The sequence below is a fragment of the Pongo abelii genome, chromosome 12 (assembly GCF_028885655.2).
Source record: "Pongo abelii isolate AG06213 chromosome 12, NHGRI_mPonAbe1-v2.0_pri, whole genome shotgun sequence".
NCBI classification, from domain to species: domain Eukaryota; kingdom Metazoa; phylum Chordata; class Mammalia; order Primates; family Hominidae; genus Pongo; species Pongo abelii.
Genome location: NC_071997.2, coordinates 22,793,537 through 22,933,355, shown reverse-complemented (window position 1 = coordinate 22,933,355; position 139,819 = coordinate 22,793,537). Strand labels below are relative to the sequence as shown.

The 139,819-nt window shown below is 53.6% G+C and overlaps 3 protein-coding genes and 1 long non-coding RNA gene across 7 annotated transcripts in view; 1 reads left to right on the top strand and 3 right to left on the bottom strand.

Annotated features, from left to right (window-relative positions):
* The window catches only part of LOC129047444 (fumarylacetoacetate hydrolase domain-containing protein 2A), a 10,893-nt gene extending 3,672 nt beyond the window's left edge, over positions 1 to 7,221 (bottom strand). Inside the window, exons 1-3 of one of the 2 annotated variants that reach the window (XM_054547808.2) lie at positions 6,617 to 7,221; positions 3,700 to 3,950; positions 2,356 to 2,572 (exon numbers count right to left, since the gene is read on the bottom strand). In XM_054547808.2, coding sequence (XP_054403783.1) covers positions 2,356 to 2,572; positions 3,700 to 3,944 — 462 coding nt within the window. In that variant the 5' untranslated portion in view covers positions 3,945 to 3,950; positions 6,617 to 7,221. Of the gene's footprint in view, positions 1 to 2,355; positions 2,573 to 3,699; positions 3,951 to 4,100; positions 4,564 to 6,616 lie in introns of those variants that run through there. The other variant, XM_054547809.2, reaches the window with a different exon arrangement.
* A 16,186-nt stretch (positions 7,222 to 23,407) lies between these two features.
* On the bottom strand, positions 23,408 to 112,872 carry KCNIP3 (potassium voltage-gated channel interacting protein 3). Of its 2 annotated transcripts, XM_054547807.2 has the most exons (9): positions 112,702 to 112,872; positions 99,522 to 99,687; positions 34,963 to 35,087; positions 34,466 to 34,535; positions 34,175 to 34,245; positions 27,873 to 27,980; positions 27,097 to 27,201; positions 26,300 to 26,362; positions 23,414 to 25,590 (listed from the first exon to the last, which is right to left on the bottom strand). In XM_054547807.2, the coding sequence occupies exons 1-9, from the start codon at positions 112,714 to 112,716 to the stop codon at positions 25,543 to 25,545; spliced, it is 771 nt and encodes a 256-aa protein (XP_054403782.1). In that variant the 5' UTR covers positions 112,717 to 112,872; the 3' UTR covers positions 23,414 to 25,542. The 2 variants fall into 2 exon arrangements, with proteins under 2 accessions (XP_024098463.2, XP_054403782.1); XM_024242695.3 differs by lacking the exons at positions 99,522 to 99,687; positions 112,702 to 112,872 and adding an exon at positions 63,475 to 63,975 and having other exon boundaries at positions 23,408 to 25,590.
* On the top strand, positions 82,128 to 90,540 carry LOC129057627 (uncharacterized). Of its 2 annotated transcripts, XR_008522253.1 has the most exons (4): positions 82,395 to 83,644; positions 85,201 to 85,290; positions 87,813 to 87,928; positions 90,248 to 90,540. It is a non-coding gene; the product is annotated as an uncharacterized LOC129057627 (long non-coding RNA). The 2 variants fall into 2 exon arrangements; XR_008522254.1 differs by lacking the exons at positions 87,813 to 87,928; positions 90,248 to 90,540 and adding an exon at positions 85,668 to 86,009 and having other exon boundaries at positions 82,128 to 83,644.
* Positions 112,873 to 118,721: 5,849 nt separating the features above from the next.
* On the bottom strand, positions 118,722 to 136,332 carry PROM2 (prominin 2). Its single transcript, XM_024242693.3, has 24 exons — positions 135,132 to 136,332; positions 134,453 to 134,502; positions 133,831 to 134,033; positions 133,616 to 133,736; positions 133,306 to 133,369; positions 132,906 to 132,995; positions 132,400 to 132,602; positions 131,962 to 132,036; positions 131,182 to 131,245; positions 130,822 to 130,981; positions 129,976 to 130,128; positions 128,613 to 128,736; positions 127,961 to 128,052; positions 127,750 to 127,834; positions 124,847 to 124,993; positions 124,251 to 124,322; positions 123,392 to 123,484; positions 123,144 to 123,197; positions 122,789 to 122,869; positions 122,538 to 122,606; positions 121,707 to 121,796; positions 121,418 to 121,524; positions 121,002 to 121,075; positions 118,722 to 120,784 (listed from the first exon to the last, which is right to left on the bottom strand). The coding sequence occupies exons 1-23, from the start codon at positions 135,373 to 135,375 to the stop codon at positions 121,012 to 121,014; spliced, it is 2,505 nt and encodes an 834-aa protein (XP_024098461.2). The 5' UTR covers positions 135,376 to 136,332; the 3' UTR covers positions 118,722 to 120,784; positions 121,002 to 121,011.
* Between the last annotated feature and the right edge of the window lie 3,487 nt (positions 136,333 to 139,819).

Below are 139,819 nucleotides of genomic sequence, written 5' to 3'. Positions count from 1 at the left end.
AACATACAAAAATTAGCCAGGTGTGGTGGTACACGCCTATAATCCCAGCTACTCGGGAGGCTGAGGCAGGAGAATCACTTGAACCCAGGAGGCAGAGGTTGCAGTGTGCTGAAATTATGCCAGTGCACTCCAATCTGCACAACAGAGTGAGACTCTGTCTCAAAAAAAAAAAAAAGGTCATTGTTCTCTAACCCCCAATGCAATAATAGATTCAGTCAGGATGACCACAGGATCCCTGGAGATGCTATGGGGCAATAAGATAGTTATGTGATCTCAAACTACCACCCATAGATTGCTTATTAATTACAAAAATGGAAATGCATCTTCACAATGGAGAGACCTAGTTAACGTCAGCTAAACCAAGTGGTCAAATTTTGGGACCACTGACATGAGCCTCCCAGTGGGATGCGATGGGAAATGTATAATATCTGCTTTGTAGATCTCTTGATAAAAATGCTTACCCTGACACTAATCATGAAGAAACAACCAGACAAACCCAGGATGTGAAACATGCTATGAGACAACTGGATTCTTCAAGGAAAGGGCAGGGGGGATTGTTTGAGAGCAGGAGTTGGCAAACTATGGCCAGCTCACCGTCTGCTATAATTAACTTTGATTGGAAACCCATCATTCATTTCTATATCGTGGTTTTCACACTATAACAGCAGAGTTGAATTGTTGCAAAAGAGACCATATGACACTCAAAGCCTAATATTTACTAATTGGCCCTTGATATGGTTTAGCTCTGTGTCCCCACCCAAATCTCAACTTGTAGCTCCCATAATTCTAACGTGCTATGGGAGGGACCCGGTGGGAGATGACTGAATCATGGGGGGCAGGTCTTTCCCGTGCTGTTCTCATGATAGTGAATGGGTCGCAGGAGAACTGATGGTTTTAAAAACGGGAGTTTCTCCGCACAAGCTCTTTTCTGCCTGCTGCTATCCACGTAAGATGTGACTTGCTCCTCCTTGCCTTCTGCCATGATTGTGAGGCTTCCCTAGCCACGTGGAACTGTAAGTCCAATTAAACCTCTTTTTTTTTTGTAAATTGCCCAGTCTCGGATATGTCTTCATCAGCAGCATGAAAACAGACTAATACAGCCCTTTAAGAAAAAGTCTATGGAACCCTGTCCTAGATTGAAACCACTAAAGAGATATAACTGAATACAGTGTGTGGCCTTGGTTGATCATGGAGCAACAAACGAAGTAACCAAATTAGAAGTCATCTTTGGGGAAGTCAGCAGTACTTCTGATTGGGAATTGGGGCAGTTGGATTTCATATTAAATATTATTCAAGTTAATTTTCTTGGTTGTGATAATAGTGGGATGGTCATGCAAACCATTGTCCTTATTCTTAGAAGATGCCTATTTAAGTTTTTATGACTAAATTGTCTTAATATTTCCAATGTGTTTTAAAAGGTCCCTTCCACCCCATACCCTGCAAAAAAAAAAAAAAAAAAAAAAAAAGTGTATGTTTGCCATGTGGAGGTAGGGCAGGGAGAAGACAAGGGAGAAAGGATATATGGCCAAATGTTTACAATGAAACCAGGTGGAAAAGTTATCTGAGCGCTCGCTGTATTATTTCAGCTTTTCTATAATTTCCAAGACATTTCTCAAATAAAAATCTGAGAGGAAAAGTAACCAGTGTTAGTAAGGGTATATACACTATTGGCGGATGTGTAAGTTGCCTTTACAATTTTTTAAAAGGCCAATTGGCAGAATTTTTCAAAAGTTTTGAAATACTGCCTATACTCTGACATATTTAAATTCCAAAGAGTTTATTCAAAGGAAATAATAATGTATTAATGGACATGCAAAGCCTTTTCTACATAAGGATGTTTATTGCAACATTTATTTATAGAAGCCAAAAACTAGAAACAGTATCCAGCAGTAAGGTACTCAGGAATAAACTAATCTACATAACAAACTCCGTGGTAACCTAAAATATGTCAGGGAGAATACTTAATGGCATGAAAAAATGCTCCTGATGGAGTCTTTAGTAAAAGGTAAGTATATGTACAGTATAAACATATACAGGAGTGGAGAAACACTGGGAAGGTAGACAGAAAAACATTAATATTCCCAGCCATGGGCAGTGGGATTATGGGTGACGTAATCTTTAAATGTTTATCTCTATTTTATTATCTACAGTGAAGGTGTATTGCTTTTGTAATCAGGAAAACATGTACATTAACTTTTTTTTCCAAGGCCAGTGTTATTACTGTCTGTATAGTCCCGTAGAGTTTCTGTTGGATGCACTATTGAGCAAGAGGTGGCTCCAGTAGGCTCAATACTGAGCTCAGAACGCCCTTGTGATGGGCCCAGTGACTAGGGAGGGCAGTGGGGAGACACTGACCTGGCTCTGTGGTGGGAGGACCACCTCATCATAGGGCCCCACGATGGAGCTGGCAAACTTGCTGAAGATGATGGGCTCCTTGGGCACGGGCACGTTCTGTTCTTTGCAGTGGTCCACATAATTCATGCCCACACACACCACCTTATCTGGCCGTGTGACTGGAGCCAGGAAGGTTACCTCCGACCGTGGTAGGACTGGCAACTGGGCAGCCAAGGCTCTGTAGAGACCAGAGCAGGTCAGAGCAGGTCTGGCTGGGAACAGGTGGGCAATCCCGGGCAGGCTGGGCAGATCCTGCAGCAGCTACAGGTTTTGCTTTTTGAAATCTATTTTCTAGCTCTATCAACCATCACAGTCAGTGTGAAAATCACTGACTACTGTCCTTTGCTATCAGAGCAGGGCTTTTATTTATCCAGTGTTGATTTCCTCTCCCCCTTAGGTAACTCATGTCCATGTAAAAGATACAAACTGGAATACATGGAAAGGTCTCCCTTTCCCCTTCTGGTTACCCCGTTCCCCTGGCTCTTCGCAGCTACTCTGTGGATATTCTTCTCCCACCCTTTTGTATGCAAATGCTAGCACACTATTTACATCTTTTAAAAAAACAACTGATTTTGGAGATCTCTCCTTAACAATATGTAACAATACATAGAGAGTGTCCTCTTTATTTCTTGTGGCTGCATATTACTGCTCTATAGAGATATACCCAAGTCCCTAATGAGGGACATGGAGGTTTCCAATCTTTGCAGAATATGGCAATATGGGAACATACTGTTAATACTGTGGGCTGTGAAACACTTGTATTTTTTTTCCATTTTAATAGATGAAAATGACATCTTAAAGTATTTTTAATTTATTGTTCATCAGCCCTTAGACCAGATTCTATAGGGGTCCAGGCTTCAGGGCACTCTCACGTAATCTAGTCCAAACCCAGGAACCAACTGTCTTATAGAAAACCTCCTTGCAGTCCTCTCTCCTTGTAGGAGCTGGGAGTCTATATCACTCCCCCAGCTGCATAAGATGCCTTTTAGGACCCCTGGGCCCAGACCCATCAGTCAGTCCAGGATTTCATTCCCAGAGGAGGCAGTGTGATGACATATAGAGTCCTGGTTCCAGCACCAAATGTATGGACTTGAAATTGTTAATCACCTCCCCTAGGTCTCAGTTTTCTCCTCTGAAAACTGAAGATGTTATTATATAAGATTTCTAAGGATCTTTTAAGAGAATGGGAGAAAAGGAAAGGTGGGGTTACTCTGCTCCCTTGCAAAAGAGCTAAACAGCAATGCAGCGGGAGGGTGCGGGGGGACCAGGGCAGCTGCATCAGGGTGATGCTGCCCACTTACTTACCTTCTTGCCACTGAGAGGGTGGCCTCTCCCTGCTCTAGGAACTGCGTCATTGTCTTCGGGAGTGTGGGGTCAAAGGCACTGAGGTTGATAACCCCTCCACCATTCCCTGTCTCCAGGCCCAAGTGAGGCCCCACCAGGTGGGGTGCCTGGAACTGCACTAGTCTCATGTCTCTGGAGGGTTGAAAGGGCCACTTCTGAGCCTGCAGCAGAGCTGTGAGTAACCTTCTTCTACCAGACACCAGCATCAGAGCCTGCAGAGAAAAACGCAGGATCCAGGAGATGGAGGATCCCAGAGCCATCATCAGGATCCCTGAAAGTCCTAGGGCTATAGCCCAAGGCTCTTTGCCCCATCAACCGTTCCCTGCATACCACATGGGAAGTGGTCCAGGCTTGTATTTTACCTGCTATACTTCATAAGGTGAAACTTTTCTAGAGGAGCAACTACTAGATGCTACGCAGTAAGTCCCAGGGATTCCAGGGTTCCTTCAACCAGTGCTTTCTGAAAGTTCCCACTGTGCTTGGATCTACTGTAGGTATTGGGGAAACAATGTAGGTGAAACTCAGCCCTGCCATTCTCCCTGCACAGGCCACAGATGTTAACAAGTGATGTAAGATTCAGCTATTAGGACTAGTGCTGTGAAGATGGTCAGGGGACCTACCCTTGTCTAGTTTCTTGAGGAAGTGATATGAGCTGAGCTGGGCTAAATGAGCAGGACCAGGAATTAGCTGGGTGGCAGCCCAGCATGGGCACGTGATGCTGGTGAAACTGGCTTCATAGCGGCCATAAGCAATTTTTTAAATGCTATTTTGGTCCTGTTAACCTCCTACTTAAAATGGTTTCCACTGCTCACATGATCAAGCTAGAACCTCTGCCAGGCTGTCCCAGTCTTCTAGGAGCAGCGCCCCCACCTGCCTCTCCAGATAATAATTATTTTGTTTCTCCTGATAGAGAACAAGTTGCCTGAGGGAAGAGGCTGCAGACAAACAGCAGAATCTGGGCCTGACAGCCATCACTTGTCATCTCCCTGGGTCCAGGGCACATGTCTGTCTCTTTCACTGCCCAGCACTGTGCCTGGTGCACAGAAGGCTCTCAGTGACTTTCTGCTGAATGAACAAATAAATGACAGAGCAGGGGCTTGACATTTCACTACTTGGGAAAGCTTAGTGCTTGTTAACTTCAGGAGACATGGCTGTGCCTTTCCACAAGGGCCAGTTGTAGTGGCTCACGCATGATATCCCTAACAATTTGGGAGGTCGAGGTGGGTGGATCACTTGAGGTCAGGAGTTCAAGACCAGCCTGGCCAACGTGGTGAAACCCCATCTCCACTAAAAATACAAAAAATTCACCGAGTGTGGTGGCAGGCACCTGTAATCCCAGCTACTAGGGAGGCTGAGACACGAGAATCACTTGAACCCAGGGGATGGAGGTTGCAGTGAGCTGAGATCGCTCCAGTGCACTCCAACCTGGGTGACAGACCAAGAATCCATCTCAATTAAAAAAAAAAAAAAAAAAAATCCTCAGGGCTCAGATCCTGTTTTGAGTCCAAGGCTCCACTTAAAGACAAACACTATTCTCTTGTTTTGTTCTTAATCCATGTCTGGCCTCTATTCCTTATGACATGGTGCCTTCCCTGAATGGTTCCTTGCTCTTACAACAAAGGCTGTTTGTATTGTACAGCCTTCTATGCCCAAAAATGTGGAGGCAGCTGAGCCCCAGACTCTTGATCCTCACCTGGATGATTCAACCTGCCTTGTTCAGTTAAAGACTCATTACACTTAGGTCACCACTGTTGTGGCCCGCCAGTTTGACTAGAAAACCGAGGGCTTTGACTTCCCTGCCCTGCTGTCTTACACAAGCACCAACTGTGCCACTGTCAAAAGGCTGTTCGAGCCAAAGTGCACACACTCAGACACTCCACACGCTAACATAACAGTAACTGCTGCCACTGAATGCCAACTATTAAGTGCTCTACCTACAATGTCTGATTTAATTCTTGACAATTGTGGAAGGTAGGTACTGTTAGTCCCATTTTACAGATGAAACAGTTAAGGCTTAAAGCGGTTAAGGGATTTGCCCAAGGTTACACAGTCCTAAAGCTAGGAGGGGAAGGAGCTGGGATGTGAATCCAAGTCCAAGTGACATTGAAGTCCTTGGTTCAGAAGCTTGTAATGCAAGCAAGAAAATCTAGCTTCAGCCCCCATTTTCCTACCAAGGACATTTTAACAGAATGTTGTGGTGAGAAGTGGGGACCTTCCATAGGAAATCCTCCAAAGGCCCTAAAGATTGTAGTGAGAAGTAGGGACCTCCCACAGGAGATCTTCCGGAGGCCGTAACTGCTAACAGCCATGCGTGGGGAAACTACAGGCGCCCTCTGGCTGTTGCCTCAGGGACGAGGCTGGTTACCAGCTCTCCAAGAGAACCCCAGGCCCCACTGACTGTTCCCTTCCCACCTGACACACACATGCAGGTTCATTCCAACCTTACAGCAATCCCCTCAGGTAGAGCGCCCTCCCTTTACAGAAGAGGACACTGAGACTCAAAGGGATGACGTCAGGTGCCCAAGGTACTAGTCAGAAAGTGGCCCTGGGGCTTCTGCAACTACCACTATGTCACACAGCCCGAGCTCAATCCAACTCTGCAAGAGTCCATAAGCAAAGGGGCGGCGACGTGAGGTGGAAACAGTAGCCTGAAACGTGGGTGTGCACGTCGGATCCCATCCCACCGTCCACTCGCCTGGAACCCGTGCCGGTCCCCCAGTTTCCCCATATGCCCAGCTCCGGCCCCGACAGTGTTCACACAGGTCCGCCCCGTCTGTGTGGTCAGAAGCGGCTGGGGATCCGGTACTAGTTCTGCGCTCCGCGAGAGACCCGCGCCACGGACACCCTTCTGGCCTAGACCCAGGCAGCCTCGTCCTACCTGGCGCGGCGGCCGATCTTCCTGCGCTGTAGGGTTAGGGCTCGCGGGGCCGAAGGTCAAGGGCGGCGGGCGCTTGAGCACTGACACCAGTGACCGCAGCCAGCCGGGGAAAATGCAGCAGCGGCGAACCCAGGGCCACTCGGCCTGATCACCCGAGCGAGAAGCGGGCGCGTCCGGTGACGTCACAGGCAACCGCCCCTAGCAGGGCGCCAATCCCGAAGGGGCGGGCCCAGTGCGGGGCGGGCGGCTCCGGGGGGGTCTTCAGGCTCCGGGCACAGCCAGGCGCCGGCCGCGTTCTCTGGAGACGCTCGCTCTCGGAGGGACCCTGCAATTGCCCGAGCCCGAGAGTGGGCGCTGCCCGAAGGTTTGTCCCTGGGCGCTTCGCTGGCCTCATCCGGTCTCGGCCCTGTTCTGGGCCTGGCGCCGTTCCCTTTGTTGGGGAAAGTGGTCTAGGAGACCAAGGCAGCGTGCTGGGTGGCAGAGAATGATTTGTGGCTTCTGATTCTGACGTATGTCGTTGAGGAGGGGAGGGATGACTGCCCCTGTTTTACTTATGGAGAACCTGGGGCCAGAGCTGTTTTCCCAGGATGACACAGGCGGTGAGTAGTGGAGCTGGCATTCCTGACCCCAAAGCTCAGCGTTTCCCAGCCACTCCCAGCAGCCAGGCCTTCACCTGCACTGCTGGGCGCAGGTGGGGAAGTGGGGAAACGGGGCTCCATCCCCTGCAGAGGGCAGGCGTGCAGGGAGCGGTGGCTGAACTCCACAGACAGCTACTGTTCAGCTCTTCAGCTGCCGGCTTTGAAGAGTGTGAGGGGCTCTGGGCAAGAGGCCCCCACATTACTCAAGGACCAGATCATCAAGAGCTTTACTTGTCCCACGAAGGAGTCTGGACCTTGTTCACGAAGGAGTCTGGACCTTGTTTACGTGCACAGGAGACCGCTGGAAGGTCCTCAGTGGCGTGCTATGGCCCGACTTCTATTTGAGAAGTTTTTCTCTGGCCACCCGTCTAAGGAAAGGTGTCTGGGTGGGTGGTGCTGGGTGGGTGGTGCGGGTGAGAACAATGGTGGTGTGGTGCTTGGCGGAGGTGAGTGTCCAGAGATGTTCAGGAGGAAGAACTGACAGCTCTGAATGACAGGAGGTGGAAGTGAGAAGGAAGGAGGTACAAGGCCGACTCCTGGGTCTCTAGCCCGGTAGGTGCAGGGCCGTTGATGGAGACAGGGCTTCTGGAGGAGCAGCGGGTCTGGGGAGAGGATGGTGAGCTCCGATTTGCATGGGACATCCAAAGGGCATTGAACGGTGGGCAGTTGGAGACATGGGTCTGGAGCTTGGGATTTCAGCCTAGCTTGCAGAAGGTCACCACAGATATGGAAATGGAACCTATGGGGGTGGCTGTGATCAGGGGGAAGCGCTGAGGAGAACCTGGCACAAGCGTTTCACTAAGCCATAGCTCCCAAAGACTTTCTGAAAAGCCAAGTTACAGCCTGGAAGAAAATATCTGCAAAGGCTATATTTGATAAAAAGACTTGTATCCAGAATATAGAAAGAATGCTTAAAAGTCAGTAGATAAAATCAAACAATTCAATTTTTTAAATGGACAAAATATTTGAACAGACACTTCACCAAATAAGATATACAGACAGAAAATTGGGACATGAAGGCCGGGTGCGGTGGCTCACGCCTGCAATCCCAGCACTTTGGGAGGCCGAGGCAGGCAGATCACAAGGTCAGGAGATCAAGACCATCCTGGCTAACACGGTGAAACCCCATCTCTACTAAAAATACAAAAAATTAGCCGAGCGTAGTGGTGGGCGCCTGTAGTCCTAGCTACTCGGGAGGCTGAGGCAGAAGAGTGGCGGGAACCCGGGAGGTGGAGCTTGCAGTAAGCCGAGATTGTGCCACTGCACTCCAGCCTGGGCGACAGAGCAAGACTCTGTCTCAAAAAAAAAAAAAAAGAAAAAAGTAGGACATGAAAAGATGCTCAACATCATTAATCGTTAAGGATGTGCAAATTGCAAGCACAATGTGACACCATCTCACACCTACTAGAATGGACAAAGAAGACTGATTATACCAAGTATTGCCAAGAATGTGGAGGACCTGGGATTCTTGTACACTGCTGATGGGATTATAAAATAGTATCACTACAATTGAAAATCATTTGGCAGTGTATGAAGAGAGTTAAACATGAGCCTACCATATGACCTAGCCATTTCAATCCTGACTATTGACAGTATTGAATTTTACCTTAGCCCTTTGCTCCTAGAAATAGTGAAGGTTAAGGAATCCTTCCACTCTTTTGTTCCAGAAAACACCCTACTGGGAAGAACCAGTGACTTTCTATATAACCTGGATAAGACTCCCAGATGCTCCCTTGTTTATCTGTGACCAGGCCAGACACAGACCCTCTAAATTCCCATTCTTGGCCTCATAAATGATTAGCTGGACTGCTTGTCCCCACGGATCAATAAGAACAAAAGCCTGTAACCAGACCTTGGTTCAGATTCTCTCCTTTTCCAAGCCCTTGAGCTTTGGCCCACCCACAGCTTGTGCCAACCCACAGCCCTCCTGAGGGTCCCTCCTGAGAACAGTCTGTCTGCAGGGTAAGACCTGCTCGATCGTGACACTCTTGCTCAGTCCACTTTCCCATAACAGTTCTTTCTAGCCAAGTTTACGCCTCCCTATACAAGGTCAGCCCTTTGCCTAACCTCTGAGACACTTGCAGATCATATGGGAAGCCTGCGAGTGGCCGCACTGCAACGTTTCCCTATTGCAATGGTCACCCCCACACCCCCACAACAATCCTTTAGAATAAATTCTCTCCTTATATAATCCAGATTTGTTTTTTTGTTTTATAGTAATTACCTGAGAAATTAAAAAAAATGCTTATGCAATGGCTTATACAGAAATGTTCGCAGCAGCCTTTTTACAAAATCCCCAAACTGGAAACAACTCAATTTTTCATTAACAGGTGAATGTGTAAACACTCTGTGTATAGCCACACTAGGGAATACTACCCAGCAATGAAAAGGGACAAATTGTTGATGCAACATGGATATATATCAAGATAATTATTCAGAGTGAAAAAGAGATTAAAAATGAGTACATACGGAATTATTTCATTTGTATAGAGTATCCTTGGGGGGTACTTTCCAAGACCCCTAGAGGATGCCTGAAACTGTAGATAGTACCAAACCCTACCTCTGCCACGTCTTTTCCTATATATACATGCCAGTGATCAAATTTAATCCAGATGAGGTTAATCTGGTGCTACACGGTTGCTGTCAATCAGAATATGTTTCTCTTCACATCTTCCACCCACAAATCTAATGCCTTTTCCATCCTAACTAAGCGCGTCTCACACACTGTAGCCATAACTTTTGCAGTTTGAGGTGCGACAGCAAAACTGGCACAAATTTCTTTTTCCTTCTTCACAATTTCATGGATAGAAGATTCGTTATTTCTGTAGCTCTTAGCAACCTCATTATGTGATTTTTGTTTTATTTCCTTAAGTCAGGAGTGTTCCCATAAAGGAAGGCTTCTCTTTGGCATATCGGAAATGCCGGCACCACTCCCCTTTTGCTCTGGGGCCATTATTAAGTCAGATGATGGTGCCTTGCACAGAAGCACTGCGGTACCATGACAGTGGATCTAATCACGGAGCCAGCTCATTGGTGACTAAGGGGCAAGGAGGGCAGATGTCATGGAAAAGTTGAACAGAGGAATGATTCCTGTCCCAGGTAGGATGGAGCAGGACAGTGCAGGATTTCATCACACTACACAGAGCAGCACATAATTTAAAACTTATGAATTGCTTATTGCTGCAATTTTCCAGTTAATATTTTTGGGCCATGGATGACCTTGAGTAACTGAAATTTCAGAAAGCAAAACCATGGATAAGAAGGGACTACAGGCTGGGCACGGTGGCTCACGCCTGTAATCCCAGCACTTTGGGAGGCCAAGGCAGGCGGATCACGAGGTCAAGAGATCGAGACCATCCTGGCTAACACGGTGAAACCCCGTCTCTACTAAATATACAAAAAGTTAGCCAAGCGTGGTGGCGGGCACCTGTGGTCCCAGCTACTTGGGAGGCTGAGGCAGGAGAATGGCGTGAACCCAGGAGGTGGAGCTTGCAGTGAGCCGAGATTGCGCCACTGCACTCCAGCCTGGGCGACAGAGCGAGACTCCATCTCAAAAAAAAAAAAAAAGAGAAGGGACTACAGTACACTAGAAATGAAAATGAATGTGTAGTGACAGGAAACAGGCCAGTGGTTGTTTGGGTGTAGACACCTCCTTGGAGAAACTGCTTGTACCTAGGACAAGAGATGGTGGAGAGCTGGACAAATCCAGGGTGGCAAAACAGATCATAAGACTGATGGCATGGAGTCTTTGTGGCTTATAAATTATTAAATTATAAATAAGACTAAGGCCATGCCAGGCAAAAGTCACATACCCCTACACTAAAATAATAAAGATTCTAACTCACCAACTGCCAGATGCTAATTGATGCCCCCAGACTCCAGACTCCATTCCACAAAGCATAACTACAGGTTTGATTGAACAAGTGACTGACTTCAGTGATTTTCTCCTGATAAGACACCACTGACCATGGGCTGGTTCTGGCCAGTTTATAGAGGCTGTGCACTGAGTACCTTTGTGTTCTTTTTTTTTAAGGCAGGTCTGGCTCTGTTGCCCAGGCTGGAGTGCAGTGGCATGATGCTGGCTCACTGCAACCTCTGCCTCCTGGGCTCAAGCCATCCTCCCACCTCGGCCTCCCGAGTAGCTGGGACCACAGGCACACAACACTGCACCTGGCTAATGTTCTTTTACCTTTTGACCTATAGAGCCTAATTTTAGGCATTTAATGTTATGTTTCCACCCCAAAGTGAACATGGGTTGTATGCAACACACAGGATTATTCAGTTGCATGTGTTAGGATCCCCTCATAAGTATTCATAAGGGTCTCATATAACTTACCGAATAGGTATGTATAGTTCCTGTCTTTGGGCATACACCTCAGCCTCTCCGCTTTTTCCTCTGAAGTGTCTGCTTTTGGTTTCTGCTAAAGGCCACGTTTCCCTGCCTGTGGGATGTCCATCCTGCAGGTGGCAACACTTTCTAAGAGATAAAGCTCTCCTGGCTAAATTTCTACATTTTGTGACTTTTTCCATTGACAATGTGGCTGAATAATCAGAGGGGAAATAAAAGCTTTTGACCCCTGCTTTCTCCGTGGCCACCCTTATGATGTGGGTTGGTTTTGCCATGAATTCTTTGTCACTGCCTCAATGCACGCCCAGCCCTACAGGCGGCTTGCTCCTCTCTCTGCCTCTCCCTCGCTCTGGTTGGTAACTCGCATGTTTAACAGAGAAAACAGAAGCCGTCACTTGGGGGGAATGCCCTCCATTTCCTACTCCCATGCCCTCAGACCCTCCACACCTGCACCTGCCATGTGCTAGCCCCACTGATGAGGAGCGTCCCCCTTTCCAGGCCTCAAGTTCTGTGCAGGAGCCCCTGCACCTTGGTTGCCTTACACTGAGAATTACCCCGTATTCCTCTTGAGCAGGGCTCTGCCTCTTCAGCACGTCCTTCCCCCATGCTCACATCTCTCTATCTTAAACAAAACCAAGCAAAACTCTTCTTTGGCCCCACTTCCCTCCAGCTGCCCCTCCCACATTGCTCACCAACCTTCCTTGGAAAGTCTCCCACAGGAGCTTAATTCCCATATGAATCTTCGCTTTGATTTCCTTGTCTCCCATTCATTCCTCATTCATCCTGATCTGACCTTTGGCCCCATCCTTCCACTGAAACAAGTCTTACTTAAGTCCCCAGTGATTTCCATGGTACTAAGACCAAAAGACACTTTTTGTTGTTGTTGTTGTTGAGATGGAGTCTCTCTCTGTCACCCAGGCTGGAGTGCAGTGGCGCGATTTCAGCTCACTGCAACCTCCGCCTCCGGGTTCAAGCGATTCTCCTGCCTCAGCCTCCTAAGTAGCTGGGACTACAGGGGCACCCGCCACCATGCCTGGCTCAAAAGACACTTTTTATCATTACCTCTAAGCACTCTTGGCCTCTCTGGGCCATTTCCCTATGCTTTAAATACTGCCTTCCCGTGGCTTCCCAGCAGAGGTGACTGGTTGCCCTCCAGTATTCTTTCTTTCCCTCTTCCTCAGCAGTAAAACCCCATTTGTTTGCTAAATACATGGCTGCCTAGAATAGAGAGATTCATTTCTCAGTCATGCTTTGAGGCTACGTGAGACCATGAGAGTTAGTCTGGTTAGCAAGATCTAAATAGAAAAGTTAGAGAGTTAAAGGAATTATTTAAAAAGAATCAGGAGGTCCTTACTCTTCACCCTTCTTTCTTTCTGCTGGCTGAAATGTGAATATGATGGCTGGAGCACGAAGGGCCATCTCTGGCCTTGAGGTGACAGGTTACCGGAGCTAGGAGGTGGATCCCTGAGGATTGTTGAGCTGCCAAACCAATGCCAAACAGTGCTCTGTTGGCCTTTTATGCAAGAGAGAAAAAACAAATCTATGGTTTTAAAAGCTACCATTATTCTGGATCCCTGTTACTCGCAGCCAAACATAGTCTCCATTGAAGGTCTTCCGTCATATCACATTGTCTTGAATGTTCCTCCTCTATCTCAGTCATTTTTCAGACTCACTCTCCTCCACCCAACCTATAAATGTTGCTGCCTCTCAAAGCACGGTACTTATGTCTCTTCTCACTCAGTAGGATCCCTCAGGCCACATTTTCACATCAACCACAGGCTTGATGGTTTAGTTGCCACCTATAGAAAGAAGACTCATATGTGTCCATCTCCATAAACTCAACTGTTTATTGGACACTTTCATTTTGATGTCTCAAAGGCACCACAAGCTCAACATGAACTCATGATTTTTCCACATCAAATGTGGTCCTCTTCTGTATCTCAGAGGATGTCATGGCATCCTCTGACCGTCCACCTGGGCAGCCCCCAAGTCAGAATTCAGTCTTTGCCCTTTCCCCACGTCATTCCCATTTGCATCTTCACATCCTGGCAAATTTACCTCCCCATATCATCTGAACCAATAGACTTCCCACCATCCAGGCCAAGATGCTATTTGACTCTGCTGGCTGCACTCCCACTATGGCCTCTGTGATGATTTAAAAACATGTCCTCAAATTATTTGACATGTCTTCCATGTCCATTGCCTTTATTGTGGGCGGAACCTAGCAATTCACTTCTGACAAGTAGAGTATGGGGGAAGGACCCTGCATTCCTTCCACAGCTAGCCTGTCAGCCTGCTTGGCTGCTGCAAAAAGTACCATAGCCTGGGGGGCTTAAACAGCAGCAATTTTTCACCTCAGTTCTGGAGGCCAGGAGTCTGAGATCATAGTGTCGGTGGGCTGGGTTCTTCTGAGGACTCTCTCCTTGGCTTGCAGGTGGCTGTCTCCTGGCTGCCTCTGCACATGGTTGTCCCTCTGTGCACACATGGCACTTGTGTCTCTTTATGTGTCCTAATTTCCTCTCCTTATAAGGATGCCAATCAGGTTGGATTAGTGCCCACCCTAGAGCCCTCATTTTAATTGCATTACCTCTTTAAAGGCCCTATCACCAAATCCAGTCACATTCTGATGTACTGGGGTTAGGACTTCAACATGTGGATGAGGAGGGGGCACAATGCAGTCCATCACAACTAGGTTCTAATCAGTGACCCAGCTGCCTCCCGGCTCTCAGGACAGTGCATCAGTCTAGGTCTGATCAGGAGAGAGAAATCACACAGGGATTGGAACAGACTGAGTTTAATACAAGGAAGTAGCAACTATGACAGGGGATTGGAGCCATGAGGGATAGGCTGGTAAGAAGTAAAGAGAACTCTAAGGACTAAGGAAGGACTAGATATAAGGAGCAGCCAAGTTGGGCGTGGTGTTTTATGTCTGTAATGCCAGCCCTTTGCAGGCCAAGGCAGGAGGATCTCGTGGGCCCAGGAGTTTGAGACCAGCCTGGGTGACATAGTGAGACCCTGTCTGTACAATAAAAAATAAAAAAATTAGCCAGCCATGGTGGTGTGCATCTGTGGTCCCAGCACAGATGCACACTGAGCTGGGAGGATTACTTGAGGCAGGGAGGTTGAGGCTGCAGTGAGCCATGATCACGCCACTGCACTCCAGCCTGGGGGACAGAGGGAGACCCTGTCTCAAAAAAAAAAAAAAAAAAAGCAGCCAAACTCCTAAGATACAAGGAAGCACCCAAGGAAGAAGCTCCCATCCCACAGACCATGAGAGCCAGATCTTGCTGGAGACAGCAGAGAGGATGCTGTAGTTTTATACTGGTGAAACTCGCTGGAATCTTGTGTCTATTGTAGCAACCATATTCCCCTTGGAACCAAATTTTCCCCTGGTCATCAGGACCCATCGCTGCAGCCACTGGATCAACCCTCTTGTTTTGCCTGTTGATTGAGTGGCATAAGGAATCCAATGTGACCAGGAAGCAGTCTTCTCGTCTCCTGGGAGAGGCACTCTCCCTTTGAGTACTAATATCTCCAAGCCAGCAGAGCTCAAAGTGGCCAGGACAAGAAACAAAACTGCTGTGAGTTATTAGATGTACTTGTGAGAGAAGCACTCCCGCTTCTTATAGTCCATAGACGATGCTGGGCAGGGAAGTTGAAACCCTCTAGAATATGTGTCCTGTCAGGGAAAACCTCTGCCTCTTCCACGATGGAGGAGGTCCAGTGTAATCAACCTGACACCAGGTGGCTGGCCAGTTTCCATGGGGAATGGTGCCATAGCAGGGACTTGACATTGGTCTCTGTTGTTGGCTGACTGAGTCTGAGCAGTGGCGTCAGCCAGGTCCACCTTGAGAAGGGGAAATCCACGTAGTTGAGACCATGCATAGACCCCATTCCTGCCACCATACTTTCCGCCATCTCTTACTCCAGACAGCCAAATATACTGCTCAAAGTTCTATCTACTGGGAGGATTTCCTTCACCACTGCCCTTCAGAGTCATCCCTGAGTGGGGCTGCCATGTGCAGCTTGTCACTTTTGAGTGGCATAAGCCGATTGTACAGATCCATTCATAAGTCTTGCTTGAGTTTCTTCTTCCTCAGTAAACTGATCCTAAACAACATGCAGGAAGCCATAGGCAGGGATGGAGGGAGAGGAAGCAATGCAACTGAACTTGCTGTCAAAAGAACCTGAGCCACCTGCTCCTGCAGCTTAGCTATCCCCTCCCTCCTGCCTGAGCTCCAGCTCTTATCTGCCACTACCACTTGATGGCACGTCCAGCTTATGACTAAGTGGGTCAGACAATACAGATTGTTTTAGGAAGCTCAGGCCATGTGGTCGCCTGACGGCCCATGGTTAAGTTTTCAGTCTTTACCAAAGCCCAACAGCAAAGCAAGAGGCTGTTTCTCAAAAGGAGAGTGATTGTCTCCAGGAGACGGTTTAGACTGGCTCCACAATCCTAGCAGTCCAGGTGTGATGGTTCTATTAGTGCCTTCCAGAGGCTCCACAGCTCATGCCTATTGGCCATGAACACTCCAACTATCAATTGACTTCTGCCTCAGCCTCTGTCTAATTGCAATCGGCATGAGAGACCATGCCAAGAATCACCTAGCGGGCCCAGTCAAGCCCTGGCCTTGTGACATATGATAAAGCTCAGTGGCTGTGTGGCAATAGCTAAACAGAATAGCCTCCTCTCTGGTTTCTCTGCATCCACTCGGGTCCTCTCCAATCTGGTGTCCATGTTTCAGTCAGAGTGGGGTTTTAAAACATCAATTTAATTTAATAGTCCTCAGTGGCTCCGTGCTGCCCTCGGGCTGAGGCCAACACCTTTGGGGTGGCTCTGCCCTGTGGGCCTCTCCCATTTCCCCAGCATTTGTGCCCGGGATCTGGCCACAGCCCCTGGCAGTGCTGTCTCCCTCCCACCCCTCACCCCTTTCCCCAGCCCCTTCCTCCTCATCCTGCAGGCTGGGCTCAAAGGCTGCTCCCTGGTGGAGCCCACAGGTCATGGCGCCTGGCCCAAAGCTCTCATCAAACCATGGGCCTCATCTTCCTGATCATGACATCGGGTGTAAATTTATACTTTTCATAGGATTTACTTTATTAACGTCTTGTCTCTGAAAAAGTATAGGCTCTACCAGGGAAGGCTTTGCAGGTATTCTGCTATTTTATCCCCACTCCCTGGCACAGTGCTGGCTGCACAACTTATTTTTTGTTGGTTTTTGTTTCAATGAATGAAGCAATGGGCAGACAGGGGATCGGGTGGGATAGATGGGATAGATGGTTGGCCCTGCCAACCAGTGTCTTGTCGCTTTTTCCACATCTGCAGGGGCAGCGGGAACGAGGCCCTGGAGTGGGCAGGGAACGGGGTGGGGGCATGGTGGGGGTGAAAGGGGGAGACCAGTGATTCCTCTCCTCTGGGGCCCATTTGCTCTGCCCAGAACACACTTCTACTTACTTGGGAAGTTTTCTGCTGGGAAAGTTTGTCAACAAAGCAAGAAACTTGCGGATTTCTAAATCCCGGTTGGCTGTCAGGAAATAACGGATGCCTGGCTCCTTGGGGCCTTATTTTTAGTTTCTGGATGTTTTACTGTATTTGGTAATTTTTCAAAACTGGGAAAAAGTGCCGCCTGGCTTCACGTGCTGTGTTCCTGGGTTGGGACACAGCCAGGAGAGCTCAGGGGAGGAAAGTAGATGGAGGAGGGGCTGGGCTGGGGTGGGTGCCCAGGCTGAGGCCCTCCAGTGCAGGCAGCCTGCCAGCAGAGATATCTCTAAGAGCCTTCGACCCTGGTGTAACCCCACAGCTGGCCTCACGACCCCAAAGGCTCAAGGCCCTGTGCCTGGCCCCTCCCGGGGAGCCCTGCCAGGGCCTCCCTCCCTGTGACCTTCACTTCAGCAGCACTGGCTGAGTCTTGCCTCCCCACTGGCTCACATAAGTGAATAGTCCAGCGATTGGAAGCAGGTGGCTTCAGGTGCAGTTGCAGGGCTGATGCCCTCCCAGGTTTTGCTTCCTCTCTGTCAGGACTTCCCCTGCTGGCTTCTTTCCATGGCTCCTCACAGTGACAAAATGGCAGCAACAGCTCCAGGACTCACACCTTTGCAGCTTCAGAGATGGGGGACGAGGGAGCATCTTTCCCAGCCTTCCCAGCAACGGTCTCCCTGGGCCCTAATGACGATAATCAGGTCATGTACCCGCCCCTCCACCAATCACTATGACCCGAGGGGGGCAATGCACCCAGTGGCTTAGGCCTGGCCTTGCTCTTTTCCCTCGGAGGTGAGGGCTGACTCCAAGGCTTCATGGATGGCGAGTGGAGGAGGGGTCCCCCAGTGAGACTGGGAGCTACTGGCAGTAGAAGAGGGAGGAGTCTGGGGAGGCAGAAGACTGGTGCTTGGTCAGGAGACCTTCCTCCTTGCCCTCATGGTACCCAAGGCCACAAGCAAGAGAGAAGTTCCTGGAGCCTTTTATCTCAGGCAGAGGGATGGGATAGACACAGACCCTTTATCCGCGGAGGGTTTGATTATGTTCAAAGCTGGTCAAGAGCTGAACAGAGGGAGCTCTGTGCACGGGTCAAAGAGCAGGAGCAAAGGCAGGTACGGCTGGGCCTGGTGAGCTCCAGAGAAGCCGGGTTTCCTGCTTGAGGAACAGAGAGAACAGAAAGGTGCACAGGGCTGGCAGGGAGCCCAGTGCTAAGACTGATGGCCCTCGGTGGCCGGGCAGCAGTTGGGGGGAGGCGGGCAGGGGAGGCAATGGTGGTCCACTGAGTGCTGCCACCACCACTTAAAGATGGCTGCACTCTGGCGCTGTGCAGGAGGAGCCTGACTCCCTTCCAGGGCCACACAGGGCCTTCCTGACAGGTCCCCGCCCAGTACACAGCCCCTTCGCCAGGACCTCTCAGCTCTGGCCAAAGGCGAACAAGACCCATATGTTCCCCTTCTAGATCCGTGAGATGTTTGAGTGGCGGGGGTGTGGGTGGGGCGGGGAGAGTTTCTTCCTGGTACCATCTTGACCTCACTCAGGCATGAGGTTACTCCTGGCCATGCTGGCTCTGTTACCGGCCCTCAGGTCCCCTTCCCTGTGAAGCAGGGCCCCACCTCTCCCCCACCCCCAACTCTCTTTCCCAATCTCTGACCCCTGTGAAGCTCACCTTGCAGGGAGCTGGACTCTGCACATTCTCTTGACAATCAGGCGGCTGGGACAAAGTCCAGGCCACCGCAGCTGGCCCACACATGACCAGTGATTTCCTCTCCAGGAATGCCCAGCCTTTGGTAGGCCCCTAACCCAAGGGGCTGGGGCCCAGGTGAAAGGACCAGAGGGCTTGGGGAGGGCCCAGTACCTGCTTTGGGGTGGCAGCAGTGCCTCCAGACTTGGGGGCTTGTCTGGGACACAGAAGGTTGATGAGGGCAATGAACAGATCAAAGAACCACCTTTGGAGGAGGGCAGAACTGGGTCAGAGAGGTCCTCCACAGCAGGTGTCCAAGCCTTACTCACTCTAGACAACTCCGCCTGGAATGTGTCCGCCAGGGAAGTCAGGGCAGGTGATGGGGATCAAAGGCTCCACGGTGATCTGAACACATGGCAGACATGTCCCACACCAAGGAAGGTTCTGCTCGCTCCTGTTCTATTCACAGTTCTAGGGGATGTATGAGCCCTCCATCGCATCCCCACAAGTGCAGTCTCCAGCCTGTGCCCCGAGGTCACTTCCTGCATCGCCCCATCACCATCAGGGCCTGTTCTCACTGCCTTCTGCTGTGCCCACAAGACTTGAATTTCCTGACAGCAGGAACTGCGGCCTCTTCCCTGTGGACTCAAGATGCAGCTGTGCCCGGTGTGTGGAAGGTGTTTAATAAATGGAGAATGGCACCTGCCTTGCCTAGACCTGGGAACACAGCGCTTGGAAGGCGTGGGGAGTGAAGGTCAAAGCCCCACCCAAAGCAGAGACGCAATGATTAGGGCTCAGGGAGGGCGAAGCACTCTGCAGCCTAGGGATCCTGGGAGGTGGCTGTGAACTTGAAGGACAGTGTTGGTGTTCCTGAGGGTTCGGGGCCACGGGGCACAGGTTAGAGACCGCAGAGCCCCCAGAGAGTGCAGAAACGTCTCTACCTCCCTGGGGCAGGCCGTGATCCTGTCAAAGTCCAGGTCTGTGGGCCTCAGTTATCTGCAAGGGTCTACTTCCGTGGGCTCCTGGAAGGCCGCTGTCTCCCGCCTTCCGGACCCGACAGGGGCCTGTGAAGGGTGTGAGTGTGGTTCGTAAGCTGTCTTCGGTCCGGTCCGGAAAGCCTAGCGGGTCACGTGCAGGCTTCTTAGGAGCGCCCCGGGGAATTAGGCCGGGGACACGCGTCGTGCCTGTCCCCAGCACCCAGCTTGGCGCACTCGGTGCGTTCGTTACTTGATACATTCAGTTTTGGGGGCAAACCACGTGGAGAGTGAGGCAGAAATAGGAACGTGTCTTTGGGGCTGTGAAGGAAATGACAAGCTCCTTCCAAGGAGCTTCCTCGGGCCGAAGGACTGAGGAGCTGGAGGCCGCGGTGGGGCCCCGTCGCCCCCTGGCGGTCAGTGGGGGACACAGCACTCGAACGCCTCACTTCTGTCTCCTGTGTAATCTCTCCCGCAGCCGAGAAGCCTGGGACCTTCTAAACACGAGCGGCCAATTCTCTGGAAAGCTGTGCTACAGGGCACAACGGGGAGGGTGTGGGCACGCTGGCCACCGTCTCTAGACCCGCCTTTCCCACCCTACGCTGTCGAGAGGGCCTTTGTTGGGGTGAATGAGACAGGCCAGGCCCACGGGTGCCAGCGCCGGCTCTGAGCCCTCTTCCCTCCCTATTTCCGCGCAGTGAGAGTGGCCTGCTGTGGCCCGATGGCCCGGACTACCACTCCTCAGCCTGCTGGTCCTCACACGGGCCTTGGGGTTACCAGGAAAACTGGGGACCAGCACGGATTTGTTTCCAAGACCTGGAAACTCCTGAAATGTCTGTCCGCTCTCTGATGGCTTATGGGTGTGAGTCACCATTTCGTAAAAAGGGACAGATGCAGGCACACGTCAGTGGCTAGGAAGGAGGGAAGCCCGTGTTTATTAAGAGACGAGTAGATGTGCATGCGGAATCATCACACCAGCCCTAGCAGAGGAGTTTTGTGTTGCCGTTGCTTATTTTACAGATAAGGGAAACCGAGGCTCAGCAAAGTAAACTGACATGCTCAAGACGACACAGAAAGTTCCAGAATGGAAGCATTGCCCTGCGCCCTAGATGCTACAAGGCTTTAGAGACATGGCATGTGTCAAGCAGTCACCTGGGATGTGGACTGGGGACACAGCTCTTCTCTGTCCTCAGGGCAGGGTGAGGGGAGCAAGAGGACTCCCCTGCCTTTGCCCCTTTCCCACTCAGACTTCTGCGTTGATGTCTGGGTGGGAGCCACACAGTGCTGGCTCCCAGAGCGAATTGGACCAGCCCCGACCCTGTCCCAGGGGAAGCCAATCCATGGGCCATTGAGAGGCTTGGCAGGGGAAAGCCATGCCCAGCAGAAAGGGCCATCTTCAGTCCAGTCAACTCCTCTGGGGGCGGTGGGAGTGTGCCCTAATGGAGAGAAGATGCTGCACATGACAGAGAATCGAGGCAGAGGGCAGCCGCGTTTTGCAGAAGCAGTTCTGGGGCAGGGAATGGTTCGCTCCCAAAAGCCAGGCCATGAGATGGTCCAACCCATTGCTGGAGCTGGATGTGGTAGCTGAACATCCTGTGCTCATCTAAGCCTGATTCTGTAATGCAGGCTCTCTCCTTGTGCTTGTTTTACAGATGAGAAAACCGAGGCACAGAGAGACTGTGTGACTTTCCCAAGGTCACACAGCTGGTGAATGGTGAACTGGGGTTTGTGTTGTGGCAGATGGGTGACTATGTCACAAGGGTGCGTGGGTAGCTTCTGTCTGTCCTGTGTGCTTGAGGCTGACGCAAGAAGCATGAAGGGCGTAGACAGCGGTAAATATTGAGGGAATCTAAAGCAATGCAATGTTACTTGCAAAAATAGTAAAAAAAAAAAAAAATCAGTATAATTTCCAAAAATAGCTAATGCAATATTTCTAGAGCCATTGCTCTCCCAGACTTTATCACTTCCTCATCAAGAGATGGAGACTAGTTCTCCTACGCTCAAAACTCAGTGGGACTTCATATGACTCTTGATGACTAGAACCTGGAAGAAGTGATACAGCTTGACTTCTGAGGCTAGGTCATCAAAGGCAATACGGCTGGTGCCTGGTTCTGTCTTAGGACACTTGCCCTTGGAAACCTAGCCGCCACATTGTAGGGAAGCCCAGGCCACATGGAGAGCCCCTATATGTTTCCTGCCAACAACCCCAACTGATGTTCCGGCTTACTGCCAACAGCACCAGCTATCACACATGTGAGTGAGTGAGCCTCACTTCTGCCATACTCTAGTCATCAAGAGAGTCACATGAAGTCCTACTGAGTTTTGAGGGCAGAAAAACTAGTCTCCATCTCTTGATGAGGAAGCGATAAGGTCTGGGAGAGCAGTGAGGCTAGAAATATTGCATTAGCTATTTTTGGAAATTATGCTTTTTTTTTTTTTTTTACTATTTTTGTAAGTAACATTGCATTTCTTTAGATTCCCTCAATATTTACTGCTCTCTACACCCTTCATGCTTCTTGCCTCTTGGAACTTTTAGCTGGGAGATCGCCTTGCTTCCACATGAAGTAAAGCCCTTTTCTCTATTATCTATTGGTGGCAGTCTCCTAAGTTATTTATTTATTTATTTTTTGAGACTATTTATTTTTTGAGTCTATTCCACCCCAGGCTGGAGTGCAGTGGCACCATCTTGGCTCACTGAAACCTCTGTCTCCCAGGCTCAAGCAATTCTCCTGCTTCAGCCTCCCTAGTAGCTGGGATTACAGGCACTCGCCACCATGCCCAGCTAATTTTTTGTATTTTTAGTAGAGATGGGGTTTCACCATGTTGGCCAGGCTGGTCTTGAACTCCCGTCCTCAGGTGATCCACCCACCTCGGCCTCCCGAAGTGCTGGGATTACAGGCGTTAGCCACCATGCCACAATGAAAATATTTTATTTGCCTGGTGTAAAATTCCAGGTTGGTAGTTACTTTTCTCTTGGCAAACTGGACATGCTATTCCCGTCTTTCCGCATCACTATCACTGAGGAGAGCTGGCAGGCAGTCTGTCTCTGGCTGTCTTTGCCATCTCTTTGTCTTTGGTGTTCTGCAATTCACCGTAACATGTTTAGGTGAGTTCCCTTTTATCTTGCTTGCTTAGGACGTGTTTGGATTTCTTCAATCTGAACTGGTGAATTGGGGAACCCTCCTCCTCCCTCCTCCCAGGCTTTCCTTCTTGTCCCTTCCCCGGCATTGTCCTCACAGGGCTTATACTTTTGAAAATAAACACCAGGAGATGTGTTCAGGCAAATATTGCTTTCTTCTGCCCCGTGACCCTCACTCTCCAGCCAAGGGGACACCCAGAATGACTTCCTGGAACTGGGAAAGAAAAATTATCTGGGGGTGAAATACACATGGTGCCTCAAGAAGAAGTCCTCCTGCCCTGTGGGGTCTGTGCAGAGGCTCCAGGACTGGCACTTCCCATGAAGGCCCCGAAGGCCCACTGCGTGCATCTCGGCCTCACTCGGCCTCAGTGAGGTCACACTGCAAGCCTGAGAATTTGAGCGGCATTCTCTGCCCCCAGAGCCAGCTGTCAAACATTTACCAGCACAGCACCGGGCAGGATCCACGGCTAATGGCAGCAGGGGTGGGAAAAGCTGAGCTGAAGTTCAGAGCTAGGATAAAGCCAACAGGAATCCCTCTCCTTTGTCAAGTTTATTTTATTAAAATATACAGGACTGAATATTAGTGGATGCTGAGAACAGGAACCACCCTCCCAGGCCGTGGCCAAGGGAGACGCTTCTGCCATGCAGACATGCGGCCGGTCTGTGTCCCAGCATGGGAGGCAGACCCCTCCTGGTTGGGCTGTGCAGCCAGTCTGGCCCCAAGGCCAAGGCCGGCAGGGGTATGGTGGTGATGCTCTCCTGAGGCCTTGGCCTTAGAGGCAGAGTGACACCAGCTGGGAGGGCTGGGCAGGGGGTGAGGGGAGGGAGGAGATCCCTGAGCCAGGGAAAGCTGATGCCCTCCTGGAGGCAGAGGCCCCCAGTCAGCCTGGAGCCTGGAGCCGGGTGTCCATGCAGCTCCGCGGGGGAGGCCAGGCTGTGTGTGAATGCCGAGGGGCCCCCACGGCCTCTGCCATACCGCCTTTCCTCTGAGGGCTCTGCTCACCCTGGGACTAGCCTCCTGGGGCACTCGGGGACTCCCCGGGCCAGCCCTGAGTGGAGCTGGGCTGGCTGTGATGGAATGTATTATGTGGGAATGTTCCTGGAGGGGCCATGCGGCCTGGGACCGGCTTCCTTCTGGGTGAGGCCCCAAGCAGTCGGGAGAAGCATCTCTCTCCTCCTGGGGGTTTCTGCTGACTACCCAGCCACAGCCCCCTCAGCCCTCACCACTGGCTCCAGCTTTGGGCTGGCATTCTCCATCCCCAGATGGAGGGGACAGTCAAGCAGAGTCCCCAGGATTTGTGCTTTTGAATGTTGGTCAGCCGGGCTGGGCTTTGGGGCCCCACTGATCTCAGGCACAGAGCAGACCCCCAAGGCCTCTTCCCCAGGGCCACCGTATTGGGGCTACTGGGCCCAAGCCTCAGCCAGCAGGAGGGCCTGGCCTCTGAGAAGCAGTGTGCTGGGCTCCCACCGGGGCTGCGCCTGAGCTGCTAAGGAATGCTTGTGCTTTTTGTGCAAGGCAGAGGGATGGCAACACTGCTTCAGGAGAAGGGGCTCAGCCAAGCTGCTGGGCCGTGGGAGGGGCACTGCAGGAAGAGGAGGGACACTCCCGTTCCCAGGCCCCTCTGAGCTCTGCCCCGGGCTCCCTGGCTGCCAGTCTCTGAACCACGTGCCTCCTCCTGGGACCTAAGAGGACCTTGGAGGGAACAGTCTGTGCTGGAGGGTGTGTACAGCCCCACCCACCGCATTCCCACTGAACCAGGACTGGGGCAAGGAGAGGCTCATCCCACCCTGTGGAGCTGGCAGAGTGCCCTCAGATTCTCCACCACGACCCAATCCCCAAGCTTGAAATCCCCCACCTTCCTGCCGCGGAGGGAGAATGGGGCCTAGCGGCCCCTCACCACCCAGGCTTGCCCCACAGTGGGTGGCCTGGTACCCAGCTCTTCCAGGTCAGTGGAGTGGCAGGGGGTCCTGGGACCCCCAGGGAACCATTTCCAGAAAGCTGCAGGCTTGGCCTCCATCACCCCCTCTCCCCCCTGGCCCCCAGCTGGTCCCTCTGGGCTCCTGAGGTGAGGGGCTTTCTAGAAGCATAGGTAGTGGGCAGAGAGTGGCTGTGGGGAGGAGACCAGGGGAGCCTGGAGCCGGCCCACTGTGTGGCAAGAAAGCAGAATGGAGAACGGGACGAGGTGGGCTCACACCGGAGATTGGACCCTCCCCTGCAGGGGCACTCGAGCCCCTTCTTGGTGACATCCAGCGGCTGGTGTCCTGCAGACCTGCTCTGTCAGCCACTCACCCAGAGGCAGCCTCTCCTCGCTGGCCTGGGAAGGGCTGGCTGGGGCTCCTGGACTCAGCTCCCAGCCAGACTCAGTCCCTCCCTGACCTCTGTCCCTTCTGCCAGTGCAGATGAATGGGTGTGTGTGTGTGTGTGTGTGTGTGTGTGTGTGTGTGTGTGTGTGTGTGTGTGTGTGTGTGTGTGTGTGTGTGTGTGTGTGTGTGTGTGTGTGTGTGTGTGTGTGTGTGTGTGTGTGTGTGTGTGTGTGTGTGTGTGTGTGTGTGTAGCAATCTGTTCACTTTTTGCAAATCTATTTTTAAAAGTTTCTTGGAGGCTGCTCCTGGCAGGATGGAGGTTTCTTGGGGGTGGAGGTGGCCGTGGCCATGCACTCCTTCGGACGTGTCCTAGATGACATTCTCAAACAGCTGCATGGAGCTCATGATGTTCTCGTCCTGCGTGGAGACAGGAAGGGAGGCCGCTCAGGTGCTGGGTGGGCTCCAAATCCTGCCCCCTTGAGCAGATTCCCGCCAGGGACTCGGAGCCTGTGGCGACTGCCTGTCTGTCTGTCTTATTGGGTGCAGGGGAGATGGGGGACAGTGAGGTGGAGTAGCTGGTCCGAGGTCCCTGGCTGGTGAGGCATAGCCTGTCTTCAACCCCACTCCTGACTGCAAGCCCATCTGGGATGAGCTGATGAAGGGGATCCCGGCTGGCCTCCAGCGGAGGTGGGCGCTAACCAGGACTGCTCTGGGAGTGGGGCAGTAGAGGCGCTGGAGGCCCAGCGTCCTGCCCCCCGAGGTGCTCTCTGGAAGGGCCAGCAGCAACACTGCGGAGGTTCTGGTGCCCCCCCACAGTGACCCTCTCCCTCTGGCTGACCCCATGTCTGCCCCTAACTTGAGGCTCTCCAGGGGCGGGGCTGAGGGAGGGTGTGGGGGTAGTAGGGGGATGCTGTGGGCTGCAGGGGTGGGTGAGGAGGAGGAGACTCAGACAAGAGGGCAAGTGGAGCTTGGGGTTGTCCAGGAGGTGGCGAAGGGTCAAGGACAGCTGCCACGTCCTGGGCTGGCAGGGGTGGGACTGGGGTGAGGGAAGGGGCGGACGCTGCCAACCACCCACCTCTGTGCAGAGCCTGCAGAGAACTGTGGCCCAGCCTCCCGTGCCACCTACCTTCTGACAGGTCTCCAGGAACTCTTCAATGGTCACCACCCCGTCCTGGTTCCGGTCCATTTTCTGCAACCCAAGCCATGCCCAAGGTGAGTCTGTGCCCCAGCAGAGACAGCCCTGCCCCTGGCCTGAGGACACAGAAGTCATGGGTGGATGGATGGGCGGGTGGGCTCCCTCCACTCTGACTTGTCCGCTGTGACTACTCTGGATCCAGGCCACATAATCCACCCTTAGTAGCCACCTCCCAACCAACTGCTGAGGCTCCAAGCATCTCCCCACTGCTCCCCTAGGCCAATTCCCTGAGCCCTCCTGGGCTTGGGTTTCCCAGAATTTGTCCCCATGCTCATCTGACTGCCTCACCTCCCTGAGAGGCAGCCAGGGCAGAGGGAGCAACTGAATCACAGGATGGCCCGTGTCTAGTGGCCCCAGCAAGTAGGAGGCAAAGCCTGCAGCCCCTGCAGCCCCCATGCATACAGGTGAAGGCCCCCAACCCGCTCCTCTCCCAGAGCGTCTTCCTGGAGGAGCCACACAGCTCTCAGGAGGCATGGAGCTCTGGCCCAGGGTCAGCTGTCTCAGGATCCCCAGCCCTGGCCCCCAGATGAGGTCCACAGGGCAGAGCAGTTGTGTAGTTCACTTCTCAGGGGTTCTAACAACCAGCCAGATTGGAGGGGCAAGTTTAACCTCCTCATGGGGAGTGGGGAGGCTCAGAGAGGCAAGCCACTTGCCCAGGGTGGCCCCAAAAGCGAGAGCCCCTTCCTCTGCCAGGCTCCCCTCCCTAGGCAAGGCTGGTGCTCGCTCACCTGGAAGAACCTCTCCACGTGCTCCGCCGGCGCGTCCTCCCGCAGGATGGGGTAGGTGTGACGGCCCATCATGTCATAGATGGACTTCATGATGGCCAGCATCTCCTGGAGGGGGAGGCTGGCATGAGCCTGCTGCAAGCCCGGGGTGGCTGGAAGGGCTCAAAGGGAGTGGGCGGCATCCAAGGGTGCAGGGCACCTCCAAGGCAGTGAGTGCAAGGGGCCAGACGAGCTGGAGAGAGAAGCCTGTCCGCTTCCAGGGCACCCAGAGTGAGCTTCTGACTCTAGGGGAAGCTCATCTTCCAGAGAAGTGAGAGGTGGATTGCTATGTGCTTATCTCCAAAATGTGACGCTGCAGCAGAAAAAGTGCTTGGACCAAACAAAACCTGCCTGTGGGCCCATGTGGGAGGGCTCCCCTCTCCACCCATGCCTTAAGGGACTGCACTGCCCCCTTCACTTGATGGGGGCCAAGGCCAGGACCTCTGGCTTCTCCACTTAAGTCTCCCCGAGGCCTTTTGTGTAAGACAGTATGACCGAGAACACTTGCTGAGGTGGACCGAGATGTGTGGTACAGGGTACCTGAGCCCACACTCCACACCGGGGTATCCAGGACCGAGCCCAGGAGAGGAGAGCCCACTGGCTGCTGTCCCCGGGGCCAGTCTCTGGATGGAGAGCGGGAGAAGACAGGTGGGCAGCAGGAGCAGGGAGAGGAAGAGCAGCGGGGGGTGGAGCAGCAGGAGGGGAGGAGGGGACAATCCCTGCCCCCAGCCCCCCACTACCTCTTTGGTGATGTAGCCATCCTTGTTAATGTCGTAGAGATTAAAGGCCCACTTGAGCTTCTCGTGGACTGTGCCCCGCAGCAGGATGGAGAGGCCAACCACAAAGTCCTATGGGGAAAAGAGAGTGCGGGGCGTGACATCCAATCAATGCCCAGGTTCTAGTTCCAGTTGCTGTGTGGCTTCCACTGAAATTCATGCCTCCAACAGGCACAGAGCCTCCCTAAGAGACTGACGGCATCCATTCAGGTCGGCACAGGGTGAGTGTGTGCCCGTGTGTGAGCGCATGCACGGGTGTGCAGCTGTGTGTCAACTTGTGTGAGGGTGTGCACCCGTGTGAGGGTGTGCATCTGTATGTGTGAACCTGTGAGGGTGTGCACCTGTGTGAGTGCACGAGCATGTGTCTGCATGTGTGGCATGGTAGCTGATACTGATGCCAGATAAAGATATTCAAATATATATGGTGTCCCAGACCCATTTAATGCAGTGCTACTGCTGGAGACGCCTGGGGGTGCTCTTTTAATAAAGGAGGTGCTCTATGTTTATTCTGCCAAGCATCTGCATGGCAAAGGTGCTTGAAAACTTCCAGATTAAATAGCTAGAGGAATGAAGCTCAGCTTTTTGTTTGTTGTTGTTTTTAGAGACAGAGTCTCAGACTGTCACCAGTCGCCATCATGGCTCACTGCAGTCCCAAATTCCCAGGCTCAAGCGATCCTCCACCTCAGCCTCCTGAGTAGCTGGGACCACTCGGAGTAATCCATGCCTGGCTAATTTATTTTATACTTATAGAGATGGGGTCTCGCTATGTTGTCCAGGCTGGTCTCCAACTCCCGGCCCCAGGTAATTCTCCTGCCTTGGCCTTCGAAAGTGCTGGGATTACAGGTGTAATCCCACGGCCACCTCGTCCAACCCTGCTGCTCAGCTCTTGAGTCACGACATGCTGTGTGTGGCCATCGCCTTTGGCATGGGACACTTTACTACCAATATGACAGAATATGGCTGTTTAAATGGTTTCCATGTGACAACTTCAACTGTTTTGTTACAGCAGTTGGTAGAAAGCAAGCTTTCCCCCTACCTCTTGGAAGGTTTAAAGGTGAAACCCTCCCTGCACCCTGGGATCCTCCCAGGCTACTCTGAAAGAAAGGGGTGAGAAAAGGGCTGTACCAGCCAAGTGGGACGGAGGACGGTCAGAGTGCAAGGGACAGGGCCATGCACCAAGGCCCCGAGGCCCCTCAAGTGTTAGATTTTCGGGATTGGAGAAAGTCTGTACCATGAGAGAGAGAGACAGAGACAGAGGAAAGCGATTTGGAAGAACAAAAATTATCCCAGGAGAAAAAAATTTGACAACAACTATTAGGTTCAGAGATTAGAAATCTTCCATCACTAAAATAAGAATAGGATGTCACAAAAAAGGGGTAACTGGAAAAAAGAAAGAGCTCTTGGAAATTAAAAATAAGAAAGCAAAATGACAGACTTCAAAAGAAAGGTTGGGAGAGCAAATGGAATCTTCCATGAAGTGGAATGAGAAGGCCAACAGCTGGAATATAGGGGAGAAAAGAGGATAATGAGAGGTGCACTCCAGAGGGGCCAATGCTGGGACACAGGCAGTTCGGGAAGAACGGGAGAAAATGGAGGAAAGTGGGTAGGAGCAATCAGGAAAGACGATTTCCCAGAATGGAAGCAGAGATTTCCAGTGTCCACCAAGGCTTGGCACAATGCATGAAAACAGCCTGCAGTTTAGCTGCAGGCATAGATCATGGTGAAATTTCAGCAAATTGGGTGCAAACAGAGGATCCTATAAACTTTCAGAGAGAAAAGCAAAGCCAAACAGAAAAAGCAAAATCGGGTCCCATTCACGGGTCAGTGTCAGCAGGGGCACCTGCTCTGCAGCAGCGCCTGAGGCAGGAGGCCCAGGGAACGATGCGACCCCCAACTTTGAAGGAGAACAGCTCCCTCTGGGGGTGCTGGTCCCTACAATGGATCAAGCAAGAGTAAGAACAGAATAAAGACATTCCCAGGTGCTCAAAGGCTCCAAAGTTACAGCTCACATCCTCTTTTATAGGAAGCAGCTGGGCGGTAAGCCCCTGAACACACAGAGAGTAAAGCAAGAGAAAGGAAGATCAGGGATCCCAGAACTAGAAGGCCCAGCCCAGCAGAGAGGGGAGGAAGCCCCAGAGAGCACCAGGCCCCAGCGAGGATAGAGTCGTGGGAGGCTGGTGGCGGGGGGCCTCCTCTGGCAGATGCCGGGCAGCAGGTTCAGATGACTGGAGAAGGGCCTGGGCTTGCATGAATAATGAGGTCACAGAACACCAGACAAACGAATCATCAGGACCAATGTTAACCGTAGGCAAAGGAAAGGAAAAGATCATTGCAATGGACAACAAGCCTCAGCGAGGGGTCCAGTTCACAAATCAGAGTAAACCAAGGCCTTATCCAACCTGAAGCCTAGAGTCTGTTGGAAAGCTGGGCTCACTGCAGTCCCAAACTCCTGGGCTCAATCGATCCTCCCACCTCAGCCTCCTGGGGGATGGGTGGGGGGCTGGGGGGATGGGAACATTGTGTGTCTGAGGGAGTCCCAAATTCTCACTAGTGGCAGGGGGTAGAAAAGTGGAAGCAAGCTGCTGGGGGACATGGAAACAAGCACAGGCGACTGGCTACAGCAGACAAGGTGGTGGTCACCTGCTGGTTTTCCAACGTGCACCCTGTGAATGTGTTGGACTCCAGTCGTGTGTGTGTAACTGAAGACAATGACTATATATATATATTTTTTTCTTTTTTTTGAGATTGAGTCCCACTCTGTCACCCAGGCTGGAGTACAGTGGTGCAATCTCTGCTCACTGCAACCTCTGACTTCTGGGTTCAAGCGATTCTCTTGCCTCAGCCTCCCAATCAGCTGGGATTACAGGCACCCGCCACCATGCCCAGCTAATTTTTTTTTTTGTATTTTTAGTAGAGACGGGGTTTCGCTATGTTGGCCAGGCTTGTCTCAAACTCCCGACCTCAGGTGATCTGCCCGCCTTGGCCTCTCAAGGTGCTGGGATTGCAGGCGTGAGCCACTGAGCCCGGCCAGTGAAAATATTTTAAAGAAGAAACACCCAGGTGTGGTGGCTAACACCTGCAATTCCAGCACTTTGGGAGGCTGAGACAGGAGAATTGCTTGAGGCCAGGATTTCAAGACTAGCCTGGGCAACATAGTGAGACCTTGCGTCTACAACAATTAAAATAAAAAAATTAGCTGGGCATGGTGGCATGCACCTGCAGTCCCAGCTACTCGGGAGGCTGGGGTGGGAGGATCACTTGAGGCCAGGAGGTCGAGGCTGCAATGAGCTATGGTGGTGCCACTGCACTCCAGCCTGTCTAAAAATAAAACAAAAAAATTAAAAATTAAAAAACAAGGAGAAACATTGTTATATTTCTACTATGCCCAAGTTTAGGGAATAATAATCACTGAAGCTTGGGCATGGTTTACACAGTAGTGAAGATTCTAAGTTATCCCTGAAGCCCTGGGTCAGACAGGCCTTCCTAGTGGGCAGCAAAGACGTGGAGCACACCGTTCTGGGGACCCTGGGCAGGCACCGCTGTCCTCTACCTTGTCTTCAGCTGACATGGGCCCCTCAGGTGGTCTGTCTGTCTGCTGCGGAGAAGCCCTCATGTTCAGCCACAGAGCCTGCTGCTAGCAGCTGAGGAATGTCCCTATGCAGTGTCCCTTAGCCTCTCTCTGTGTGTTGGCTACAGTAGTGACAGTACTAGGAGATGGTGGGAATGTCCCCTGTTAGGCCACTGGCTAGTCTCCATTCATAAAGGTAATACACAGATGACCCCAAGTCCTGCCAGCCCATGTCTGACCGCACGCTGCTTCTAAATTCCTTGCCCATACACACTGCGACCATGGCAAGTTTTAACTCCATGCTCTGAATGCCAAAGTGTAGGAACCCTGTCACATACACAGCCTCTGTTCTACGGCTGTCCCCATGGCAGGGGCTAGGCAGGGTGAGGGCTCTGGCGACACAGCACACTTCCAGGTGAAGGTGCACAAGAGTGCACAGGAGGGTGTCCCAGCAGAGCCCGGAGCAGGTGCTCAGCAAGGGGCTGGGAGTCACATGTGGTTGCTGGGCTTGCAGGCCTGCCGTCACACGGCCCTGGATGCCGCTTGGCCACTGGCACATGGAGCAGTTTACTGTCGGGGGTAACAGAGAAGCGGCCACACCTCCAGATGCCCACCTGGCTGCCACTTCCAAGCTGGGCCTGACTTGATCCTGGGCACCGAAGAGACCCCAACAGTCTACAGAATCGTTTTGGAAGCTTTGCATGTCTCTGGCAAGCCAGATGAGTTGCACGAGAAAGGCCCTGGTGACCAGAGCGTTCAGCAAATCTGTGTGTGGCGCTGCTCACCTGGGGCTCCCTGCTGCTGGCAAATCCCAGAAGGTCCGTGGGGATGGGAGCAGGAGCCACTCCGAGGTGGGGTGTGGGGATGGCATCGCCCACTCGGCTCTGCTGAGGTCTGTGTGTTTTCCGATTTGGTCTTTTTGGTTATGCTTTTTGGTGAGCGGAGGGAGGGTATTATCTATTACCATATCAGTAAACTCTAACTAATATGCATCTTGTCTCTAAGAATATACAGAAAGGGACAGGATCATTGCAGACAGTGTCACGCAGGCTTGCCTTGCATTACAGGCGCACGTAGGAGGCTCTGAGGCCTGGCAGTGAGGATGGCCGGTGTTCTCCAGACTAGATTTGGTGCCTCCGTCCCTGGCAGGATCCTTTGTTACCACTGGGATCCCAGCCTGTGGGGCTCCCAGGATGGGGCCATAGGGACTTGCGCCCTCCTCCTTCCCAGAGCAGAACACTTTGAAATCGAGAAGTTCCTCAAGGTAAATGTAACTGCGTGAAGCCAGAGGACTTCGTTTCACGTGCAGAGAAGCTGCAGAAGGCCCGGGAAGATGCCAGGGATGAGTGATCTTCTGAGAAGGTGCCCAGCAGAGGGGCCACAGTGGAGCCACTGACAGACCCAGCCCAGAGGGCTGCCACCTGCTTCCTTAAAGGGCCACAAGGCTGTCCCTCAGGACAGTGAGGGAGATGGCCACAGGAGGTGAGGGGCGACTGTGACCCTCCTGAGCACTGCCATGCGCAGGGGCTCTGCCGAGCCTCTCAGTCATCTCATTCCTGAACAAGAAAAACCACTCGCACCCCGCCTGCTCCCTTACACCGTTTCCTAAAGACACTTTACTGCCTGAAGTCTCAGGTGCCTCTTAAAGGGCACCCCAGGAGGGAGGGGCAGGGAAAGGACCTTGAGTCCTCCCTGAGGCTCCTCCGTGCTAACCGGGTGTTTTCTGTGTGCTGTGGGGTTGGTATTTCAAATCTGAAAACAAGATGTGAAAACACGGTCTGCGTCTATGTGCAGAGCCCTCACAGTGTGGCTCAGAGTGGAGGGGTCCTGTGGTCACAGGGCAGGTGGGGAGCATCAGTGTGCCTGGCGGGCTTGCGGCATAAAAATAACCCGCGCAGTTTATCGACAAGTTATTATTACCCCGTGTGGCCGGGGCCTTCTGGCCCCATGTGATTCTCTGTGCTTTCCTGTTAGCTGCCCTTAGCCTGGAAACCAAGCTGTCGGGGTATCGATCAAGCCGGCTCTCAGCAAGGTTTTCCTCCCCAAAGCGGTTTCAGCTTTTCGCCTGCAGCTATTTTTAGAGGCTTGGGCTCCGCAGATGGGGCCTCTCTCCAATGATCCTGTGTGGTGGGGCTGGGGAGGAGCCCAGGCCAGGCCCCCACAGGGAACTGTCTGGGTGGGGGACAGGCTTCTCCTTCCGCCAGTGGGTAACACCAGGCTTTGCTCTCAGTGCCCAGCTGGGATGAGCCCTGGAGGCTGCTCCAGCTGGGATGTTTTCTAGATATTTTTGGCCTATTTTCTGGGTAACAAGGAGTAAATTCTACAAATGGAGGTCTCACATCCCACCATCAGCAAACCAGGCCTCTGAGTTAAGCCCTGATCCCTTTGAAAATGCAAATTCCCGCTGGGTCACTACCACCTGTGTGTGCCTCGGGGGCTCCCTTGACCAGGCAGAGCTGGATGCAAACTGTCAAATGGAAGAAAAGGCTGAGAACGTGGTGCCGGCCCAGCAAAGTCAAACACTGCAGAGCTCACTGGCCCAGGGCCAGCCACATTCACTCGTTCCCAGGGTGACTCACAAGCTCCTTTCCACCCAGGACCATGGCTCTCTCGACAGCCCTGAGAGTGACGCCAGGGCAAGGATTCACCCCTGCAGCCACAGGGGCGGGACACGTGGGAGGAATCCGCGAGGACCTACCTCAAAGTGGATTGCCCCGTTCCCGTCGGCATCAAAGGCGTTGAAGAGGAAGTGTGCATAGGTGGTGGCATCTGGGGAGGGCAAGGAAGAGGCTGGGGTGTGTTGGGGCTGCCTGGCGGCTCATCTCCCACCCCAGGCAACCCCAACTGAGGGTGCTAACTGCGTCCTGGCTCAGAGTCCCTGTTTCCCACAGGACAGGGGCAGCACCAAGCCTCTAGGATGCAAGGGGCAACAGGAGGGTCCCCTCCCTCCACACTGGGACACAGCAGGGCTGCCCTGCCTCGGACTCACCTCCCTGAGGGAAGAACTGCGCGTAAATGAGTTTGAAGGTGTCTTCATCCACCAGGCCCGTGGGACACTCCTGCAGCAGGAAGGCACCCCCTCAGCCCTCGGCCACCCCCAGCTCCAAGCCCGACTCCGCATGGTGCCTGGCTGGCCTCTCTCCATCCCCTTGGGGGCTGCCTGCTGCCCGTGGCACTGCTGGGGCCCCCTGGCCTGGGTTGTGGAAAGCCTGGGCAGGGGTGGGGTGAGAGGGAGCAGGGATGAATAGGAAGGGGGTGACTGCTCCCCCATACCCTCCTCCTCTGTACCAGCAGCAAAGACATGGAGGGAGGAGTGTGGCGGCCTCAGCGATGCCCATTCCGAAGCCTGCCCCCGCCACACAGCTTTCCCACAACACATAAGCCCCTTAAAGGCCCCTGGGATATTTACTGTGGCATGGAGAAGTTTCCAGGTCTCCCTGGGCCAGGGTCTCCAAGGCCTCTCCCGGGGGAATGGGGAACACTCACATTCTTAAAGCCCCTGTAGAGAGACTGCAGCTCCTTCTTGGTGAACTTGGTCTGGGCCTGCAGCTGGTCCAGCCCCTCCGGCTGGTGGCGCACCGTGGACAGCTCCAGCTCACTGTCGCTGCTATCTGGAGGGGGACACAGACCAGACAGGGTAAGGCCTGTAGCCCTGCTCCTCCATCTTGCTCAGGTGTGGTCAGGGCATGGGCCAAAATAGCGGGTGGAGGAACTCTCCTTGCATGACTACCATGGACAGCCACACAGGCTGTGCACTGCACAGACGGGGTGTGACTGAGTGGCCCACGCAAGAGCTGTGCCTCTGCTTTCCTGCCCCCCACAGGGCGGGCCTCCCCATCGCAGCCCCTGCAGTGTGCCCCCCTGTCATCTGCACGGTGGGACAAGGTGGGAGCTGCTCTTGTCCTAAAGAGGCACTGAACAAGGGGATACAGGAGGGGGAAAGACAGCAAGACAGGCATGAGGGACCCTTGAACTTCAAGATCCAATTCCTAGACCACTTCCTCCATGTGGCCCTCCCTGACTTTCCCCAGGAATGGAGAGGGTGCCTCCCTTGGCCCTCAAGGCCTAAGGCGATGCTGTTCAGCTACAGTTGGCAGAGGGACGTTATTCACATCTGGTTAGGAGGCTAAACCTCCAGGGCTGTGGGGGCAGGGATCAGACCTGTCCTTTAAAAACAATACACAAACTTGGCTGGGCACGGTGGCTCACGCCTGTAATCCCAGCACTTTGGGAGGCTGAGGTGGGCGGATCACGAGGTCAGGAGATCGAGACCATCTTGGCTAACATGGTGAAACCCCATCTCTACTAAAAATACAAAAACTTAGCCAGGCATGGTGGCAGGCACCTGTATTCCCAGCTACTCGGGAGGCTGAGGCAGGAGAATGGCGTGAACCGGGGAGGCAGAGCTTGCAGTGAGCCGAGATCGCGCCACTGCACTCCAGCCTGGGTGACAGAGCAAGACTGCATCTCAAAAAAAAAAAAAACACCATAAACTTGTTAATTAACCATGGCTACATTTGGTGGGGGGAGGTGCGATTTCAGGTGATTTTTACTTTTTTATTTATGATTTTAAAAAACATTTTCCTAATTTCTTTTGGTGTGACATGCATCACTTTTACAATGCAAAATAAAGCTAGGGCTGAAACAGCACTGAGTGCCCACACCTTGCTGAGCAGCATCCTCGCGTAATTACAGAGCGCCACCTTCCCACAGACCCAGGACACACGGGCCCCGCTGCACCGCCGCCCTGTCTCCCCTGGGCCACACAGAATGGTGGTGATCCACAATCACCCACATGGCTGGTGCTGGCTGCTGCCTCTCCCACTGCACAGCGACCTCTTTAGGGGCAGCTGTCCTGCACAGCTCATCCTGTGCCCGTGGTGCCTGGCATGGTGCTGGGCACTGGTCCTGTGCTGAGCTTGCTCCATACCCAGGCCTCTCCTGAGAGCGTGGCGGGAAAGACAGCCTGCACTGCCCACTCTCACTAACCACAAGAGCACCCTGAAAGCTGCTCAGCAATCAGGCTGTTTCTTTGGTCCACACATGCTCCCAATCTCCAAGATAACTATTTCATACCATCCTTCCCCTTAAGTTTCCAGTATCTCCTCTCCCATCCTTACCCTCAGGTTGCTTCCCACTTCACTGAGAAGATACAAGCCATGGAGGAAAACTTCCCCAAGCCCTCACTCCACACCTACCCACCTGCCTGCACCTGGCCCAGACGTCTGCACCCCTGCCTGCTCCGAGGCTGAACTGTGCCTGCTGCCAGCGAAGACAAACCTGCCACTTGTGCAGGGGGTTCCGACCCCTCTCGCCTACTCAGGCAAGTGGTGCCAGCAAGTCTCCCACTCTTTCCTCATCACCTTTTCCTCTCTTCTGGATCATTCCCATCACCATATAGACATACTGTAGAATCTCGAATCCTTAGTCATATTAAGTATAGGTAAACCCTGTAAACCAGCATCCCACGCCAGGCAAGCATCCCACACAGACTCTTCCCTTGCCCAGGGGCCTGCACAAGGATGCTCACAGCAACAGCATTTTTGGCGGGAGAGTTGGAGGCAACTCAGGGGTTTATGGCAGGCAGGATGGGTAGGCGAAATATGGAGGCTGCACACTAGGTAGAACTGTGCCATGGAGCAGATGTACACACAGCAGCGTGGATGGATGGATGGATGGTAAGAATCCTTTGATTAAGAGGCAGACTTTTCGGACTGGAAAAGCAAGATCCAATTATATCCTGTTTACAAGAGGGATACTCCTAATACAAAGATAGATTAAGGCCGGGTGCTGTGGCTCACGCCTGTAAGCCCAACAATTTGGGAGGCTGAGGTGGGTGAATCACCTGAGATCAGGCGTTCAAGACCAGCCTGGCCAACATGGTGAAACCCCATCTCTACTAAAAATACAAAAATGAGCCGGGTGTGGTGGCGGGCACCTGTAATCCCAGCTACTTGGGAGGCTGAGGCAGGAGAATTGCTTCAACCCGGGAGGCGAAGGTTGCAGTGAGCCAAGATTGCGCCATTACACTCCAGCCGGGGTGACACAGTGAGACTCCATCTCAAAAAAAAAAAAAGATTTAAAATAAAAGAATGGAAAAACATTAAGAAAGCTGGATGTTTTATAATGACACAAGGATTAATTCATCAAGAAGGCAGAGTAAGCTAAAATAGACATCACCTAGTAACAGAGCTTTAAAATACCTAAAACAAAAAATTCAGAACTAAAGAGAGAAACAAATAAGTCACAATCATAATTGGAAGATTTTAGCATCCTTTTCCAGTAAATGGTATGACAAGTGATGATATAAAAGATTTGAAAAACACCATCAACCAATTTGACCTAATTAATATTTATAGAACACTGTATAATTGTAGATACACATTCTTTTCAAGAGCATATCCTGTGGTTACCAATATATATCAGATGCTGGAACACAGACTCTTACCACAATGGTATTAAGTTAAAATTCAGGACAAGATATTTAGAAAATCTCAAGTATGTGGAAATAAACAGTACGTTTCTAATTAGCTCATAGGTCACAGAATAAAACTGCAAGGCGATCGCATTTTGAGATATTTTGAATTGAATGATTAAAAAACAGAGCATATCAAAATTTGCTGGATGCAGGCAAAGCTGGGCTGACAGGGAAATTTATTGCTTTCAATTCCTTTATTAGAAAAGAAGATAGGTGTAAAAGCAATGACATAAGCTTCTAGATCTAAGAGTCAGAATCTAAAAAATGCAGAGCAAATTAAATTCAAAGTAAATAGAAGAAAGAACATAATAAAAACAAGAGTAGAAATCAATGACAGGCTGGGTGCAGTGGCTTATGCCTGTAATCCCAGCACTTTGGGAGGCTGAGGTAGGTGGATCACTTGAGGTCAGGAGTTCAAGACCAGCCTGGCCAACATGGCGAAACCCTGTCTCTACTAAAAATACCAAAAAAAAGTTAGCCGGGTGTGGTGGTGCACGCCTGTAATCCCAGCTACTCAGGAGGCTGGGGCATGAGAATCGCTTGAGCCCAGGAGGTTGGAGATTGCGGTGAGCTGAGATCACACCACTGCATTCCAGCCTGTTGACAGAGCAAAACTTTGTCTCAAAAAAAAAAAAGAGAAAAAAAATCAATGACAAATATAAGCATAGCTGCAAACCTTATAATAAAGTCATTAAGAAACTCAAGTCATAGACTGGAAAAACATATCTCCAGTATATGTATCTGACAAAGGACTCATTTCCAGAATACATAATAAACTTCTACAAATCCATATAAGACTAATAACTCGATTTTTTAAACAGGCAAAAGACAAGGACATGTCACAAAAAAGATGTACAACTGGCCAAATAAGCACAGGAAAAGGTATTTGAAAGGACATATGAGAATTCATGCAGTGATGGGAAAACTGGAGTACTGGCTCAGCCAGAGTGGAGATACCTCCCTAAGCATCTCAGGTGTTGGCTGAAACCCCAGAAAAGCTAGGCTTTAGGACTGTGAACCACATCCTTGAGTAAGCGCATGCTCTAGACCCAATGACAAAGTCAAAACAAAACTACTCTGACAAAGCCTAAAATAAAGTCTGTGAAGATCACGTGAGTTGGCCAATAATTTAACTACATCCCAAACGAAAATTTGTTAGCATTTATATTAAAACAATATAATCCATTGCCTACACTATCCCTTTCACAATGTCCAGCATACAATAAAAAATAAAAAGACATGAGAAGAAGCAAGAAAATGTGACCATAATAAAGAGATGAAGGATAAGCAGAATTATTAGACTTTTATTGTTAGAATTATTAGAAAATAACTTTAAAACAACTATTATCAATACTTTGAAAGAAATAAAGAAAAGAAAGCATAATAGATGAGAATCTTAGTAGAAAAATTAAAAACTATAATAAAAGAACAAAATGGAACTTCTAAGCTTGAACAAAACAATACCTAAAATTAAAAATTCACTGGATGGACTGAGTGCAGTGGTTCACGCCTGTAATCCCAGCACTTTCAGAGGCTGAGGCAGGTGGATTGATTGAGCCCAGGAGTTTGAGACCAGCCTGGGCAACATAGCAAGACCCTGTCTCTACAAAAAAATTACCCAGGCATGGTCGTGTGCGCCTGTAGTCCCAGCTGCTTGGGAGGCTAAGGTGGGAGGAGCACTTGAGCCTGGGAGACTGACGCTGCAGTGAGCCACGGTCATACCACTGCACTTCAGCCTGGGCAGCAGGGCAAGACCCCAGCTCAAAAAAAAAATTGAAAAAATTGAAAAAAAAAAGAAAGAAAAGACATAAACTACCAATATCAGGAAGGAAACAAGGGAAATAAGTACTAACTCTCCAGACATTAAAAGGATAAAAAGGAGATATTATGAACAAGTCTTCACACACAAATTCAACAACTTTTATAAAATGGACCAATTCCTGAAAAATTATAGACTACCCAAATTCATCCCAGGTGAAAAAGATAACCTGAATAGTCCCAACCAATATTCTTCATGAACACAGGTGTGAAATTTCTCAACAAAATATTAGCAAATTGAATCCTTTGATGAATAAAAAGAACAATACACCACACCAAGAGGGGTTTTCCAGGAACATGAGGCTGATTCAATATTTGAAAATAAATCAACATAATCCACCATATTAATAGTCTAAAAAAGAAAAAAGCACATAATCATATCAATTGATGCAGAAAAAGCATTTGACAAAATTCAACATCCATTCATTAAAAATAACTGGGAATGAAAGGGAACTTCCCCACATTATTAAAGAGCATCTACACAAAATCTATAGTCAACATCATTCTTAATGGTAAAAAACAGAATGTTTTCCCCACAAGAAAAAAGGTCAATATACAAAAATCAATCACATTTCTATAGATCAGTAATGAACAATTAGAAATCAAAATTTAGGCTAAGGTGTCTCCTGAATTTCCTGGCAGTAAGATCCAAGACCCTTGCTCCGGTCTCTTTGATCTGTTTTGGAGCTAAACAGGGAGAGGGAAGGACGGTGGGGGCTTTTTGTGCTACCTGGAAGCTGAGGGACAGTCAGAAGTCTGATGACTACATGAAGGGTCATCAAAGGTGTAGGCTTTGCCACTGGGCAGGAGGACATGTGACCAAACCAACAGTGATTATCAGTCAGGAAGGAGACAAAGTGGTGATCAGGACTCAAAGCATATTCAATCACACAGAGAAACTACTGCTGATGACAGACACTGTACACTGTTAGAGTACGTCTGTTGTTAGTCTGGATGGAGACAACCGTGTTCACATACAGAAATGGGATGGCAAAGACACAAATTTTGTAAGAGAAATTAAGGATGGCAAAATGGTCATGACTCCCACTTAATTTTTTTTTTTATTTCCATAGGTTATTGGGGAACAGGTGGTGTTTGGTTACATGAGTAAGTTCTTTAGTGGTGATCTGTGAGATTGTGGTGCACCCATCACCCTGGCAGTATATGCTGATCCCAATTTATAGTCTTTTATCCCTCACCCCCTCCCACCCTTTCTGCAGAGTCCCCAAAGTCCATTGTGTCATTCTTATGCCATTGGATCCTCACTTTTGGTGACATAGTTGCTGTTTGCTACTATGAGAAGGCATAGAAAACTACCTGGCTGGGAACTGGAGAAGATCTTCAGCTTTTCTGTTTACTCAAGTCTCAGCATTATTCTGCTATTACAGTACAGCTGATCACTAATTAGAAGGTTGTCCTTAGCATGGAGGTAGAAAATGGTGACTTAAAAACTTGTTACTCCAAGCAGCTAGCCTAGTTTGTCCTGCAACTTGATCATGTTTTATAATTTGTATTAAAATGTTAAGTCACAGGCCGGGCGCAGTGGCTCATGCCTGTAATCCCAGCACTTTGGGAGGCCAAGGCAGGCGGATCACCTGAGGTCAGGAGTTCGAGACCAGCCTGGCCAACATGGCAAAACCCTGTCTCTACTAAAAATACAAAAATCAGCCGGGCGTTGTGGCAGGTGCCTGTAATCCCAGCTACTTGGGAGGCTGAGACAGGAGAATCGCTTGAACCTGGGAGGCGGAGGTTGCAGTGAGCCGAGATCATGCCACTGCACTCCAGCCTGGGCAACAAGAGCGAGACTCCATCTCAAAAAAAAAAAAAAAAAAAAAAAAAAAAGTTAAGTCACTTTTTTATATAAAGAAGTGAATGGATTTTGTAATTTCCTTTGGAATGCAAATCAGAATAAAAATCTTACACACAAATTAAAAAAACAAAACTTAAAAAACAATACCATTTACAATTGCTCATCTCACAAATGAAATACTTAGGTATATATCTTGCAAAACATGTATATAATCCGTATGCCAAAAACTACAAAATGCTGATGAAAGAAATCACAGAGGATTCAAATGATGGAAGAAACATAACTATGTTCATGGATTGAAAGACTCAGTGCTATAAAGATGCCAGTTATCTCCAAAATGATCCACAGATTTCATACAATTCCTACCAAAATCCCAGCAAGAGTTTTTTTGTACATACAGACAACATACTCTAAAATTTATCTAGAAAGAGAGAGGAACTAGAATAGCTAAAATAATTTTGTGAAAGAAGAATAAAGATATTGGTTTTTTATTTTTATTTTATTTTATTATTTTTTTAAGACAGAGTTTGGCTCCGTCCCCCAGGCTGGAGTGCAGTGGTATGATCTCAGCTCACTGCAACCTCTGCCTCCCGAGTTCAAGTGATTCTCGTGCCTCAGTCTCCCTAGTAACTGGGACTACAGGCACGCACCACCACACCTGGCTAGTTTTTGTATTTTTAGTAGAGACAGGATTTCACTATGTTGGCCAGGGTGGTCTCGAACTCCTGACCTCAGGAGTTCCTGAGTGATCCGGCCACCTCAGCCTCCAAAAGTGCTGGGAATACAAAGATATTGTTAAATAAAAAAGTAAACACAGACTGGGAAAAAATATTATCTTTGCAAGCTGCATATCTGACAAAGAATATACAGAATATATAAAGAAGTCTCAAAACTCTGCAGTAAGAAATCAAAGAACTCAAATTAGTAAATGTCAAAAAACCTAATCAAACACTTCACTATGGAGGAGTCAAGGCTGGTAAATAAGCACAAGAAAGAGGATTAGCATCATTTTCCATTAAGGAAATACAAATTGAAACCTCAATGAAATACTGCTATATACCTATGAGAATTGCTTACATAACAAATATTGACAATGTCGGGCGCTTGCGGTGGGGGGATGCTGAGCGACGGGAACCACTATATGTTGCTGGCAGGAGAGAGAAGTGGTACTGCCACGCTGGAAATCATCTTGGCCCTTTCTTATAAAGAGGCTCTTCCCATAAGACCCAGCAATCCCATTTCTGGTTATTTACCCAAATGAAATGAAAGCTACTATATTCAACTTTAGGCAAATGTTTAGAGCAATTTTATTCAAAATTGCTCCAAACTGTATATAACCCAAATGCCCTCCAACCGGTGAGTGGATAAGCTGTGGTACATCACACAAGGAAAGACACTCAGCAACAATAGGGAACAAACTCCTGACACACGCAAAACATGAATGAATTGCACATGCAATGACGTGAAAGAGTCCAGACTCCAGAGGCAGATCATGTCTGACAACATTCATGGGACAGTCTGGAAAAGATAAAAGGACAGAAAATTACAGGGAAAGAGAACAGATCAGTGGCTGCCTGGGGGCTGACTACCAAAGAGGGAGCATAAGGCAATTTTTTGTGGTGACAACATTGTTCTATATCGCCAGGTGCCCGGTGTGGTGGTGCGTGCCTGTAGTCCTACCTCTCAGGAGGCTGAGGTGGGAGGACTGCTTAAGCCCTGGAGTTCAAGGCTGCCGTGAGCTAGGATCACACTACTGCACTCCAGCCTGGGCAACAGAGACCCCATCTCCAAAAAGTAAGTAAGGAAATAAAAATAAAAATTAAATTAAATTAAATTAAATTTTTCTACATCTTGATTGTGGTGATGGTTACATGACTATGCATGTATCGAGATTCATAGAACTAGACAGCCAAAAAGGTAAATTTTACATTAATTTAAATTAGAAAAAAAATGAGAATACTTAGCTATGGGGAGGAGGGAAATGGGGGAGTAAAAGAGGAAAAACAAATGAGAGGCTGTAAATGGGTCAAGGCTGATGATATCCCATGAACTACAGAGTAGGATGAACTTAATCCTTTCCCGAGGGCCAAGAAACAAAATAAGACAGAAACTCCAAACCTGCTGCTATTTCTTCCATTAAAAACAACAAAACTCCTTGACCATATTTTCCCCTAAGCCTTTTTCTCACCTCCTGTAACTCCCTGCCTTCACTTCCTCTCCTCCTGTTCTCCCTCGAACTTACTCCACTCCAAGAAAACTGCTCTTACAAGGATTGTGGATGATCTCCATGTGGTCAATATTGTAATTTTGATTGAAAAGTGGCATAAGGGGCCAGGTACGGTGGCTCATGCCTGTAATCCCAGCACTTTGGGAGGCCGATGCGGGTGGATGACCTGAGGCCAGGAGTTCAAGACCAGCCTGGCCAACATGACGAAACCCCGTCTCTACTAAAAATACAAAAATTATCTGGGCACGGTGGTGCACGCCTATAATCCCAGCTACTTGGGAAGCTGAGGCAGGAGAATTGCTTGAAACCTGGAGGCGGAGGTTGCAGTGAGCTGACATCGTGTCACCGTAATCCAGCCTGGGCAACAGAGAGAGACTCCATCTCAAAAAAAAAAAAAAAAAAAAGACATAAGGGCAAGGTGTTAATCCATTCTTGTATTGCTAGAAAGGAATACCTGAGACTAGGTAAATTTTTTTTTTTTTTTTGAGACAGGGTCTCACTCTGTTGTCCAGGCTGGAGTGCAGTGGTGCAATCAGCTCACTGCAGCCTTCCAGGCTCAGGTGATCCTCCCACCTCAGCCTCCCAAGTAGCTGAGACTACAGGCACACACCACTATAAGCAGCTAACTTTTTGTATTATAATATAGACGGGTTTTGTCATGTTGCCCAGGCTGGTCTCAAACTCCTGGGTTCAAGTGATCCTCGAGACTGCATTATTTATAAAGAAAAGAGGTTTATTTCACTTGTGGTTCTGCAGGATGTACACAAAGCACAGTGGTGGCATCTGCCTCTGGTGAGGGCCTCAGGAAGCTTCCAATCGTGGTGGAGGGCGAAGAGGAAGCAAACAGGTCACATGGCAAGAGTGGAAGCAAAAGACACAAGGGAGGAGGTGCCAGGCTCTTTAATGTATTATATAAATTGTATAAAAGTCAGATTTCACATGAACTCAGGGAGAGAACTCACTCATTACCATGAGCATGGTGCTAGGCCATTCAAGAGGGATCCGCGCCCGTGATCCAATACTTCCCACTAGTCCCCACCTCCAACATTGGGGATTCATTTCAACATGAGATGTAGGGGTGACAAACATCCAAACCATATCAGAAAATGCAAGCGTGAGAGTGAACAATGTATGCCTAATGCCACTTTTGAACACAGATGCAAAACCCTAAACCAAATGTTAGCTAAATGAAGCCAATGGCATTTTTTTAAGTACATCATGATCAAGAAGATTTTATCTGGAAGAACATAAAGAGGAAAAATCACATGAAAATCTTAAAATGCAGAAAGGACATTTGATAAGCTTTCATGTCTATTTATAATTAAAATAAACGACGACCAAAAAAACCTCTCAGCAAACCAGGAGTCAAAGGGAAGTTCTTTAACGTGATTTGCTTATATTTGCAAATCACATATTTACAAAAAAAATTACAGAAAATATTGGATTTAAGGGCAAAAGCTTAGACACATTCTCTTTAATATTTGGGACAAGTTTGGCCACAGTCCCCACTAATCAATGTCCTGCCAATGCTCTTAGGAAATTTAGAAAAGAAATAAATAGTGTATGAATTGGGAAGTAAAGGATAAAATTAACATTATTTAGATGATAGGGTCCCTAGAGGGACTAAAAGAATCAACAGACAGGAGAGTTCAGTAAGGTTGCCAGATACAAGATTAATCAATACAAAAATCAATAGCAGTTCTCTACACCAGTAATAACCATCTAGAAAATATAATTAAAAATACCAAGATAAACACTCACAATAGCAATAAAACTAAAGAGTATCTCTAGGTAGTAATAAAAACTCAAAGGACCTCTACATAGAAAGATATTCCGAATACATGAGGCATTCCATCTTATGGCCACATATTAATGTCATTTCTCCCCAGAGTAATCTGTAAGTAAATTCAATGCAATTCCAATAAAAAATCCAGTTGGATTTTTTTTTGGAAAGCTTGATAAACACGCTGAAATGTATATGGAGAAATAAACAATTAATATAAACCTGAAAAGAAAGAATAACAAGGGAGGAGTTTCTCTCAGACACTAGTACATGTTGTATAGTCATTGTAATAAAAATTGTATGGTTGGTACAAGAACAGACAAACGTACCAACAAACAGACCAGAGAGCTCAAAAAAGAAAGTGAGGTGTAGGAGGGATTTCATGAAAGCTATGGGAAAAAAGGTCAGAGTATTTAGTAGATGGTGTTAGGAAAACTGGATCACCATATAAAGAAAACAAATCTAGACTCCTTCCATATCCCACATGCAAATGTAGGTTCCAGGTGCATTAGAGACCCCAATGTGAACGGTAAATGATAGAGCTATAATAAAATGTAAAAGAGCCTCCTGTTAACCTAAGATTGTGGACAGATTTCTTAAAACTCCAAAAGCTCAAACCACAAGAAAAAAAGGATGAATCTGATTACATCAAAATTAAAGATTTCTGTTTAACAAAGGTCAGCGTGAGACACTCAACGGAATAGAAGAAGATAGCGTGCAGTGTTCACGAATGATGAAAGAGGAATTTCTAGAGCAGGTATCAGCAGAAAGGGAAACCAGAAAGATGAATACAAACCCAAAAGATGGCTCAATTTCAGTAATAAACAGGAGCATGTAAATTAGCATGAGAATGCAGTACCTCCTAGATTGCTAAGAAATAATAATAATGAAAAATAAGTTTTTTGGCAAATATGCAGATCAATGGTAATTCTGAAACATTCTAGCGCAGGGGTCCTCAACTCCCTGGGCCGAGGACCGGTACTAGTCAGTGGTCTGTTAGGAACTGGGCTGCACAGCGGGAGGTGGGCAGCAGGTGAGCAAATGAAGCTTCATCTGTATCTACCGCTGGTCCTCACTGCTCTCATTCCTGCCTGAGCTTCACCTCCTGTCAGATGAGCAGCGGCATTAAATTCTCATAGGTGCGCAAACCCTACTGTGAACTGTGCACGCGAGGGGTCTAGGTTGCACAGGCCCCTTATGAGAATTTAACTAATGCCTGATGCCCATTAACATCCCCTCCCCCAGCATCATGGTGGAAAAGCTGTCTTCCACAAAACCAGTCCCTGTTGCCAAAAAGGTTGGGGACCACGGCTCTAGTGAATGTGGGAACTGGTACAAACACTGTGGAAATCTATTTGCAATTTTCATAGTAGTTATGTATTACATAAATTGTATAAAATTAACACTTTGTATAAAATTAACACTAGGCCTAGGGCCCAGGAATCATCTCCTAGTACACATGCTAAATCCAAGTGCCCAGGAGACATGTACAAGAATAGCCATTGGCGCACTCTTTACAATAATGGCTTGAATCAACCAAACGTCCACTGACAACAGAACAGATAAATATACTGTGGTCTAGGCCGGGCTAGGTGGCTCACACCTGTAATATCAGCATTCTGGGAGGCCGAAGCAGGAGGATCGCTGGAGCCCAGGAGTTTGAGACCAGCCTGGGCAACATGGCGAAACCCCATCTCTACTAAAAATACAAAAATTAGCCGGGCGTGGTGGTGTGTGTCTGTGGTCCCAGCTACTCGGGTGGCTGAGGTGGGAGGATTGATTGCTTGAGCTGTGGAGGCAAAAGGCGGCAGTGAGCCAATGGTCACACCACTGCACTCCAGCCTGGGTGACACAGTGAGACCTTGTCTCAAAAAATAAATAAATAAAAATGAAAAAATAAAAAATATATATTACGGTGTATGCACCTGACGAACTATTACACAGCAGTGAAAAAATGAGTGAACTATATTAACACACAGCAAGTTATGTATTGCTGAATGAAAAACCAGTCTTAGGAAACCAGTATAAGTCCATTTTTCATAAAATTCAAAGCCAAGAACAACTGAATCCTATATATGTAGGGAACATAAGAGATAAAATCATAAGAACAAAAATCAAGGAATGACACACACAGATCTGGCTATGGGAACCTCCATGGGGCTGGGACAGGGGAGGGTGGGTTCCCTGGTGTTCAGTATGTTATTCTTTATAACTCACATATCAAATATACGTTTATTAGAGGTTAATTGAATTGGTTACAATTTCATTTTCCCAGAGCAAGAGAAAATGAGAGCGCGCGGGGTGAAGTGGAGGCGTGAACAGATACCTCTGGTCTGGATTAAACCCTGGATGCTTGGACCAAAAAAAAGCAGACAGCAATCCCAGGAGAAAGGGTCAGAGAATGTGAAAAGGCAACTGACAGAGGGGGAAGTTGGGAAGGCCAGCAGGCACACACAGAGGTATTCAAAATCATTAGTATGGAAAATGCACGAGAACAACGAGAAAAAAAATGTTACTCATTTAACTTTCCAAACCTGAAAGTTACTTGAAGTTTAGCCCTGGTCAAGGATGTGGACAGCTTCTCCCCTGAGTTCTGGGCTCACCTGCGTCCTTGCCATCTGCACTGGATGTCGGGGAGGTTTCTAAGGGGACATGTCCCAAGTGAGCTCTTGAGCTTCCCCCTAAACCTGCTCCACCCACAGCCTTCCCCCTCAGTTGATGCAACTCTATCCTGCCAGAGCTCCGCAGGGGCACACACACAACCCATGTGCAAATCCTGCCAGCTCTACTTTCAACATATGTTCTGCCTCTGACCCCTACTCTCACCTCCCCTCCCTCCACCCAGGCCCAAGGCTTCTACCCTGGACCCTGTTAGTCTATTCTTCAGATAGTGCCAGAAGAAGCGGTTGTAAACATATCTCATACGCCTCTGCTCAACAACCTCCCCCAAGCTCTCAGTATAAAATTCAAAGTCCTTAGATGGCTGATAAGTGTCCCCAGTCCCCCAGCTCTGACCTCATCTCCCATGTCTCTCTCTTCACTGCCTCCACCTTAGCCATGTGGGTGCCCCTCAAACCTACCAGGCACGCTGTCCCCATAGGGCCCCCCTATTGCTGGCCTCTGCTCAAATGTCACCTCCTCCTCAGAGGGACACTTCTATTTCTCTCTATCCCCATCTGTTTCTCTCTTCATTTGGCTATTGCTCCCTGGCATATGCAGATTTCTGTTTACTAGTGCTATGGATTGAACTGTGTCCCCTCAAATTCATCGTTGAAGTCTTAATCCCTACTGTGACTGTATTTGGAGATAGGGTCCTTGGGAGGTAACCAAGGCTACGTGGGGTCACAAGGTTGGGCCCTTATCCCATAAGATTGGTAGCCTTATACGAAGAGTAAGAGAGGCCGGGTGTGGTGGCTCAAGCCTGTAATCCCAGCACTTTGGGAGGCTGAGGTGGGCGGATCACCTGAGGTCGGGAGTTCGAGACTGGCCTGACCAACATGGAGAAACCCCATCTCTACTAAAAATACAAAATTAGCCGGGCATGGTGGTGCATGCCTGTAATCCAGCTACTCGAGAGGCTGAGGCAGGAGAGTCACTTGAACTCAGGAGGCGGAGCTTGCAGTGAGCTGAGATCACACCACTGCGCTCCAGCCTGGGCGACAGAGCAAGACTCCATCTCAAAAAAAAAAGGAAAAAAAAAGAGTAAGAGAGACAGCTATGTCTGCCTCCACGTGCATGCAGCAAAAGGCCACATGAAGACAGAGCAAGAAGGCAGCCGTCAGCACACCAGGAAGAGAGCCCTCACCAGAAACTGACCCTGCTGGCACCCTCTTCTCAGACTTTCTTTCCAGAGCTGGGAGAAAATACATTTCTGTTGTTTAAGTCCTTCAGTCTGTGTTATTTTGTTATGGCAGCTGGAGAAGACTAAGACACCTGGTATATTGTTGGTCTCTCCCTCTACAGGGTGACTGCAGCAGGGATTCGGGTCTCCTCGCTGCCGTACCCAGCCCTGGAACAGTGCCTGTGCATGGGAGCTGCTCTGGAACACACACTGGGTAGGATCCTCCCAGCTATGTTTCCTTGGGTGAATTTATGGAGTACTGGTGTGGGCTTTAATTTTAATGTCTCTACGCAGAGCCTGCCTCCTGCAGATTGTCCCAGGCCCCAGCATTCCCTGATGTTTACACCTGTTGGGCACAGAGTGAGCAGGAGAATCAGAGAAAAAGAGATAATATTCCAAGACTCAGGTCCAGTGACAGCAGGTGAACTGGGGTCAAGGGCACCCAGGCATGGAGTCTAAGGTGAGCCGAGGCACATGTGGGCACGAGAGCCATCAAAGGGCCCAAAGCAGAGAAAGGTTGTCTGATTTCCACTCCAGAATGGTCACTCTGGCCACAGGGTGTCACAGTGACATGAAGAGAATGGAGTGAAGGGAACTGGCAGGAGGTATCAGGAATGAAGAAGCCAGAGTTTCTAGCTGCTGACTTGACCAGGGTGGGGCAGGCAGAGTCCAGAATGACTCCACATTTCTGACCTGGGAAACAGGATGACTGCTGCTGTCATCCACCAAGACATGGAAGTTAAAATTACCCAGAAATGGAAGACAAGGCAAGAAGATGGCTGCACGGCTTTTCAACGTAACATTAGAGCACTGTCTATAGGAAACTTGGGCTTTTTACTATTGATCAGCGCTCCAGCTCTGTGTGTTTAGATGTTAACTTGTAGAAGACTGCTCAGGGCAAAATTATAATGCCAACGAACTCAGCCATTTCCCTTTCTACCTCTCCCCCAGTGTGACTCTCCTCCTCCTTCTCCAGGGGCTAGTCCTGGGCCACCTCCTCCCCATCAAAGTCTCCATTTGCTGTGGTTTGAATGTTTGTCCCCTCCAAAACTCATGTTGAAATTTAGTCACCACTGTGACAGTATTCAGAGGTGGAACCTGTAAGAAGTGTTCAGGCCATGAGGGCCCCACCCTCATGAATGGACTAACACCATTATCACAGTAGTGGCTTTGCCCCTCTTTCTCTTTCTCTCTCTCTCTGTTCTTCGCCATGGAATGATGATTCAGTAAGAAGGCCATCTCCAGATGCCAAGCCCTCAATCTTGGACTTCCCAGCCTCCAGAACTGTGAGCCAATACATATCTGTTCATTATAAATTACCCTGTTTGTGGTACTCTCCACAAAACAGCCTAAGACAGAAAACTGGTACTGAGAGTGGGTGTTGTTACAACAAACACTTAAAAACGTGAAAGTGGCTTTGGAACTGGGTAGTGAGTAGAGTCTGGAAGAGCAGACTAGAAAAAAGCCTGTCACCATGAACAGAACATTAAGGGCTCAGAAGATGAGTGTAGGAAAAGTCTGAAACTTCCTGGAGATTAAAGTGGCTGTCATCAGAATGTTGGCAGAAATATGGATGGTGATGAGGTCTCAGAGGGAATTGAGGAATAAGGTATTGGAAACTGGAGGAAAGCCCATCCTTATAGTGACAAGGAACTTGGCTGAATTGTATCCACACCCAGTGGCTTTATGTTTATGGAAGGCAGAATATTTTTTTTTTTTTTTTTTGAGACGGAGTCTCACACTGTCGCCTGGGCTGGAGTATGGAAGGCAGAATTTAAGAGTGATGAACCGGTATACCCAGCAGAAGAAATTTCTAAGCAAAATATTGAAGGTGCTGTGTGGTTTCTTTTAATATCATATAGTAAAATGAAAGAAGAAAGAAATGACTTAAAGACAGAACTTATCATGAAGGCATTTCAGGATATTTCAGGCTGGCCCTCTCATCACAGGCCCAGAGCTCTAGGAGGGGAGAATGGTTTTAGGGGATGGGCCAAGGGCCCCCTCCAAGGACCTGCTGCCCTGGACTGCCTTTGGGACTCTGCTCCTCACATTCCACCACAGTGCTCCTTGGCTGCCCCAGCCGTGGCTCAAGTGGGCCTGGGTGTGGCTCAGGCCACGGCTCCAGAGGGCAAGCAGTAAGCCTTGGCAGCATCCATGTGGTGCTAATTCTGCAGGCACACAGAATTCAAGAGCAGTGGAGGCATGGCTGCCTCTGCCTGGATTTCAAAGGCTGGATCAGACAGCCTGGGGGTCCAGGCAGAGACCTGCTGCAGAGGGAGAGCCACTCCAGAGAGTCCTTGCTAGGACAATGCCTTGTGGAGCCACAGGGGCTGGGCTGCCCTTGAGACGGCAGAGCTACCAGCCTGACCGGCTAGCAACATCAACCTGGGAGAGCTGCTGTGGCTGCCGAGCCCACCAAAGCCACGGAGGTGGGGCTGCCCAGGGCCCCAGTGTGTCCAGGAGGTGGGATGTGGAGTCAAGGAACATTATTCCCGAGTCTTAAGATTTAATGTTGCTCTTCATGGTTGGTTTTGGACGTACTTGGGACCAGTTACCCCCTTTTTCTTGCCGGTTTCTCCCTGAATGGAAATGTCTATCCCACAACTGTCTCACCATTGTATTCTAGAAGCCTGTAACTTGTTTAATTTCACAGGCTCACAGCTGGAGAGGAATTTGCCTCAGGATGAATCATGCCTTGAGTCTCACCCATATCTGATTTAGATGAGACTCTGGGCTTATGAGTTGCTGCTGGAATGAGCTGAGACTTTTGGGGGCTATCAGGATGGAATGAATATATTTTGTATGTGAGAAGGACATGAATTTTGCGGGGGTGGGTCGGGCAGAATGCTACGGTTTGAATGTTTGTCCCCTCCAAAACTCATGTTGAAATTTAGTTGCCACTGCAACAGTATTAAGAGATGGGACCTTTTTAAAAAAAAAAAAAAAAATTTGTTTGGTTTTTGAGAGGGGGGTCTGACTGTGTTGCCCAGGCAGGTCTCCAACTCCTGAGCTCAAGTGACCCTCCTACCTCAGCTTACACTTAGCTAGGACTACAGGTGCACACCATCATGCTTGCAAGAGGTAGGACCTTTAAGAAATGTTTAGTTTACGAGGGCTCTGCCCTCATGAATGAACTAATGCCCTTATTGCAGAAGTGGGTTTGTTACCATGAGAGTAGGTTTGCCCCTCTTACTCTCTCTTGCTCCCTGTGCCCTTCAGCCATGTGATGCTTTCCACCATGTTACAACACAGCAAGAAGGCCCTCGCCAGATGCCAGCCCCTCAATCTTATACTTCCTAGCTTCCAGAACTGTAAACCAATAAATTTCTGTACAATACAATTACCCACTCTGTGGTATTCTGTTATAGCAGCAGAAAACAGGCTAATACACCATTGATAGCCAGGGGGGCTGCAATCAAGTTTGAATTCCTCTATCCAACAAGCATTTTGCCAAAGGAGTAAAAGCATGAGGCCTTTTTGATGTTTAAAAGTTGTACAGCAGCCTGACAGACTACAAGTGGGGCTTTCTTCCCAGTGTGTAAAAGTCTCAGTCCAGGTCCTGTCCTATACCCCATGTAGTCATCTCTGTGCAAAAGTTCAGCAAAGTGGCTCCAAATCTTTAATTCACTAAGCTGAAATGCACCAGGTACTGGACAAGAGGAACTTTTTGGCCACCCCATGGGTGAAGCCTGTGAAACCTCTCTGAGCTGCACCAGTACCTCTGCAAAGCCTCTCATAGGCCTCCTGCAGCTTGCCACATAAGAGAGAAGCAGAAGCAATGGAAGATTCTCTAAAAACCTCTCGAGCCTATGTCCCCTGCCAGCTGTCACCCATCCTGTTCCCCTTTGTGGCAAAACTCCGAAGAGGTGCCATGCTCCCCGGCTCCCATCCCTCCTGAACACACTCCATTCAGATGCTCCCGCCACCAGTACTCTCCAAAGCTGCCGGTCAAGGTCCCCTTGGTGCACTGCAGCACATTCATGCCCCTGTGTGACACTGTGCCCAGCCTGTGCCTGACACACACAGAAGTCAGGGGTGGACACAGCTGGCTCAGACAACAGCCAGCCAGTTCCGGCTCCAGCCACAGCAAGGTGAGGCCAGCAAGGCAGGGCACCAGGCTGGGGTGTGACTGGATCTGGTATTTCCAAAAGTACACGTGTGGTCACCAAGGGGAGCACTCATGGCCTTCCTGACATAGATACTGCATTTCAATACTAATTTAATTTAATGATGGGAAGCCCCGGAATTCCTGCAGTCCTGGGTCCACTGAGAGCCTTGGTGTGGCCCTGCACTCATGACTTCACATCATACCCTCCTTAATGACTGTGCACTGGGCTGGAAGGCTGCCTAATCCCCATAACGCCTGTGGGGACCAGGGAAGAAAGCAGCCCTAACCACCGCCCCAGGGGTCCGGCCTCTAGACGACCGGAGCTCAGCTCCTCAGAGGTGCAGTTAGCCCTGGAATTGCCCACTGGTGCCTCTGGCTGACAGTCCATGAGGGCGTGGGGAAGAGGGAGGCAGGGCATCCCACACACCATGAAATGGGGCTCCCTACCCCTGTCCAGGGCCGGGTATCTCAGCCTTCACTTAGTCTCTGCTGCTCAGGTCACTCCTAAGCCATAGGGTCCCACAGAAGGTCCAGGAACTGCTGTGGAGTGAAGGGAGGCCTTTGGGGCAAGACTCCCTTTGAATCTGAGCTGAGCTGTCTCTTTTACCCATCAAGGGGCACTGGACTTGTAAGACTTATTGGAGAGTCTGTGGTGAGACTGCTGTGATGCTACCACCTGTGTCTAGGTATGTGACAGTAGAGCCACTGACCTGGGGAGGGAGGGGCCTTGCCCAAATTCCCAGCCTCTGGGCTCCCAGCCAGCAGCCTCTGGGCTCCTGACCCTACAGGGCATGGGATGAAGAAAGCCCAACACGACCAAGTGTGGGCCACGTGCATCTTCCCTTCCCACTAACTCCTAGGACACAGGTAGTGTTGTGTAGCTGTGGGGGAATGTTGCCTGGGTCATTTCGGGCAAGAAGTAAGGTGAATGTACACTCTGAAAGTGCCTCCTCCTAGGCGTCATGCTACCTGACTTCAAACTGTACTACAAGGCTACAGTAAACAAAACCGCATGGCACTGGTACCAAAACAGATATACAGACCAATGGAACAGAACACAGGCCTCAGAAATAACACCACACATCTACAACCATCTGATCTTTGACAAACCTGACAAAAACAAGAAATGGGGAAAGGATTCCCTATTTAATAAATGGTGCTGGGAAAACTGGCTAGCCATATGTAGAAAGCTGAAACTGGATCCCTTCCTTACACCTTATACAAAAATTAATTGAAGATGGATTAAAGACTTAGATGTTAGACCTAAAACCATAAAAACCCTAGAAGAAAATCTAAGCAATACCATTCAGGACATAGCCATGGGCGAGGACTTCATGACTAAAACACCAAAAGCAATAGCAGCAGAAGTCAAAATAGACAAATGGGATCTAAGTAAACTAAAGAGCTTCTGCACAACAAAATAAACTACCATCAGAGTGAACAGGCAACCTACAGAATGCAAGAAATTTTTTGCAATCTACCCATCTGACAAAGGGCTGATATCCAGAATCTACAAAGAACTGAAACAAATTTACAAGAAAAAAAACAAACAACCCCATCAAAAAGTGGGCAAAGGATATGAACAGACACTTCTCAAAAGAAGACATCTATGCAGCCAACAGACATATGAAAAAAAGCTCATAATCACTGGTCATTAGAGAAATGCAAATCAAATCCACAATGAGATACCATCTCATGCCAGTTAGAATGGCGATCACTAAAAAGTCAGGAAACAACAGATGCTGGAGAGGATGTGGAGAAATAGGAACGCCTTTACACTGTTGGTAGGAGTGTAAATTAGTTCAACCATTGTGGAAGACAGTGTGGCGATTCCTCAGGGATCTAGAACTAGAATTACCATTTGACCCAGCCATCCCATTACTGGGTATATACCCAAAGGATTATAAATCATGCTGCTATAAAGACACATGCACACGTATGTTTATTGCGGCACTATTCACAATAGCAAAGACTTGGAACCAACCCAAATGTCCATCAATGATAGACTGGATTAAGAAAATGTGGCACATGTACACCATGGAATACTATGCAGCCATAAAAAAGGATGAGTTCATGTCCTTTGCAGGGACATGGATGAAGCTGGAAACCAATGTTCTCAGCAAACTATCACAAGGACAGAAAACCAAACACCGCATGTTCTCCCACTCACAGGTGGGAATTGAACAATGAGACCACTTGGACACAGGGCAGGTAACTTTATACATCAGGGCCTGTTGGAGGCTGGGGGGCTGGGGGGCTGGGGGAGGGATAGCATTAGGCGAAATACCTAATGTAAATGATGAGTTGATGAGTGCAGCAAACCAACGTGACACATGTATACCTATGTATCAAACCTGCATGTTGTGCACATGTACCCTAGAGCTTAAAGTATAATAATAATAATAATTAAAAAAGAAAGAAAGCGTCTCCTCCGTGCCGGATGCTGCCTTACAAGCTGTATGCACACTCAGACATGCAGTCTCCACAACAGCTCAGGGCAGTGGGTCCTCTCACTGTGGACTTGAACCAGGGCAGCTGCCTCCACTTTGGGCTCCTGACACCTGTCCTGTAAGAGGCTGGGACACACACGACCATCTCCAGTGGTCCCCAAGGCCCTGCAGCTGTAGATGCATTCAGGGCAGGTGTGCCGGTGTTCAGAAAGGTCCTGGCTCTGCCACTCCCTGGCCCTCAGTTTCCTTGTTGATGAAATGAGCCTGCTGATGAGGACAAGATTGGGATATGCATAAAGTGCCCCCAAAGAGAGAGCATTCTCTAGAGGTTGGTTCCTATCACTGTCATCAGCATCCCAGATCTGGAAAGCCTGCTCAAGGAGCTGCACGAGACCTGAGGGACTGGCAGTTTACAAAGGGCAGCAGGCCCAGCCAGGGAACAGGGCACCCAGCACACCCACAGCATCACCATTGGCCCCAGCAAAGGTGGGAGAGGGTGATGGGGGGAAGGAGAGCAAGAGAATGAGCAGGAAGGATCACAATGGCCCCTTGGGCCTGCTCCAAGCCAAGAGGTAGCTGCAGACCCAACAGGCCCCAAGGTCACCTTTGTAAGATCAGGCCCCTGGTAGTCCCCTTGGCTCCGCAGTTAGAGACGCTTTCAGGGCAGGTGTGTAGAGGGCATGTGCAGAGTGTTTGGGGTCACCTCCCAGGAGGGAAGAGCAAGGGCAGTGGGCCAGACCCTGCACATCCTGGTTCTAGGCATTCTCCTCTTCCCCATCGCACCTCACACCTCTGCTGTCCCCAGGCCCACAACCCAGTCCCCCTGCCTCCACCCCAGCCAGAGGGACCCTCCCCGCAGAGGGCACCGTCCCAGAGCTACTGTAAAGGTAGGGCCAAGACTCCACGTTACCTGTGCTGCCTGGCATAAAATGCGTGTCCAATAAGTGCGTGCTATGGTGGCATATAACTTACATTTACTGAACACCCGCTGCTTGCCACGCAGTGTTGGGCATACTGTGAGGCCCTAAGTGTAGAGACACACGCCCCTGCTGCTCTGAGAGAGCCCACGGCAGGGCAGGACAGGAACACAGAAAATCTGAGGGCAGTGTTATCTAACACAACCTGAGGGGGCAGGGAGAAGGCAGGGTCCGGGAGAGTTCCCAGGGGAGACGGTACCTCTGCTCCCCACCCCTCACTTACAGGTGAGGAAACCACTCAGACAGAAGTGACTTGTCCACGTGAAGTGGCACTCCCAGCCCTCGACCAGCGCTCCTTCTAGAACAGCGTCCTCCACTTCCGTGCTACTGACATGGGGTCAGATACCTCTCTGTGCTGGGGCCGTCCTGTGCACTGCGGGATGGTGAGCAGACCCCTGGCCTGTAACCCCCAGATGCCAGTAGCACCTCCCCAGCTGTGACAACCAAAAATGTCTCTCGACGTTGCCAAACGTCCCTGCGGGGTAAAACTGCCCTTGGTTGAGAGCCGCGTGGAAATCTGAGCTGAGCTAAGAGAAGCAGCGGCCAAAGCCGAGCCTCATGCCACAGATGTGGTCATAAAGCTCTGGGTCGGGGCTGCATCAGCCTCGCAACAGCACCCAGGCTCACCCGCCTGCACCCACTTCTGCTTGCCCTCCCCTTCTGAATTTCTGAGATCCGAGTTCCTCTTTCAACTTTTCCAAAGTGTTTTTGGCTCAGCACCCCCTCTGGCTAAAGTGGATACTGGGAGGTATTATTATCCCCATTCTACAGATGAGGAAGGTGAAGCTCAAGGAAGTTAAACGTAGAGAAGTCACCTGGTAAGCAGGTGGCCAAACCGGGCTGGAACGGAGGGAAACCCAGTGTGCTAGACCAGGCAGGGCCTGCGGGTCGGGATGCCCGGCTCCAGCCCAATGCTGGCTGCCTCCCACTCTGGCATCTGAATGCGATCTGATCCCAGAAGGCCCTTCATGGGGGAGCTGAACTGGACCACACGGCCGCATCCAGTGAGGGGTCTGGTGTCAGCTGCTCTTCCTCTGGGATCAATTGTGTGTGGAGTGCTGGGGGAGGCCCCCACCCAGGTTCTCCGCATGGAAAGCATCTCTTTCTCTTCCCAGGGCCTTGCCTCCTGTACAATCTTGGCAACTTACTCACTTTGTGCATAGGGCTCAATCCTCCCACTAGGAGACACTCCTGCCCCAGCCAGAATCCAATCCTGTCCAGCTGGGAGGCCCTTACAGCCCCCATCCCAACACACACTCTCAGTGTTTGTTCACTAACCCATATGGCTAATGGTGGGACTATAGGCATTGGGACAGAGTGCCAGGTTTAGGGGGCAGAAGCCTGGGAACCCCCAAATCACTGAAGCAACAACCTGACAGGCTGCACACCCTCTTCAGCCATGGACCGGAGGCCTCCTGCAGGGCAACCAGGCTGTTATCAACTCCACACAGGAAAGCATCTGGCCTTCCTGCCTCCCTCCTGGACATGTCTGATCACCAGTTGTGATGACCAGGGGAGGTCTGGCATTGCCAGTGGGTCAGGGCCCTGGCTGGCCCCCTGACCGGCCCCTAACTGGCAACAGGATGTCCCTGAACCGGAAGGCAGGGGAGGGAGGGCTGGGGGGAAAGGCAGGGGAGGGAGGACTAGGAGAAGTTTACAGGCCACTGGCAAATGTGGGGACATGGCACTGTGAGACTCCTTCGACAGCCAGGGAGGGAGAGAGGGCTGGAGAGGGAGGGCTAGAGGGGAAGGGTAGTCGGGGAGCATGGAGATTCCAGGAGGGGCTGCTAAGTCCGGTGCTGGGTCTTGTCCTCAGGTGACCTGCAGCCTGGATATTCAGGTTCCACAACCAGCTCGTCAGCAGCCTCTGACCCCGGGGCCATTCCCTCCCTCCCCCGGCTAGCCCTCCTCCCTGGCCTCCAGGACACAGGTCTCCAGCGTTCCTGACCCGCTAACAAATGCTGCAGGGCCCCAGGGTTGGGCCCTTGAATCTGGTCCCCTTTCTGTCCTACCCACTTCTTGTTTGTTTTGAGAGTCTTGCTCTGTTGCCCAGGCTGGAGTGCAGTGGCGCGATCTTGGCAAACTGCAATCCGGGTTCAAGTGATTCTCTTGCCTCAGTCTCCCAAGTAGCTGAAATTACAGGCGCCCGCCACCATGCCCAGCTAATTTTTGTATTTTTAGTAGAGACGGGGTTTCACCATGTTGGCCAGGCTGGTCTGGAACTCCTGACCTCAAGTGATCTGCCCACCTCGGCCTCCCAAAGTGCTGGGATTATAGGCCTGATCCACCGCACCTGGCCTGTCCTACCCACTTCTCTGGCAACTCCCCCAGTCTCACAGTGCTATATCCCCACATTTGCCAGTGGCCTGTAAACTTCTTTCTTAGCCAGACTATTCCTGTAAATTCCTGACATGTACACCCCAGTACCTCCTTCATGACTCCACTTGGATCTTTTTTTTTTTTTGTAGAGACAGGGTCTTGCTATGTTGATGAGGTTGATCTGGAACTCTTGGCCTCCCGTGACCCTCCCACCTCAGCCTCTCAAAGTGCTGGGATTACAGGCATGAGCCAGGGAGGTCCCTGCAGACCTCTGAGCCACAGAGCTATACAACAGTCAATTTGTTTTGGTTTCACGCATGACATCTGTGGGAATCTGTCACAGCAGTGATAGAAAATTAATACATCCCAAACTTACCAGGTCCAAATGGACCCGCTGAGCTTCCCACAAAGTCACCCAGAGAAAGGGACTGATGGGGGACCCAGGACAGAGAGTCCCCCAAGAAACTCCTAAAAATCCCAGTGCCTGGGTTCCACCCAGAGATTTAGAGTTCAATGCCCCAGGGTGGGCACAGCGGGTATTTTTTAAAGTTCCCAGGTGATTATGATGATAATGTATGGCTCGGTGAAGAGCCCACTGGCCCCCCACCTCCACTGCCACCGCTCCTCACTCACTCGGCTCCACCCACTTACCCTGATGACACTGAGCACACCCCACCTCCAGCCTCTGTGCTCTCTGCGGCAGCCCCCACCCCTGCTGCTCCAGGCCCTCTGCTCGGTGCCCATCCAGGCAGTAGCTCTCACAGGACCTGGCCTGAGGCTCGCCAGCAGGGGCTGGAGCAGAGGGGACAGAAGGCTCCAGTTCTCCCTCTTGGTCAGCAGGTTCCCTCATGAATTTAACAAATCCTCCCCAAGCTGCTGCCTGGTGCCAGGCACTGTTCTAGGCACAGGGTGCTAACATGACCAGGACAAAGTCCCTGCCCTCAGCTGGGGTAGACAGACCACGAACTAATGATAAAGAAACTGAGATACCCAGTATCTTAAAGGGAGTGACAAGGCTGTGGAGAAAAATCAAGTGTGTAAGGGAGTCTCTGCTCCTACAAGGAATGTGCTAGGAGCCCAGGACCACAGAGGGACAAGGAGGACCTTTATGTCACCAGCACATCAGGAATGCTGCCTGCTGGGGCCCACCAACACCCTCCACCAGCAAGGCTCCATGGAGAGCCACAGGGACAAGCCTTCGAACACTTTGGGAACGCAGATCCCCTCGAGAACCGTATTTCAGCACTCCAGGAAGAAGCAGCAAACACACAATCTTGCCCATAATTCCAGGAGCTTTACGGACCTTCTGGGCTGGGACCCCACTGTGTTAAACATGGAGTGTCAGGCACCATAGCCCTTCAGATGCAGACCCCACCCCCAGCCCAGCCCCACGGGGTCCAGGTCCCAAAGCCAAGATGAGATCCCCTTGATGGCCCTCGGGGCCATCCCAGCATCTCCAAGCTCTCACACCCTTGCTGAGGCGAGGCTCGTGGATGACAGGCAGCTTCTTCATCTCTGATATCCCGTAGGTCACGACGAAAGGAGGAATCCTAATTAAGCAGACAGGATGAGGACTGCCTTTCTGCCACCCAGAGTCTGTCACGCTGAGGCTAGCCTGGCCTCTGGACAGGCCCATGCCCTGCTGCCCACTGATTTGCCCTAGTGGTCAGGACAGCCACGCCACCACCCCGGGCTCAGCCCCCTTGTCCATGGATCAAGGGGCAAGCTTCCTGCTCCATTACTGCTCAGGAAAAGTGACTGAGGTGACTCTTCCATGAAGTCATCCAGGGAAAGGGACTGATGGGGGACCCAGGGCAGAGAGGAAGGCTTTTTGACTGCTGCATGTATTTCTAGAAGGCTGCATCCCCAGAACCCAGATCCATTAGTTTCTAACAATCCCCAGGGCACCATAACTCTGGTCTATTACAGATGAGAACCACGGAGGCTCAGAGAGGACAAGAGACCCCTCTGACTGCACACGAGCAGGCTTGGAGCGGAGCTGGGACAACAGTCCCCTTCCGGCCCCCAGCGGCACTGAGGATAGCTCACATCCAGGCTGGTGGGACAGCTTGGGCTCCTCACAGCTTATCTGACAGTTCCTTAGACACTGCCTGGCCAATGGGAGCTTCCGGGCCCTCGGCCGGCTGACACCATTCCCCACCAACAGAACATCTGGAACTCACGACGCCCTCCCTCTGACGGGGGTGGGGGTGTCTGAGTGAGAGAATGGCTGCAACCATGAATCAGTGCCGTTATTGTGAGTATCACTCACATACTCATTGCTAGTATCCCTGATAAGCATGGCTCACAAAGCCTGCACATTTATTATCCATGCAAGCCCCACTGATTGGTTCAAGCCTGCCACAGCCCTAGGGAGCAGGAATTTTTATCAGCCCCACTTTACGGATGGTGAGCTGAGGCTTGGACTGTTTAAGGGATTTTTACAGCCAGTTTATGAAGGTGACAGGATCTCAGCACAGGCCTGGCTGACTCTGAGGCTCTGAGCTCCCCCAACTGGATCAAGACCCCAGAACTCCAGGAGTATGAGTGGGCACATACACCAGAAAACGGAGACTCATGGGAGCCTGAATGGGGTTTTTGGCAGGTGGAATAAACCATCTGTCGTCTTGTGCATACTGTCCACCTTGCAAAGAAACCTCCTCAGAAATCACAAAGGCAAACTTCACACTGCCCCCGACTGTGGGTGAACCCACTGTTAGGAAGGTCTGAGGTACTAAGTGAAGTGAGGCTGGCTGTTGCTCCTGGCCACTGGAGGCCCCGTGGATCAGGGAAGAGCAATAGAGAGATCACGGCTTCCCTGGGCACCAGCCACCCCCCACGCCCACCTCAGGCTCCAGATGGGGAAAGAAAATGGGGCAAGGGGACAGGGAATGGCAATCCCTGCAGGAGGCACGGTCCTCTAAGGCATAGCAGCACAGGACGCTCACCCCTCCACACTCTGCGCCAATCCCAGCACCTGTATTTCCCACGAAGTTCCCTGTCACAGATTCCCTCTGCCAGGGCCAGCATCTGGTCGAGCGAAGGCCCAGCCTGGGCCACTTTCTCCCCCATCTCCAACCCAAAGCTCCTAGTGGCACCTCTCTGAACCACCTGGAGCAAGCCCTTTCTCTCTGGGCCTCATACACTCACCAAGACAGAAGGTGTGGCAGAGCCCAGTGGCTTCTGAGGGGCATGTGGCCGTGGATTTTGGGAAAAGAGCCAGCCCGGGACACCGAAGGTAGAATGGAGGGAAGCCTTGCTTCCTGCCCCTTCCTGCCCTCAGCAGCCCTTCGCAGGAACTCGGGGCACATCCCCATGCCCGAGGGGCTGCTGGGCAGCTCCCAGGCAGGAGCAGGCTGGCTCTCTCTCATTCTCAGGCCTCTGGGTCTCAGTACTGGAAGTTGGAGCCCGGCAAGGTCAGCAGAGTGCTGGGGCAGGCAGGATGCCCATGTCCTCGGAGAGGGCAGCAGGGACGAGAACAAGACGAGCTAGCCCCTTCCCCACGGCCCAGAGGTGCAGGGCCTCTTTGAACAGGGGAAAAGCTACAATCCCTGGCTTCAGGGTCCCCTTCAGAACCAGGTGTACCATGGAAGGGCCCCAGGGGGCCGTCAGTGTCTGATCCAAGTGTGGGTCTGTCTCTTCAGTTAATATTTTATTGAGACAGAAATGTGGCGCCTGCGGGTTTGGTTACTGATCCCATGGGCTTGAACCTTGCTTGGGGAGGGGTAACTGGATACCAGGTGCGGGGCGAAAGGGGAGGCCCCATCACACGGGAAAGGCCTCAAATCTCTCCCCACCACCGGCTGCCAGGTGCCTTGGGCTGAGGGTCCTTCCTGTCATCTGCACCCTGCGCCACCTCCCGCTACAGGGCGACCCAAGCCGGTGTGCTCACCAGGGGCGCTCGGACTGCAGGCCTAGGATGGCAGGGGCTGTCCACTCAAGGTGTCACCAGGTGCCTCGCTCACACCCAGCCCAAGCGCTGCGGCTTCGTCCCCTCTGGGGCTTCCTGGAGCCCAGGCCCTCTACGTCTCCTTAGTCCCAGGCCCAACCCTCCGGAGCCAGGAGGGGGCGGCGGCCGAGGCCGCTCCTCGCCAGACCAGTGCACCCCGGCGTGCGGGTGCTGGTCCCTCCCTCCAGACCACTGGTCTCCCGCGGAGGCGGCCGAGGAGCAAGTGGCCACGCGTTACCTTCCATGGATATGGGCTCCAGGATGCCGAACTGCTTGAGGACGGCGATGAACAGCAGCACCACCACGGCCATGGCGCACAGCTCCATGCCCTGGATGCCCATGGCGAGCCGGGCTGCCTGGGGCCCTGGGGCCCGGGCGCACCCCTCGCCCGCGCGCTGCCTCAGAGGCGCTGGGGCCCGTGCAGCCCGCACGGCCTCTCGGGGGCGGCGACGGCTCACATGCCCCCGGCAGGCGGGGCTGCGGGGTTGGCTGGGCCGGGGCCCCGCGGAGGGCGGCGGCGGCGAGCGGGTCAGGCCGGAGGCTGGACGCGGCGGCCAGACGCGGCGGCCGAGCCCGAGCGCAACTTTCCGAGTCAGCCGGCAAACTTCGAGGTGCGGCGGCGGCGGCGGCGGCGCGAAACGCAGCGCGGACGGCCAGCGCGGGCCAGCGGCGCCTCCATGCCCGGCGCGGGCGCCGCGCCTCTGTCGCCCCCTCTCCAGCCCCGCGGGCGCCGGGGCGCGGGGGCGCGGCGGCGGCGGCGGCGGCGGCGGCGGCGGGGGTCCCGGGCGCTCCAGGCCGCCCCAGCCTCCATCGCCGCTCCCCGCGCGCTCATTGGCCTAGGCGCGGCGGCCACTCCGGGAGGCGTCCCTGCGGCCCCCCCGCGCCTGCCCGGGAAGGGCGGAGGGAGCCGGCCCCGCCCCGCCCCACACGGGCCAGCCCGGGACTGAGTCTGGCGCGTCGCCACCGCTGCTCCGCCAGCCCCTGGAGGCCGCGCGGTCGGCGGTTTCTCCCACGCGCAGGATGGGGGCCGAGGGGCTGGGGAGGGGCCGGGAGCCCGAGAGGAGGGGGCGGTGGCTGCGCTTTCCCGGGGAGGTGCTGAGCCCGGCCCGCCCCGCCCTGCTGGCCCGCGCGGAGTCGGCGGCGGGGGATCCGGGAAGCCCTCACTCCCCGGCACATTTCCCGCAACCCCGGTCCTCCGCCGGAGATTAAACTGGGCCCGGGCTGGCCCCCTTTGAAAATGCAGAAGTTGGTCTCCAAAGTTCTCCCGTTCCGGAAACCCGCGGGCACTCGGGGCTTTAGGGGAAATGTGGGCTTTGGCCCTGGCGTCTGCGGAACAGAGCTTGCTCGCTGACTTTGCTGCGTGACCTTGGTCGAGTCACGGACTCGCAGCCGCCGCCGCCGCCTGCTCCGCAGAGAGGGGAAGACGCCCGCCTTCGGGCGGCGGGGAAGAGCTAAGCGGATGCGGAGTGCCACGCACGGGCAGGGCAAGGGCATGCTTATTCGTTTGTGGGTGGCCTTCTTCCTGCCGGTGGCTGGTAGAGGAGGGGAAGCCGCGAAAAGGAAGGAGAAAATAGGAGAGGACGAGGCGTGGCCGGGCGGAGCCCGGGGTCCTCGGAGCTGCGAGGCCGGAGACCTGAGCCGGGAGCCTGGCCCTCTGCTGCCCTCCAGCGGGCGCGGCGCACTGTGGGCATCCCCGCCGGGCGGACTCAGCGCGGGCAGCGCGGCTACGGCCCGCACCTCATCCTTCCCACTGTGTTAGCCAAGGGAGAAATCCAGCTCCGCTCCACGCCTATAAGCGCGAGTCCTGTTTGGACTCACGGCCTGAGCAATTGCAGCTTCCATCTAGGGAGCCTCTGCCACTCACTCGGCCATTCATTCAGCTGATGTTGAGCATAACACGGTGCTTGGTCCCAGACACAGAGCTCGCTGCCTGGGTGGGGTAGGAGCCGTGGCGCGTGGCTGCGAGGGCCCCCTGGAGCGTGCGTATGTGTGCCAAGCCTTTGAGCTTACGTGCGATTCTTAAACGGCTCCCCCCGTGGGCATTCCTCTTCCTCCATTTTACGGGGGAGGAAACCTAGGCTAGAGGGCTAATTACGTGAGGGGCACAGGGACAGCCAGGCCTGCTGGAGTCCGGAGCGGAGACTTTCCCGTGACACCAGCCTGTTTCTGGTGGGAACTGAGCGGGAGAGGGGCTGCGCAGTGCAGCCTCACTGTATCACATGCCTAGTTAAATGTCTGAGCCGTTGGCGATAGTTTTAAAGAACTGTAAATGCATAGCTTTTAATTCTAGTTAATTGGGATGTGGTGATTCTCCACTGACCAAAGGCAAAAGTTCTAAGCAGAGAGGCTAACAATCCCCAGAGAAAACAGCTCTGTTGGAGCAGAGCTTTTAAGGTTAAAGAGCCTCCTGCAATGTAATTTACACACTTAAGTGCTGACCAAGATCCAGCCTGTGTCCAGGTAGTGCCGGCTCAGCCTCCATTAGTAACCTGTAAAAGCGTAGCGGTACATAACCCCTCTAAGCCTGTTTCCTCATCCACAAAATGGGAACAATAATCCAGCCTCTCCGGGGGCTTGAAAGGATGGAATGAGATACAGGCTGGCACGTGGCAGGGGCTCCAATGGCCCCTGCAATGCACCCTCAGAGCTGCATGTGCCCAGCTTCACAGGGATCTGACACAGAGAACTGAGCATGCAAAGGAGGCCATCTTGGGGGTCCTGAGGCTGGCCTCCAACCCTCTTCTCTGCCTCTGTTTCCCTGGGTGCTCCTGAGCATCTTCCCAGTTCCCAGTGAGAGCTTCGATGACTGCCCATAAACCCTGAGCTATAAACAAGACATCGATCCTCTGGCTGTGCCGTGTAAAATATTAACAACGCCTAAGTGGATACCAGGCCTGAGAGCAGAGTGTCCACGCGGCATTAGCCGCCTGGGCTACGGGCCTAATGGATGGGGAGCTGACTCCCAGGCTCACTCACCAGCGTGGGCCCACTGAGGCTGGGCTGAGGGTCTTATCACACTCCCCTTCCCTGGGACTTGGAGAAGGAAAGCCAGCAGGTGAGCCCTGAGGCCCCATGTGCCCCCCCCCCCACCCCACACCACCCATGAAGTGCCTTCCCAGGCGACTGTCTACCCTGGCGTGCATTTCCTTGGTCCCCAGCACACCCCAAGTGCCTCCATGTGGCAGTATGCTGTGTGTGGGTGGCACTCATTGCTTTGAGGGAAGCGCAGGCTGGAGGTGAGGGACATGCAAAAAAACCTCTTCAGGGCGGGGAGTTAGGGAAGGACTGCCCCAGAGGCAGAGACAAGTTGAGGGGCAATGTGGAGGGAGCAGTTCACTGGTCCTTGGGGTGATTGGAGAAGGCTGGGGTCCTAAGCCCTCTCCTGAAGTCCTCAGGATGACTAGGATGCAAGGATGTCCTGCATCTTGCTCTAGTTTAGGAAGTTTTCAGAGGAAATTGCTTTGGGGTTAGGGTGGGGGGGTCACTCCAAACCTGGACATGCACCCCACACCTGAGGTCACAACCATGGCTGGAATATTGAAGCTGCCATCTAGTTTTGTCTCCGAGAAGCCAACCCAGATTCTAGCAGCCCTGTCTTGACTGCCTTTGCCTATGAACTAGCACACACCTGCCTGGGCCACACACTTCCTCCCTGCATTTTGGCTCTCTGCCCCGGCATCTTCCATCTTGTTACCACAGCTGCACTGGCAGTTCCCAAGGCCTGGGACTCTGTCAGTTTGACTGACATTCCCTGGATGTCCCATGTTAACTGTTGCTGACCACCTAGCTGCCCAGGGATTTCATGCGGTCTCCTGACTCATAAGGGCAGGTCTAGGCTGGATGCATGCTGTTTGAGGGACCCATTCTGTGAAAACAGCTCAGCACACTGGTCCAGTCCCAACTCTCCGGAGTGGGGCTGGGGGAGGCCTGCCTTATTCTAGTTTAGTTCTAGTGCTTTCTACTGGGCAAAGCAGGCATTATTCAATTTATTTATTTTTCCCATATTTCATAGAAACCAGACAAGAATGCCCAGGAGTGGAATTTCACACTCTCGAGGCTCCTCAAACTCAGCACCTCCAAAGCTGACCTCTTCATCCTCTCCCAACCTGCCACTCCCCAAGTCTCCCCATGTCAGCTGTTCAGCCAAAACCCTGGCTCTTACCTTGGAATATCTGCCTGTCCCCACCCCTGTCCAGCCTGTCACCACACTCTCACCCTGTGCCTCCTCGTCCATCTCTGCCCCACTGCCACCAGCCACAGCATCATTCTCCCTCCTGGACTCCCAACATGGGTCCCCAGTGCCTCTCCCCGCCTCCAATGTGGTTCTCCTACCTCTTCTCAGTTCAGCAACCAGCATGATCATCTCAAGACGAAAATCAGACCGTGCCCCTTCCCAACTGGAAACCACCAGGGGCCCCCTGGTTCAGCACTGGCCATGTTTGCCTGTGTGGCTGGTGACCACACCCCAATTTCCTTTCCCAGCCTCAGTGCGGTGACTTTGGAGGTTGGCTCAATCAGTGTCAATTTCTCTTTTCCACTCCATACCACTCCTCTGCTGCCACAGTGATTGGCTCAGGGATGGCCACCAGATGAGGATAGTGAGAGCCCTCCACGAGACTGGCCCGGGGAAAAGCAGGGGATTATAGTAGCTAAGTGGCCAGGCTGCCACCATGTGGGAACAGCGGGCCTGAGAACGGAGTCACCTCAGGAGAAAACACAGCGAAAAATGTAGACAAAGAGATCAAGTCCAGTTGGCAATGCTGCATGCCCCATGACACATTTAAGCCTGTATCTTTCGGACGTATGAACCAATCAATCCGCCAACTGTGGCTTAAGCCAATGTGAGTTGAGTTGCTGTCCCCTGCAGCCAACAGGGTCCTAACTAATGCATTCTGCACTACTCACGGAACAAAGACCACAGTCCTAAGAAGGCCCCTAATCCAAGCAGCTAAAGCACTTACTATGTACCAGGTGTTTCAACATGACTCATCTCTTCATTCCTCACAGTTCTGATAAGGTAGGAACTGGAAAGGAGGAAGAAGTTGAAGCACAGAGTGGTTAATGCTTTGCTTAAGGGCACACAGCTGATAAACCAGAGTCAGGATTTGAACCCAAGCAGTCCAGCTCCAAAGCCTGTGATTTCAATTCAACCTTGTCCCCCATGGCCGGGCCCCTCCTCTCTCTTTCTCGTGTTGCTCTGGTCACACTCGCAGCTACCAGAATGAGCCCAGCACTCTCTCATTTCAGGGTCTTCGCACATGCTCTTCCGTGAACTGTGAGCGCTTTTCCTCCTCCCTGTCTTTGCCCAGTTTATGCCTCATCATCCTTGGGGTCTGCACTCTAATGTCACTTCTGCAGAGTCACCTTCCTAGATCTCCTCCATCATCAGTCTTCACCCTGCCCCCGTCCTTTTCCCTCCTTGCAGTTACTGCAATGAGAACATAGATATTTGCTTATGTGTTTATTTGTTTCTGCTCTCCCACTAGACTGCAAGCTTCCCGAATGGATGGCTATTGCCTGCCTTGTATAAATATTTATTATAATTGATAGGGTTCACATGACACCTTTTCCCGATTGTTTCAGCACAAGATGCCCTGGTGTCACTAGCAAGAGCACAGGTCTGGGAGTCCAGGAGAACCAGGGCTGAGTTCCTGCTCCCAACCCTAGCCTGTTCATGGACTTGGCCACAGCACATTGCCTCTTTGAGCCTTCCTTTCCTCCTTGTAAAATGGAGTCATTTGGTGATATTTACCTGCCTGTTGCACAGTGGGCTATGGATATGAAAGCGTCTCAAGACGCGCAAGTGGGACCTTGTTTCTGGAGAGCCTGTTTCCTCAGAGCCAGGACAACCCATGAAATGACACCAAGGGATCCCAGCTATCTTGACCTTAGAGTATTGCCCAAGCCCTCTGTATTAGTCCATTCTCACATTGCTATAAAGAAATCCCTGAGACTGGGTAATTTATAAAGAAAAGAGATATATTCATCTCATGGTTCCACAGGCTGACCAGGAAGCGTGGTGCTGGTATCCTCAATCATGGTGGAAGGTGAAGGGGGAGCAGGCATGTCTCACATGGCAGGAGCAGGAGCAAGAAAGAGAGTGAGGGGGGAGGTGCCACACACTTTTAAACACCCGGGTCTCACAAGAACTTACTCTCTATCTTGAGAACAGCTCCAAGTGGATGGTGCTAAATCATCAATGAGAAACAATGCCATGATCCAGTCACCTCCCGCGGGACCCCACCTCCAACATTAGGGATTACAATTCAACTTGAGATTTGGGTGGAGACACAGACCCAAACTATATCACCCTTGAATCAGACCCCCAGGGGCCGCACAAAACCCTTTCACACAGCCTCTGCTCTGGCCCAACTTCATATGAAATCTGGGAGGCTTATGGCTACAGGTAACAGAAAACCCCATTCCTTGGCTTAAATCATAAGGAAATGTACCATGTCACACATGGGAAGCCCAGCCAGAGGGTGGCTTCCAGGGGCAGCCAGCTTAGATGCAGTGGTATCAGCAAGAACCTGGGCTCTTGCATCTAACTACACTACCAGCTTTAGAGCATCTACCTTAACCACAGCCTGTTCCCATCATGATCACAAAACAGATGCCTAATTCCAGATATCACATTCTGACATGATACTGTCCAAGGGGAGAAGAAACCATCTCTTCCAGCATCTCTTACTGTGGGAAAGACTTTCCCATAAACTTCTCATGAAAAATCCCCTCATGTTTCATTGGCTACGATTATGTCACATGCCGTGCCGAAATAAATTGCTGGCAACAGAAAAGAGGCCACCACTGTGGCAGAGACTGCCAGCTTGCCACCAAAACCCATTCTCCTCTCTTTACAGTAACAAAGTCTTAGCTACACATGTGACCATCTAGCAGGGACTGCATTTCCCAGGCCTCCTTGTAATTAGTGTGGATGTGCGTTGTTGCCAAAGGAAGCTATGAATGCTGCTTTGGGGGGATGGAGGTTTTGTTGTTGTTGTTGTTGTTGTTTGTTTGTTTGTTTTTGAGATGGAGTTTCACTCTTTTTGCCCAAGCTGGAGTGCAATGGCACCATCTCAACTCACTGCAACCTCTGCCTCCCGGGTTCAAGTGATTCTCCTGCTGCACCTCCTAAGCAGCTGGGATTACAGGCATGCACCACCACGCCTGGCTAATTTTGTATTTTTAGTAGAGACGGGGTTTCGCCATGTTGGCCAGGCTGGTCTGAAACTCCTGACCTCAGGTGATCCACCTGCCTCAGCATCCCAAAGTGCTGGGATTACAGGCATGAGCCACCATGCCCGGCCTGGGACGGAGGTCTTAAGACGGTAAGTGACTCTCCTACTTGTTCTCTCTTCTCTTTTCCCACTGGCTGGAACTCACACACGTTGGTGACCAGCCTCAGCCATGCAGATCTTAGGGGTTAGGGGAGAACACGGCCACAGGGTGGAAAGGGCCTGGGTGCCTGAATGGTTGCATGGAACAGAGCCTCCCACCAGTCTAGAACTCTCACCTAGGGAGAAAGGGAGAAAGAAATACACTTTTTTTATGCCTTAAGGAAAGAGATGAGATCAAGTAAGAGCTATTGATTTGGAAATAGAGGTGGAAAGAGAGATGGAGATACCAGGTATTGAAGGCTTATTCACAGGGTTGGAAATGCCAATTGCTTTTGGACCAAACAGAAGAGATAAGAGTGGTGCTACTGGGTTTTGGGGGTCTCATTATTACGGCACCTGGTCTGACCTCATTATTATTATTATTTTCAATCTTTTTTTTTTTTTTTGACAGGGTCTTATTCTGCCAGTCTCACTGGAGTGCATTGGCACAATCTCAGCTCACTGTGACCTCTGCCTCCTGAGTTCAAGTGATTCTCCCACCTCAGCCTCCCAAGTAGCTGGGATTACAGGCATGCACCACCATGCCCAGCTAATTTTTGTGTGTTTTTTTGGTAGAGACAGGGTTTCACCATGTTGGCCAGGCCGGTCTCGATCTCCTGATCTCAAGTGATCTGCCCACCTCAGCCTCCCAGAGTGCTGAGATTACAGGTGTGAGCCACCGTGCCTGGCCTGACCTAATTACCACAAGCATGATGATCAGATCAGTCAGGCCTGGCTCCCCTTGTGGCTGAAGGAGGAGGGGGGACACCTGAAATTGGAGCCAAAAGCAGAGCTTTTAGAAGAGGAAGAAGAGAGGGATAGATTGGGGCAGATAATCAGCAGTGTCTGCACTAATTCCCAGCTCCTTATGGTATTTAGGCACAGGGCCCAGAGCCTCATCCTCCACCCGCTGAGTCAAGATAACAAGTAAAGAGCATCAACTTGCTCCAAGGCAGGGCTTTACAAAGGCTCCAGGCTGTGTCCCGGCGGCCTGTACAGATGGGTCTCTCTTTGGGTGGAGCTTAGACGAGTCCATGCTGCAAGCGCTTATGAAGCCTTTTCTCTGGGGATGGGCCTTCGAGGGATCATTAGAAAAGTTCCTCAAACTCAAGAATACCTGCTGCCATTTGCTGAACAAGTACCTGTTAGGTGCTTTACACCAATGTCCTGATTTCCTCCTCACATCAACCTCACAGATAAAGGAAGTGACATCATTTACCCCTGTGGCAGAGACTTCTGGTTGCTGATTTCATGTCACCTCTCTCCTTCTTCCCCTCGAGTAGACTCCTTATCTTGTTGGAATTGCTTCTCTGCCTTTTGGCTAAGATCAAGTCTAATTTCATTGGGGGCAACAGTGTTCTTGGCCACAAAATTACATTTCCTGGGGTCTTTGTGGCTAGATGGCCATGTGATATAGTTTGGGCCAATGGGACATAAATAGAAACCACTGGGTAGGGCTTTTAGGAAACCATCTTTATGGAAGTGGGAAGGACTCAGCTAGGATACTCTTGTTGCCATTTCTCCCTCCTCATTTCTGGGATTGGCTTATGATGACTGTCCTTGGAACCATGAAAGAAGGACACAGGTTCCTGGGCTCTGATGGCTGGAGCTGCCAAGCTAAATGTCTGGATTTCTCATTGCTTGAGAAAGCTAAACTCATCTCATTTAATTCGCCATAATTAGGTGTTCTATTTCACGAAGCTAACGTCAACCTCAAATGGAGTCTAAGGTGGAGAAACTGAGCCTAAGAGATGTGCCCAAGTGTCCACAGCTGGTGAGAGGCAGAGCTGGGGTTTGAACTCAGCCTGAAGGCAGTGCCACAGTGACATGCTGCCCCACGGCCCCTGCCTCCCCAGCCACTTCCTGCCCTGGCTGTGTCGATTCCTCGGGGCCTCTGCCTTGCCTGGTGTCTGCCTGCTCCTCGTGGGGCATCAGTCTTGGGCCCGTGTCTCCTCCCACAGGCCTAATCCCTGACTGAGAAGCATTCACTGTTTGTTCTCCTGCTTCCCCCACCACTTCCAGTTTCCCACACTGTAGACCCGTGGTTGGGCCTGGACTTTCTTGGCCCCAGTCCTCATCAGCACCACCAGCCTAGCTGCCCACCTTTCTACTCTGACCCTGCTTATCAGAGAAGACTAGAAGCAGAAAAGCCCATCATCAGGACAGCGGAGAGCTTGGGTGAAAGATGAGGGTGGCCTGGACTGAGGTAGCAGCAGAAGGACTGGAGAGGTGAGGACATCATCAAGGGGAAGTAATAAAGCCAACAGACCTTGGGCAAGTAAGTTAGCCTCAACATCACTCGATGTCTGCAACTGTAAAATGGGAATGATAGTAGTGCATATGTCTCAGAGTGAATGGGAAGGTGACATCAATTAGATGTATAAAGCACTTTAGAATAAAGCCTTGGTCCATTTGAGGTACTCAATAAGGGCTGTAGCCTCAACTGTTATGACAGAGAAATGATTCATTTTATATCCCAATGATACACTCAGAGACCTAGCAGGAACATAGATGAGTTTGAATAAATTTGTATTTTTAACCATACAAACATCATTCCCTCCCCCTGCCCCCTTGAATCCAGGAAAGGAAGGTTCCAACCATGTTAGAGTAGGTGGCATCAGACTAATCTGACCACTGAAAACAACTCTAGGACTTGGACAGGGTATGTACAGCAACTCTAGGAGGGCACTGGACAGCAACAAACAGAGGGCAATGATCCTTGAGAAAAGAGAATCGCACTGAATGGACCCCACAGTTCACTTCATCTTTACCCTTGAGTATATTCTCCAAAATGCTAGGCATACAAGATCTCCTAGCACTGGTGGTCACACTGGATAAAGGAAATAGAGCCCAGAGTTCAAGGCTGCTAAGGCAGCTAACATTTGAGATGATGGGGGTCTGGAAAGGAGGGAGCCACAGAGAAAAACTAGCCCCCAAAATCTGCATGAAAAGATCCTTTGGGGCCTTGGCTAATTGCTAGGCTCTGCATTAGCAGGGAGAGACTCTGGAGTGCTTGCAGAGAACAGCTGCCGCGATGTTGAGAGCAGAGCAAAGATCCCAGGGGTCAGACAGCACTGAGGAAATATGGAGGTTCAGGCCCACCCACGCACTGGTGAACACCCTGGGCTTTCTGTTGAGACCTCAGAAAAGCCATTTGTTAAGATTAAGATCACGCCTTAAGAGAAGAGCTGTACTCTATGAATAAGGAAAAAAGCTGAAACAGACCTGCCCTAACAAAGACTAAAAGCAAACTTTGACAAGAACGGTGTGATTTGCCAGGAATTTAAATGCCCGCCAAAACAAAACTCAATGCTCTTTATAGGGAGGTAAGTAAACCCAGGGCCTGTATAACATATCACTCACGATTTCCAGCATGCAATAAAAAGTTGTTAGACATGAGAAGAGGGAGGAAGTGTCTGATTATGAAGTCAATAGAAATAAAATCCAGAGATGACTCAGATGTTTAAGTTAGCAGATAAGGACATAGTTCAAAATAACTATGATAAATATGTTTTTAAAAATAGAAAAGAGAAATGGGCAAAATAAATGAAAAGATGTAGTTTAAAATTTAACAGAAAATTTGGATCTTGTATCGTTGAAGGCTTGGTCAGAGACGTGGAACCACTATGATTGATATGGAATCTGGGCTTTGTTATAAGAATGAGACTTTGTATAGTCGTGGAAGCTGGGGAAGAAGTCTTATTGAGGGCCGTTGCCTCTGCATATGCCTGAAGTTGCTGTAGGTTGGCAGGACCAGAAAATGAGAAGAGAGACTGGAGATGAAGTAAGATAAAGTGAGAACAAACTGGAACTCAAAAGGACAAACTAGAAGCCACATCTGTCTCTCACTGCCCCCAAACCTTACAACATGGGTGACCTGCAAAAGAAGTTCACACTGTCTGTCACAGAGCTACAGTGTTCAACTAAAAATTACAAGACATGGCAAGAGACAAGGAAGTGCAAATACAACAGATGATAATAAAGGAGGAACAGAGGAACAAAAAGGCAAGTGATAAATAGAAAACAAGTAGCAAAATGGCAGTGTAAATCGTGTCATATCAATCATTACCTTAAATGTGAATGGACTAAAAATGAATGGAAGAAAAAAACAGAAAAGAATTTAAGGAGGATGTGTGGGTCAAAGTAAAAAAGTCTAACAAATGTATAACTAGACTCCCAGAAGAAAAGGAGAGAGAGAAAAGCATGGAATTAGAATTAGAAGAAATACTTAGAACTTGAATAAATTATGATAATAATTTTAAAAAATTTTAAAGAAATCACAATAGAATTTGAAGAAATTTTCCAAAACTGATGAAAGATATCAAATCACGTGTTTAATAAACTCAGTGAACCCCAGGCAGGATAAGTACAAGGAAAACCACAGGTAGGTACATCTGCTATGGTGTGGAGATTCTGACATGGTCAAACTGCTGAAAATTAGAGGTAAAGAGAAAACCTTAAAAGCATCCAGAAGAAAAACAGACACATTGTACTCAGAGAAATAACAATACAAAAATGATGGTAGACTTCACAACAAAAACCACAGAAGCCAGAATACAATGGAAGAACATTTTTCAAATGTTATTGCTCAAAGAACAATAACTGGCCATCCTAGAATTCTATACCCAGCAAAAATGTCTTTTAAAAAATGAAGGGTAAATTAAGGCATTCCAAGTTAAGTAAAAATTGTGAGAATATATCATTAGTAGATACATTCCACAAGAAGTACTGAACAGGTAAAATTTCCCATGTGGGAACCACATTCTGGGAATAGATCTTTTCCCATCACAGGAGCTGTGGGATCTCTTAGCATCTCAGGCCAGAGTCGAGACCAGTGATCTGAAAGGAAAGGAATTTCATGTTCCTTAATTAAGTAGTTCTGGTTCCCATGGTTCTCATGGTCAGGAAAGACTTGGAAGGTAGGAGAAGACCAAGCTACTTGGCCAAGTGGGGACTTGACACATGCCCAAGTGTTACTGTGATAGCAGGCCCCTCACTGCATAGCTCTGGGAATATTCTCCTTTGAGCGCTCAGTGACCTGTTTGATTCCCCCTTGGTCAGGGGAACCAATCTCTCTTCAAGCCCCCATCCCCTTACAAGGCATATCCAAGTCCCCATCTGTTCTGCCAGAGGTCTGCAAGTATCTAGTAACATTAAACAGGCAATGGAAGGGGAATGTTTGAGGCCAGCTTGTCCTGTGAGCCCCTCACCCTGCTTCCTGGTCCACAGTGATGAAAGGTTCCCATTTCCTCTCTCATGTGGAGGATTTCTCATCCCATCTTTTGTCTTTTCATGCCCCTACCCAGATGCAGTCCAGGGGAGCTGACCAGTCCCAGCATGGCAGGACTGGGTAAGGCCAGCTGTAGCTCTTCTCTTCATACTCTTAGAGTTTGTACAAGGCCCACCATGTTGGTTTGTGAGTTTCTCTGGGTAAATTTCTGGGTTTTGGCTGAACTTGGCTTTCCCACCTCTCTCTGCTGGCAAGAGGAGAGGGTAGTGATAAGTAGGGAGATCCAAGGCTGTGTGACCTCAGCTGCCTGGCTTCGCACCTCCTTGAGCCTCAGTTTCCCTCATCCCCAAAGTGGGGAAGCATTCCTTAACCCCTACCCACCCTGCATATTGTCATGAGAACCAGATGCACACATGCCCATGCGAGTGTGCTGTAAACAGGGGCCTATGGGACATGCTAACTAGTGCAGTGCTATTCTAACCTCCCCCCCACCTCAGTCTAGGCTGGCACCCTCTGCACAGAGTGTACGCAGGAAGCACCGCCAGCCAACTCTGAGCCTGCGTTCCCCTGGCACTCGCCCCATTCACACGGGTCATCAATCCTCATGTTTTATGATGCTGACGCAAAGTGTTCTCAAGTCACATCCTCGCTGGTGATCTGTGAAGATCTCTGAACATAAGCATTTCTTTGTTTGAACTTGAGCCGAGGGCCCAAGGGTGTCTTGGGGAATTTCCATCTGGGATGCTTGATGCCAGGATCTCAGCTTCTGCGGTGTCTTCTGACAGCTCAGAGAGGTGTGTGTCTTGCAGATGGCCTGTGTCAGCTGAATGCAGATGAATGACTTGGGAATCAAAACCTTGGGGTCTGAGTCAGAAAGCAGCAGGGGAGCAGCCAGGGTGCTGGGCAGGAGTGAGACTCCCCCTATCCAAGTCCCACCTTTGCCTCAAGGAAGCTGGGAGGACTCAGCCACCCATCATGACCTCTGTGCTCAGTGAGGGAATTGGGTAATAATAATGGATAGCAGCAGTGTCACTCATTGCTGCTTACCACGTGCCAGGCACTGTCCTAGGCACTCACTGACATAGTATCATTGAATCCTCACCATGCTCCTACGAGCTGTCACAATTGCGACTAACAGAGGCTACAGGACTTGCCCATACGGTCTCTAGAAGCATCAGGACTCTACCCTGAGCACGTGCTCTGAGGAGTCTCTGGAAACACCCAAGCATTCCCTTCTTCGAGGCTAGGTTGACCGAGGGCGGGCCCTGGTGAGGCCACCATAGGGGAGGAGTCAGGGTCCAGGGCAGTCTGTTTCCTGCAGCAGTAGTAGCAGAATGGCTTTTGAGTCTTTTCTCAATCCAGAGGGATGTAAGATTTCAGAGTTAGAAGAGGCCTAAGTTCATGCATTTACTCATTTGACAAATACTTCCCAAGTCGACTCTGTGCCTGCCAGATGTGGCATTACATGCTGCAGCTGCGGCCCTGGCCTCAAGGAGCTTACACTCTAGAGGTGCAGGCAGACAGTCAAACAGTTATAAGGGCATGGCCAAGCCTGTGGCCGGGGATTTATCCTCAGAGCAAGGGAGCATTCGTTTGGTTTTTGTTTTCTGTATAACAACCACTCTAGCTGCAGCGTGACTGCACGCAGGGTAGGGGAGCTACAGTGATTTTACCCCAACTCCCATTTCACAGGTGAGACAAGTGAGGCCCAGCCAGAGGCTGTCACAGAACTCACGTGAGACAGGGCATTTCACATTCACATAACCTGACATTTTATTAAGCATCTTCACATTTGTCTTCTCCCTTTGTCCTGTCCCTAAGTCTGGAAGACCCCCAAGGATGTAATTGTGATTCCCATTTAACAGATGAGAAAATTGAGGCCCAGAGGGAAAAAAGGTCTTCCCAAACACAAAGACAAAAAGAGGCAGGGAAGGCTTGAGAACCCAGGTCTGAGATTCCAAAGCCAGGGCTCTTCACCACCCCCACATTGTCTTGAAAATATAAAGGGTGTATAGTAAAGGCTCTGAGAAGTTCTGTAGTGAAAGAATTTGTGTAGCCTCATCTGACTAGTACTCCCCAAATGTGTTTGCCCACAAAATTCCTTTCCACGTGACACATATTAATATCCCATGGCCCACACTTGAAGATGAAATGAAATAATGCTTACATTTGTTCTCTTTAATATTAAGGAGCACCTCCTCCTCTCCGTCCCCTCACCTGTTTTCTGGGACTCCTTTTAGATGAAAGATGAGCATGCTGAACTCTCCTCCATGACTTTTAAGTTCTTTTTGATATTTTCAAAATAAGAGATGGCGTTCTGCCATGTTGGCCAGGCTGGTCTTGAACTCCTGACCTCAGGTCATCCACCTGCCTCGGCCTCCCAAAGTGCTGGTATTATAGGCGTGAGCCACCGAGGCAGGCCAGCCTTATACAAATCTTAAAACAGTTGATCAGAATAAAATCAGATCATCAATACGTTCTCCTGTTGGTACACATCTGCCCCGGTGCACCAGGGCCATTTGTGTGTCACATGCGTGTTCTCGCCGGGCTCTGTGCAGTCTGGTTGAGGGCTCAGGAGGACCAGCCTTTTGCCTGTGCTCCTGGGCCCCTGGATTCCTTGGCCTGTGCCTCCTTTCTCTGTCTGAATGCTGAGATGCTGTATTAAGTCTAACTTGAGTGAACTTGCTCAAAGGGACTTGTTAGCCCTTAAACCAAACCACGGGAAGAGAACGGGGCAGGGATGACCAGAAAAGTCCATTCACACCGTGTCCTTCACCTCTCACATGCAGATGCTGCATGTCAGTGTCCCTTCTCAAGTGGCTTCTTCCATGTGGCTTCATGGTTGGCTACAAGAAGTTGCCCAGGCCTGCATGTCACAGCCTCTGCATCCCAGTCACGGGGCCTCCCACTGTCAAAATATCTGGGAAGGGATCTCTTTGGCCCAGCCTGGGTCAGGCACCTGCCCTGGCCAGTGGGTATTCCTGTCATGACTGGCCAGCTGGATCGGGTAAGAAGCTGGGAGCCCACGTGGCTACCGATGGCAGAACAGGATGTGGGGCGCTCTTTGGAATGTGGATAGGTGTCTTTCTGAACAGAAGAAACAATAGCAGCCTTCTGCAAATGTCCAAGCCAAGCTCTGGGGATGGGCGCAGGCAGCGGGGGCAAGGAGGCCTTTAGACATCAGCATGCACACCTGGCTCAGTCCCGGGCCTCTTCTGCTCAGTCTTTTGGCTTCAAATCCGTCTATGACCCCCAAATGTATCCCTCCAGTTCCAACCCTTGCAGATTCCACCTGCCTCCTTGAAGCCTCTGCTAGGATCTCTTTAGATGTCTCAGATTTGAAATGCTACCACCAAGCCCCCTCCTCCCCTCACGCCAGGACAGCTTCTGTTTTTCCCACCACAGTGAATAACAGCTTGGTTCTTCCAGCAGCTCAGGACAAAAGCCTTGGCCTGACTCCTCTGGTTCTCACGCAACTGACACCGAGGACATCTGCAAATCCTTTCAGTCCCATCTTCAGAGTGCCTCCAAATGCACCGCTGCTCCCTCCCTTCTCCACTGCCACCCTGGACAGCCACAAAGCCCTAGCTGTCCCCTGGCCTACCCCTCGGGCTCAGCCTCCACCCCTCAACAGCAGGAGGAGCCTCTCCCGCCAGCTCGCCGCACCCCTGAGCTCTGGCCCTTGCTGCCCCTCTGCCTGCCTGGACAGCTTCCCTTTCACTCTCCCTCACCCCTCGGATCTGTATTTGAACGCCATGTGACCTGCAGGCCCTGCCCTAGGCACCCCTCCCTTCTTCCCAGTCCTAGGTAATTTCTGCAGCCCTATTCCCTTCCAATATATCTTTTATTCATCAACCTCATTTTATAGCTTATAAGCTCTAGGGGGTTTTATTCTATCTGGTTCCCTGCCATGTCCCCCGAGCCTGGGACATTGCCTGCCAGACAAGGAGACCCACGGCTTCACAATGGGGTGTTCTCAGACCAGAGAGCAGAGGAGGGATCAGGGCCAGCCCAGTGACCTGGGATTGGGAGCCACAGCCCCGGCACCCTGGCTGAAAGGGCCCTCTGCATCGGTGGCCACTGGCTCCGGGCCAGCTGCAGTTCTAGTGACTGTGTGCCTGTCCTCTCACGCCCCTTGTGGTGTTTGTCTGGCTGTGAGAGTTTTACACTGGGCAGCTGCCCTGGGGGGCACGGACGGGTGAGTCTCCCTTAGCACCGATGTGTGACCCGGACTGGGCGTCGAGGGAGAAGGAAGTGAAGTTGGTAGTGGAGCTCTTGGTAGCACCTGGTCACCCTGCCCCGAGAGCAGGGCTGGGACACAACGCAGTCCCCTAGACTCCACCCCATATGGGATGGCCCTCAGAGGCCACTGGGGAGCAGCCCCAGCCAGGAGACCTGGTGCCCGGGAGATGCTATAAATATTGATTTGGCTTCACCTCCACCCCCAGCCCTTGGCAGGGGAGGTCTGGGCTGAGGCCTGTCCAGGGACCCATTCAGGATCAGCCTCCCCTGTCACCTCGAGATGCCCCAGATCTCTGCCCCTCCCTGCCCAGTAGCACTTCAGGGCACCCTGGGGAGCCGCAGCCAGACCTTCCTGCTCCTGCCTCTTCTCGCCCCAGCCCTGCAACTCAATTACTCCCAGCTCACTTCTGCTGCGGCAGCCGGCGGTGGCTGCGGCCGGAGGTGAGGGACGTCCTGAGCCCCTCCTAGAAGTGGTCAGAGGCAGGGCAGGGAGGCCAGGATCTGCAGCAGAAAGGGGGAGAGGGGCCCCCGGCAGGGGGGACGAGAGGGGGACCAAAGCGGGGGCGAAGGCCCTGAGTTGGCATTTTCAGGTTTGTGTTTGGAGACAATTAGGAGCTGAATTATTAAAGACGCGCAGGGAAGAGCTGTTTTTAAGAAAGCATGAGTAAGCAGGGGCATCTCACAGCAGCGCCCAGGATCGAAGGCGATCAATGGCCGTAATGGCTGTAAATATTTACTCTGCTTAATTGGGAACGTGCGCGCCAGCCACGAACCTGACGCAGGGGTCCGTGCCCAGCAGACCCCTATCAGGCCGGCCAGAGGGCACAGCTTCAGCCTGCTCCTGGGTCCCCCCGCTCCCGGCAGCCAGGCCAGCACTGTGTGAGACCAGCATTGATGGAGTCCCAGCGGTGCAGGTGCCCTTAGGGCACAGGGTCTGGAGTCAGATACAGGGGGGCCCTACCAGCTTGATCACACCAGACAGGCTGCTTAACCCCCCTGTAGGATGGGCTAGTGATTCCCACATCAGGGCATGTGAGCAAGCCCAGTGCAGTATCCAGGGTGACCAGTGCCCAGCGAATGCCAGTCCTGTTGGCCTGGGGCCTGGTGGTCCAGAGGTGGAGGGCAGGTATCAAGGGAGACGCCTGGGCCTCTGCTCTTACCCCAGACCTTTGGCTTAGTTGAAGTACAGGATCAGCTTACTCTAGGAAGTGGGATGTTCTCCATAGGAGTGCTATGGGATAAGAAGGTTGTAGGGCCACTCTGAGGCTCAGCCCAGCGCTGGGAGCCACAGCACTAACTAGGCACTTACTGTGCACGGAGTACCCCTGGGCTAATTGCCGTGTTCTATTTAATCCTTGAAGTAACGCAAAGAGGCAATTTCTTCTCTCATCACAGCCCATGTTAAAGATGAGGAAGTGGAGGCCAAAAGAGGCACGGTGACTTGCCCAAGGTCTCTGCAGTCCAAGCCCTCCCACCCTTCCTAGGAACCGCTGGGCTACACTGAGACCCATCCATTCTCTGCCTTCGCCCCTCCACAGCTCCCCTCTTCCTTCCATGGGTCACTGAGAGGTGTCCCTGGCCCCGGCCAGCAGCCCGCATTCCTGAGGGCATAGCTAAGGCCCAGCAAAGGCCAGAGCTCAGAGGCAGTTAGAACTGAAAGACATCTGACCTGTGTTTCTTCCTCCAAGGTGTGTGCTGGGGCACACTCTTCCCCACCCTGAGTCTGGTACTGGGGAGCAATGCCTGCTCAGGCCAGGCTCCCTGGTGGTCAGTTAGCAGATCTGACTGTAGACTGAGAATGCTGCCCCAAGAATAGCACCCAAGCCCTTCCCCAGCACACAGGCACGGCAGTCACAGACGACCTGAAGGTGGTGAGCAAGCTCACACACACAGGAGTGTGCACACACATGCATGTGCCACACACATGGGTACATGCACCTAAGCAGGCACTCAGCGGCGTCCAGCCCGCCTTCCCCAGAGTCACCACTTCCTTTGTGAGATCAGTGCTTGGAAACAGCTCAGCTGCCCACTGCCCGCCCCACCACTCTCCTCCAGGCACTCAGACAGAGCCCACAGCCTCTCTGAGTGGGCCTCACATTTCCCAAGCGGGACACTGCAGCTCAGACAGTGTGTGGAGCAGCAGCAGCACTGCTCTGGGAGTTAGACCTAAACGACCTCAGACAGTTCACATTCTTTTTCCAGTCCTCAGTTTCCTCATTGGTGCCATGAGAGCTCAGCAGGTCTACGATGAAGGCCAGAGGGGCCGGGGGAGGGGGAGAGTGTGCCATCATGTTTGGCCCATTTTCCCAGTCCTGGGGAAGCTGGTGGGGGCCGGGGGTGGTGCAGGCTTGCGTGTGTGAGATCCTCATGATGAAGTCCCCATCGGGTGAGGCCGAGATAAACTGCACACGGGCCCTTGCCTCTGCTCTCTTCCCCTGAGAGGGTGTGGGGGCCACGGAGCCCCAGGTGTGTCCGTTACAGGCTGGCAGCAAGTCTGCAAATCTCCCCAGCTCAGGTCTGTCCCTGACAACCCAACCACAGCAGATTCTATGGCAAGTTTAGCATGGAAGTTTGGGGTGAGATTGGAAGGGGACCTGCAAGGTGGGAGGCAGAGGAGAAGGCTTCCCTGGCTCCTTCTTCCCTCCCAGCTGGGCTGAGTCCTGCTGTGTGTAGCCTCTAGGGTGCCTCTTGCTGTGTGTTGGACGGATGGATGGACGAACGGATGGACGGACAAACCATTCCCCCTCTCAGCCTCAAGCTCTTCCCCTGGAAGATGGGGGCGATGGTGACGCCCCCTGCAGGATTAGCATGAGAACTAGCTGAGGGCACAGGTGTGGGCACCAGCACCTGCCCAAGACAGAGAAGGTGTCCTGCCACTCCAGATCCCTCCTCACAGTGGACATCCCCTTGCTCTGGCCCCAGGAGGTGCTCAGAAGCCACATCAACTGTGGCTGTAAATGAAAACAACAGCCACTGCTTCCAGGTGCATGTGTGTGTGACAGAGAGTGTGAGTGTGCATGGTGAGTGTGCGTGGGTGGGTGTGTACGTGTGTGCATGTATGAGTTTAAGTGTATGTGACAGTGTGTGTATGTGTGCGTGTGTATGAATGTGTGTGAGTGAGTGCACATCCAGAGTTCTTGAAAAGCAGGTAGGGTGGCCTCAGAGCCACTGAGCTGGAATCCGTAAGTGTAAGGGGACAGTGAGGTCCTGGGGATGGGAACTGGGGGCAAGTGATGGCACTCACTACAGACAAGGTGTGCATGGTTAGCGTAAAGCACCATCATCAGTACTCGCAGAGACCTTGGGAGTCGGCCGGTTGACCTAGGGTCCCTAGAATGGAGCTAGGCGGTGACCTACTCAAGCCTTCCTTGTTCCGTAGACGTGGCACAGTCTAGGTCTAGTGAACAGTCAGCCTTCAGTCCTCCAGCAAGAGAGTGACTTGTCCCGTGCAATCTGACTGGGCAGCCAGCACGCGCCGAGCACTGTGGTGATAAGAGGGAGCAAGTCTTCTGAGGAGGCGACCCGTTAAACCGAGGCCTGCTGGGGAGAGCGGCCACGAGGTGCGGGTGCTGGGGGCAGCGAGGGCCCCACGCATGAGTGCCCTGCCAAGGAAGGGCAGGGCGAGGGGAGTTCCAGGCGGAGGCCTACTGGGGCCGAGGGGCTCAGCCATGTGGGCAGAGCCGGGTCCCACAGGACCCTGTAGGCCGAGGTGCATCTGGAATTTATTCGAGGACCAACGGAAACCAGGGTTTTGGCAGGAGAGTGGCAGACTCCCGTGTATGTTTTTGAAGCTGCCCCTGGGCCAGGTGGCCGGAGGAGGCCTGCCCTCTGGGGAGACCGGGGAACAAGGAACAGAGTCAAGAGCAACCCCCACCATGGGCGTTCCCACCGCCATTCACAAGCACAGCCGCGGTGCAGCAGCGGGTGTCCTGTAGGGCTCCCCATGTGAGAACAGGGCCGGCAGGCCGGGCCAGGCACACAGCCCTGTAGGCCATGTTGGGCACTAAGAATTTGGGAGCTTTTGCCCTCCCAAGCCCGGCCTGATGCTGTTCTTGGCCCTCCCGAGTGCAGTGTGTGAATGTGTGTGTGCGTGTGTGTATGTGTATGTGAGTGTGTGTACTGGGGTGAATGTGTGTTTATGTGTGCACATGTGAGTATATGTGTTTACACATGTGTATGTGTGTATGTGTATGTGTGTATATGAGTGTGTATGTGTATGTGAGTGTAAGTGTGTATGAGTGTATGTGTGTGTGTATGTGTATGAGTGTGTGTATATATATATGAGTGCGTGTATGTGTGTGACTGTGTATATGTGTATATGAGTGTGTATATGAGTATGTGTGTCTATGACTTTATAAGTGTGCATATGAGTGTATGTATGTGTATGAGTGTGTATATGAGTGTGTGTGTATATGAGTGTTAGTAGGTGTGTATATGAGTGTGTATGTGTGTATGAGTGAATGTGTATGTGTGTATGAGTGTGTATATGAGTGAATGTGTATGTGTCTATGAGTGTGTGTATGTGTGTAGGAGTGTATGTGTGCCTATGAGTGTGTGTATGTGTGTGTATGTATGAGTGTGTATGTGTGTATAAGTGAATGTGTGTCTATGAGTGTATGTGTGAGTGTATGTGTGCCTATGAGTGTATGTGTGTATGAGTGTGTATGAGTGTATGAGTGTGTATGTATGAGTATGTGTATGTGTGTATGTGTGTGAGTGTGTGTATATGAGTGTGTGTATATATGTATGTGTGCGTATATGAATGTGTGTATGTGTGTATCAGTGTGTGTATGTGTATGAGTGTGTATGTGTGTATGAGTGTGTGTATGTGTACGAGTGCGTATCTATTTGTGTTTATGTGTGTGTGTATGTATGAGTGTGTGTATGTGTGTATGAGTGTGTGAGTGCGTGTGTGCGTGCATGTGCCCTGACCTGCCCCCTGTCCTGGGCATCTTGCCTCACTCCAGGAAACCTGTTTTGGGGGTAGGGGACAATGGCTGCCTCGGCCCCCTGAACCTCCTGCCTGGCCGGGACCCTCCTCACACGATACCCAGCTTTCAGCCAGACCCCAAGCTGCTGGGACGTCCCCTGAGTGTCCTCTTCTGTTCTTTCTTAGGCTCAGAGGCGGGCACAGGTTTCCGCACGCCCCCTTCTGCTGGGCTGAGCTGCGGCCAGCACTCCCTGCCACAGCCTCCGTGCTGCTCAGGTGAGCTCCTGCACCGTCTCCGCCAGGCCCCACTCCAGTCCCAGGATTCCAGTCAATGCTCAGGCCCAGGCCCAAGCCCTTCCCTCTCTGGGAGGGCCAGCTCTCAGCCACCCGAGTGGGGGTCCAGGCCTCTGGGACCCCACCAGTGTGGCTGCACCTTGCTCCGAAGGCTGGCAGGGGCCCAGCCAGGACACTTCCCTCCCCACACTGTCCCTGTCCTCTGCCTGTCGCTCAGCCAGCAAGAGACTGGAGCCCCCTTCTACCTCCCAGCCCAGACTCAGCCAGCCAGGGGTTTGTCACCATGGTCCTGGGCTTTTTGCATTTCCTCCCAAATTGGAAGAGGTCATAAAACTGTCTTTTGTTTTGTTTTGAGACAGAGTCTCGCTCTGTCGCCCAGGCTGGAGTACAGTGGTGCCATCTCGGCTCATTGCAACCTCCACCTCCCGAGTTCAAGCCATTCTTCTGCCTCAGCCTCCCGAGTAGCTGGGACTACAGGCGCCCACCACCACACCCGGCTAACTTTTGTGTTTTTAGTAGAGACGGAGTTTCGCCATATTGGCCAGGCTGGTCTCGAACTCCTGACCTTGTGATTCGCCCACCTTGGCCTCCCAAAGTGCTGGGATTACAGGCGTGAGCCACCACGCCCGGCCCTCACGTTATTAAGAAAAACTTCTCAGCATTATTTCAAACAAGAATGAAAACCTGAATCTGTATCAGGGAATCCGTTTAGTTCACTGACCAAGTCAGCCCATCGCCCATCTCTCCTCATTCCCCGCAGAGGCCCTGCCAGCCCACGGAGGGGAGATGGGGAGCCCCGGTCTATCTGCGTGGGTGGGGATTCCTAGGCAGTGGCCGCGGGCTCCCTCTGCCTCCCCGCCCCGTCAGGTGCAGGCCCCGAGTGTGGACGCGGCACCTGCAGTCAGGAGCCCCGCACGTGGCCCTGGCGGCCCTCCCCTCCCCTGCCCGCAGGAGCTGGCCCCTCATCCATACAGGAGGACAGGTCTTCCTAGACAAAACCACCGCCCTCCCGAGGCCTCTGGGGTGACATGAGACGAGGTCACTGCCACCCCAAGGCCTGCGGGGCCCTAGGGACCGGGGCAGGGGCTGCTGGGGAGAGGTTCCCAGCCTGTCCGGGGCTTAGCCCAGGGCATCGGGAGCCAGGACACATCCTGGAAGACAGGTGGCATCCCGGGGATGCCAGATCCTGGTGTCTTTAAGCCCCAAAGTTGTGACGGGGTGGGAACAGAAAACGCGGTGGAGCCAGTGACTTGAACGAGTGAAATGGTCCGGGGAGGCGCACGCGTTGGCACCTGCTGCCCCCTGGTGGAAGAGGAGGGAACGCCTGCAGAGAGCGCTCCTGCGCCGGCAGGGCGGGGCCCTTTCCTGGAGGGGTGGCCAGGCCTGCGAGCTCCAGCCTGGGAGATTGTGCCACGGAGCCCAGAGTGCCGACTGCCCTCTCTGCCACCGCAGTTCTGCCTTTTCCTTGAGTAGCCCTAAGCACACACAGACGTTTCCTCCCACCCCAGAGCATCTGAAAGCTGCTCCTGTCTCCTCTCCCCACCTTCCCAAAAAACTCCCAACCTCCTGCACCCCAGAGGGCAGGGATGTGGGCCGCACACGCGCAGCATACTGGGGAGGGGCCTGGCGCCAGGAAGGTGGCCATGGGGCCAAAGGGCCCTGTGCCTGGGCAGGTGACTCTGCACCGTTCTGGAGGCTGCCCTGCCCACCTCGCCAGTCAGCACGTCCTTCCGCTGACTCTCCCACAGTGTTCCTGTCCATCCCCCTCCTACATGTTCTATTTGGCCATTAGGAGGCAGGCAATGGGGGAGGCTGGGTGGGTGGAGGCCAGAGCGGGGGCCAGGACCACAGCAGCCCATTCTTCCTGGAGAATCCCAAATTCCTGGGTAAAGAAGAGCATGGACCTGCTCGCGGTGGCTCCTAACGAACTCCGCCTCGTTGGCAAGGCCCTGGGAAAGTGTTTGAGAAGTGCTCTGAGCAGAGGGGCACAGGGCCTCGCGGTACTCAGAGGCGCCAGGGAGAGCTGCCAAGGGCTGGGGCTGGGTGGTGTTTTGAAGGCAGGCCCCGTCCTGTGAACAGGAGCCACAAGCACAACCCAGGCTCCCTGGCCCCTGTGCCAGGATGAGCGGGGTGGGGAGAAATCACGGGATAGACATCTGGTCCTAGACCTTGAAAATCCTTCTCTCCAGCCTTCACTTCACAGACAAGGAAACCGAGACCTCAACTCAGGGCCTCGAAACCAGTCCCACTATCACCAGCCCTGCCCTTGTGGCCAGGGCTGCCTTGGCCCTTTGTGGACACTGATAGAATCCTTAAAACCACTCTCCGTTGTGCCCATTTGATGGATGAAGAGATTGAGATGCATAGAGACCCAGCAACTTGCCCAGGATCACAGCAAGGTGGGGAGAGCAGCAGGCTGTCCCACGGGGACAGGGCTTTTCACGTGCCTCTGACATCAACCTCCACAGTGACCTCATTCTTTTTTATTTTTTTCTTTGAGGCAGGATCTCACTCCGTTACCCAGGCTGGAGTGCAGTGGCACAAACACAGCTCACTGCAGCCTTGACCTCCCGGGTTCAAGCAATCTGCCCATGTTCCCTGCAAGTAGCTAGGACCACAGGTGTGTGTCACCATATCCAGCTAATTTTTGTATTTTTTGTAGAGATTGGATCTCACTGTGTGCCCAAGCTGGTCTCGAACTCTGGGCTCAAGCAATCTGCCCACCTCGGCCTCCCAAAGTGCTGGGATTACAGGCATGAGCCGCCAGGCCCTGCCAACCTCATTATTCTTATGGCCATTTTGCAGATGAGGAAACTGAGGCTCAGAGAGGTTAGAAGCAATTTGCTTCACACAGAGCCATGAGTGGCAGAGATGAGATGCTTAAGAGTTTTGGAAATGTGGCCTGAGGAGCACTGACGGGCCTTTGAGGTCCCGCCAGGCACTGCCTAGCATGGCGGTCGTGGGATCTGACTCTCGGAGGAGCAGAACTAAGCTGCACGGTTGATTAGGGCTCCGCTGTCTTCCAGGCCTGTAACACGGTTACAGATGCTATGGTTTCCTCTTCCCTCTGGCAGAGAAGATAACCCTGCAGGCAGTGGCCTCACTCACCTGGGTCTTTCTCAGTTTCACGTCCCTTCTGTTTAACTGAGCAGCCCTGTCTCTGTGTGCCTTTTGTTCCCACCCTCTCTAAAGAGCCCCATGTTTCTCTTTTAAATCAGCTCTGTCATTCTGTTAGTTCCCTCATTAGGGAGTTCAACAGAACCTTGACATGCACTCAGTGTCTATTTCCAGAATGGCATTTTTAGTGCGTCAGAATGACGCTTTGTCAATTCAAGCCAGATGTGCCCAATTTTGTGTGTAACCTCTGGTCTCTGCTGCCTCAGTCGGGTGCCCCAGCCCCAGCCCTGACCCCGCTTCTTCCACTGCACCCCAGACTTGTCTCTGGGGCTCCATCCGGGGCACCTGCCCTGTGATAGGGTGAGTGGCCCAGAGCACAGGGCTGGCGCTCTCTTGACGTGAACTCCATGCTTATATCTGGTATTAAATGTAACTTTTCCTGTTGAGTTGGAGAGAAGTCCCAACAGCCAGGAACAGCACGAGAGATATAGGACCAGCTCTGCAGGCCACACTAAGGTGCTGCGAAACCGGCTCTGTGACCCACCCCTTCACCCGCAGAGGGCGGCGTAGGGAAGGCTGGGGGAGGCGGAGAGGAAAAGGCCTAGACTTCCCTAGGCTTGGGGGGCTGGGGAGGGGAGGGCCTAAGGAAGGCTTGGGGGGCAGGGCCGGGGAGGAGAGGCTTGGGGGGTGGGGAGGAGAGGCTGGGGGTCAGGGAGGAGAGACTGGGGGGTCAGGGAGGAGAGGGCCTAGGAAAGGCTGGGGGTGCCAGGGAGGAGAGGCTGGGGAGGGGTGGGGAGGAGAGGGCCTAGGGAAGGCTGGCTGGATTGCTGGGCATTTTCCCTTCTTCTCCCACCCTGGGGAGCTTCAGTCCCCTCCTCCCTCCAATTCAGGGACTTCTGAGAAGCCCGTGGTGATCTGAATGTGTCCCCTGGAGTCTGGGGGAGGCAGGGCCAGTTGGGTCTGACCTACCCCTAGAGGAGGTCGGGTGGTGACTGTGGCTACACTGGCCAGTGGCCGTGAGGGTGAGGTCAGTGAACTGGACACCCACCCAGAGGCCTTCATGGAGCCAGAGGAGATGCTCCCGGGGAATCCATCTTCAAAGTCCCATCCTCCCCACAAGAAAGACCACGGGAAAGGGGCAGGCTCAGCACCTGGGAGACAGGCCAAGGGGTGGCAGGGGCTGCTGAGGGGTGGCGAACTTGGGCAGGCCTGGGAAGGGCATAGAGACCCTGGACCCGCCCACACCCCACCACACCCTGCCTCCTCCTCCCCAACCCCTCCAGGCTGCCGTGAGTGGCGGGAGGGAGTCCTGAAGCAAAGGAGGGGTGCCGGGCTGGAAAGAATTCCCTGAGTACTTGCTGACACCTGAAAGATGACCACAGAATCTGCAGAAAATTTAATGCAAATGGCAGGGAAGAGCAGCCACACCTAGTGGACTGAGGGTCAGAGGCCACAGCGCCTCAGGCTCCCTCCATGTGGTTCCATACTTTGGCAGCAGGCAATGGTGTTTTCAGCAGCACCCACCTCATTCTCAGCAGCGCCTCCGAGTCCACACCCAGCCAGCTCTCAGCCTCCTCACCCCTGCTCCCAGAGAGCACCTCCCTGGCTTGCTGAGAATCCCAGAACTGGCATCGCCAGAGCTGGGAGGAGCTCAGAGGTCAACCAGCAAGCCCCAGCCCTCGGTGCCAGGAGAGGCACCTGGGGCCCCAGGCAGAGGCAAACCTGCTGCCCTTGCCCTCCCTCCCTTGTTCTGAGCTGGGGCTCAGTGGCCACCTCCTGGCCTCCTAATCCAATACGAGGCTTATGTCTCACTCTCCCTAAGGAAGGCAAGGAACATGGACTGAGACAGACGGCGCAGCGGAGGGAGCAAGAGGGAGCACCGTGAGCCCGAGCGCCTGTGGGGCAGGAAAAAGGCATGACACAGGCGCCCAGAGCTCCAGACAATACGGACTCTTGCTTATGGCAACACCATGGCAATAAACTGGCCCTCTGGGCCACCCAGTGGAGGAAGCACTGTCGCTGTAGCCCCCCGGGGAAGATAAGGAGCCAGGCCAAGGGCAGGCAGGAGGGATGCTCAGGGTCACTAGCCAGGAGGAGCGAGGAGGAGCACCCAGCTTGGAGGGTCGTGCCCAGCGGCTCAGTGACCGTGGGTACATTCCTCTCCCCCTGGGCCTGGCCCACCAGTGTCTTACTTCACAGAGAAGTGGCCCAGGGTCCACTGTATTCAAAGTTCTCTCCTTCCCCAAAAAAACTTCCTGAGGAAGGGAAGGCTTGGGAGCCTGAGGCACCGCTAAGGGACAGCACATGTAGCCACAGCATTCCCCTGTCTTCTGAAAAACTGGAAGACCAAGGAACCCTGGGCTCTCCGAGTCCCCACTCAGAGCCACCGAACTTGCCACCTGGGGCTAGACTGAGCCCCCAGCTCCACCAGCCTCCGCACAGCAGGGTCCGCCTTCCTCCTGCAGACTCTGTGCTGCTCTACCACTCTCCAAGCCCCTGTTATTCTGCTGGTTTGGGGATGCGTGAGTGTATGCTCAATCTTACGTTTGCATGCTTCTCAAAATATCATGCATGAATTCGACAGGTATTTCGTGTGCCAGGCTCTGTGCAAGGCACTCAGGACAGGGCAGGGACAAGATGGGGGGACAAGCTCCTGGTCCCTGGAGAGGCTGTGGCAGCCCAGCCCAGCCGGCGGCTGCAGGTGACCTCTCAGCATGAGGGCAGCATCTTCTGGCAGCATAGGCAGCTTGTGGCACCAGGTCCTGGGATGTATATGTCACATGTATACACCAGCTCATCTTTGTTTTAGGGATGTCATTTTATCTCTCTTTGGAAATCACTTAACTTCTTTAGCCTACTTTCGTCCGCGTCCCCACAGCACTTGCTCAGCACTCCAAACTGCTGATGGTCACTCCTTTCAGGGTCTGAAGCTCCTGATATCAACCCTTCCCCAGTGTCCTTCCCAGCAAATGCCAGGTCCCCCCATGCAGGACGCCACCCCTGTGCCTGCTTCGTGGCCCCATGGCCAAGCCTTGGTCTTGGTCCTGCTGAGCCCCAGGTGCAGGCAAAGGAGGGAGAGCTGAAGCCGGGAGTGGAACTGGCTGGCTGTGGATCACCCACCTCCCGGTTCCCCACAGGCCTGGGCCCACAAGCACAGACTCAGGGAGTCCCCTACATCCCTGCCAAGGCCTCTGGGTTGCTTAGGTTTCGGGAGGTGGCTGTCATTAACTGAGCACTTTCTATATAGAGATCTTAATACACACTTGCCCATTTTTGTTAATCCTCATCACAGACACCACTTCTGCCTTTGATGGACGAGGAGAGGATCTCCAGTGAGGGAGGGAGACAAGGAGGGCCTGGGCAGTGGAGTCGGTGTGCACAGGAGGAGGACTGGCCTGAGAGCCGCCCCACTCTCTCCCAGCCCAGGCTGGTCCTGAGTCTGTGTACCCCCTGGAGAAGCCAGTGGCTCCCCATCTGCTCTGCCTCCCTGGGGCCACGAGTGGGGGATCCCAGGCTTGGCGTTCACTGTCCCCAGGTCACAGTGGGGAGGGGTGGGTTGCAGAGACTGCAGTCCTCCTGGTCCTGCTCCCAGGGCCACTGCCCACCCCTGCCCCCTGTCACCCCTGCCCCAGATAAGGCAGGCCCAGTCCTCGGCACGGCCCAAAGCTGTCCCTTCTGTAGCCCCATCCCACCCCCACCAAAACAGCCCTCACCTCGAGCCAGGTTCCCAGAGATGAAGCGGAAGAAGACGCTGATGCTGCCTCCCAGGTGCTTCCCACAGCCATGCTGGCACTCCTGCAGCCTCGGGCCAGGGCCGCACCCTGCCGTCCTTGGGCCTGGCTTGATCCGCCCGGCTCCTGCCTTCAGCCTGCCCTGCCTGCCACTGTGCAGGCGGTGCCCCCACAAGCCTGCTCCCTGACCTCCTCTGCCAGCCTCTCCTCAGCCTGACACTCAACACCTTTCTTTTTCTAGGACTCCCCACTCCTGGTCTGTCTGTCTGTCTGTCTCTGTCTCTCAAAAGCAGCGTCTCTCCTCTTGGTCTCGGCTTGTCCCCAGTGTCTTGGGCTCTCTGGGCCTGTCATTCTCTCCTCTGCTTTCTGTCCCTGCCTCTGGCTCTCCCAGCCTTTCCAGGGTCTGCCTGCCCCTCAACCCAGAGCCCCGGGGCAGCCAGAGCACACTCAGTCTCCCTGCCTTGGGTCTGCCCTCTCAAGTAGCCCCTGCCCCTGTCACAGGGCTGGCCCCTTCACCTGGTGCCTGGCCTCAGCCTCCAGGCCCCCGGAACTCACTGTTCCTGGAGGCGGAAGGGCCCCTGCGGCTTCCTGGGCTGGGAGGAGTGGGGATGGGGTGGGCATCACTCCTGAGCTCCCAGCACCAACTGAGGAGGTGACACTGGTGTGATTATCAGCTGAGGGTGTGATCTCACTGCAGAGGGGCCTCACCCGGGCCCCAGGGCTTCTCTGCAGCCAGAAAGGGAACAGCCTGCTCCCACACAGTCCCCTGCCTAGGAGGCTCGGGGCCAGGGGCCCTGAGTAGAACGGGGGCATAGGTAGGGCCCTAGCCTTAGGCTGTCTCTTGACCTCTGACCTCTACCCACTGGCCTCATCCCTCAGCCCTGCTGTGCCTCTCTGAAATGCAGAAGGGGAAGTGGGAAGCGGTTCCTCTTCTGTGGAGGAGAAGGGAGAGCCAAATTCATGACTGGAGCTGACCAACCCCCTGCCCTCCACATTTTTGAGCACCTAGCAATCAATAAAGGAGATAACAGCCAGGCAGCTTGCCAAGGCCTTTCTGGGTGCCAGTGAGTGTCTTCAGTCATCAAAACAACCCTGCAAGCCACATGTGGCTGAGAATGCCAGTTCTGTATTCATTCTTCCTCAGTTTCACCAACAGGGTTCAGATGCTGTTGGAGATGGAAATGCGCCCAGCAGAAAACTCCACCATTCCCCTGCCTTCCTCACAGTGAGGGCAGCTTATCTCTGGCCAGTGGAATGGAAGCATCCGTCTTCCAGAGACTTCTGTGAGTGCTGCCTTCCTGACCTGGGGACCACCATTCTCACCTTCCACGTGGGTTCTCCTTCCTGTTGCCTGAAATGAGGCTGTGTGGGCTGCAAAGCAACCACATTGCCACAGCGAGGGGAACGGTAGAAGAACCAAAGACATTGACACTGACGTCCCCCAGCTGCCAAACTAGTGCCAGCCACTGCCTCACCCCATATTTCCCATATAGGAGCTGATGCACCTGTCTTGATCAAGCCACTGTTATTTGGGGTTTCTGTTATATGCAAGTTCAGGCCAGCCAAGGGATCCCTTGTAGAGGGAAAGACAAGCTGCTGCGCCTCACAACCCTGCCAGTAAAGGAAGGTGCGGTGCCCGGCGGGCCTCCTGTGCACCACAGTTAAATGTACTGCTCAGAGGCTGTTCTGCAGGGGCAGACCAAGTACAAGCAGCGCTGCCCCTTGGGCCTAATGACCCAGAACATTCAATGACATACGATGAGTCCAAGGCAAGTTGGGATGCTCTGCGGGGCCATGGCAGGCCCCTAGAGGGGAAATCTGTGGTCTCTTGGGTTTTCAGCAATGCCAAAAATCTCTCCTGTTGGCACTCAGCTAATTGCCCACTGCTGGGCTGCTGTGGGGGTGGAGCACCTGATGGTGAGAGAGACAGAGAGAGAGAGACAGACCAGGTGGCCATGAGCCCCGAATCGCCCACCAGCAATCGAGTATCAACCTCTCGCCCAGCCCCACTGGTATCTGCATGTGCACACAGTGCTGTGTCGTCATGCCCAGGTGCTATGGATGGGGCCCGAGGCAGGGCAGATCTGGAGGGTGCAGGGAGGCTGTACCTGCGGGGGCTGTGACTCCCACAGTATCTGCTGCATTGCCGCTTTCCCCACAGCCCACCTGCCCCCTACGGTCTCGAAGCCATCTGAGGAGGAAAAACTTTCGGAGGTGACTTATAGACAGAACTGCAAGAAATGTTGGCTCCAACTCTAGGTGACATTGAGGCCCACCTAGGGGAAGGACATGGAGAAGGGACATCCTGGTACATGTATTGCCCACATTGTCTGAAGAAGAGAGGGCCCGAGGCACAGGTTTACACTGATTCATGGATGACTGTTAACCATTAGTTCAGGGGTCAGGGAGGTAGAGGGGCGGGATCGGGGGAGTAAGGGCTGGGAGGCCTGGGGAGGAACCACCCAGAGTGTGGGACAGCAAGTGCTTCACAAGTGCCCTCCAAGGGGCGCTGGGGCCGAGGAGGCACTGGACGATCAGGTGGGCCAGTGGTCCCCTCTGTTCACCTCACAGCCTCTGTGCACCTCACAGCCTCTGTTCCTGGACCCTCTGGCATTTGCTTGAGAATGAAACACCGTAGGTTCAATAAAAGAACTTCTCCCTGGGCTGATCAGGCTGCAGCTGCAGTTCAGTGCCCAGCCAGCCACCAGGTGGCAGGTCAGCCACTCTGCATCCCTGCCATCACTCTGGGCTCCCATTATCCTCATGGGAGTGATGGTCACTCTGGGTGTGAATTTCCCTCTGGCCTGCCCTGGTGCTGCCTACACCTCCCCCCATCACGGTGCCCCCACGCCATAGATCCCGAGCAACAGACTCATTTCACCGCGGAATAGAGCAGGGTGATCAAAGACCAGGGCTCACAGGCTCCCGTCCCCGTCCTGTGCCCATCCCCAGAAGCAGCCGTCCTCACAGAACAGTGATGAGACCCGCTGAAGACTGGTTCTGGCACCAGTTGCGGGTTCCAGGGCTGCCCTGTCAGGTGCCAGTGACAGTGCTGGATGTGCTCCTCTCCCCCCCGCCAGAAGAATAAGTCCGGAGCCCGGGAAAACGCGCAAAGGCCCCTCCCTCATCCAGTGCCTGCTCACCGCACCTCTGCTGCTCCTTACCAATACTCCAGGCTCTGGATTAGAGGCTTTAGAGTCCCATGGGAGAATGGGTCCCCAGCAAGAGGCAGCAGGGGGTCTGCTAAACTGGAAGCTGGGACAGCCGCCTGGCCATGCTGGGCCCCTCACTAGAAATGAGACCAACTGGCATCAAGGGCCATCAGCCAGTGAATGACCCTATTATCGAGGGGAGCAGGGAGGACTCTGCCTCAAATCCAGTGAATTCTCCAGGGAGCCTAGCAACACTGCCAGTTACAATGATGAAAGTCAGTGGGGGCTTCTAGCAACCCCAATGAGGCAGGACCACCCAGGACTCAGATCCCTCAGGAATGGGGGTTTGGATCACTCCACCAAGGACTCAGCCAAGGCCCTTGTGGTGGATTAAAGATGGCCACAGATGTCATACTACAACCCCATGGAAAGGGGTTAATTTTCAGAAATCCTTGAAAATTTGCACTGGTCTGACATCTCACTTTGATGTCATGTATCTTGATGCCTCATGATGTCAATTGTATCCTGTATCTTCAAATACACGAAAATTCTGTTTATAGATCTTTCCGTATTAGAGACGAGTTAACTCACCTTTTGTTCCCATGCCTTTCTGCTACCCCTCTTTCCCAGGAGCACTGGTGGTGGTGACTTTATGATTTTACGTGGGGTTGCCATGGAACCCCGGGGAGAATGAGCATCTCCCTGGGACACATGGGCGACTGAGGAGGATGTGGGTCTTCTCTCTGGGGGAGGGGCATGTGCATGTGTGTGTGTAAGTATGCATGTGTGAGTGTGTGTGTGAGTGTGTGTGCTTCTGTGTGTGTGTATGTGTGTGTGCGTGTGTGAGGAATGGCTGCACCGTGTCACACAGAAGCGTGCAGCAGCTGCTAGAGCGTTCCTGCCAGAGTGGTCCAGGATGCCAGGCATCTCCCGAGGCGGTAGGTGGGGTCCTGGCTTCGTCCCATTCAGACCTCGTTCTCTAGTCCTCCAGAGTTTCCGTGAACTTCCTGAGGCCTGGAGCCCGCCCTGTTTCAGTTGTCTGCAGCTGGGACCCCAGGTTATTTGTGGGTGACATTATTATTCCAGTTGAAGAAACCCAAGTCCCACAGCCCTTGTGGGCACCAAACTTGAGAAACAGGTCTGTCCAGTTGTGGCACTGGCCATGCCTCTGGAGAGGCGTCCTGCAGGGAGGGGCTTTAGATGCAGGGCAGGCCAGAGTCCCAGCTTCCAGGTCATGGAAGAGGAGCTTCTAGGCCCAAGGAGCTTCTAGGCTGAGGATGGGGCGCCTCTCCTGGGTAGGGTGGGGCCAGGCTGCCTGTGCTCTGAGTCTCCTGGTCTCCCCTCTTATAGGCCCCGCTGCTGGCCACCTCCTGACTCCATCCTGGGGTCTTCACACCCAGAAGTGGCCACCCAGGGCCCAGCCACAGATGCTGCAGCCCTTGCCCAGTGTCTCCAGTCCCCTGAGTCCTGTCCACTCCTTGCCGACGTTCTACCTCGCCCAAGCCTCCAGGACTCCCAGGCTGGGCCTTGGCTTTCACTCCCAGCTGTTCCCAACATGTGTCTCTGGCCCCACTTCTGCTGAATGGAAAAACCCCAGTACAAGGGCACAGTGTCTGGGCCGCCCCCCTCCCACAGGACCCCAAGGCTCAGGACACCGTGCTGGGCCTCGCAGAGCACGCAGTGGGGCTACACTGAATGGGCCCCATTGTTCTTTGCACCCAGAGCCTGTGCCAGCTCCCAAAGAGTGAGGATGCCTCATCTGCACACGGCACAGCACTTCACACGCGCACAAAGCCCTCAGTGTGACCACACCAGCCCGGCCTCCTTGCGGGACACACACGGGACGTGTTTGGACTGAAGACAGGAGACCCAGGAGCTATGGCCAAGGGAGACAAAGGGCACATCAGAGTCCCAGCTCCTCTGTCCGTGAGGTCCCTGGGCTCCCTCGTCCCTCAGCTCCCACCAAAGATGCTGGTCAGGGTGGGCACCGTGGAGCTCTGGGTCCGAGCCACCCCCACCCCAACCCCTGCTTTTTGTGCCATCTGCTGAGTCATGTGACCTCTCTGAGCTGCCGTGGAAGCTTTGGTAAATCAGGGTGATGAGCTCCACACTGCCTCCTTTGCACAATCAAGTAGGCTCTTGGATATGTCGTTCACATCTGCTCCCAGTCCCGGCACAAGGTCCGGTAAACACATCCATGCAGGGGAACAAACCCATCGCTGGTGCCCTGGCCCTGCCCTGGCCCTGTCTCCTGTGTGCCCTTGACAAGTTGTTCAGCAACCGTGTCCTGACAGCTGGGTGTGGAAAGGCCCTGCCCTCTAGGAAGCTGCCCTGAGGTGGGATGGGGCATGAAGGGGTGGGCCGTGCAGGGGTGCTTCCCCTCGCCCTGACTTGAACACACCATGCCGGCCCCACTGTCGCCTTTCTCCCCGTCCACCCCACTCAGCATAGTTGCTGCTGTCACGGGTGTGCAGAAAGCTTCGGGAAAGGATGCACACCAGCCCCAGCCTGTCCTGAGCCACCTCTGCCCGTCAGAGAGACGGCAGGATGAGGCTGAGCATCTGCAGGACCTGAGGGATGGAGGGAGGATTCCACTGCAGCACCCCTTAAATACTTGTTGTCACCAAGAAAACCCTGGAAGACTGAAGTGGAGGAAATCTGAGTCTCGAGCTACCTGAAGCTGTGCCCGTCAGAGTGGACCTGAGCCCGCAGCACATGCGATGGCCACCGTGCTCTCGCCCCCACCCTAAGGGAGAACAGACGCATTTTCATTCCGATGCAGAATGAACAGTGCCCTGAAGGCGGTCCTTCCCGGTTGAGCTATGTGCATGTGCTTTTAATGACCTCATCATGTTTCTGCCACCTGCAAAACCTGCCACCCCCGTCCCCGAGAAGTTGGGGGTGCATGTGGACCTCACCCATGCTTTCACAGGTGCTAGCGCTTCCGTGGGAAGGGGTTGGGGACAAGTCTCAGCCAAGGTGACAGCATCACAGATGGGTAGGGGCTGTGTGGGGAAGCACAGGTGCTGGTGGCAAAAGGGAGGGGGCTGGAATCGTGCTGGGAGCACCCTGGAGTGGCATTTGTGGGTAAAGGATGGGGATCTGGTGCGTAGCAGCCAGTCCCTTTGTGCACAGGCATGGACCTCTGGCTGTGGCTGTCAGCCACTGTGCCTGCTGTTTGCCCAGACCCCTCAGTTGATCCCCTCCACTCATGACTCCCATCAAGCCTAGGAGGCTGGGACCCTGATCGTGCCCATTCTCCTGGCCAGGGGACCAAGGCTCCCTGGAAATCACACAGCTAGAGAGAGTCCAAGACAGCAAACAAGATGCAGCTGTCAAGGGCAAGTCTGCACCTTTTCCTTAAAGTCAGAGGCAGACTCTTATACGCACCATACTCACGTGTGTGATCCCACCAGTGTGTATGGTGTGTGCGTGCCTGCATGTGGTGTGTGTGTATGTGAGTATGCAAGTGTGTATGGTATGCCTACCTATGTGTGCATGGTGAGTGTGCAAACTCATGTGTGGTAGAGGCACCGGTGTGTGTGCATAGGTGTGAGTGTGAGGTGTCTGCATGTGTGTGTGAGATCGTGGGAGCCGCCAGAGGCTGCCATTGCCTGTTCAGCCCTGTCATACTCGGCAAACACCAAATATCACCCATGGCAAGCCCAGGGCAGTGGTTTCTGCCCGTTCTCTCGTTAACACACCACCAGAATGCAGCCCAAGGCAAAGAGCCAGTACCAATCCTTGGGGTGCACTGAACAGGACCAAGGAGGGGCTGAGGGTGGGGCCTCCTGATCACCAACTTCAAATGTGCCCTGTGGACAGGTTCCAGCCTGCCTTCTCACGGAGGGCTTAGAAAGGATCAATGAGGTGGCCTGGCTTACTCAGGGCGTGAGCAATGGGCAGGGTGGAGCCTGGTTTGTTGGACTCTGCAGCCTGGCTCTGTCTTTCTAGCCAACTGGAAAACCCCAGTGTGGTCCCAGCTCTCTGTACCCATGCTCTGTGGGTCCCACTAGGAGCTCAGTGGCCTGTGTGAAGCAGGCACTCAATGAATGGGGAAGGGTGTGAATGAATGAAAACACACCTCCAATAGAGACAGGGGCGATGTGGCCCAGGCAGGGGTCCCAGGCTGGCCTTTGAGCCCTCAGAAAGGACAGTGCCAGAACAGATCTCCCCACCCCCACCCTTGACCACAGCCCACCCTGGCCCCTACCTGAGCCCTGTGGGGCTGTGCTGGACAGGATCCACTTGACCAGGCAGCATCTCATCAAAGCCTGGCGGCTGAGCCTCGGCCTCTGCCACTTGATACCCTCCTTCTTGCTAAGTGGTGTGTGCCCGAGGTCCCCCAGGAGGCTGCCGTCCGACGCCTTTGTCACCTCCTGCAGTAGGAACAGGCAGAGCAGCCCTGAGCCCCTGCTCAGAGGGGGGACCCCTGGATGGTCCCGAGCTGCCCTGATATCCTAGGTGAGGCGAGCCTGAACACAACAGGGGGCTCACCTTCCAGGGCTGCATGCCTAGTGCCCCTCGTCCTGGCCATTCCTGCCAGACCTGGGGAGGTTCCTTTCACTCTACACCCTGGCTATGGTGTAAGATGGGACCCCTGGAAGAGGGGAGGACAGGGGTGCAGAGAGGGGATGTCAGCAGTGATCCCAGACTTGCTCATTGGATTCCCCACCTTGGCACAGGCCAGGTTGTCAGAGCTGGACGGCCCCTTAGAAATCACGATCCCAACCCCTCATCTGCCTGAAGACCAGAGAGGCAAATGGATCTGTACAGGGTCACACAGCCAGGTCCGGCTCCCTCACTCCCCCAGCAGGGCCCCTGCTCTGCCTGAGTTTTCATGTTGAGGCAAGCTGAGAATGAATGAAAGGCTGGGTGGTGACCCCAGGAGGGCTGCACTGGTGGAACCCACCACTGAGGCTGGCAGGGATCTGGAGAAACGGCTCCAGCTATGGGCAGGAGAGTCTTAGGAGGAGTGAGCCATGGGTGGTCACTAAGAGGCGGTGGATCAGCCGGGCGTGGTGGTTCACGCCTGTAATCCTAGCACTTTAGGAGGCCGAGGCAGGCGGATCACCTGAGGTCAGGAGTTCGAGACCAGCCTGGCCAACATGATGAAACCCTGTCTCTACTAAAAATACAAAAATTAGCCAGACGTGGTGGCATGTGCCTGTAATCCCAGCTACTCAGGAAGTTGAGGCAGGAGAATTGCTTGAGCCCTGGAGACAGAGGTTACAGTGAACCGAGATCATGCCACTGCACCCCAGCCAGGCCAACAGAGCCAGACTGTCTCAAAAAAAAAAGAGGCAGTGGGCCATGTGCCTGAGTCGGTGTGGATCGGAAAACAACAGCCTGGGGTCATGGTGGAGGCCCCAGGGCAGCAAGATTTGCTCTCCTACAACGTATTTCAGGCCCCCCAATCCTGACATCCAAACTGCCCACCATGTTCAGTTCCCATGCTGGCAGCTGGCCCATGAGGCCCAGAGGAGGGAGGTGCATGGCAGGCTGCCACTGGCCACACCTCTGTGCACCTGCTGGGTCTAGTTTGCTGCTTTTGTGCTGTCCCCTCCTGCTTGGGGTGGCAGGGGGACAGGTGTGGCCTGGCCAATTGGACCACAGCCCACCAATGGCCCTCATGCCTATTCTGTCTGTGACGCGCTGCCTGACCGCCAGCTGTGGCAGTGGCACCACCCCCACATGCATATGCATTCTGAGCGGTTGGGTTCCTTGGCCAGGAAAGAGGGCCACTCAGGGGGTGGGTTGGCAATGCCCTTCCCAGGTTACAGGGTCTCATATGTGCTACCTTTGCACGGTCCTGAAAAGTATTTGGTTGTTCAAAGTAAATAAGAGATGGACGGGGCCGTCAAGCAGCTTCTACAGAGGCAGCCCTGCAAGACAGCCCCTGTGCTAGTTGGACTGTCAGGTGCAAGAGCCAGAGACTGACTTAGGCTGATTTGAACTGGGAGAATTGGCAGCAGGAGAATTGGCCCCCAGTCACAGCCTGCAGGGAAGCACAGAGAGCCAGTGCTGGAAAGCAGTCGAGATCAGAGAGCAGCACCGGACACCAACCCTGGCCATGCCCGTCCACACAGAGCCCAGTGACAGGGCTCTGCTGCTGCTGCAAAGGCTGGCCCCTCTCCTGAGGCATGGGCCTGGGACCCCCCACTGGTCTCTGCACACTGCAGGCTCCAGCTGGGGGAGGATTCTCCGGGTGCTTCAGTGGCTCATGGTCCCCCGAGGCCTATCCACATTCAGGATGGGCAGCCGACCCACTAGTCAGTGTTTAGTGAAGTGGTCCCCTAGGCAGGGAGATGTCCAGTTCCCTTATCCTGGCTTTTGGGCCTTCCCCAGCTAGGTCCCAACTACCAGTCCTCCAGCTCACAGTCATCATCCACCCTTCCTCCGACACACCCTTGGCAACAACCCTTGCACGTGCCACCCCTTCTCCAAGGCTCACCGAGCAATGAGGGGGCTCAGTGGTGCCCAGAGCTGCAGCAAGAAGAGGCACTGACCATGCTGATGGAGCAGAAACAGGGGGAGAGCTGGGAGTGGACGGGTGCCTGGGGTGCTGAGGGAAGCTCCCTACATGCACACGCTATGCACACACACGTGTACACATGCTCACGTACACGCATGCACACACACATGCACACATACATATGCACACAAGTACACATGTTCATATGCACACACGCACACACAAGCACACATGCATATGCACACACGCATATGCACACACATGTACACATACTCATATGCACACGTGCTCACACATACGTATGCACACACGCGTCCTGTCAGGCTGGGTCAGAAACGCACCTTCTCCTTTATTCATGATCTTATTCAGGAGTCTTTATTTTGGTTAAGGAGGGGCATAGGGGAGAGAGGGGCAGCAGGTGCTTCATTACATCACAAATTCTTTGCTGCAGGCTCTGCATGGGGGGTGAGCAGAGGACATTAGAAGAAACTGAGGCGGCCTCAGAGCCCCTGGCAGGAGCTCTTCACTGGGACCCCCAGCCCCGTCTGCAGCCCATCTCAGAACAGCACTGGCTTGGCTGGCAAGGCTGCTTCTCGGGGCCCAGGGTTAGTCACAGGGATTCCGTCTTGAAGCCCCGGGCCCAGGTCCTGCGGGAGATCCCATGGGTGTCCTGGGTTCTAGCTCACAGGGCTCTGTCCTCCCGGGAAGGCTGGGTGAGCCCAAAGGGCAGGCTGAGCACCTGCCAAGTGGATGTCTATGCTGAGCTGAAAGTAATCTCTTCAGGACAACCCCCTGCAATCGGTAACACGATCCCCATTTTGCAGATGAGGGAACTGATTCCCTGAGAAGCTTTGAGACATGCCAGGGCCACACTACACGTATAGTCTTCTGATTCCAAAGTTCACAAGGGCTTGACCACGGGCTTTGCTGCTGAGGCTGTTTCTCAGCCTGGGTCCCCGGGGTGGTCTCTGGAGCTGGGTGTGTTCCGAAGCCCCTCAGGCACGTCAGCAGCCTTCCAAAAGTATCCGTTGAGGAGTGCTGTGATGCCCTTCTGGGCTAGGGGGCCCCAGTGTGTCTTTTCTCCCTGTGGAGAGAGTCTGGGTGTAGTGGTGGCAGGGGTTCCGGGCCAGGCTCCTCCATCTGGCTGAGGGGCCAGAATCCCACCTGTGAGCCCCACAAGGCAGGCCCATGATGGCCACCCCCCTTTGTGAGGCAGGCCTGGGACGGCCACCCCCCCTTTACGAAGCAGGCCTGAGATGGCCACCCCACTTTGTGAGGCAGGGGGTGGGTTCTGAGGAGAGAGGGGAGGGGAGGGCCAGGGAGAGGAGGGCAGGGAGACCCCAGCAGCCGAGCCTGGGAAGCGCTGGGACTCATCAGGCTGCGGCCTGGGCCGGTCAGGCTGTCGGGGAGGCGGGAGGAGGGAGAGTGACCGGGTCATCCTCATGAATATTTGACACTTGTCTGTCTGGAAGAGGGTCTGACTGAGCTGTCAGGGAATGTTAAATAGCAGCCCAGGCACCCTTCTGCTGGCTTGGGAGGCTCACAGCATGGAAGGGAGGACATCCTGAGAGGCGGCCCCATGGCCCCTCACCCCACAGTGCCTCGGTGCTGGGAGAGAAGCTGGGGCAGTGATGAGATGGAACATGAATTAGATGCCCCAACCCTGCCGGGAGCCCCAGTGCCTCCCGGCCAGGCCCTGACAGCCCCACCGTGCCCCTCCAAGTCTGCTCCCACACCACCGCCTTGGCACCTGCTGCTCCTGGCACTGGACGCTTCTGCCCTGGGCGTTCAAGGCCTCACTCAGGGCTCAGGTCCTGGGAGAGCCCCTGCCTGACTACCTAGGCCACCCTCCCCCGTGCACCTCCATCTCAGCACTTCTTCACAGCAGCCAGCCCTTGTGAACTGATCCTATTATTGTGTTTTCTGGTGCATTTTCTGTCTCTCCCCTTTAGTGCATCAGCTCTGCGAGAGTGGAACCCGATCCTCATGTGACCTGCTTTTCCTTATGACACAGCCTGGCGCCCAAGAGATCCTCACTCCCAAAACTCAACAGCAAAAAAGCAAAAGCAAACCATCAGGTTAGAAAGCGGGAAGGACATGCACACACATTTCACCAGAGAGGACGCGTAGACGGCAGAGGCGGCGGGAGGAGATGTTCGCCGTCATTGGCCATTCCGGCAACACAGAGGAGGACCGCTGTGAGACACCACTATGTGCCTGTCGGAACAGCTAGAACCAAAGATAATGACAACTGAATGCTGGTGAGGATGTGGAGAAACAGAATCACCCCTCCACTGTCGGTGGAAAGAGAAAATGCCTTAGCCACTCTGGAGAACCGTTTGGCAGCTTCCTATAAAAACTAGATATGCGCTACCACAGAGCCCAGCCACGGTACTCTTGGGCGTTTATCCTTGAGAAACGAAAAGTTATGTTCAAGTGAAAACCTGTACACAAATGTTCATGGCAGCTTTACTTGGAATGGCCCCAAACTGGAAGCATCCCAATGCCCTTCAATGGGTGAATGATTAAACAAACTGCAGTGCGTCCATACCACGGAATTCTGAACAAGTAAAACAAACAAACTGTTGGCACACACCACACCTGCGTGAACCTCCAGAGAATTACGCTGAATGAAAAAGCCAATCCAAAAGGTCACATTCTGTGTGATTCTATTTATACAACATTGTAAAATGACAAAGTTTTAGAAATGGAGAACAGATTAGAGGGCCAGGGGTTAAGGATGGGGGGAGGCAGGGAGGAGGGAGAGGGGTGTGGCTCTCACAGGGCGGCAGGAGGGGCCTTGTGGGGACGGAGCTGTTTTGCATCTTGATGGAGCATCTTGATGGAGCTGTTGGGTGCCTGAACCTACACATGTGATAAAAATTGTAGCAAAAAACGCACACGGAAATGAGTGCGTGTGAACTGGGAAATCGGAGTAGGACTGGTGGGTTGCATCATTGCAGGCACTCCGGTTGTGCTATTGTGTTGTAGTTTTGCAATATGCTGTCATTGGGGAAACCGGGTAAAGCGTACATGGGCCCTCTGTGTGAGCTCCTACAACTGCATGTGAATCTACAACAAGCTCAATAAAGATTTCCAACAAAAAATACTCTCACACATCCAAAGTGAGGATGTTAAAAACGCAAGCATGCACAAGGCTCTGAATAAATATTCACGAATGATCAAAAGTCCCCTGTGCTCTTCACAATTCACCTGAGACTCTCTCCTCCAACTCCTGCTTGATGCTGGCCTCATTTTAATGGGTGACAGAACTGTCATTGTCTACCAGCTTTAGAGGATGGCCAGGGTTGAGTGGCAGAGACCAGTGAAGCCAGAAGATCTGGGCTCTGGGTTCAGGCAGAGTCCCTGGCGGCATACTAGGCAGTGTGGGCATTTAGGGCTGTGTCCCAGAAACGGCCCTAGGCTGGCCCTGGGGACCTGCAGCCTTCTCAAAGGTCACAAGGTTCTCTGAAGGGTAGAGGCTGCTGGTGAGCCAGGCAGGCCAGGACCAGGCCTCAACTTCCTTCTAAGTCCTCCTGGCCTGTGGCGAGCCAGGGAGGGACGGAAAAGGATGGCGTGGGTGATGCCCCTGCTGTGTGCTGGTGCTGAGTTAGTTGTTTGGAGGGGTTATCTTATTTAATGGTCACACCAACTTTTTGAGGTTCCTTAGAACCTCAGAATTACCCAAAGCACCCAACTGAGCCCCAAATCCTGGAATGAGTTCTAGCTCACCCCCTCTCATGCAGCTTGCCAGGGTCCCTGGGGTATGTGTTCTCCTGTTATTCAACAAGGGTAAACCCAACCTGTTCTGAGTCAGCTGCGTCCTGGGGGCTTTGGCCTGAGGTCTCCGGCAGTGGGGAGCTGCACCTACGAGGTGCAGGAGATGACTTAGACTTGGGGCCAGCGCGCTCTCCGGCTCCCCACTGCCATCCTCTTTACAAAGGGAGGGCATGGCCTCAGCTCAGAGCCTCAACAGGCCACAGACCATGGGTGGGAGTTTATCGCTGCTGCCTTATTTCATGGCAATGTGGTGGTTACCTTCCACTTCTGCCCCCAGCTTCCCACTTACAGTGCTGATTTAAAGATTCCCTTTTAAATGAATTCACTAAAATTCAATGCATGAGTTAATTTAAAGAAAAATAATAAGAAACAATAGCACAGGTCACAACAGATACAGCAAAACAGTAAAGGCAGGAAGTGTGTGTTTCTCTCTGTGGCTGAGGCTGGGGACCTGCTCTACTCAGCCAGGTGACCCCCCAAGTCTGAGTGACGGCGGCCTCTGGCCACACAGGCTGCTGAGACTGACATGTGGCTGGTCCACACTGAGACGTGCCCTCGTGTAAACACACACTGGGTTCCAAACGTTTACTTACTAGACTATCAAATAGCTCATTAAAAATGCTTTATATCAATTGCAGGTTGAAATGATAATCATTTACACTGAGTTTAATAAAACATATGGTTAAAATAATTTAACTTTTTTTCTTTCTTTACTGTGCCTACTGGCACATTTTAAGTGACATCTGTGGCTTGCCTCATGTCTCTGTTGGACAGGACTGGTCTGGATGGTTCTCAGACCTGCCAGCTGGCTGGCTTGGGGCAGCATCCTCCTGGCAGGGCACAGCCGCCCCAGCTGCTCTCTGCCACTCAAGGCCAGCTGGAGTCCGAGCTGCCTCAGAAGGGTGGCCTGGTGGAATGTGCAGGTCAGGTTGGGGGTTCGATGAGGCAGGCGGCCACCTGGGGGAGGCGAGGGGTGCCCAGGCCCAGGAGAGCGGGGGAAGGTTGAGCCAGGCGGAGCTCATGGCTGGGTGCTGGGGATATTATGGAGACAGGTACTTAGGACCTACTCTAGATGTGGCCAGTGAGGGAGGGGCGGCGACTCCCCAGTGCCTGAGAAAACTGTCACTGCGGGGATGTAGGAGGCAGGGCTGTCCTCCCTGCCTTCCTCTCCCCCTGAGCATGGTCCAATCTCTGCCGCAAACACCACACCATCACCCCGAGAGTCTCCACACCACAGACAGAGGCTGAGCACTTGGAACAAACCTCCAGGACCTGGACCGGACATTTTGCCTCGTGGCTCCCTACCCCGTAGGTCCCCTGAGAGGCCAGGTGGCCCACGGAGCAGTGTCCCACTCCTTGCCCCATGCCCAGCATGGCACAGCTTCGTCTTGTGGAGGCCCATATGGCTGAGAAGATGGAGTCAGACTGTCAGGGGTGTGCCAAGGTGAAACCCTTGAGCCGCTAGTTCGGTCTCCATGGTTCTCATCAACTGTGCTCCAGAGAAACTCTGAGAGAGCCGTCCAGAGCAGATGTGGCAGAGGTGACTGGGAAGCACAAGATGGCCTGTGAGAAGTGGGGGTCCTGGAAAACCTGTGTTAAAGTATCCAGGCTCCGTTCCCCAGAGGTGGCGTTCTAGGAGTACATGCATGGGCAAGAGGCATCGCTGACTCCTCCCAGATGTCTACAGACTTAACCGATGCAAAACAGAAGTGAGTGGCTTCGTATGAGCCACCAGGGCCCCTGGGTGTGGGCTCAGAGGGCACGGCTAGTTGGGGGCAGGGCAGGAGATCGAAGGCAGGTGGATGTGATTTCCAGCAGCCGAGGACAGTGGGAGGCGTCTGTGGCAAACCAGTTACATGAATCCCGCACCCTCGCTTCCCAGCTCGGTGACCGTGACAGAGAACCTGACAGCTCCAAGCCTCAGTTTCCTCATCTGCAAAATGGGGGTGACAATATGCCCTCACAGGGTTAAGGGAAAGGCAAGGTGACAAAGCCTCCAGTGGGGGAGGGTCAGTGTTCCTCGCCCTTCCGATCCCAGGGAGGGTCTGGCTGTCCAAACCCACAGCCTAGCATGCCTGGCAGGGAGGCCCAGCGTGCCGCTCTCAGCTGCCACACATCAGAATCACACGGGGAGGCTCCCACCATCTGCCTGCCCAGGGGCTGGATTGTTTGATGCAGAGAGGCCTGGGCTACTCTGTTCTTATACAGCTCCTCAGTAGATCTGAAAATGCAGCTTGGAGGATTTGTTTAGAGTGTCTGTCCCTCCAGATAGAAAATTCTTGGCCTTGCCTGAAAGGCGAAGGGGGTCCCCCGATTCTCACCCCCTTCCTTTCCGGAAGGGCTTCCCCTAGGCCAGGGCCAGCATGAGACATCCAGGCTGCTCAGATGTGGGGCTCCCCACCCCCAACCCTGTCCACGGCTGCTGCGGTGCGGACTGGCCCACCCAGCACTGCTTGCTGTCACTGGCTCTATTTCCATCACTCGGGACAGATGGCAGGAAGAAGTGGTGGGCGTTGTGTCGTGCAGGCCCCCAGGGTATGGAATGGGGAAGCTTTGGGGAGCCTGGATTCTCCACCCACCTCTGGGCACAGACAGACATAGGCGAGGCAGCTCGCCTTGTCAGGGGAGCCGAGGTGGTCATGAGTCCCTGAAGATGCATGCATGCACATATGCACATACACACACACGTACACATGCCTGTGAACACGCCTATGAGCGCGCACACACACACACACACACAGCCCTGGGCCCCAGCCCTATCACAGCACCAGAGCAGGAGAGCTGGGCTGTCCTCCCCTGCTCTGATGGCTGCCACCTGACAAGGACAAGCTTCCTATGCTGCCTGGCAGTGAGGGTGTCACGTTAACCCAGGGGTGAACTTGAGTTGCCCATGGCCAAATTGCCTCTTGGTGGCCTTCCCAGGCTCTCCTCAACAGCCAGAAGGGATGGCATAGGTATTCCCTTCATGTGTGGAGGCCTCACTCTGTGCCAGGGGCCAGGCCAAGCTGGTTGGTATAGGATCACATTTATCTGGGGGTTCTGTGATATTCATACTTCCCCCAGGAAAATGAGGAGACAGTGGCACAGAGGAGCTAAGTAACCTGTCAGACGACACACAGCCAGTGTGTGACGGGGCCTGGACTGAGCCCAGGTCTGCTGGTGCAGAGTCAGGGCTCACAGCCAACAAGGCACAGCCATGATGCCTTTTGGCCATGCCTGTCTCCTGCCCGGGGTCCTTCAGTCCCTCAAGGTGAGGATCCGGGCTCTGTGCAAGACCCATGGACATTTGTGTGCACATGTGGGGCACTGCTGGCAGTGGCCCTGACGTGAGTCAGCCAGGCCCGTGCCCTCCCAGCTCTGCACTGCTCATCACAAGGCCTGGCAGATGCTGTGAGCATCTCTCAGACCCAGATGGGAAGACTGAGGCCCTGAGTCAGTGGGGCAGAGGTGGGGCTACAGTTTGGTTCTCTGGGGCACTGTCCAGAGTGCCCATCTTGAGAGAGGATCCCACGACAGAGCTGGGCACAGGGGCATGTGGCACCAGCAGCAGATGACTGGGATGCGGGGGACTTGCCCCTTGCCTACCCTGGCATCTGCCCACTGTCCATGTGATGAAGGTTGGGGAAGGCCGGGGGTGTTGAGCAGGCTGGGAGGTGCGGCCAGAAAAGACCAGCAGCTGCTTTTCCTTGCTGAGCCTGGCCCAGGCCCGGCCAGACTGTTGGAGAGAGCATGCTGGGCAGAGATCTGAGGCGGCAGATCGGAGTGGGAGGCTGGGCCGACTCTAGTGTGGGACACGCCACCCCCACGCTGCCCTCCCGTCTCAGCTCAGCTGCTCCCTCTCCAACTCTGCAGGTCCTCTTGCTTCTCTCCCTGCCACAGGGCTGCTCTGTGGCCTTCTAGGGCATGGGCTGATCACAGATGACAGATGCACCTGCTCAAGGGCAACATCAGTCAGCTGGGGCCGGGAGCCCTGGGCAGGGAGCAGCACGGGACTCGCCCCATGCTGTACCCTTCCCCCACTCTCAGGCTCCTGCCTGCCCCAGGTCTGGGCACTAGGTCAGGAAGACATGCTAACTTCTCTCCCCTCTTCTGTTTCACCTTAGAAACTGAGAGTGCCTTCTTCCCCGCAGAAGCCACATTGGCTGCTCCTGGAAGTCACTGGGATGCCCAGGGGTGGGCTGGGGAGGGCAGGGGGACTCTAAGCCCCCTCTGCTAAGTCAGCAAAGCAGTTCTCTGCCTCACACAGAAGGTCTTGATAAGACAAGGCAACCTGAATTTAAAATGTTGGGGTCCTTTCCTTCCTAGCTCTGGATCCACAGTCCAAAAATGGGAGGCAACTAGCTCCAGGTCACGTGGCTAACGCAGGGGATGTGGCCAGGTGGAGTCTGGCTTGTGTGCCCTCACTAGAGGGCTCAGAGGGCACAACAGACCACTGGCCCAGGGAACCAGGCACATGGCTGGGATGGGCCCCTCCTCTGCCATCTGGTTAAAGGCATGCCCTTCTCCTCTTGCGTCTTCTTCCACAACCCCCAAGCCCTAGGGACCTGTTGCGCTCTGGAGTAAGACAGAGCAGGGTTCAAATCTCAGCCACAACTTTGTAGCCTGCAGTCTAGGGCAGGCCACTGTTTCCCCATCTGTGAAGTGGGGACGATACCAACAGCTGCCTTGTGGGCTGCATGAGGGTCCAGGGAGATAATGTGGGAGAAAATGTCCCAGATGGGCGTTGGCACCCTCAGGCTCCTGGTCCTCAGCCCTGCCCTTCTCCTGGGCTCTACCTGGAGGGCCGAGGCAGAGCCCCTTTCTTCCCAGCGCAGCCTGGGGTGTTTTGAAATGTGGGAGCAAATTAGGGCCCATCTCGCACAGTGCCCTGCAACAAGGCTGGAAGCCAGGCAGAAGGGATTCCCGGTGCACGGGCTGGTCTGTGAAGACACCACAGCCCCAACACCGCGACAGCAGTGCCTGTCGCAGAAACTGCAGGTCTTTCGCTCCTTTCTCCTAAGAGCTCATGGGATCAAGCTCATGGAGTCCTGGAGCTGTTCCAGTTTTCTGAGCCTCAGTGTCTAGAATTGGAACGGCAGTGCCTCCCCGCCTCCCTCCAGGAGTGAGGTGAGAATTCGTGAATGGCTGGGGAGTGTGGGGAGAAGGCTGGGGAGCCGGGCAGACATGGGGTGTTACTGGGGGACAGCCACTGACCGTGACCCTGAGGAGTCAGAACACCTCCCCGCCTGAGCTCTGACTACAGTCCGTCACAATCTCCCATTGATCTTGATGAGAAACCTAGTGGTGGCTTCTCCTAGGACCACTGCCTCTGCTGGGCCCAGCACCAGAAGGTGTGGGTCCCACTCCCCTCCCTGGCCAGGCCAGCCACAGGAAGGCCACTAGCAGACATAAGGACAGTGAGACCCACCGGGGCCCAGGAGCTGGTTGTGGGAGGGTGGAGCGCAGTGTGGGGTCACAATGGCCAAGGGAAGAACCAGATGTAAGTGCAGGACTCAGGCCACCCACTCCGCCAGTCTGGCAGGGGCAGGAGTGGCCAAGCTCCCAGAGTGACCTTTGGCAGTTAAGGCCAGCAGAGGAAAGGCAAAGGAGGGGAGGACAGTCTTCTGCTGGAGGTCAGAGCTGGCTGTGTGCACACCTGTGTGCAGCCTGACTCTGGAAATTCCCATCTCTGTAGTCATGCAGGGTCGCTCAATGCGTCTCTGCCTATGGGCACGGTTGCACTGTGCACCCTGACACCGTAGTGTCTGAGCCTGGGACAAGGCGCTACATTTCTCCACTCTGCCCTGCCTGCATGGTGGTTGCTGGGGAGACTTGAGGTGACAGGAGAGAAGGCACATTTTCCATGTGTAGTGTTACCATGCTCAAAGGGCTTCACGCCATCACCTCAGCTGATCCTCTTGGCACCCTGGAAGATGGAGCAGATAGCACAAGGGAGGCCTGGGGTTTGGGGGCAGTGTGGTCCAAGCCAGCCACCCGCCCATGCTTGGATGCTTGTCCTCACAAGTGAAAGAGGCAGGAAGCCATCTCTTCAGGGCAGAGACGCTGAGGTGCCAACCCCATATCCCTTCTTTCCTACACTCAAGACCCTGATTGTTTCTGGGTCCTTTTGCCCTTCTTTCTTTCTCCTTCCTGCTCATATATCAGTATGAGCCCATGTGTGCTGGTGGAGCTCCAGCAGCCATGCTGCACCTTAAGGTAACCTCAGGGGTGATACGGAGCAGGCCTGAAATGCTGCTGACCAGGCGGCCTCCAAGCCAGCCCTCCACTGCCCCTCTGGACTTCTGCATGAGAGAGAAACCCTGCTAACCTTGTTCCATCCACTGTTATTTGGGGCGTTCTGTTATGAGCAGCCAGACCTAGTCCTGAACTATCCTGAATGTGTGAGCAGCTCACAGGGCATCAGGCCAGACCTTTTGAGAGTCAGCTAGAGGTGGAGGGCCAGCTTATTTCTCCTTCCCTCATTCCTCCTTTAATTCTTCACCCTTCCCTGCTCCCCACCACTGTTTCTCAAACTCTGTGCCAGGCATTTTCCTTGCGTTCTCTCTCTGACCTCCCCACAGCCCTGCTGAGAGGGAATGTGTGGGAAGTGCTCTTGTTAGGGGCTCCTAGCCCTTTCAGAGGAAGTGGGCACTCATTCGTTACTTGATGGCTTGATTAGAAGATGCGTTCATTGACCAACCTCCAAGCACAAGTGACTCCCTCCCAGGCTCACCCCTCCCCCAACCCTGAAGGCTGTGGGGCCCTGGCTCAGTGTCAGCCACGCTGGCACCTGGCCCAGGGACCTAACTGAGCAGGATGAGTCGTGGGCTGACCCCAAGCTCCTCCTCTGTCCAGCTTCTCTTCCGCAAACACTTAAAACCTCTCCCATCCAAAGGGAGCCCCAGGAGTTCAGCCTCCCAGCCAGGACACCCCAACACCAGCCAGGACACCCCAACGCCAGCCAGGACACTCCAACACCAGCCAGGACACCCCAACGCCAGTCAGGACACCCCAACGCTCACTTTCCCCAAAGGAAAGTGGAACAAGAGGGGACAGGGGTCAAAAAAAAAAGGCTTCCTGGTCCAGGGCAACCCCCAGGAGCCTCCATTCCTCCCCCGCATCCCCCTCCAGAGCAAGACCCCATTCCCCCAGCACCTACCTTAGCCGGCTGCATCCTGGGCGCTGAAGGAAACTGTTGCCAGCCTCCCCACTTCACAGCCGAGGCAGACAAGACTGCCCAGGCCGGCTGGCAGCTGCCTCATGTTTGCTTGGACCCAGACGTAATTGTCAACGGCAGCTTCTCACCCTCCCCCTGCTCACCCCTTCCTCCCTGCCGGCTTCTATCGCTCCACCCCTCTGCCTCCTCCCTCCCTCCCTTTCTCTGTCTCTCTCTCTCTCTCTCTCTTCCTCTCTCCAAAGCCCCTAATCCTGGCCTCTCAGAGCCTGTCCAAGCCTCTGTCTGGCTCTCCTGGCCTCTCCCGTACGCTCTCACCAGCATCTGTCTGTGCCTCACCTGCCATCTGCCTCTTTCTCTGCTCCTCACCGTTTTTGGTCACCAAGGAAGAATGGGGGTAGAGGGTGCGGGGAGCTGGGGCTGGGGAGAGGGGAGTTCAGGGCAGGAGTTTCCGCCCCAAGAAGTGGGGAGGAGCAGCAGTTGAACCCAGAGTGCCCCAGAGGGACTGTGGAAGTGGAAAAGGAAGGGATCATTCCTGGACAAGCCAGGATGCCCCCACCGCCCCAGTCCTGCCTGCCACTCTTCACAGACACAGGACGTGCCACCCTTATGATGATCTCAGCCCAAGGGGCCCCCAGGACAGCAGGGAGCCACTGCACCCAGCATCTGAAGCATCCTCTCTCAGGGTCCTGGCCTGAGGTGCTGTTCTGCAAGGTGCTGGTCTGGGGCTCACAACCCAGAAACAGCGACAGCCACCAGGGCCACATCAGCAGGGTGACACTCAGGGGTCCTTCCACCTCTTTCATCTGTCCCTCATTAACTGCCTCCCATTCACCCATCCTAGGGCCTCGAAGCGTGGGTGTCTCCCCAAAGCATGAGCTGCTCATGCTCTCCAGCTGTGCTGGGTCCCCTCCCAGCTCCCAAGTCAGTATGCGTCCAGGGCAGCTGAGGACCTGACGGGATCTCCTGGGGTGTGAGGGTGAAGGACGGGGCTGAGGGCTCCCAGGCATCCCTGAGAGAGGGGGCTCTGTCCTGTCCCTCAGGCGGGCAGCTCCTGGGCATTTGCTTGGTCCCCAAGCAAACCACTCAGGAGCCAGGTGCCTGAAACCTTTGCCAAGTTTCCCTTTTTGGAGCCCAGAGGAGCCAGCCTGTGCCAGTAGTTCCCATGGAGACGAAGCCCTAGGATGCCTCCCTCCTTTGTAGCCTGCAAAATTGTGCTTGCATGCCCTTTTCCTTTTTTTTTTTTTTTTTTTTTTTTTTTGAGCCAACCAATTACCTCCAACTTTCAGATCCTCAAGGGGAAGAAAATAGCCTGGAGCTGTCGACCCACCGAGGCAAGGAGGACTGTTTCCAGAGGGGAGGTGGCAGCCCAGGTGTCTGGCCCTGTGCAACTTCAGAACAGGCTGGACTTCACACTGGGGAAGGGGCTCAGCAGAGCCCGGAGGACTTCCCAGCTGCCCCTGCCCCACCCACACTGCACCCTAGGAAGTGGGGGAGGGAGGCAAGCCCCTTCGTGGCTGCCAGCTCAGGGCCCACATCCTGGGAGTTCATCCGCTTTTTTTTTTTTTTTTTTTTGAGACGGTCTCACTCTGTCACCCAGGCTGGAGTGCAGTGGTATGATCATGGCTCACTGCAGCCTTGACCTCCCAGGCTCAAACAATCCTCCTATTTCAGCCTCCCAAGTAGCTGGGACTACAAGGCACATGCCACCATGCACGGCTAATTTTTGTATTTTTTTGTAGAGATGGGGTCTCACTATGTTGCCCAGGCTGGTCTCAAAGTCTTGGGCTCAAGTGATCCACCTGCCTCTGCCTCCCAAAGTGCTGGAGTTCCAGGCGTGAGCCACTGTGCCCAGCCCCATCCTCCTTTCACCGCCTGGGACTGTCCTGCCCTCCTGACTCTGAGCAAGCTTCACCTCCACAAGCAGGGACGCATTGAGCATTTTGAGTCCTCATAGTGGCCTTGGGAGAAAAGTGTAATTATCTCACTCTACAGATGATAAAATAGACCCAGAAAAGCTAAAAGACTTGCCCAAGTCACAGGCTAGCGAGTGGTAAAGCCAGGTCCCAAAGCCTGTTGCCTTCTTCCTAGAGTGAGCACCATGGGTGCTGAGATCCCGCTGACGGCTCTATGCCCAGGGCTTACACAGCAGCTTGGAAACTTGGTGGCCGCACTGCCGTGACGGGCTGGTCTTCCTGACGGCCTGGCCGGAGGAGTCAGGAGCAGAGGAGCCCACTCGTCACAGCAGCACCCCCAAGAGTTGCTCGCCCCTGCTTGGCACACTCGCTGACATCCCACACTCAGATGCGCTGTCCTCGGAGTCCACCAGCCGTGACACCGCAGGCCTGGGACGACTGCCCTGCTCTGCTGGGCCCACCAGCTGCTCGGGCCTTGCGAACCTCCCACTGCAGCTAGCATGTGGGTGGACACCCTTCACACAGATGTGGGGCGTGTGTGACCCTGCCACCACACCCGCCTTCCTCAGTGGCCTGTCCAGGGCCCCCAGTGCTTCCAGCTGGGCCCCTCCCCTGGGCCTGTAGGGAACACAGGAATGAGAAGGGGAGAAGAAAGGGGGCTGGGACTCCCACGTGGGCCTCAGAGGAGGATGTGTTGTGAGCACACTGGCATCTGCAGACTTCCCAGAGACGGCCTTGGCAATTCCCAGTATTCTCTGCGGTGTATCAGACCCACAGAAGGTTAAGGAGGCTGTGAGAGGACCTGGTCTTGTCCGCTAGGAATGCTTCAGCCCTGTGTTTCCCACTGTGGTCTCCTCACATAGGGGCTGTGGGGAGAAACCGAGGCTGGGGGGAGTTTGGACGTGGGAAAGGAAGCGATGATTTCAAGCCCGGATGAAGGTCAGGTTTCCTCTTGTCACAGTGTTTCAGGAGGCAGTCGTGGGCTGTTTCAGCTGACCAGGGCCCTCATTCTTGTCCTCCCCAGGCAAGCGGCTCATGGTGCTCCTGCCCACGGGCCTTGGGGGCCTCTGCGCCTTCCTCCATATTTGCTCACGATCCCGCATTCCAGGCCCAAATTCAAGTCCCTCCTCCCCAGGCCTCCAAACCCAGCTCTGTGGAGCCCCAGCCCAGGGCTCTTTTCCTTAGGCCCTATTTTTTGTTGGGCCCTGGCTGAGGGGTACAGGGAGAGAGAGAGAAAAGCCTGGCTGGCTGGATGCATCTTGGTAAGAAAATACAAATGGTCCTCATCACTTCACATCACACAACACAGGCTCAGCCCCCACCCAGGCCCATGCCATCGTCAACTCTCCTGCTCCCCACCCAGCTCAGGCCTGGGGGTGGCGGCTTGGGGCAGGCAGCGGGCATGGCAGCCTCCGGCTGAGCCGCGCTTTGGGTTTGCAGAGGTTGAGAGCTGTCCCTCTTTCTCTGTGGGCTCCTGCAAAGGTCCTCAGAGCCTGGCCCCATGGTCCCCTGACTAGAGTGTTTCACATGGGCCTCAGGGGACCCACAAGCCCCCAAAACCTAGTGGCAGCTCTGCCTCCTCTTGGCTGAGGTCGGTTCACTCTCTGGGCAGCCTCCTTCAACTGGACCTGGGAGACTGCACGCTGTCTCTCACAGGAGGCCCTCACCTGGGCCGCCAGCCCTCTCCTTAGCTCCGCCTTCAATGCAGCCAGGCTGACTGCCCTCTAGACTTTGCAGTGGGTGAGGCATCAGTCCAAGGGATTTATTAAACTGCAGGGGACACCGTGAAGCTCTCTGGCGGCTTTCTTTAAAGCCCCTTTCCTTGCAGCTTGAAGTGAAGAGAGGGCGGCCGACCGCACCCCTTGGACTCAGCTCGCCTCCCTGAAACCTCCCTCCTCTAACCTCAGCGCCTGACTCCTTGGCTCCCACTCCAGCCCTCAGTGTGGGTAGGGGCTCAGCCACCTCTTCCCTAAATTCTGCTTCACTCGTGGGCAGAAGCCAAGGGCTCGGATGGGGCCCCACCCTCTGCACACCCCCTCCATCCCTCCTCACCTGAGCTGCAGTTCTTGTTGAGCATTTGTAAGACGGATGAGTGTGGACCATCCCAGGACGGGCACACCCAGCATGTACTAGGAAGGGCTGGGACCACGGAGAAGGAGCTTTATTCTGGCAGCATGTGCTGTGTGCACCAGGTTGGCCACTAGCCTCCTGGTTCAGCTCCTGGCACTCAGGCTAGAAGCGATGGACGGCTCTGGCTGGGGGAGAGTAGGGAAGGGGGACGCTGTCCACATCCACCCACATCAGGGCCTCAGGCTGATTCCAGAAGACTCAGATGTGGCCTGAGTGGCACTGTTCTCGGCGGATTCATTCGGATGAGCGTTGCCCTTTCCACTCCGCCCACATCCAGTCTGTGTGCCTGAGCTTTCTCAACTGTCAGGCAGGTAAATAACAATGCCTGCCTCCCAGTTAATTCATGGAAAGTGCTTCCTGACTTATGCTCAGAACTCAGTAAATAAATGTTAACTCACATTGTTTGTCCCTTCAGGTAGTTGGGCAGGCTCTTGCCCCAGCCACTTGGCTCTCCCTTTGTACACCTCGAGCCAGCTGGAGCTGCCCTGAGCAGCCACCTGAGACCTCAGACACCTTGGCCCATCTGGCATTTCTTTGGCAGAATCTACCGTGAGGCCTTCTGCTGGGTGGCCAGGTTGAAGGGTCTGGAAGAACTCCTAGCACCCCCAATCTGTCATCCCTGCCACAGGGACAGCAAGGACACTTGGTTCAAGTCACCTTGGAGATAGGGCCTCGCTCCCACATGCCCGCAGGGAATGGAAACTGGCATTGCCTCCAGGAAGAAACCTCCAGGGCCACCAGGACCAGGGGACCTGCTTCCAAAGCCTGGCTGGGCTTCAACTTCTGAGACCCTGAACCAGCCGTGTAACTTCCTAGAGCTTCCTCTGCTCAACCAGATGATAGTTTGCTCCCTCAGAGACGGTCATGGGCCAGAAGAGATAGACTGTGACTTCGAAGGGGCTTTGTTTCACATGTAAAGTAGCATTAGCATTTTAGGATTCCAGCATTTTAAAAGCCAGAGAAATAGGTAATTTATTTTTCTCTGTGGCTATTTCTGTCTGTCTGCCAACTGCCGAGTGCCACCCCATCCCCGGGTAACCAGTGTTACCGTGGTGCTCTCTAAACAAAACTCCTTTCAAAAGACAATGTTCAATTAGCTGGGCCACAGTTTCTGGACACTAAATTCTAAGAGTGGCAGCCTTTTCCCAATTTATAATGGCAACAACAAAGTCAATTTTTTAGGACTACTTCTAATAACTGTGCACTGGGTAATTTGGACCAAATTCCCAGTTCAGGACAACTTAAAAAGCCGCTCAAAATTTGTGTGTGGGGGGGGTGCGGGGGAGGACATTTTGAACAGCTTTTAAAGTTATATATATACATATTTATTTAATAAATATATGTACATATATATATTTAAGTCTAATTGAGAGTATTGGGAAGGAAACAAAGCAGTGAAGAATTACAAGGCCAAGATCTGGGAAAAGAAGGCAACTCAGAGACATATGCATGGCATCTGGGACTACGTTTTCTGTAGGGGGTCTGCTGATTCTAGAAGACACTGCAAAGCCCACCAACAGGAAGGCTACCTGGCAAATGTTTTACGCTTTGGGTTGGAGCCCCAGTGGGCTTCACCCTATGAATATGAATGAAACAGAAGTAGATCAGCCCTTAAAGTGACTCAAATCATCTCATTCCCTGCAAGTAGATGAAAGAGATCTGGCTCACTGCATCCCCAGCCACCTGCCAGATGTAAACATAATCCTCACAGAGGAAGATAACTCCATCCTAGACCTGAAATTACTTGTACTCAATTAAAATATTGCCAAGTATGGGAGGAGACAGGACAAAACTAACAAAAAACAAGAGAAACAACAGGCACTAGAAACAGACTCATGGAGGCTCCATATAAGGGACTAACTGAACTTTAAAATAACTATGCTTAATATGTTCAAATATATAAAAGATAAAATAGGTAATTTTGAAAGAGAACTGAAAATATTTTAAAAATTGTTTCTATTCCATTTGTAATGGCATCAATTTTATTTTTTAAATGCAAGGGTGCTACTTCCCCCAGGTAGGTCAACAGATGAGTAACAAGCGAAAAAAAAACCTCTAAGAAACGCAAAAAAGAGGCAGTCATGCTACATTCAAGGATGCTCATCTGACAGCGATAACAATACATTGTGTATGCACCATTCTAATTTCTAGTAGAAAACTTGTTGCTGGTTTATAAGATGCAGTTAAACATAGACACTTCCAGCCTGGGCAACATGGCAAAACCCCGTCTCTACAAAAAATACAAAAATTAGCCAGGCATAGTGGCACACACCTGTAGTCCCAGCTATTTGGGAGGCTGAGGCATGAGAATCGCTTGAGCCCAGGAGGTGGAGGTTGCAGTGAGCCAAGATGGCACCACTACACTCCAGCCTGGGTGACAGAGCGAGACCCTGTCTCAAAACAAACAAACAAACAAAAACAAACAACACAGACACTCCCTGAAACCCAGCAGACCACAATCTTAAAGGAATTTCTGCCTTTGAATAGAGGCCTGCCTCCCTCTTCCCTCGCACATGCCCAGACGCTAGCTCTACCCCCGGCCCAGAGCAGTCATGGCAAACAACAACAACGACAATAATAATAGGCAGTTTCCATCTACTGAGCATTTGTTTTGTGCCAGGCCACTGCTAAGGGCTTTCCACAAATTATCACATTTGATTTTCACAACCCTTTGAGGAGGCTGTGACTATTCTCCCCATCTTATAAATGGAGAAGCTGAGCAAACAAGCATCACAGCCAGGCTGTGAGTCCGGGTCTGCCTGCTCCTGACAGCAGGCTCCCAGGCTGGGACCCTCTCCCTACCTGCAGATTGCTGGAATAATCCCTGGATGCCTGCAGCCAGAGGTGACCTTAGAACTCTCTTCTCCATAAACACTCATTAAACACCAACTATGTACAGGGCCCCAGCCTAGGAAACCTGGTTTTAAGGACCCAGAACCAAGTCTCAGGGAAGTGAGAACACTTTAAGGATCTGAAGTCTGTCCATCTCTTCTCTCTCCTCTTCCTCGTTTCTGGAACGCAGCGTCCAGCACTCAGGGCAGACACAGGGATGGGCTGGGGATGACCCTAGGCCACATGTGCAGGATAGAAGGGGCAGTGCAAAATCCTGTTCTGGCCACCAGATCACTCCTAAGAAAGCTGGGTGGGGGCTGTGGAAGACGCTTCCTTCTGAAGAGATAAGGGCGAGCCCCCACTGTGGCCCAGGTCCCAGGTCCCTTCCTTGGGAGCCAGCACTCAGAGAGGAGCTAAGTACTAGTACCCCCATTTCTAACCTGGGTGCAGGCAGGGAGGCTCGGCCTTCAGACAGGCCTCCCTCACCCCACTGGACACCAATAAATCCTGGATGAGATCTGCAGAGGGCCCAAGGCCCTGGGGCAGTGGAGGGCTCAGGGGCCATGAGGCAGGGCCTGCAGCCAGCCCAGACCTAGGCCATGGTGGCCCCTGCCAGATTAGTGGCGTTACCTGAGTGGTTTGGTTGGGCAGGGTGGTCCCTGGGGCCAGCAAGGTGGCAGTGGAGATATGGTGAAGAGGGGACTAAGGGAGGAAGCAAAGGGCCAGGAAGGGTATAAGAGGGAAGTGGGGTCCGGGGGGAGGCCAGATGAGGACAATGTGGGGGGCGAGGGGCTCAGAGAGGCGCAGGGGGAGGCTTGGCAGGGGGAGGACACACAGGAAGGGGAGTGGGGTTGAACGAGGCCTCTGCCCCGCCCCAGGGTCCAGGCTTCAGCAGGTGGAGAACAGGCTCTTCTTGTGAGGATGCCACCAGCATGGGGGTGAGGGGTGACACCTGGAGGGACCTGCTGGCTCTGCAGCTGCACAGAAGTCCCATGTGATTCTGATAGTGAATGATGGGGGTCGTGAGCAGAAAGGGGTGGAAAGGAGCAGGTAAGGTGGGGCCAGGTAAGCCAGAACTGGGGACAGTCCAGGCCTGGAGGCCAGCCTGGGCTCTGGGGCAAGAGCTACCGAAGTCCTGTGGCCCAGGCTGAATCAAAGGGGAGGACAGGCAGCCTCAGGGTCACCTCACCCTGTCAGGGATTAAGAAGGAAACAGGTGAAGGGGAGGGAGGGGAGAACAGGGCTGTCAGCCCCACTGCTGGATGGGCCACACCCAATACCCAGACTCCACTATGTCCCCAAGCCTTCCTGCCCTCCTAGTCTCTGGAAACCACAGACCCCAGCCCCTCCCCACCCCACTCCCTTAATCCCTGGCAGGGAGCAATTAAGCGAGCTGGGGAAAACTCACCCACAGGGCCCTACAGCTTCAGGGAGGTAACCCGGGGGATGTGGAAGAGCTGAGTCTCCTCAGAGCTGGTGGAGCTGCAGTGTCAAAGACAGAGAGTGAGCATACCCTTCCCACAGACCCTCAGCCCCGACACAGGGACAAACCCAGAGCCCTGAGGGTTTCTCCTCAGAAGCCCTGTGGGGGATGGGAAAGGTCCCACGAAGCTGCACCCGAATGGATGCAGCAAGAAGGGTAAGGGGCAGACATACAGGAGAACTTCCCGGCTTTGGAGCTCCTCAGAATGTGGCTCTTCAGGGCTTGGTCATGAGCCTCCTCTGCCTGGGAGGTCTCAGGAGGGGCTGTGGCACGGGACCCTGGCGGCTGAAAAGATACCTCCCTGGCCCCTGATGCTGCCTGCAGCCCTGGCAGCCCCTCACCTGAGGCGTTTCCGGATAGGACGGAAGTATTTGGAGGTCTTGACAGCAAAGATGATGCTGGGGATCAGGAAGAAGGTGCACCATGCCAGGCAGAACCAGAAGGCATTCTGCAACAAGGCATGAGTTCGGCTCACCAACCCACGTGGCACCCAGCCTCACCCAGCTGCCTTGTCATCAGAGCCAGGGCAGAGGCCATGCCTGGCTTCACACCCTGCTCACCCGGCCCTCCCTGGAGAGCAGGAAGACTTGGGGACTTGGTGGACAAGCCCTGGTGAGCTGGAGCACTCACCCAGGGGTCAGCCGTCATGTCACACAGGATCACACGGCTGTTGTCCAGGGCTCCAGAGAGGGGCTGGCAGGTGGCGATGCGCTGAGTCACCTGTTGCGCCAACATGAGGCAGGTGATGCAGAGACACCCGGACCCACAGGCGCACACCCATATTCAATTCAGGGAGAGTGGTTGACAGGGACACAGAAAGGCCTGGGGACACCACTGGGACCACCGCACACTTGAACACACATGCAGAGAGGCAGGTACAGACAGATGGGGACATACTCCACAGGCTCCTCGCTGGGCCTCTCCCCTTTCCATCTGTTCACCAGCCTGGATTAAGGCCTACTATGACGCAGCACTGTGCGTCAAGCCACAGTGCTTGAAGGCACACGTGTGTGTGCATGCACACACACACACTCACACACAGACACACAGACACACTCAGGGTAAAGCCAGACCCCTGTCGCCCTAGTGTGGGGATCCAGACAGCTTGCAGAGGCTGTGTTCAGCAAGGGTCTGCAGCGGGAGGTGGGCTTTGAGGATTGGCCTTGGACAAGCTGGGGAAAGGGCCAGCCCAGGAAAGGACCTGCAGGCCAGGTGTGATGAAACATTTTGGAGAACACCAACCCTGCTCACACTCAGCTCAGGGAAGCGCTGCAGCAGAGGTGGGGTGGGCAGAGCTCAGCCAGCAAGCAGGGGTGCAGATGCCAGGTTTGGGAGTTTGGGTTTGATCCTGAAGGGCTGGGTCACCCCCAAGGGGCTCCGGGGGTGGGGGCGGGGCAAAGCAGGGTGAACAGCTGGTCCGATGGAGCAGGGAATCAGTCATTGCTCTGAGGCCCCACTCACCTCCTCTCTCACCCAGGCCACGTACTGGGAGAAGTAGCCCATCTCCCGGGCCAGGAAACACTCACTCACCTGCAGGAAGGAAAGGAGGTCTGGGCTGTAGGGGTCCCAGAAGCAGCACTGCCCCCCACCCACGCCACCCCCCATGCCTGGCAACTTGGGGACAGGCCCAGCTTTCCTGGGAGCCACAGTGAGAAGCTTGGACTGGAGAAGCCAGGGGTGGAAGCCCCTTCCCTGTCCCACCCACCACTCACATTCCTCAGGATCCTGGTGGCCCAGGCAGGCAGCTCTCCTTTCAGGTAAGAGACATTGGCTAGGACATCTGAGGTCTCCAGCTGGAGGGGACGAGAGCCTCAACTCAGTGTCCCACATTCACGCATCCATTCATTAATTCGACACACACCGCAGCACACTCAGCAGGAGAGGGTTCAGCTCCAACAGACAAGCCAAGGGTGGTGATCCCCCAGGCTCTGCTGCCACCCCCATCTTCCTCCCAACCCCACCTGCAACCTGGGCAGAGCTCTGAGGTGCACAGTGAGATGGGCTCCTACTTCCTCCCCCCCTCTGCAGCCCCCCGCTCCACCATACGTCCCCACCAACAGCAGCCACCTGGAGATTCGGGGCAGAGGACTCCAGGGCCCTGACGCTGAGGTTGAGCTTTGCCTGTGGAGAAGAGATCAGGGCTGGTTAGAGGAGTGGAAGGGAAGGGGAGGGAGGAGAGGGGAGGAAAGTGGAGGGGAGTGGAGGGGAGGGGAGGGGAAAGGAGGGGAACTCTCAGAACTTCCCTCCCCTTTCACCGTCCCCTCTCCAGGTCTCCCCTCCCCCAGGCCCCAGGCTCCCTCGGCCTCCAAACTGACCACAAGGCTCTGCTGGGGGACGACCTTCTCCCGGTGAAGGTTTCTGAGTCCGTGGGCCTCCTCCTGCAGCCGCTGCCCCAGCACAGAATTGTCCTGAAAGGATAAAAAAATCAGAACGGCCCCGCCCAGGACCCATCTACCCCTCACCCAGCCTTTCAGTCCGACATACCAAGGGGAAGTGGGAGTGCTGGGCTCAGAGGCAGAAAACCGAGCCCTCCTTAAGCTCCAGGGCCTGATCTTGGTTTGGGGGGCCTAGATCCAAGTTCTAGGTTCACTCTAGCTTGCTGGGTGCCCCTAAGTCAGTCACAGAACATGCCTGAGCTACAGGGGCACCTGCTGAAATTGAGGATGCTCCTGGCTCTGCCCACCCTGTGGGGTTGTTGCGGGGCCTATGGGATGTTTCAAAGAGAACTTTTAAACCCTAAATAGTTATAAATACAAAATGCTATTTTTCCCCTCAAGGGCAACTGCCATGACATCTCATTCATCCCAATGTCCTCACAGCATCTGTCCCAGCAAATCCCACAAGTGGCACACAGAAACACCTGCCCAACTGCGTGAGGCCAGAGAAGTGATTTCATCTGCTCTGAGATGGAGGACAGTCCACCCAACAGATGAAGAACCTCCGGCTCAGAGACACTGCATGTCTTGCCCAAGACCACACAGCCAATGGGTGGCAGAGCTTGAGTCAGAACTGATGCTGCAAAACCCTCCAGCCCAGCCAGGGGTCAGGAGCCTCAGGCCTCACTGGTGGGGGTCCTCAGTTCCCTGCCTTTGCCCTCACATCCTCCCACCCTTTCCCGCCTCCCAAGCCCCCCGTGGCTCCTGCTGCCCAGTCGGGGCCCTGTTTCCCTCTCACTTGGGCCTGGGCCAGTCCTTGCAGCTCCTGGGCCAGCTGCTCCATGCTGGTCTTCACCACGGGCCTCTGGATCTGCAGGTGGACAGAAGAGGCCAGGAGGGATGAAATCAGCTCCCCTGGGGCCCACGACCACCTGATCCCAGCCTCCAAATCCCCAGTCTTATCAAATATAACCTACACCAGCTAAGTGTATTGTGACATATCAGTCACAGTGAGTTTTCCCTGGAACTGTGAAATATTTCAGACATTTTCCCAGTGAGATAGAAACAACAAGAACAAATAAGGCACCCTCTGGTGTAATTAAGGAAGAGGCAACTTCCCACTGTGTCCTCGGCAGCAATGGGTTCAGGACCATGAACAGCAATACATGCTGTTGGGTTGGGGGAGAGGGTGTCCATTTCCGTGTGACCGGGGTGGTGGCAGGAGGACAGGCCCAGGAGCACATGATCTGGGGACACCTCCACAGGAAGAGGCCCCAGGAAATGTGGAAGAGCCCAGAACTGGGACAAGGCGAGATGCACACCCAGCTCCTCTGTGGGCCCCTTCGTTCCATCACCACCTGCTGAGGAAGCCCTGCTGAGGTGCCCACCGCTGACCTGAACGAGGAAGTCGGGGTAGTGGATGCGCTGAAGCCCACTACTCTGCAGGGCCTCCAGGTCCCGGCGGGCAGCTGAGCTCAGCAGGTCCAGGCTCTGCGTGTCTACTTTCAGGCTCTGCAACTCCTGCCGTAGCTTGTTGGTGTACTGGGAGAGCGGGGACAGGGCAGGAGTCATGCCCAGTTGCTGAGCCAGGACTCCAGAGATGCTCCCCAAAGCGAGGGCGTCACCAGGCGATATGGTTTGGATATTTGTCCCCTCCAAATTTCATGTTGCAATGCGATCCCCGGTGTTGGGGGTGAAGGTGGGCCTGGCGGGAGGTACTAGATCACGGGGGCGGATCCCTCACGTGTGGCTTAGTGCCATTGCCATGGGATGAGTGAGTTTTGCTCAGTTAGTTCACGTGAGACCTGGTTGTGTGAAAGAGCGTGGCACCTCCGCGTTGGCTCTCTCATTCCCTCTCTGCCTATGTGATGCGCTGGCTCCCCTTGGCCTTCGGCCATGAGTGGAAGCTTCCTGAGGCCTCCCCAGAAACGGGTGCCGGTGCCATGCTTCCTGTACAGCCTGCACTTAAACCTCTTTTCTTTATAATTATGCATCCTCAGGTATTGCTTTTTTTTTTTTGGTTGGGGGAGGGGACAGGGTCTTGCTCTGTTGCCCAGGCTGGAGGGCAATAGCACAATCACAGCTCACTGCAGCCTAGATCTCCCGGGCTCCAGTGATTCTACCACCTCAGCCTCTCGAGTAGCTGGGACTACAGGTGCAAGACACCACACCTGGCTTTTAAAAAAATATGGTAGAGAGGGGGTCTCCCCATGTTGCCTAGGCTGGTCTTGGACTCCTAGGCTCAACTAATCCTTCCACCTCAGCTTCCCAAACTACTGGGATTACAGGCATGAGCCACCATGCCCAGCCTCAGGTATTCCTTTATAGCAACGCAAGAACAGACTCACACGGCAGGCCCTCAGGGCCCCCTGTCCTGGACACCCCAAGCCCCAGACAGGCTCCCAGTAGGCCCCTGCCCCAAATGCCAAGACCTGGCCTTCCTCCAGTGCCCATCTGGCTTCTGGGCCGAGACACAGACCTTCCCTGGCCACCTGAAATAAAATAGCTCTCTCAGCCCCTCTGTATCCTGTCAGCTGTGTCGAGGCCTTCAAAGCACTTGTTGCTCTGAAATGATCTTATTTGTGGGTTAATTGTTCAATGCTGTCAGCTCCACAAGAGTGGGGCTTTGCCTGCCTATTCCGCCCCAAACCCCCAGCATCTAACTCGGAGGGTCACACATGGTGGGCAGGGGACAAGTTTGTTAGCTGTGTGAATGAATGAATGAATGAATGAATGAATGAATGAATGAATGAATGCACGCAACTGCATTTTCAGGAAAGAGCCTCAGCATTTTCCTACTATCACTGGAAGAGATTTAGAGGTCATAAAATTCAGCCCAGTGTTTAACAGATAAGAAACTGAGGTCAGAGTGGAGCATCCACTTGCCGAGTTTACACAGGTGGTTAGAGACTGCAGCCCAGCTTGGCTCTCCTCCCCTCATCCCTCCAGGCTGCCTTCTCCTGGAGAAGAAAAGGCCTGGCCCTCTCAGGTGGGGGCCTTCGGGCTGTGTCTCAGGCATCAGTGGCAGCAGTTTCAGGAGAAGTGGGAAGGTGGCTGGTGCCCTCCCCATGCTCTGGAAAGCCCTGTGTCCTACTCACGTCTGCCTACCCATCAGTATCTCCTTTGAGGACGAGGATTCTTACAGCCACATTTGGTACATTGTCAGGTGGCCTCAGAGGACTGCCCAGTGCATCTGAATCCAAAGCCCTGTCTATCCAGACTCTCCTGCCAAGGACCCTCCCCTGCCAAGGACCAGAGCCCAGGACTCCTCTCCTCGAGAGCCATGGCTTCCTGCCAGCAGGGGATGGGGGCTCCTCTGCCCAGGTCCCTGGTTCATCCCTCCCTGGCCAGCCTTCCTCCACAGGGCAGTGTCTCGGCCTAGCACTGAGATATCACCTGCTTGGGGGGCCTCCTGTCTGGTTAAAGATGCGGAAGGAGGAGTGAGCTGCATAACTGTCCCAAGTTGTGCAGTTCAAGGCACAGAGTTGGGACTGGGCCATCCGGCTGTGGTGTCCGTGGGCCGAGGCTGGTTGGTGGATCCAGGGGTTGGAAGGGTTTCCCAGAACGATGCAAAATCAGGAGTTAGCATGCTCTGTGTTTGGGGAGGGAGAGGGGAACCGGGGCCAGGGGATGTGGGTTTCCCCAGCATATGCTTAGGAGCGTGGAAGTCGAGCAGTGAATGTCTTCCAGCTTCTGTGCACCATGAGGAGAGCCCCACTCTCAAAGTCCATCCCTCTTGTGAAACAGCCCTTCCTTGCCTTCATTCTAGAACTGTCTCTTTCCAGCATTGGCAAGTGTCTCCAGTTCTACACACCAAGTTCCAGTAACTCCAGAGGTTACAGGAAGAGGCTTGTTTTTCAGGCTGGGGATGGAATCCTGCCACCACCACCTCCCACCTGTGTGAGCTTGGCAGGCCCTCCACCACTGTTAGCCAGAATCACCACTGCCACGTCCTTCCGCAGCCTCCCCCTCCCAAGTGGAGCATCCCAGCCAATGCCTGTCCTCAGTCAGGACACATGTGCCCTCTCGTCCTCATGCTCACTGTCACCAACCTTTCCTGCTGCCACCTTGGCTGTGCTTGGGGCTGGACATAGCCTTCAGGTGCACACGGACCCACCTACACACTCGGAACCTTCCCCAGAGCTGATAACTGGGCCTCTGCCCTCGGGCACCTTAATCGCTCACACAGACTTCTCAGGTCTCCTAGCTTCAAAGAGACAGTGCCTCCACAGAGGCAAAAAGACCAGAGGAAGGGGATCTGAGGAGGGCTCCTCACAGTTTCCAAAACGTTCTCTCACCTGGCTGATATCCAGGTGCTCCTCCAGGTCATAGGAGTCGTTGAGCTGCAGGACTGTCCAGAGCGCTGCCCCTTCCTTGCACTGCCTGAGGAGGAGTGAGGGGTGCAGACGATGAGCCTTGGGGGTGGCAGGGGGGCTGATGTCCCCTGAGGGACACCGGCCCTCCTCCTTCCTTCCCTGGTCCCCAGCTCTGCCCAGGCTGTCCACTCACTGATAGGCTTGGTGGATGCTGATGTTCTTCCTCAGGCCAAGAAGTTGCGACAGGTTCATGGACGGGGGCAGGTTCCCGGGGGTGTCTGCAAACTGGGGATGGGGCAGTGAGAAATGGGCACAGAGTGGGGTGGGGGCAAGGCCACCCTGGTCCCCTAGGGCCTGGCCCTGTGCCGCTGTGGCACAGCACAGACCAGGTGTAGGAAACATCCCCTTACCCCAGCTCACAGCTGGCCTCTAACTCTGGTGACCCCTGGGCCCCAAATCCTTACAGGGGCTCTTCCCACGAATCCCTAGTAGGGGTGCCTAGCCCAATCTTCTGCAGAGAACCTGGTCCAGCATCGCAGCTCACCGGGCACCAGGGTCCCATCTCCCAGACAGTGTTAGGAGATGACAGGGAATGGGTCAGGGTGCCATCTCTCAAGGTCCCTGCCCTGGGGCCTGGGCAGCATCTCAGGGACTCATGGGTGCTCTCTCCCTCCACCATCCACTGGCGGGTTTCTGTCTCTTTCCTTGGCCATGTCTGTCTCACTCCTCCCCTCCCTCTCTCCCTCTTATCCCCCTGACCCCCACTTTCCCCCAACCCTCCTGCTCTGCTGATACCGCCTCCAACCTCCCTCCCCAGGAGGGCCTGCGAGCAGAGACAGGCCTACCTCAAAGAGCTCGCCGTTCTCCCAGCTCCGGCACACCAGCGTCTGCACGTTGCCGCCCACCAGGAAGGTGGCGAACACCAGGAGGATGAGGGGGGCAGCAAAGAGGAAGCTGAGGCCCACACCTCTGGGGAAGGCAAGAGGCAGGACTGAGGGACAGTAGGGACTGGCTACCCTGATCATACCCTCTGTCCCACCCTCACCCCAGGGCCAGCCTGCTCAGCCAGTTGGCCCCAGGACAGAGCCTTTAGAGGAGAGGGGCTTGGAGGACTTGGCCTCCTGGAGAGGAGGGAGAACCCATAATTTCTGACTGTCCCGGCCTCACCTTCACCCCATCCCCACCCTGTCCCTGGTTCCCTGGCTGGCCCTGGCAGCCTAGAGGAGAGAACAGCTGTTTTATTCAAAGAGCCAGGACTAGCCGGGCTCACACCTATAATCCCAGCACTTTGGGAGTTTGAGGTGGGAGGACAGGTTGAGGTGGGAGGATAGCTTGAGTCCAGGAGTATGAGACCAGCCTGGGCAACAGAGTGAGACCCTGTCTCTACAAAATTTTAAAAATTAGCTGGGCGTGGTGGCACACGCCTGTAGTCCCAACTATTCGGGAGGCTGAGGCGTGAGAATAGCTTGAGCCTGGGAGGTTGAGGCTATAGTGAGCCATGATGGTGTCACTGCACTCCATCCTGGGTGACAGGGCAAGACCCTGGCACAACAACAACAAACAAAACAAAAAACAAACAAAACCCAAAGAGCCAAGACTGCTCACTTCTGTGCCTAGGGCCCATGGAGGTGACCTACTCCAGGACCCAGCACTCAAAAGGGTCACCTGGCATGACCAGGCATGACCTGCCGACAGGGCAGAATCCCAGCAGGTCTGAGGAGTAAAGATCTTAGACCAGGGGGCTCGAAGGGCTTATGAGGCAGGCACAGCCCCATGTCAGGCTGTGAGGCTTGGAAAGTAAAACATGGGGTGGATTTCAGCCCCCACTTACCCCTTTAGCCAGGTACTCTTGTTCAGTGAACAGCCTGTACAACCGTATGTGGCAGCCTTGGCCTTAGAGACCATCTAGTCTGGGGTTGGCAAACAGATTCCACCTCTGGTGCTGCTGCCTATTGGTGGTGGGGGCTGCCTGGAAGCTGGGGTAGGGACTCTAGGCTGTGTCTGACTCAGGGGAAGGAGTGCCCATTAGGTGCTACAGTTGCCCCTGCTGTAGGAGGGAAGAGCTCCTTGTTGGCCATTCCTGCTCTGGTTCAACCCCTTTATTCAGATGATGACACTGGCAGCCACACCGGGAGCTATGCTCAGGAGCGAGAGTAATCAGCCAGCCCTATGAGGGGGGACGCTTCCCCTCTCCCGGCCCTTTCTTACGCCATGAGGAAGCGGGCTCCAGCCTCGCCCTTGGCTTCTGGGTGGCTGGGGTCCTCCCTGGCAGACAGGCCCCAGATGCCCAGATTGAGGCCCAGCAGGTTGCAGAGCACCACGAGCAGGACCACGGAGCACAGCACGCAGCCCACTATCCACCTGCCACAGAGAGGACATGGGTGTCACTAAGAAAGGAGGTAGCTGGCACCAACAAGGACAGGTGAGGGACATGACGACCGGGTGTGGCCTCTAACCCCAAGGCTGGGGCTTCAGAAATACAGATACAGACTCTTCCTGAGGCCCTACTGCTCTTGTGTGGTCTCCAGGCTCAGGTTCCGAGGGCACACAGCCTGGTAGGGACTTGGAGGCCTCTGGCGTCAGGGGTCTTGGCTTAAAAATATGCAGAAGCGGCCGGGCTCGGTGGCTAAGGCCTGTAATCCCAGCACTTTGGGAGGCCAAGGCTGGCGGATCACGAGGTCAAGAGATAGAGACAATCCTGGCCAATATGGTGAAACCCTGTCTCTACCAAAAATGCAAAAATTAGCTGGGCGTGGTGGCGCACGCCTGTAGTCCCAGCTACTTGGGAGGCTGAGGCAGGAGAATCACTTGAACCGGGGAGGTGGAGGTTGCAGTGACCCAAGATTGCCCCACTGCACTCCAGCCTGGTGAGAGAGCAAGACACCGTCTCAAAAAAACAACAACAACAAAAACAAAAACAAAAACAAACAAACAAAAAACACAGAGGCTCAGTATAGTCAGGGGCTGATAGGGGCTGGGAAATGGGGCTCAGGGTGTCAGGGTGGCATAGAGGCTGGGCTGCCCACCCTACCCCACCCTGCGGGTGCTCAGCACCTGTAGGTCTCGTATCTCTGCACCTCCTGCAGGTAGGGGCGGCTGCTCTCCTCCACCTCCTGCAGTGCCTGGGCCCAGCGGGAAGCTGCCTCCCAGCCCGGGAACGCTTCAGCCAGTGTCCTCACCCCTTCCGGCTGCTGGGCCACTGCCTTCTTCAGCTCTGCCCAAAGTAGCAGGGACTTGTGGGATGCGGAGGGCACCCTGGGGCTCAGGAACAAGACAAGTGGGCCGGAAGAACATCTGGGAACCACAGAGGGAGGACAGTCCCCCGCCACCCCAGTCCTCTCTCAACAAGCCTCCCTGGTAGGGGTGGGGTGGGAAGCCATGCCTGGCAGGTGGCTCTGACCCATGCGGCCTAACCTTGCACCACACTGGACGTCTGCACGGCAGCCAGGGCTGGAAGGGCGTTGAAAGTGTTGTTCTCCTGCAGGAACCAAGTAGGGCTGGGCCTCCCCATCTCTGCCCAGTGTCCCCTCTTGGGAGACCCCAAAGTCACCAGGCCTAGAGGGAGGGCCCCCCTCAGTGCTCCCAGCTTCCCTCTTTTCTCTTGGTTGCTGCTCTCCTCTCCCATCCCCTGGCCCAGTCTGACTCAACTTCCCAAAACGTTGCCTCCCCCGGACCTCTTCTTCCTACCCCTATCCCTCTCCCACCATTGCAGTGAACTCTCAGCCACCCTCCACACAACTGCCAGGTCTAGCTCCTGAAGGTCCAGCTCCAGTCCACCCTTCCAGCCTCAGCTCTGACTTCCTTCCTTCTGGAACCTTCCACTCCAGCCACCCAGCACAGCTGACTCATCATTTCCCCAGCTCCAGGTCCTGGGTCCTGGGCGCTGACTCACAGCACCGCGTCCTCCCCCTTGGCCCATCTCCACCCGGGGGAACCGCCTGCCCTCTGGGCTCAGACTGAGCACTGCTCCCTTGCCACCCCCAGATGCCTGCCACCTTGAAGGTCCCAGCTCTCCCCTCTGAGCACAGATGGTGTGCACACCAAGGATGGTCGTCGGGAGTCCCCTGCCCAGGGTGCTGTGTGGTGGGTGGGGCCCCAAATATTAGGTTCAACTGGGTTCCTGCCCAAAAGGGGGAAACGGAGGCCCTCACTTGGCAGGTGAGGGAGAAATCAGGCAGACCAGGTGGCTCTCACCTCCTGGACCATGCTGGAGAAGTTGGCCTCGGGCACACCCTTCAGCTGGTGCAGGACATGGTCCACAGAGGGCACCTGAAATGGGGGAAGGTGGGTTATGACAAAGTTCATGGAGAGGCCTGAAGGGCATCCCTGAGGGTGGATGCGGGGGGCAGGTGCCTCTGAACCCCAATGTCCTCAAGTGTAAAATGAGGACTGCCATGGCTCTTACTGCCCCTGGCGGCAGCAAGAACTCAAGGAGCTCACACACTTGAAGCTCACGTACAGGGCGTGGCCTGGGGAGCACTCCACCCACTGCCAGGATGACCGGCAGTAACCCTGGGTGGGTGGAGCAAGGGAGGAACATCAGGGCAAGGGGACTGGGAATTTGCCAGATCCCAGGAGCAGCAGGCAGCTAGCTCTCCGTGGCTTTAAGAAGACTCTGTCCTGGGTCTGCACCTGGCTGAAGTCAGCACCCAGCTCCAGGGTGCGGGCCTGGCTCAGGGCCCCTGCACAATCTCCCCGGCACCCGGCCTCCTGCAGCAGCTCAAGGAGGCGGTCTCGGTGTTCCCGGATGGCTGGCTCCAGGTCCTGCTGCCCGGCCTGCAGCTCTACCACTGTAGCATTCAAAGTTTGCAGGTGGTGCACGGAGACCTGCAGGGCTGAAAGACCCACACCTAGCCTGAGTAGGGTCCACCATATGCATCCCCAGACACCTTGCAGGAGGCAGAACTCCCCTCCCCCAGCCAAAGGGACCTGCAAATCATTGACCTCCTGCCTACAATGGAAACTGCCCCAGGGCACGTTAAGCCAGGGGAGGGGGGGCTGGATCCTGGGGTACAGCGATGGGGAAGTCATAGGTGGGGCAGAGGTGGCTCAGGAAATCCAGGGCTAGGTGCAGGTGGGATCGCCCCAGGAGGACACCCGCTGGGCTCCACACTATCCAGGGTGCGGCCCCAGCTCACCCTGGCCCAAACTGCCCACAGCTGCCAGCAAGGGGTACACGGAGCTCCTGAGCTGAGTGTGGATCGCGCTCCCAATGCTCACACCGACACCTGAAGAGCACAGGGCAGTCTGCAGGGTGGGGCCCCAAGAGTGGAGGGGCCCTCCCCATTCCCATCCTGCCTCCCCAGGCCCCACTGGGCTCTGTAGGAGCCGGGGGGTGGAGAGGAGTGAAGGAGGGGGACACGGCTTCTTCCTCCAGCAGCTGAGTGGCGGCCACTCTTGCTCTCCAGCTGGCCTGATCCCCATCTCTACCAGCCTGTTCCCAGAGGGTGTCCAGAATGAGGGAGTGAAAGGCCCCCACCTAGGCACCCGAGCAGAGGCCCTGGAGCCGGCCCACCTGCCAGCCCCCGAGACCCTCACCATCCAGCTCCTCCGAGACTTGCTCCTGGGGCAGGGAGAATTGCTGTGCCACGGCCTGCAGCTCCTAGGCAAACACAAGGCCCTGAGGCAGCCCTTCCTGGTCACCCACAGTCCTTATCCCCATCTCTCCCTGGCCCCTTCCCTGCCCCTATAGCATCCACCCTGAGGGTGGTCGACTCTCAGGCAAGGGCGGGAGAGGAGGCGGCTTTCAGATGCGTTGGTTATGGGCCAGTGAGGGCCCACACGGCTCTGTCCTGCCCGGGCCCAGTGCTCACAGGGGCACATGAGGGTGAGGGGTAACAGTGCTCACTTGGGGGACATCAGAGACCAGGCCCCAGAGGCTGAGCAGGGTCTCAGGCATGGCCTCGATGCTGGGGCCCATCTGTTCATGCGTACGCTGGTTGGTGACAAAGGCACAGACCACGCCAATCCTGTGGGAACGGAGGGAGGAGGAAGGCGCTTGCTGGGTAAGAGGGAGCCTGGAGGCCACAGCCCGCCCCATCCGGGCCCTGGGCAGCGCCTTACAGCAGCAAGAGGGTAGTCAGCAGCAGGAAGACCATGAGGGCCGCGCGCTCACAGGCCAGCGCCTTGTGCTCTGTCTTAACTCGTCCCCCGCAGCGCCGGCGGCAGCGGCAGCAGCAGAAGCAAAGCCCGGCAGTGGGCACCAGCAGCAGGTAGAGGCCCGCGATCACGGCGCACACCACGTAGCCCGCCTGGTACCGCACCACCTGGGCAGGTGGCAGGGCATGAGGGGCGACCCGACCCCCACTGCCCAACCCTGGCTTCTGCCTGAGTCCAGAGGGAAACCAGAAGGGGTGGGAGTGCCGTCGGGGGCATGGCCTGCATCTCATGGAACCCGTCCCAGAGGTGACCGCATTCTTACTGCTCATCACCATGGTACACAGGAGGAAGCTGAAGTTCAGGAAGTTCCAGCTCCCTGCAAACCTCACTGCCAGTAAATGGCAGAGCTGTGGTTTGCACCCAGGTCTGCGGACTGCAGCACCCACAGAGGAGGGGAGAGGACGCCTGAGCCCCCGCCTGGTGGACACCCAGCGAGGCGGGCTAAGCAGAGCCGAGGCTTTTCTGCTCCCGCCCTGCTGCTCACCCCAGAACTCCCTCCCCCAGCACCTTTCCTGAGTTTGCTCACCTCATTCACCTTCACGGAGGCCAGCTCATTCAGTAGGGCCTTTACCAACTCTACGGGAAAGAGCCAAGCTGAGGATTTGGGGGCAGCCACTGCCCTGCCCCTGTGTCCATCCTCTCCCCACTGCCAGGGCAAAGTGGCTCTGAGGCAGGGCTCCTGCCACCACCATGGCACCCGCGCAGAAGGCTGCATCACCGCAGCCCTGTGCCATCCTGCTCTGACCTCAGCACTGCTCAGGAGGGCGAGCAGAGAGGAGGCTGCACGCCTCTCCTCCTGGACCCTACAGGTCAGTCCTGAGACTGGACAAAGGCAGAGAAGGGGCCTGGCCTGGCAGTTCTTCCCCTCAAGCAGCAAGGGACAGGACGGGGAGGGTCCTTCAGCTACTCCTGGACCACCCAACCCAAGCACCGATAGACTAAGAGGATGTCTGAGTCAGGTCTAATTATTTCCAATGTAACCTCCTCACTTTACAGACAGAGCACCTGAGGCTCAGAGAGGAAACGAGGCCTACCCACAGTCACACAGTAGGTTCTGGAGCCCTCCCCAGATCCTCCGCCTTCTACCCCAGGAAGGTGGCAAGTGCCTGCTGGTAGGTTGGGCATATCCCATGGTAGAGGGGGACAGAGGAAGCCGGGCTGGGGACCCAAATGCTGAGGCCCTCATAGGGGAGGGGCACACTCACCTGAAGGGAAAGGATTGAGCTGCACCACGGAGAGGAAGCGGCGCACGGTGCCATAGAGGGAGTCCAGGAGTCCTGGCGCACGAACTCGAGGGGCCAGCCACCGGGCCCTGGCTGCTGGGGTGAATATCAGGTGCTCTGCCGGGCCAAGGAACTTGCAGTCTGTGGCCCCTGCTGCCAGCCGACTCAGGGCCAGCCCCAGGCCCAGGCCCAGCAGGGGAGCCAGCAGAGCCAGTGCGTGCCTCATGGGGTCAGGAAGGTAAGGGGCTCAGGCTCAGGAGGGGACAGGCAAGCCCAGGGCAGGCCATGCATCCTTCTCCAGCCTCTGTCCCTCTCTCCACAGCTCTCAAAACCTGCCCGACAGGTTTGGGTTCCTGAGCTACCTGGCCTCCCGCCTCCCTGCCTGCCTCGGAGCATAGGAAGGGCAGGGGTGGAGGCACAGGGTAGGGGCAGGGCCAGGCTGGGACCGCCCTTGGTGGCCTCGGGTGGAAGCCTGGACTCCCCACCACCTAGATCCTTGCAGGCAACGGCTGCCTCCAGCTGGGTCCAAAAGGCACCTCAGCAGCTTGGGATCACCTAGAGTGGCCCCATTTCAAATATTCTGTTCCACGCCCAGCCCCAGCAGCCCAGTCTGGGAGCTGGGAAAACAGCTGCTTGGTGAAGCCCTGGTCAAAATGGTCATAAGACCAGACACACAGGGCCAGGACCCAGGCTTCCTCTCCCTGCTTCATCTGGAACCTGCTCTGTCCCTGCAGGTCATGCCTGGTGCCCACTGCCAGGCCAATCCGGAACAGAGGCCTACCCTGACAGGCACGGGCCTTTGGGAGGGTAAATCCCAGAGGTGTGCCCTTTGGCCTGGCCATACGTCATCCAGTCAGCAGTTGAAACAACTGATAGGATATGACCAGAAATGTGTCTGCACAGGTCTGTTTTGTGAACAGCTGTATACCCAATGCCCAGAAAGTCGCCTGTAGCTGAGCAGGTCATGGGGAAATTCACTGAAGGGCTGGAGGATATCAGAAACAGTCCTGAAAGCCACCACTGAGGAACCAGCAAAATGAGCCTCTTACATCACACACCGGGCAGTTGCTAAAGAACATGCTGTGGAAATGTCTCTTGTGACTGAAAAATACTCACATGCACTCATAAGTGCAAATAGCAGATTACAGACCAGCACACGCAGTGAAGGTGTAAGACGGTGATCATTTCCGCCAATAGCAGATTACAGACCAGCACACGCAGTGAAGGTGTAAAATGGCAATCATTTCCTCAAATAGAAGATTACAGACCAGATGGGAGGCTGAGGAGGGCGGATCACGAGGTCAGGAGATCGAGACCATCCCGGCTAACACGGTGAAACTCCGTCTCTACTAAAAATACAAAAAAAAAAATTAGCCGGGCGTGGTGGCAGGCGCCTGTAGTCCCAGCTACTGGGGAGGCTGAGGCAGGAGAATGGCATGAACCCGGGAGGCGGAGCTTGCAGTGAGCTGAGATCGCACCACTGCACTCCAGCCTGGGCGACAGAGAGAGACTCCGTCTCAAAAAAAAAAAAAGATTACAGACCAGTACACACAGTGAAGGTGTAAAACAGCGATCATTTTGCAGTGGAGTTGCCGGCAATTTTTCATTCTCTTTTGCTCACGTGTACTTCCTCATTTCTGTGCACTAAACGTGTGTTACTCATATTTAAATAAGTAATCAAAGTTTGTGAGATTCCATGGCAGCTCCCTGCCCCGACTGGGAGCCTTGGAGAGAAGCGCTGGCTCCATGGCTCCCAGGACTCCCAAGCTCAGCCCAGGGCAGTAGTTCAGGATGGTCTGCAGGGTGGGTGAGAGGCTCAGGGATGTCCTGCTGTCCCTGGTAGGGTTATCAGGCAATTAGGGCCTTACGTGTGAATCAGGGCTGGGCCCACAGTAGAGCTCGTACCCTCCCCATTGCTGCCTCTGCAGCTTTCTCAGAGCCAGGAGATGAAGAACACAATGGTAGAAGGCATAGTCCAGTTACAGTGGGGTGAGACAGGAAGTGGGGCCTCATCAAAGAGTGATTCAGAGATGAGGATCAGGGATGCAGTGAAGAATAGTCTAGGGGTGCCCCGGAACCCTAGGTCTGGTGGGAGCTGGCCGTGGACCCCAGGGAGGGTCCAGGGGCAGCTCCTCCTGTAGGGGTCCAACCCCAGGGTGTGCAGAGAGGCCCCTGGCCACACTGCCTATGACTGTGTTGTGAAGCTCAGTGCAGGCTGTGCCTAGGCCCGCCCATAGCCCTTCCTCCCGACTCACCTGAGCCCAGCATCTATGTTGGGGGCTCCTGGTTCCACAGAGGCTGCACTGAGGAAGGGCTGGTCTCTCCAGGGCCTCACTGCTTCTCCCTTCTCCTTCTCTGTCCAATTTAGGCTGTTAGAAAGAATGCTTTCCCCTGGGATGGCTTTCTAACCACCCCATCAGCAGCAAGATGGACACGGCCCTCACCCGAGCACCTGCCGCTTAGGTGATTTTGTATCTTCTGACCCGGGTGCACTAGTGGTGGGGGAATTCAGGTGCCAGCTTCCTGGTTAGTACTAAAAGCCCTTGTGGACTTGGGAAATAAGCAGCTTTGGCCCCACGTGCTCCACTCCCACTCCCTCTCTCTTCTCAATTATTGTCATAATTAAGCCAATCATTGGCTACTGCTATTGTTTTTATCTGTGTGTATGGTAAAAACACCGTAGTTTGAAGATAAGATTTCCCCTAGGAAAAACAAAAACATACCAAGCCTCTTCCTCAGCCCAGGGCGGGATGAAGATGCTGAATCTGCCTATTGAACAGATGGAGAAATAGATACATGGAAGAAAGGACTATTCTGAGTCAGCGGCCAAGCCAGGAGTGCACAGGACAGCTCCCCTTCCCCAGCAGGATCCCAATAAACAATTTATCATCAGACCCACCGATCAGCCCCTACCTCCTCCCACCCCCAGCCCTGTGTGGGAGAGCAGGTGGGGTTCAGGATCCAGCCCTGGAGCTGGGCAGAGGAGGCGAGGAAGCTACTGCTCTAATTGAATTCCCTGGAAAAGCCCAGCAAGCAGGCAGGTGGGGGCTGCTTACAAGCATGGGTGCCCTTGGGGCAGCCACTAAGGGCTTTGGGGGGCGGGACAGGCCGCCCAGCTGGAGGGCTTCTGAAAGTGGGGATGGGAGGCCAAGGGGGGTCCCGGCCCCTCCTTTTCCTCACATTTTTCTGGGCAGACCTGCACTTTCTCTGCTCTTGTTGACCCCTGGCACCCTCTGACCTCCATGGGGAATTCTTTGGTTGACCAGGAGAAGCTGCTCCTGGTTGCCCTGGAAACACCTCCTGGGGCCACGTGCTCACCCTGACTCACTCATCTCCAGAAGATCGATGTTCCCCAAACCCCACAGCCCCAAGGTGGGGAAGAGGCGGGGAGAGGCGGAGACCTCAGCAAGGGGAGGAACTCTGCCCTCCAGAAAGCCCCTGGGCCCCTCTGGCTGCCTCATGCAGCCATGCTGGGAATAGACCAGCAAGATGCTCAGACACTTCTCAAGGAAACGGCAGGCAAGAAGACAGGCTCCTCTTCTTTCTTGCCTCTGCTATCCATGCCACACACTGGGAATGAGTTTTAAACCAATGCAAGGGGACAAAGACCCACTTACCAGACCATCAAGGCTACACACAGCCACTGTCTTAGTCAACATTTTTGATGGCAACAACGAAAATCTCACTTAGGTCAGCTGAAGGATTTGAAACATGAGGATTTATTATAGAGATACAAGGGCACTTTTGGAGTCCAAGGGCCCTCAGGAGGGCTCAGATCCTGGAAAAGGAAATCCATCAAGTGCCCCCATGTCTGTCTCAGACCCTCTCTCTGGGACGGGGCCTCTCCCCAGTGCACATTGGCCTCCTCTGCAGAACAGACTCCCCTCATCCAACATGGCAGAGAGGTCTGCCCTACCAATCTGAGTCTATGTGTTCTCCCAGGTGGTCTACTGTGAGTCCCACCAGCACCCCAGGCCACACTCTCCATCCCAGCGGGAGGAAACTGATGGTCCCAGCCAGAGGCAGGGTCTCCCAGTCCACCAGGGCCCTCTGGCTGCAACAGCCTTACATGGAGCAAGCATAGTGGCTGGGCCCAAGCTTGTGGCACATGGTGGCCATGGGGGAACAGGCCTCTGGGATGCCTTTCTGGGAATATTTTGGAGCATTTTGACCACCACGCTCCCAGAATGTGGGTCCCTGCCTGACTTCTTGTCCCTCATTCTGGCATGCAGCCACACATCCAGCCTTCCAGCACCCCTCCTGAGTATTTGAGTATTGCTTCAGAAAGGACCATCGGGAATGCAGATGGACCCTGGGCTCCCCTGCTTCAAACCTCCTAGTGGCTCCTACACTGGACTCCTTAATTTGTCTCCAGGGCCCTCCAACATTGGAGCCCTTCTCAGTTCCCCTGGCTAGTGCCTGCAGTCCTCGGCTCACCCTACCACACTCCCCTCCATCCTGGCCCTGCTCACGATTTCCCTTCTTTATCCCCAGCCTCCACGTTCACCCAATTTCTGCTCATCCTTTAAGCTTGGTTCAGTGGTCACCTTCTCTAGGACCCCTAGGCTGAGTGAGGGGTCCTTTCAAGGCATCCCTTAATATGAAACCTGCCCCCATATTAGCCGTTTACCTGTCTGTCACCCCCCACATAGACAGGACTGAGTTTTACT

Excerpts from the sequence above, each read along its gene's own strand:
- KCNIP3 (XM_054547807.2), bottom strand. Across the intron at positions 35,088-99,521 it reads CACAGCCCCACAGGGCTCAG|ATAGCAGCGACAGTGAGCTG; the intron begins GTAGGGGCCAGG and ends GTCCCCCTCCAG. Across the intron at positions 34,536-34,962 it reads TCTACAGGGGCTTTAAGAAT|GAGTGTCCCACGGGCCTGGT; the intron begins GTGAGTGTTCCC and ends TTCCTGCTGCAG.
- PROM2 (XM_024242693.3), bottom strand. The coding sequence starts at position 135,375 with ATGAGGCACGCACTGGCTCTGCTGGCTCCCCTGCTGGGCCTGGGCCTG. Across the intron at positions 134,503-135,131 it reads GCTCAATCCTTTCCCTTCAG|AGTTGGTAAAGGCCCTACTG; the intron begins GTGAGTGTGCCC and ends TCTTTCCCGTAG. Across the intron at positions 130,982-131,181 it reads GACGTCCAGTGTGGTGCAAG|AGCTGAAGAAGGCAGTGGCC; the intron begins GTTAGGCCGCAT and ends TACTTTGGGCAG.